General features: G+C 37.8%; 2 protein-coding genes, 2 long non-coding RNA genes, 8 other non-coding genes and 1 pseudogene across 12 annotated transcripts; 8 read left to right on the forward strand and 5 right to left on the reverse strand.

Moving 5' to 3' along the window:
* Positions 1–5,891: 5,891 nt before the first annotated feature.
* On the forward strand, positions 5,892–5,965 carry TRNAN-GUU (transfer RNA asparagine (anticodon GUU)). Its single transcript has one exon. It is a non-coding gene; the product is annotated as a tRNA-Asn (tRNA).
* A 17,169-nt stretch (positions 5,966–23,134) lies between these two features.
* Positions 23,135–23,208, forward strand: TRNAI-UAU (transfer RNA isoleucine (anticodon UAU)). Its single transcript has one exon. It is a non-coding gene; the product is annotated as a tRNA-Ile (tRNA).
* A 12,200-nt stretch (positions 23,209–35,408) lies between these two features.
* LOC147787306 (uncharacterized) lies at positions 35,409–37,715 on the reverse strand (annotated as a pseudogene).
* A 3,954-nt stretch (positions 37,716–41,669) lies between these two features.
* On the reverse strand, positions 41,670–42,361 carry LOC147787307 (uncharacterized). Its single transcript, XM_087119499.1, has 2 exons — positions 42,260–42,361; positions 41,670–42,080 (listed from the first exon to the last, which is right to left on the reverse strand). The coding sequence occupies exons 1-2, from the start codon at positions 42,359–42,361 to the stop codon at positions 41,670–41,672; spliced, it is 513 nt and encodes a 170-aa protein (XP_086975625.1).
* A 3,823-nt stretch (positions 42,362–46,184) lies between these two features.
* Positions 46,185–46,258, forward strand: TRNAN-GUU (transfer RNA asparagine (anticodon GUU)). Its single transcript has one exon. It is a non-coding gene; the product is annotated as a tRNA-Asn (tRNA).
* A 16,907-nt stretch (positions 46,259–63,165) lies between these two features.
* Positions 63,166–63,239, forward strand: TRNAI-UAU (transfer RNA isoleucine (anticodon UAU)). Its single transcript has one exon. It is a non-coding gene; the product is annotated as a tRNA-Ile (tRNA).
* Positions 63,240–74,423: 11,184 nt separating this feature from the next.
* On the forward strand, positions 74,424–76,476 carry LOC147787309 (uncharacterized). Its single transcript, XR_015413824.1, has 3 exons — positions 74,424–75,116; positions 75,227–75,282; positions 76,252–76,476. It is a non-coding gene; the product is annotated as an uncharacterized LOC147787309 (long non-coding RNA).
* Positions 76,477–79,190: 2,714 nt separating this feature from the next.
* LOC111796193 (uncharacterized) lies at positions 79,191–80,628 on the forward strand. The gene is made up of 3 exons (XR_015413842.1): positions 79,191–79,268; positions 79,379–79,434; positions 80,404–80,628. It is a non-coding gene; the product is annotated as an uncharacterized LOC111796193 (long non-coding RNA).
* An 8,291-nt stretch (positions 80,629–88,919) lies between these two features.
* LOC111784348 (U1 spliceosomal RNA) lies at positions 88,920–89,082 on the forward strand. The gene has a single exon (XR_002813528.2). It is a non-coding gene; the product is annotated as a U1 spliceosomal RNA (small nuclear RNA).
* A 9,516-nt stretch (positions 89,083–98,598) lies between these two features.
* On the forward strand, positions 98,599–101,515 carry LOC111784347 (asparagine--tRNA ligase, cytoplasmic 1). The gene is made up of 6 exons (XM_023665075.2): positions 98,599–99,143; positions 99,295–99,885; positions 100,425–100,681; positions 100,757–100,886; positions 100,969–101,027; positions 101,105–101,515. The coding sequence occupies exons 1-6, from the start codon at positions 98,646–98,648 to the stop codon at positions 101,286–101,288; spliced, it is 1,719 nt and encodes a 572-aa protein (XP_023520843.2). The 5' UTR covers positions 98,599–98,645; the 3' UTR covers positions 101,289–101,515.
* Positions 101,516–106,686: 5,171 nt separating this feature from the next.
* LOC111784349 (U1 spliceosomal RNA) lies at positions 106,687–106,850 on the reverse strand. The gene has a single exon (XR_002813529.2). It is a non-coding gene; the product is annotated as a U1 spliceosomal RNA (small nuclear RNA).
* Positions 106,851–109,628: 2,778 nt separating this feature from the next.
* Positions 109,629–109,702, reverse strand: TRNAI-UAU (transfer RNA isoleucine (anticodon UAU)). Its single transcript has one exon. It is a non-coding gene; the product is annotated as a tRNA-Ile (tRNA).
* A 6,525-nt stretch (positions 109,703–116,227) lies between these two features.
* Positions 116,228–116,299, reverse strand: TRNAQ-CUG (transfer RNA glutamine (anticodon CUG)). Its single transcript has one exon. It is a non-coding gene; the product is annotated as a tRNA-Gln (tRNA).
* Between the last annotated feature and the right edge of the window lie 16,979 nt (positions 116,300–133,278).

The following is a 133,278-nucleotide window of genomic DNA, read 5'->3' on the forward strand; positions in this document are numbered from 1 at the left end:
AATAAATTTTCATTCCCTAAACAGACATTACTCCTCCTCAGTATTTATTTTCTAAACAAATATTATTGGCCAATTTAATTGGTTGTTTGCCTAATCTTACAAATTTATAGAATTGGCTAACAAAAATCTAATTAATTGGATACGTGAAAATGAGACTAATGAGATCTTATCCTAAATTAATTTCTTATAACCATAACTATAAAGGAAAAGGAAATCTAGATAGAATCCGTAGGAATAGACCAAAAATCTAATTAATTTGACTTCTTTCTCAAATCTGATATTTTTATGTTTATTTTTTGATGAACGGTGATATTGTGCCGTGGGTTGAGGAGAGAGGATGGGATTGGGATGAGAGGTTAGTGGAGAGAGGTGGGTAAGTTTTATTTTATTTTATTATTTTTTAGTAATCCTTTTTAGTTATTTATTTATGAATTATTATTATAACTATTATTTTGACGTATTTGTTTATATATATATATTTTTTTGGGCTATTACACTTTTGCTCTCCGAACTCGTCTATGTGTCAAAGAGTGTCTGAAAGAACGGAAAACCAAGAGTGTTAGAGAGGAAAGCGTGTGGGTTGGTTCGCTAAAGTTCTTTTTTGGTGAGTTTGCGAAACGTGCTGTTCGGAGGAAGAATCGAGTGGAAGTAAGGTATCGACGTCGGGATCACTGTGTCGAAGAAGGTTGACCGTCAAAAATCGGTGTCGAGGACGTTGTGGGATCATCGGCGCGTCGCCGAAATTGGGGAGGCGGAAACTCACCGAAACCGAGGTTTTTGGAATCGGGTTCGGTTCCTTCATGTTCGGCCTTTAGTTTGAGCCCAACGCCCAGACGTATAATTGAGCTACGTTTCTGGCAGCCCAATACTGTAGACGCACGCCCAACAGCTCCGGCGGATTCACACGCATACACAGTGCGGCTCGGCTCGCACATGTACGAAATCAGCTCGGTTCCATCAACTCCTGCGGCTTGGCTTGGCAGCTTAGTTGGTCGACTCGACTTATCATCATTCTAGAACTAAACATACTGACATTAGACATCATTTTATGAGAGAGCATGTGCAAAATGGACATATTATTCTTGATTTTGTAAACTCTAATAATTAATTGCAGATACTTTTACCAAGTCGTTAAATGAAGAAATTTTTTGCAAAAATAGGCTTGAGCGGGGTATTATTCAGTGTGATATATCTTGAATTTGAGTTTGGTATTATTCCGTGCCATATATCTTGAATTTTATAATTTTGTTTAAAGGCGTGTTCTAAGGAGAGCATGTCATTCTTTTATTTTTTATTTTCTTTTCTATGATTACAAAGAGGAGAAAATTTGGAAAAATATGCTCTAAGTTTGTTATTTTATTAATGAATCACTTCTTTGTTGTGATGTTTCGTAACTCATTGACGCATTAATATAGGGGGAGAATATGGATTTGAGTGAATTTCAGCATTAATATAAGGGGAATATGGATCTGAGTGAATTTCAAATTTATGATCATATATTAGATGCCTATGATGATGCATCGATATTATTATTTGGACATGTGCATTATTTTAAGTTTTATAGATTTCATAGTATTTTTCTTGAAATAGTTTGTCATATCAAAAAGGGGAGATTGTTGGCTTTTTAGCCGTTAATCTCAAATTAATTAATTGATGTTTTGATGATAACAAACCTACCTTCAATTATTAACAATTCTCCGTATTTTGTCCACAGTATAAGGTTGGGAATAACGATTTCAACGTCTTTTTTGGTTCACTCAAACTAGGACTAAAACGAGAAAGTTTCAGTCAAAACAAGATACTCGACGTGATGATGTGGCGGCAAAATTGAGACCGGCGACAAAATTGACATCATGGACCAATCGAATTCAAAACAAAATACCCGACATGATGATGTGGTGACAAAATTGACATATTATTCAGGAACACGTTGTCACCCACCTCAAATTCGAGGTCCCTTCTACGCACATCTGCATAGCTTTTCTGTCGACTCTGTGCGGTGAGTATCCTCTACTTGATTTTCTGCACTGCTGCGTTGGTGACCTGGACCAACTCTGGTCCCAGTAGTTGCTGCGTGCCTACCTCTTCCCAAAACACTGGTGTTCGACACCTACGCCCATACAGTGCCTCAAAGGGGGCCATCTGAATGGTCGCTTGATAACTATTGTTGTAGGCAAACTCCATTAAAGGCAGATGTTCATCCCCAAAAGTTGGCGTCTCTTGGAAGAGTTTGGGATAGGCCCCTCTCCCGTCTTCTTTACGTTCTCGAGTTGCCTCTTCATTAAGGTGGTTACTCCCACGAGACTTTTACTAAGGTGGTCGCTCTTTCATACCAACACTTCGCGTCTTGGTCTGACCCGATAGGGTCTGGTACCCGTATAGGCGTACCATCTCTTTGACATAAACCAATTTTTTTTTTTTTTTGGCATTACAAAAACAAAATTGGTTTGCATTTTTAGACTTTCAAGAATTATTGAATTTACAGTAAAGATGCAAAACCAAAAAATAGACCGCCTTTGATTGGTTTGCATTTTTAGACTTTCAAGAAATTATTGAATTTTCAAGAAAGATGCAAAACTTAGAAATAGACCGCAATGATTGACTCGAGGATTGGTAACTTGTCCCATTTAATTTGATTTGGAACAATTGAATATCCTCCATGATCACTTCTTGGTCCATGCATAAATGCTTTAGAAATAGACCGCAATGATTGACTCGAGGATTAGTAACTTGTCCCATTTAATTTGATTTGGAACAAGTAAATATCCTCCCTGATCACTTCTTGGTCCATGCATAAATGATTTACTGGATAATAACACCAATATCGGTGCTCTTGATCACTTGAAAGGCTGTGAAAGAAAATACGAACATCTTGAATATGTCACCTTTGAGCTTGGTGAGAAATTTGAAGATACTTATAATGTATTCTTGATATTGGATGATCGGCGTAAAGGCTTCACTGATTCAGTTAGGGTTTGGAGGTTTAATACTCCCCTTGGACTTTGAGTCCAAGGGGGTATTAGGAATACTAAGATCGGTGCTCTAATATTAGAAATACCAAGATCAATGCTCTGATACCATGTTAAAAATGAGAAATAGAAATAGAAATAGAATTGAGAAGGTGTATAAACTCACAAATGAGGAAAATATAAAATAATTAAATATTGAGAATAAAATAAAATAAACTCTAAATCAAATCATAAACGAAAGAATATTAAGATATAATATCTAAGATATATTCCATAAATAATATATCTCAACATTAGAGAAGAATTCGGAATCAATTTTTGGAGAATTTTCGATCCACCTCCACCGATGTCCATCTGCTACGAAACTTCGTGGGAGAGGAGAGGGGAGTCTACAGAGAGATAAAGATAGAAAAAGAGGGAGAAACGATGTCAGAAAATGTCACGGAAAGGAGAGAGAAAATGTGTCGGAGAATCGCAGCAATCCGGGTGAAGGAGACGACTCCATCGGATCTGGGTCGGGCCCGATCCATAACTCGCAACCCAAACTGCGTCAGTGTAGCCCACCTGTAGCGGCCTAAGAACCCTCGACCCAAAATCCAAGTCTGCGATCCGCGCCTACTCTACAACCCACACCAGAGAGCCGCAAACCGAGAAACCAAAACCGAGTCCATCCTACAAATGAGGCCTATGGCGCAGCCTACTAACCCACAGCCAAACTCGCTTGCGGCTCAGCCCACGAATAGAAGCCTAGTGGCCTACATGCAGCTGACAACTAGCGAGCAAACCCAAACCGGCCTTCGACACTCGCCCTGACCTGGAGCGCCATTCGACCCGCCACATGGCACCCACTAGTGCGAGCAGCCCTTCGTCTTATCTCGGCTTGGTAGCGCGACGGCAGTTCGGACGGCTTCCGACGGCAACTCCCAGTGTATTCGGCTCAGCTTTCAATTTTTGACCCGGTTACCACCGTTTCAATCCTCCTGAACCTATTTTCAGCCTCAATTAAGATAATTGATGTCATTTTAGAGTCGTATTTCACATTGTTAGTTGGATTATTAATTAAAATGTGAAATACTAACGAAAGGTGACAAACACTGCGATAGGAAGCAAACCCTAACAACCTTTGGAGAATCTCTCAAGGAATAGAGCTTACGTTTAGCTAATTAGGGAGTACTTCGGCTAAGGACAACAAAGTAAGTGACCTTACTATAGGATAGGCTAGAAATTGTATGAGTTACAATTTATGATATATGAGTTATGATGATGTATGAGTTGTATCGTATGATGTCATATACTAGTATATGATGATGTCTGAGTATATTATGATATATATGTATATGATGATGTATGAGTTATGATGCTTAAGTTATGATATTTGATGATGTGCGTAATATATACATTTCAATTGATGACGTACTTGAGATGCTTGATGCACTTTATGACAATATGATGAGTATGATGATTGCATGACGTTTGTCTTAATATGTTGATGTTTTCTATATTAAGCATGTTATATGATGATGATTGTCATATTGCATTATGTCGATAGACTGACATAGGACACAACCCTAAAAGCATGAAAATGATATTAATATAAATATCCAACGAGCATGTGTTACTTAACGTAACAAAAGGATGAGACTAGAGACTTGGGTCAGAAGAGATGATAAGATGGAAATTAGAGGGACCTCATGCATGTTGTATGTTCATAAGTATAGGGATACTTCCCCAGATACGATGAGTGCGGACGCACAAAGTATGATGATAAGGGTGTTCATGGGGAGAATGACGCTAAGGGGTTCCGCTGACCTCCGGACGTCTCTACAGATTAGCTTGACCAGAGAGGGTCTAGGGGTTGTGCGAGCCCCCTGAGAATTCACACTCCGCACGTGTGGGTCATGTGTAGGAAAGTACTACACATCCATAGTAGTCTGAGATTGGAGGTCACCCCTAAAGATAGTGATAGGTCCTAAGAGCATGATTGCATATGTTTGCATTTGCATGACCTCTATAGTGGGGCCACTTCCTGAGTATTCTTCGAAATACTTAGGCCATGTGCCATATCATTTTTTAGGTAAAGGCAGGACGCACATATACAGAGGACGGCGACATCGCAAGCAGAGACTTTAACACATCCATAGGGTAGACTCGTATTTAATTTCCTAGTCTTAGGTTAGAATATGTTGTTTTGCATTTCATCGTTTTAAATTATTTTGTATTTGTTTTTATTTCCTCTAAATTTCACAATTTCGTATTTAAACACGTAAGACCATAGCAGTGTTTTCCCGAGATAGAAGATGTTTTAAATATTGTTGACATGTATGCTATAGATGATTTTTCTTTTAAGAGTTATATTTCCACATAGATAATAAGCATGAGTTATATTTCCAAAAATTTTATCCTAATACTTTTCAACCAACATCATTTCAAAGGTACTTTTAATGAATAATTTTTAAATTTTTATTATAATTTCTATTAAAAAATGTAAAGAAAAAAATATTTTTTAGGAAAATATAATATAAATTCTATCTCCATCATTTACATAATGATCTCAAATTCTAAAAAAAGAACATTAGAAGCTAGAAATATATGTATATAATACAATATAATATAAATGCAATAGGTTAGTTACGTACCTTAGCGATCAACAATGGGTTCTTTTAGCTCTAATGGTGTGCATTCGAATCCAAAGGCACATGGTTTTCCTTCCAATTATGTCGTAATGTCCTGTGGCGTAATCGGAAGGGTGGTAGGTAACAGGTTAAATGGAGGCAATTCGAGTCGGTCGGTTGCGGATCTTGGATCAGGTCACCAGCAGATCCGCGCTCGCAAACCGTATGCTGACACGTGTTGTGTAGTGCCCACCTGTTAGCTGACTTGCGTCTTCATCAATACTCAACTATCAAGTTTAGTGATTGTATGGCTGGAATAGCTCAGTTGGTTAGAGCGTGTGGCTGTTAACCACAAGGTTAGAGGTTCAAGCCCTCTTTCTAGCGATGTGATTTTTTGGTTTCGAGTGCCCATTTCGGCCAACTATACGAAGTGGTCGTGTACGTAAGTGTAAAAAGTTAGGGAGTTGACATCGAGTGCTACATTTTTTGAGCAAATCAATAGTTGTACTTTCATATTTTATTATCATAATTAGCCATTATGCAAATTTGTAACCCTCCGAAAATAATTGGGCTTGATTCTTTTTCAATGTACTATGAATTTAAACTTGATTTTATATTTTGTAATTTAAACAATAGTTTTTTAACATCTTTGTTGAAATTCATATTGCATGATTGAAGAAGAATAACCAATGGAGTATGAGGAACAAGCTTGTGGAGTCGATTTAGGCGAACAATGAGAAGAAGAAATTGAGCATGAGGTTCATCGAAGTTGAGTGGATTTTCAATATTCTCCTTGAATTCTAACAAAACTTCACGATTGTTGTCTCATTAGATCCGCATTGCAGAGATCTTAAGGCTTCATGAAGGTCGCTTGGATAATCTATCATGACCTAATTTTCAAGACTTCGAAAGTTAGATTACGACAAAAAGATGAAAACCATTGTTCCCTCTCAAGGCTGGCATGCAAATAGTAATGACACTTTGAGTTAAGTATTTAAGTCGTCCATCGTCCTCTCTCAATGCAGGTTGATTCTACACACAATAGTGACTCTACAAATTGATATCATTCACACTTCTAACAGTTTCATAAGTTTTCCTAAATTTTCTGGAGTGTCGTAGAGGCTTACAAGGTTTAAGGGCGCCTAGGAAGTTTAGATACAATTCGTGTTTACAAGTCCTAAGGTACTCAATCTACTAAAAACGTTTTGACCTAAGTCTACATGAAAAGTGTTCTAGCTCTAATGCCCTAACTTACACTAGTTCGTGCATGCTTTACTATGGAAATATTCTATCGATCACCTAGAACACAGAAAAAACATAATGTAAATTTTCATGCAAGTCTATTAGAGAGATACTCCTGCCAATCACCTAAAGCAAGAAAATCCATAATCTTCCTACAAATATTAACTTAAAACTAACACGTAATTTACGTGCAAACAACTTGCTCAACAAGGAGATAACATTCATAAATCTCTTGGAGCACAAACCCAAAGTTTCCTTTCCAGCTTTCTCTAGAAAAAGCATTAAATAGACATGCATCATCAATTCTTATCTTAGAGGGATTTTCTTTTTTTTTTTTTTTTTTTTTTCTTTTTTTTTTTGTAGGTCCTAATTCAAGTAAACGTAGGGTTAGTATCGAAACCGGAATGAAAATATGACAAACTGATATCAAATGTGGCAAACACGGAGGTGTTCACGCACGCAGGAGGTCGCCCATGCATGAGTATAGATGTGACACTAGAGAAGGAGTTGTGTTGCGCTCTTAACACGTTGTTCATTTTTACTAACATGGACGAGATTGGGTTGAATCGTTATAGTGAATCTAGCGTAGGGGACGGGTCATGTGCGGGTTGGATGAAGCGGTCGGGTCAAGTCAGATCTTCTCAACATGCACAACACCCCTGGGAAACAGACACGTTGCACCACTCAAAATCCAACATGTATCCAACCCTCAGTCAAATGCGCTTACTACCCCTCCGCCTGACACGTGTCCTACGGTGGTTAGTCCTCCTCATTTTTATGCATATTGTTTTTCAAGATTCATAGCCTTCTTTTTTAATTTCTTTGGATTTTTGTATATTTTCCTACCTAATCTAAATCAACATGATTTATTCATGAAAGTCGTAGAAAGTCGTAGAGTATTCTTTTTTACAAAGTTGTAGAGTATTGATTAGTTTTTTTTATAATTTATTTCTAATCAACCACGGGAAGAAATAATTTTGATCAAAATTGGAAGAAAGCCATATTATTGCAGTTTCTTGTGGTTCTCTGGAATTCTGACTTTTGGTTCGAATCAATTCTACTTTTTTCATGAAACTTGTATGAAATTTCTCCAAAAACGACATCTAAAAAATATATAAGCTTATTAAAAAAAATCATCTCAAATTTAAAGGAAAACTAAAACAAAAAACTCGAAATCCTTCTCGATTCCTGGTAAATTTAGACTATCCAAATATTCAGATTGAGTCTTCTCAAGAGTAACTTTAATTAAGGGTCTATGGTCATAATCCAACTCCTAGATTGAAACATTCAAATGAGGCATGGAGGACAAAAGGACTATTTTACCCCTTGAGTTTACTTGAATCGAATTTCCTAATTTTTTTCTATTATTATTTATATTTTCTAAACAATTTTCTCTTGAAATTTGGTCTCGAGCACTCTCAATAAAATTTAAATTTGAACTTTAAAGAAAAATCAGATAATTAATTTCTCATTATACAATAATTTCGAATCACACCGTAGGTGAGTGGTTGGTTTTATGAGGAAGAAGATGTTTCAAGTGAACCGACCCAAACTAATTCACTTGTACTTTACCTCACTAGTCCAGTTGGATTAAACTAAATAGGTCGAGTTGACTGACATTTGTCCAATTGAACTAGATTTTTTTTTTCTCAATTTAAACTTTTTGACACAATTTTTTTGCTTGTTATTGATAACTCGACTCAATTTGTGACCCAATTAAAGACTCGAGAAGTCAATAAACAAATAAGTAGTCAAATGGAAATTTATTCAAACTTGCAGGTTAAACTTCTCTCTTTCCTTCCGATTTTAAGCCAATCAATCATTGCAAAGATGTCCAATAGTCAAAAGGCAGGTTAAAAGGCAAGTTAAATTACTTGTCAAGGGGAGACGTGGTCTCTGTTGTGATTTATGCCCTAAAGCTTCGTAATTAATTATTTAGTTTTTAACCATAATTTTTATTATTTTATTTGTAATTTAATTTTTATCCATAGTATGAAAATCCAAGGTTATTAATGCAGTCTTAAACAGTCTGTGGTTGACATACAAGAGGATCGTGTTCAAGTAATAACCTAAAGAGTTTATAGTATAGTAACACTATTGATACGGCCGGATAAAATTAAAGAATAATAGCATAGCAAAGTAAGTTTTGGAAGGAAAAATTTCAAAGTGGGATTTTTATTTAGACTAAGTAAACTAACATTTCCTCCCTTAAACCGAATGTATGCATCAGCTGACATCAGATTCAGAACATACCCCTAATAAAGCTCATCTAAAGAATTAGAGAAAATATCTTCCTCTTCTAGATTTGCATCAATATCAGGCTCATCTCTACTGTCATTAATCTCATTCGTCCCTTTTTCATGATCTTCCAATTCGAAATCACACATAACCTCTTCTTTATGCTTCTCATCTCATTCCCAACTTTTGTTTTCTTCAAATATGACGTCTAGACTTATTAAAATCCTTTGTGAAATAGGATCATAAAGTCGATAATCCTTTGATTCCTCACTTACTCCTAGCATGACACAAGCTAAACTCTCATCATCCAGCTTTTTTCTTCTACTATTTGGTACATGAACATGAGAAATACACCCAAAAACTCTAAAATACTCAATTGAAGGCTTAACTCCACTCCAAGCTTCTTTCGAAGTTTTATTCTTAACGCTAAAGTTAGACTTCGATTCAAAACATGCATTGTCCAATTTACTTCTTTAGGCCAAAAATTTTTGGGAAGTTACTTTTCTAAAAGATGTTGTGTACCATATTCATAATAATTCTGTTTTTCCTCTCTGCAACTCCATTTTGTTGAGACGTGTATGGAGCTGTTAACTGTCTTTGTAGGTCATTATTATCACAAAATTATTTAATTCGTGTGATGTGAACTCCCCCATGGTAGTACGCAGACTTTTAATTGATGCATTTCTCTCCTTCTCAACAAGGATTTTAAACCTCTTGAAAACATGAAAGGCTAATGATTTTTCTGTAAATAAGAAAACCCATATTTTTCTACTATAGTCATCGGTAAAAGTGAGCAAGTATGTAACAATTCATATTTTTCCATTTTTCCTTATTTTTAATTCCAAAAATGACAGAATATTATGTTGTAGCATTTATTCTCGTTGGAAAATATGCATGATTTCTGGCGAGATAATTATACCTTAATGGGAAACGTCTTGACATCCTTTTTATATTCCTATGCACAACCCTTCAATTCACTTAAAAATGATTTTACTCTTGAAGTTACCTTTGGTGTCTTAGTGTGTTCGAGAGAACGGAAATTTGTGAGCTTTAAAAGGAAATCGAGTGGTTGGGTTTCGAGCTGTTGGGTTCATGGGGTATTTTGAGGGTTCTTGGAACGTTTGAGTTTTATTTCGAAGGCAGAATCGAGTGAATCGACATTGGGATCGCTGTGCTCATTAGAAATCGGTGTCGTAGATGCTTTGAGGTTGTAGGAAGCGGGGAGGCTATGTCATCGTTGTCGGTGCATCATTGATTAGGGTTTCATGGTGTTGCGGGTTGGGAAGAAAAGCATCGGATCGGGTCAGATACCCGCGGACACAACCCTTGCTTCCAGCCCTCAGGCTGTATGAAGACACGGGTCATAGTTGCTTTGGCCCAAACAGGATCTATGTTCGTTTCGGCCCAACACAGACGCACGCCTGTAGCATGTTTTCTCGACATCCCACGCGTATACACAACTTGGCTCGCACGTGCACAGCTCATCCATCGAACTTCATCGGCTTGGCGGCGACTCAGCTTGACGGCAGCTTGACTTGTCAGCTTTGTATACCCACAATATATCGATTTCTAGGTTGTTGGCCCTTCTGAAGACGTTTCTGCCCATGCTTTTGTATCCTGAGGTTAGTATGGCTTTTAATAGTCAACACAGATTTTGTTAGGAGTTTACCTTGATAACTAACATGAGGTTTAGCTAGATACGTTACAAAAGGTTCCTAAATATGTTTTGTGGTTCTTATAGAACGTAATTAACCGTTGGAATTAGCTTGTTGTGCGTGACTTCTGCCAAGGCCATCGAGGTAAGTGACTTTACTGTTGGAGTTAGCTTATTATGTGTTGTATGATGATGTGTGCCTTGTGGCCCCTGCATGCACCATATTATATGTGATATGACTATGTGACGCATGGTTTATATTGACTAGTGATGTTATGAAAATTTATGGTTGATATGTTAGTATTATATGTCATCAAAGTGATGATTGTTGCATGTATGCACGTAACATAACTGAATTATGTCATGAAATGCTTATGGAATTGGAACGTATTTTCATATTACGTAATATGCCATGTAATGTAAGTTATGGGACCTCATGCATGTTTTTATTTCATTTGCATTGAGATACTTCCCCTTTATGTCATGAAAGAATAAAATTCAATATTTATGTTCGCCATGATATCATGTGGGTCTTTTCTGTTCTGTGGTGTCCTGTGACATGTAATATGTTGTGCCTGACCAAGCCAGGCCCAAGGGGTACGTATATGAGCCCGCCGGGTGGGTCCATGTGCGCGTACATGGGCCGTGTTTGGAGAAGTACCACATATCCAACCCTACCTATAATAGAAAAGCACCCAAGGTCATGTAAAGTTTACGAAAGTTAGGTTCCACTCATATGTTGCATGTGTTTGCATTTCTAACCCCAACAGTGGAGTGACTTACTGAGTATTTCATAAAATACTCAAGCCCGTACTACCTACATTTTCCAAGTAAAGGCAAGGTGCCAATATACGACTGATGGTGGAGCTAAGGTTACCATGGGAGTTTAAGGAGAGGGCATAATTAGCCGTTTATGTTTTTATTTGGGTTTCTAAGTTAGATCGTTGAACGTTTATTTTATTTAAATTTCCTGATTTAGTTATTGAATGTTTCCATTTCGGAATTATCTTTAGTTCGGATTTTGAACCTTTATGTCTGACTGGTGCTGTTTCCAAGACTATTTATGTTGAATTTTCCACTTAAAGATTTATGCATGTATGGATGACTTCACTAATTAGATTAAGAAAATTAGGGGTGCTACAGTTGGTATCAGAGCTCTAGGTTATAGGTCTTGTAGACTGGCGTACGATGTAGGCCTAACGTACTTTCATTGTCCTCCAGCAAACACACCGTCACCATCAGGTATGCCTTTTTAAGAATTAAAAATTCTTAATTAAATGATGCATGCAGTAGTGAATCTGTATTTTGTAATGAATGATATGATGTACATGTGTTATATGCTTGCATGATTTATGATATGTCATGTACTATCGGATGATTATGTTAATGTATAGTTGTATGCATGAGTGACTTGCATAACTACGAATGTTTATTGAATCTATTAGATAACTATGTGACTTAGTAGTTACGTGCACTGTTTAGATGTCAACTAGAACTCGGGGAGGAGGTCTTAGGGGATGACCCCCGCTTAGGGGTTGAGGAAGAGAAAGGGGACGTAATTGGGGGTGGGAGGATTTTGTAGAGTAGCCTCTTCTGCCACCAACGACACCTCAAGCCGCACATACCCTACAACTGCCCTAGTAGATGATTGCAAACTGTAATACAAAATTTGAATGTCAACCAGCAAGAAAATGCTTCTACATCAACCATGGAGGCTAGATACCTGCGGGATTCCAAGAGGGGTGACCCTCAAACTTTTAAGGGGGCATCTGACATTCCAACGGTGGCACAGATGTGGTTGAGGTCCATTGAGTCAGTATTTGAGTCGACCAACTACCCTGAGGCCCACAGGGTGGAGTGTGCTACGTCTATGGAAGGACCTGATAGTTCGCGTGAACCCCCTTCATCACCAGTGGGATAGAAGCGACGCCGCGACCAGACTGACCGAAATGAATTGTCTTTTTCACATACACAGAAACGATCTGATAGACAGCACCGTGATTTTAGGTGTGAGTAGTAAAGCTGTGAGAACAGGTCAGAAAATAGGCCCAAGTGTAAGGTGTGCGGTAAGAATCATTGGGGTTAGTGTTTGGCTTGATCTGGAGCCTGTATTCGATGTGGAAAGGAAGGGCATTTGTCTAAGGACTGTCTTGGAGGCCGTACACTGATACCAGAATTCAGCAAAGGCCATTACGCATCGCGGATAACCCCACTCAGAACCGTCTTCCAACAAGAACTTATGCCTCTACCAGCAAGGATACTGGAAACCCTGATGTAGCGGTGACAAGTACACTATTTGTTCTTGGGCACCTTGCTTTGACATTTTTGACTCATGATCTACACATTCTTTTATTTCTATGGTTTTTATTAGTCAAGCAAAGTTTGTATTAGAACCTTTATTGCATGGATTCTCAGTAGGCACCCCAGCAGGGGTGAATATGATTGCTGCTTATAGAGTAAAAGATAGTCATGTATTAATATCAGGAGTTAAATAGTGGTAGACTAAATAGTATTTGATATGACTTGTATGATGTAATTTTGGGAATGAATTGATTAGCAAAACATTATGCTAGTATAAACTGTTACAAGAAAGAAGTGGTGTTTACACCACTGTCCGAGACCAAATTTAAATTCAAGGTCACGAGTCTTGGTACTGTGCCAAAGGTGATATCAATGATGAAAGCAAATAAGTTAGCCCAGGACGGAGCGTGGGCAATACTAGCCAGCGTTGTGGATACCAAGAAAGAGAAGGTTTCCCTAGAAACATTGTCAGTTATGAATGAGTTCCCAAATGTATTCCTAGAGGACTTGCCAAGAATTCCTCCGACATGAGATGTTGATTTTGCAATAGAGCTGGAATCAGGTACCAGTCCAATATCTAAGACCCCGTATCGTATGGCACCAGCTGAGCTGAAAGAACTCAAGACGCAACTACAAAAGTTGTTAGATAAGGGATTTATTAGACCCAACATTTCTCCTTGGTGTGTGCCTGTGCTATTTGGCAAGAAAAAGGTCAGGTCTATGCGCTTGTGCATTGCTTATAAGGAGCTGAATAAGAGAATAGTGAAGAACAAGTATCCCCTTCCGTGCATTGAGGACTTATTTGATCAGCTCAGGGTGGCAACAGTGTTTTCAAAAATTAACCTTCGGTCCAGTTACCACCAGATCAAGATTAAAAATGAGGATATATCGAAGACAGCTTTCAGAACAAGGTATGACATTATGAGTTTGTGGTTATGTCATTTGGACTTACTAATGCCCCTGCAGTGTTTATGGAACTGATGAATCGCGTGATCAAGTAATGTTTGGATACTTTTGTCATAGTGTTCATAGACGATATCTTGGTGTACTCAAAGACAGATCAAGAACATCAGTTACATCTAAGAAAGGCTCTGACAATACTGAGAGTCAATTCTTGAAGTGTGAATTTTGTGTTACGTGAAGTCGCTTTTCTAGGGTACGTGATATCTGAGAAAGGTGTGCCAGTAGATCCTGCCAAGGTGGAAGCGGTCACTAAATGGAATTGACCAACCACTGTTACTGAGGTACGAAGCTTTCTAGGCTTAGCAGGTTATTACCAACACTTCATAAAGGATTTTTCCAAAATAGCTGCACATTTTACACAATTAACTCGAAAGACTGCTTTTATGGTTCGAAGAGTACGAAACAAGTTTCAAGATCTAAAGGATAGGCTGGTGACTACACCAGTACTTTCGATGCCCGACGGCACAAGGAACTATGTCATTTACAGTGATGCTTCCAAGAAAGGCTTGGGTTGTGTGTTGATGCAACATGAGAAGGTTATTGCCTACGCATCCAGCCAGTTGAAGGACTATACAAAGAAATACCCAACGCATGATCTGGAACTAGCAGCGGTGGTTTTCTCATTAAAGATATGGCAACACTACCTTTATGGAGAAGACTCTAATTTACACTGACCACAAAAGTTTGAAGTATTTCTTTTCTCAGAAGGAGCTGAATATAAGACAACGGAGGTGGTTGGAGCTGGTCAAAGATTATGGCATTGACATTCAATATCACCCCAGGAAGGGCAATGTGGTTATAGACGCCCTAAGTAGAAAGACAGCTCATTCATCAGCATTATTTACAAGAAAACCTAGGGTATAGGTAGTTTTTGAGCAAGCTGGAATAACGGTGGCAGTGGAAGGTATTAAAGCACAACTAGCTTGACTGACTATACAACCCACCCTCCATCAGAGAATTGTTGATGCTCAGATAAGAGACTCTTAGTTGGAAAAGATACTTAATAAGATTGATGGAGGCAAAACCAGCTGACGAATACACCAAGGCATCTGATGGAGGACTACTGTATCAAGGTCGGTTATGTGTACCAATGGTAGAATAATAGAGGAATAGAATATTAAAGGAGGCGCATAATTCTCCATTCATCATGCATCCTGGAGGTACCAAGATGTATCAAGATATAAAGCCACACTTTTGGTGGCATGGAATGAAGATGGATATCGTAGAGTTTGTAAGTAGATGTTCGGTTTGCCATCAGGTCAAGACACCAAGACAGAGACCAACATGATTATTGTAGCCTCTCAGTGTACCATGGAAATGGGAGAATATTCCCATGGATTTCATGGTAGGATTACCAAGAACATTAAAGGGCTACATGGTCAGGCCACCTACACAGTAGACAATTGCGCACTGTTGTACATGAATGAAATTGTCAGATTGCATGGAATTCCAGTATCAATTGTATCAAATCGTGACCCACGTTTTACTTCAGCTTTTGACGCGGACTCTAGAAATCGTTGGGCACTCGCTTGGATATTAGTACAACGTTTCATTGACAAACAGACAGACAGAACGTTTAAATCAAAGTTTAGAGGATATGTTACGTGCTTGTCTGCTTGAATTCATTGGTAGTTGAGATTCAAAGTTGCATCTCATGGAATTTTCCTATAATAATTGTTATCAGGCGACAATTGGCATGGCGCCATACGAGGCATTATGTGGAAAACGATGCAGAACACCATTATGTTGGGATGAGGTAGGGGAACGTGAGTTGGTGGGTCCAAATTGGTCCAAGTTACGAATGAGGCGATGCAAAAGATTAAAGAAAGGATGTGCACTACTCAGAGTAGACAGAAATGCTATGCGAACTCAAGACAGAGGAATCTAGAGTTTGAAGTGGGTGACATGGTATTCTTGAAAGTGGCCCTGATGAAAGGAGTCCTAAGGTTTAGACGCAAAGGAAAGCTGAGTCCTCGATTTATAGAAACTTTTGAAATTTTAGAGAGGATCGGACCCGTTGCGTATATGTTAGCCCTACCACCATCGCTCTCAACTGTACACAAATATTTCATGTATCTGTACTTCGTAAGTATATGGCCAATCCAACACATGTGATAGATTATGAGGCTCTAGAAGTAGTAGAAGACTTAAGCTATGAGGAAAAATCATTGGGAATTTTGGCTTGCAAGGTAAAAGACATTGCATTAGTCAAGGTATGGTGGAGAAACCAACCAATGGAGGAGGCTACATGGGAACAAGAAGTTGTTGTCTGCGCATCGTCGATTAGGGTTTTAGGGTGTTGCGGGTTTGGAAGACGAGCACTGAATCGAGTCGGATACCCGCGGACACAACTCCTGCTTCCAGCCCTCAGGTCGTATGAAGACACGAGCTGTAGTTGCTTTCGACCCAAACAGGATTTACATTCATTTTGGCTCAACATAGATGCACGCCTGTAGCGCGTTTTCTCGGCTTCGCACGTATATACATGGCTCGACTCCTCCATCAGACTTCCTCGGCTTGACGGTAGCTCTGCTTGTCAGTTCGGTATACCCACAATATACCGATTTCTAGGCTTACAGCCTTCCAAAGACGTTTCTGCTCTTGTTTTTGCATTCTAAGGTTAGTATGACTCTTAATAGTCAACTTAAATTATGTTAGGTGTTTACCTTGATAACTAACATGAGGTTTAGCTAGGATATGTTATGAAAGGTTTCTAAATATGTTATGTGGTTCTTATAGGACGTAATTAACCGTTGGAATTAGCTTGTTGTGAGTGACTTTGGCCAAGTCCATCGAGGTAAGTGACTTTACTATTGAAATTAGTTTATTATGTGTTGTATGATGATGCGTGCTCTGTGGCCCCTGCATGCACCATATTATATGTGATATGACTATGTGACACATGAATTATATTGACCGGTAATGTTATGAAAATTTATGATTGATATGTTAGTACTATGCCATGAAAGTGATGATTGTTGACTGTATGCACGTAGTATAACTGAATTATGTCATGAAATGCTTATGGAATTGGAACGTATTTTCATATTAAGTAATATGCCATGTAAGGTAAGTTATGAGACCTCATGCATGTTTGTATGTCATTTGCATTGGGATACTTCCTCTTTATGTCATGAAAGAATGAAATTCGATATTTATGTTCGCCATGATATCATGTGGGACTTTTCTGTGCGCGTACATGGGTCTCGTGTGGAGAAATACCACACATCCAACCCTACCCAAAATAGAAAAGCACCCAAGGCAAGTTTACAAAAGTTAGGTCCCACTCATACGTTGCATGTGTTTGCATCTCTAACCCCAATAGTGGGGTGACTTATTGAGTATTTCATAAAATACTAACCTTCATTTTTCATGTAAAGGCAAGGCGCCGATGTATGGCTAACGATGGAGCTGAGGTTACCATGGAAGACTAAAGAGAGGGTATACTTACCCATTTATGTTTTTATTTGGGTTTTTAAGTTAGATCATTGAACGTTCATTTTATTTAAATTTCCTAATTCAGTTATTGAATGTTTTCGTTTCGGAGTTATCTTTAGTTCGGATTTTGAATCTTACCCATCAATGCTCAAGTGTTGGTCGCTTGTGGATGTATATAATAAAATGATGTAAAATTCACAAGAATAAGTGCAAGTATACACTATCACAAGTAGAAAGTAATAAGTAAATTATCGATTCCACAGGGAACCTATCCTTTTGGTTAATTTTATCATTGAAAATTAAGTGAGTTTTTGGGTAACATTCAAATGGGTGTTGGTGATTTTAACTACTTAAACAAAACTAAAACAGAGTGCCATTGCTATTGAAAAACAGAAAATGATGAGAAAGTCAACTATAATAAGGAAGGTTCGGCTAAGAGAGGTTAAATAGATAAGTTGTTGAGTTTTGTGGTAGATTTTAGTTCCTTTTAATAGATTTCCAAGCCCACTTCTGAGGGTCATGAATGGTGATTATTTTCATAATCGTTGTGATTTGTATTAACAATGCTCTAGGAGAAGTATTATTCTTAACCCTTCTGTTACCCTTCAAGTCTCATTGCTATGGAACTAGAGTATTAAAGAGGATTTCATTGCTCCCTCTCTTCTCCCGAATAAGAGAACAACTATGTATGTAAAGTAGCTAATTAAACACACATGTAAATCATTAACAACAATTCTTTAATAAACTAAAATCATACCGTCAACATACTTAAACTATATAAAACTCTCTCGCCTCCCCTATAAAGTTTAGCTCTCCATACAAACTGAATTAAACAGAGGAACCCACATCTTAATCATATAAAATTGATAGAATAAGAAAAGAGAGTAAGAAAATAGAGACTTATCCAGCTTTGTTGCCGTTCTTCAATGGAAGTTCCCTTCTCTTGAGCTCTCACGTCCACCTCATTGTCCTAATCTATCCTTCTTGGATTAGGGTTTTTCTTCTTCTTCTCTGGTTTCACAGCAGTTCACATCAGCAGAGGTACTACTGTCTAATCCGATTTTTTTTTCTCCCAAAGTGTGTCACCCTCCTCTTGGTCTTCTTTTTCGTTTTATATTGAGCATGGGTTCCCCTTTAGGTTGAAAAGGAATAAGTTGTCCACGTAGGATGTTCCTCATTGGGTAGTCAATGACCCACTTGGATGGCGGATGTGAATTTAAAATTTCCATGTCATCCCCCGTTTGTTTCCAAATTTGCTACTCCCTCATGGTTCAGCATAAATGTCTGAAATTTTACCACATAACTCAATTAAAAGTACAATTAAGATCAATTTATGTCAAATCATATTTTTTTTCATGTTGGACCGCAATAAACGATTTCATGCTCACTAAGTAGAATCAATGAGGTAATAAATGAGAAAATGGTGAATAAAAGTGCAATATTAACTATAAAAAGACCAGATATGACTCTACTTTTAGAGAGTTATCAGGTGCCTATATCTACAATGCCAAAGCTGCACTTTGTCCTCCGTGATTGAGTTGAAGCACACTTATGTAGAGGTTGAAATGTTGCTTGAAGCATGAACATTCGATTCTCAGACATCTTTGTATTTATGATTAAAACCTTCTCATGATGGAACGCCTTGCACCTTCCATATTGAAACGTAACAGCAACTCCCCGTTTTTGCAATTGTCCAATGCTCAACAAGTTGTTTGTCAATTCTATAACATAGAACACTTCTGTAATAATATGCGTTGTTCCATTCACTTGCAGCCTTATGTTGCCCTTTCCTAGTACAACCAAGCTTCTGTTGTTGCTGAGTTTTACTGAATCTTTGAATTTTTCATTTAAATCTTAAAAATATTGCTTTACTCCAACCATATTATACCAACAATCTTATTAGCCATCTTCCTCCTTTTTCGCACCCGTGCAAGCCATCAGTAAAATCTCTTTTTTTGTCTTTTCACTTCATTCTTACTTGCACATTGTCATTGAAAATGCCCAAATTTGGGACAATTGTAGCATTCTACTATGTCTTTCTCGAAGTTTTGCCTACCTCTTCCACATCCCCTTCCTCTGAAACTTCCACGACCTCGACCCCTTCCTCCTGACTGATCTCCATTTATCACTTTCAAGGCATGTTCCTCATTGATGTGAGAACGCATGCGTTGTTCATGAACAAGTAGGCTGCTTTGCAATTCATCAATGGTTAAAGTATCTATATCTTTAGATTCCTCAATGGAACAAACCACATAATCAAGTTTGAAAGTCATAGATCTCAAAATCTTTTCCCAAACAGCCACGTCTCCCTTTCTTTCACCATTTTCTTTCGTTTTATTTGTTATTGCAAGTGTTCGAGCAAAATATTCATTTAAAAATTCTCCTGTCTTCATTTGAAGAATTTCAAATTCCACTCTGAGTGTTTGCAGTTGTGCAAGCTTGACCCTAGTTGTTCCTTGATATTTCTTTCTTCATAGAGTCCCATATGTCCTTCGTTGTATCCTTGTTTAGAATCGTTTCTATAATTGAACGATCTAATGCTTGGAAAAGATAATACTTGGCCTTCAAATCTTTCAGCTTCTGATCATCAATGCTCTTCTGTTGTGCATATGTAGATCCTCCTGCTACTGCAGAAATTTCATTTTCTACTAAATTCCAATACTCCTTTGATCGCGAAAAGTTTTCCATGAGCATTGCCAAGTGATCATAATGCCCCTTAAACTTTGGATGACTGGCTGCACAAAAGAGCTTTCGGTAGACATCTTGAAGATTGCTACTTCAAATTTTAATCAAATCCCTTACTATGGCTCTAATACCAAATGATGAAATTAAAGAAATAGAAAAGTAAGTTTTGGAAGGAAAAATGCTCTATTATTGAATGGGAATATACAAGGCTTTTAAATAGTCATATATAACAAAACAAAAGAAATGATAAATAAGGAGTCTACTCTAACTGACTTCTAAAAGTTAAAGTCCTATTATAAAGTACAGAGTTCTACACAAAGTGAGACTTTATTTAGACTAAGTAAACTAACACGACCCACTTTATAATCATTACAAATGATTTGATCCAAATCGTTCATGTAGAGACATGTAAGTGGGGGTATTCTATACAATGAGTTTGATAAGGATCACGGTGTTCCAAATGTTTCAACTGGACCTATTACACGATCTAAGGCCAAGATGATTCAACAAGCATTCATTCTTCATCTACAAAATTGGATAGGCTTGATTCAACCATTATTTCATGTGTTACAAACTGATTTGATTGAGGAAGAACCATTTGAAGCTTTAGAAGTGAATATTTGCATGGTTGAAGAAAGGGATGAAGTTGCTTGCACTTGATTGATAAGTTGTTAGAAAACTTTATTTATTACTTTTAATTTCATAATTATTGTATGGGCAAAAGGGTGGAAGTCATTGGTCAAATTGACTTTTTTTTTTTTTTTGGAGATTTAAGGGATCGGGATTAAATTTTGGTCGCTAACTTTTTTAGTGGACATTTGAAAAATTGAAAATTTCTTTTGTGGGTAACTATAAATACGCACAAATTATTACATAAAAAAGAGATTGTGAATGAATGAATTTGAAATCTCAGATTGAGACTTTCACCTTTCGAAATTCGAGCATCATCTTTGTCATTTCTAAGTTTACTGCAATTCTTGTAGTAGATTGCATCTGAGCTCTAGATCTTTGATCTTAAGAAGTAATCTAATTCTAGCATTATATCTTGGTTTATCCGAATTTTGTACAAGGAGGTGTTAATTTTATTGATTCAACCGTTTTTGCTCCCACAAAAACATGAATCGTTGGGATTAGGGTTGCCTTATCAATTTGATATCATAGCCTAGGTTGCATCTTAGTGGCCTACTCTAGAATTCATTTTATTTTTCGTTTATGCTATTGTTTTTCTTTTCTTCAAATCTGTCCATTTATTCTGTTGCTGCGAGTTCAACCCTTCTTTGTAATCTTCTCACTTTATTCTCATTTTATTACTGTAGATCATATTTAGATCTTAAAAAAAAAAAAAAAATCCAATCATATTGTTCTTAATATTGTGGTTATAAATCCTTGTCATTAGACAATTTGGATGTTTATTTGAATATCAAATAAACTCCAATTGACATTTTTTTCTAAATCATCTAAATTTTGAACCATTGTGTTGATATTGTTCTTTCACCCTTTTAGCGGGACATAGTCCTAGGGGAAGGAGGAGATGTCGGTTGAGGGAGAGGAAGAGGTAGAACAAAGGGTAGAGAAATTTTAGCACAAAAAAGAAGTGTGAGAGAGTTTCAATATAAGAGAGGAGAAGGAGGAGTCAAGGGAGTAAAGCTTCCAACTTTGTATGGGAGATTTGATCTAGAAGAGTATTTGCAATATGAGAGCAAAATTGAGTATGTTTTTTATTGCAACAATTTCAGTGAAGAAATAAAGTTGAAGCTTTCTATAACTGAATTTTGTGATTACGTAATTATGTTGGACATCTTTGATATCAGAGTGGAGGAGAAATTATGAAGAACCAATTGAAATGTGAGAGGAATTGAAGTTATTAATGAGAAAAATGTACATTCCTAAGCATTATTCTCGAGTACTCAAGGAAAAACTGTATACAATGCAATATGGATCCAAGAGTGTTGAAGAATATTACAAAGAAATGGAGGTGTTTATGAAGAGAGCATGCATTGATGAAGACAACGATGATATAATGGCCAGATTCCTTGGTGGGTTAAACACACAACTTGCTCATCGAGTGGATAGGCAAGCGTACTTTGATATGCAAGAATTGTTACACCTTGCTGTCAAAATCGAAGGGCAACTAGCTTGGGAGAAGAACTCCAAGAGGTATGTTATTCCTAAGTCTACAACTTTCAACACTTGGAAAAAGGATGCAAATATTGAAAAGATAGATTTTAAGGTTAGAGGAAAGTATGAGCTTGACAAAAAGAACAAAGTTGAGACCTCAAAGGGTAAAGAGAAAGTTGAGGAATACAAGGAGGTTCGAGAAAGAAATAGAGACATCAAATCTTGGAAATGTCAAGAAATTGGTCATATTAGTCGTGATGATCCTAACAAGAGAGTCATGACCATCAAGAATGGACAAGCTGTCACAGATACTGAGACAAGTGACTAGGATGAGCTAGTTGAAGAAGAAAACCAAGAGAATGATGAAGAATTGGAAGATGGGAGTCATTTGACACTTGTTGAGAAGACTTCTTAAAACTCAAGTTACGGACAATAATGTTGATGATCAAAGAGACAACCTATTTCACACAAGGTGTTTAGTCAAGGGGACTTCTTGTAGTATTGTTATTGATAGTGAAAGTTGCACCAATGTATTAAGTACCATGTTGATCAAAAGGTTGCAAATTCCAACTCAACACCATCCTAAACCTTACAAGCTTCAATGTCTCAATGATAGTGGAACAATAAAGGTAGTTTCTCAAGTTTAATATCTTTTACTTTGGGGAAACATAAAGATAAAGTTCTTTGTGATGTGCTACCAATACTTGCTGGAGGCATATTGCTAGACCGACATTCGCAATATTATAGGAAGGTCATGCATGATGGTTATTTGAATAGGTATTCTTTTATAAAAGATGGTAGAAAAACCCTTTTGAGTTCTACAATGTATTGGCTTATCAATTAAAGTTGGAGAAAAACAAAGAGTTCGAGGAATATTATTTTCATTCAAACATTTATTTAAGAAAAGAATCCAAGGTTCTGTAGCTCAGTTGGTTAGAGCGTTGGTCTTATGAGCCGAAGGTCGCGGGTTCGAGCCCCGCCAGAACCAATCAAACCTAGTCACACGGTTAATCGAACAATCGTGTAAAGTGAAAAAATTATGGGATGAGCAGCTCATTAAGATCAGGAAAAGGACTACCTTAAAGGTAGTCTCGATGATGAAAGTTTATTACATTACAAATGGTCTTCATGTAAGAGTTATATTTCTGCATTATAGATGAGCATGAGACGTGGCAACTCTGAATATGTTGAACTTTATGGTCGTTACAATCTTATTGAATATTTTTAATACTCACCCAGTGTTAAAAATAGTTTCAGGTAATTGCATTGTTGTAGAACGAGAGTGATGAGTAGGGTGATAGAGGTTGGCTAGCCCATCCCTCAAGACCATAGAGTCACCTAAGCTTGAGGGATATGATCCCCGTGTCCTGGTTAGCTAATAGGTTATCCGACGTGGACCTATACTCCCCTCTCAGGAAGAGGTTTACAACATAGTGGCCCTGTTCAGGAGACCACGGGCCATTCCACAAAGCTGAAGCTCACATTATCATAGTTGGCATGTGCTTAGTTCGCCACCAGATTCGAATGGGTAGTGGCGGATCTGTAGACACCGTTACACTGTTATCAGCCTGGAGAAGTACTTTGGTTGTCCTTGGTTATCGTGGAGGTCTGCTACGTTCTTAAGGACTTCTAGGAAGTTTAAATCTCATCTCTCATTTCCAGGGTGCTCAAGATTAGCTCCACAAGGCAAATCCAAGTCTCTAGGTGCACTCAAATCTCATCCTTTGATCTTGGGGTGCAGGGTGTACTGTAAACGTTTTGACCTAAGTCAACGAGTAAACCGCACTAGTTGTAGCAACCTAATCTTAATTGAGTTATTTCATGCTTCCTTTTCTAGGGAGATATACCTATCAATTACCTAAGCACATAATCCATAATTTAAACTTCATCTTGGTCATACCTGGGAGCTGAGGAGGTTCTTTGGGTTCCTAAGGCGGCTAGATGACTTAACGCGGACTTTTGACTTTAGGCTTTTTTATTTTTAATTTTCGAGTCTTTCTTAGTTTAGGAGAATCAGGGTCTAGACCCTCTGACCGTCACTCACGATCTTTAGGTGCTCAGTCTACTAGAGGTGTCCTGACCTAAGTCATTGTCTAGCCAACGTAACTTAAACACCCTGCTTCTTTGCAGATAAACACACTCCACTGGGAGAACAAATAGTCAAACACCTGAAGCTAACACATATTATATCATGCACACATACAAGCAAAACAAGCTCGTCGGAGAGATAACATTCATTAATTACCTGAAACACAGACAACGTTAACCCATCCTCTTATCTGACATAACATTAAACATATAAAACATCACTCATCACAAATCTTATCATAGGAAAATTTTTATAATTTTTTTCATCATGCATATCACCACACTCATCCATATTTCTCAACTCATATTCTAGTCATGCATATTTTCTTTCTAGCATTGCTTAATACATAAAATAGCATGGTTCTCACAAATCTCAACCTAGGGGCATAACGATAATTTTCTAACATACATAAGTATACACTCACCCAAAAACAACCTTTAGTCTTTAACATGCATTATCTAACCACCTAAGGTAAGGAATGTTTGTGTGCTAACACGTCCTAGCGATACCTACAAGTACTATTTGCCTAAAGTTCGTGTGATTACTTACTTGGATGACGTGTGTCTTCCCGAGCAAGCTTCTTCGCATGTTAGGAGCTCCAAAATTCCTGGAATCTTTCTCTCACATACAATAACCTATGCATTCAACTCCTTCGTCAAAATTCCTAAACTTCCAAACCAGTTTTTTATTCTTTTTTTATATATATATTTTCTTTAATTTTATAACTTTCTCTCCACAATTCAAATCAACTTAGTTTCTTCACGAAAATCGTAAACTTTTAATTGATCGTTACAAAGGTATAATTTTTGGTCAATCACAACAACAAATAATCGAGTTCGAACATCATCAAAAACAAAAAATTGACAAATATTTTCAGCTACTAGATGTTTATGAGAATGCCACCTTCGGGTCTGAATCAACTCCAACTTCCTTCATGAAACTTATGCAAAATTCCTCCAATATAACCATACTAAAAATTCAAAACTTAATTCCAAGGAAAGCTCTCGAATTTGAAGGAAAGTTTAAATGAAGAACCCAAAAATCATACACTTGGTTCTTCCTTGATTCTTGACGGAATTGAGTGATTAAAAAGACAAGAATAGTTCTTCCAAGACCACCAAACAATTCTTGTTTTATCTCTCCCTCTTATAATCCATAAACGCTCATCTTCTTTTATCTCTCTTCTCCTATTCTTTCTTTCTTTTTTTCATTCTTAGTAATCAGACTAGGTTAATCCACGCCTCTAATTAGGAATTGAGGGTATATATGATCAATTTACTTTTATTTAGTCTAGGTTAATCCCTAAACACACATGCATCGGATAGTGGTATTTATTTTCTTAGACTTAGGCTAGAATAGGATGTTTTTAACTTAAACGCTTATTTATTTTATTTAGTCTTTTGTTGTGTCGTTTTAAAGATGTTTTCAAAACACGTAAGTCCATGGCTGTGTTTTAAGATAAAGTATGTTTTATGGAATTTTAATGAAGTCTTCCGCATTCAATGTTTAGGGTACGTATACAGTAGCGACCTTAAATTAAGTAGAAAATTTCGGATCGTTACATAACTATTATATATTTATATCATATTGTATTATATACATAAATTTCGAGCTTCTATTCGTTTGTGTATGTTTAAGGATTGGAATTTTATTTTTTTTAGATTTTATGTTGAGATTTTATTTTTGGTGCTAAAAATGAAGAGATATTATGCTATGAATTTATTCTCGCCCGAAAAGGTGAGCAATTTCTGACAAGGAAGTTATTACACCTTCAATGGAAATGTTATAAGACTCTTTATATTCCTATATTCAACCCTTCTCTTTCTATATAAAACGACTTTTTGTAACGACCCGAAATTTTCTACTTAATTTAAAGTCGCTATTGTACACATATCCTAATCATTGAATGCAGAAGACTTCATTTAAATTCTATAAAACACATCCTTTATCTTAAAATACAACCATGGACTTACGTGTTTCGAAAACATCTTTAAAATGACACAACAAAAGACTAAACTCAAAGAAAATAAATACTATCCGATGCATCTGCCATGGTCTCAAGTTGTGATATCGTCATCCGCCGTACATGAATGTCTTGCCTTAACCTGAAAAATGTAGTACACATGGCTTGAGTATTTAAAGAAATACTTAGTAAGTGACCCCACTATTGAGGTTAAATGCAACAATCACATGCAAATGAGATGATGGGACCTATCCTTTCAATCTATTTTCCTACGGTGCTGTCCTAACGGGTAATTTGGATGTGTACCATATGCTCTACACATAGCCCATACGTGCGAGTATGGGCTCACCAGTCAGTTCGCACACTGCTAGGCCACTTTCCTTGTTGGGCGAGTATACTCTGGGAGCTCCTTAGGCCGGACACCTGTTAGAACTAGTAACCGTTACGACAGCGCTATGCAAAACATAATGATCGTTGTCTTGCCATTTGATGTACGCGACTGTACCCTCGTGATGGAATAGGGGTATCCCCTAAATGCATGAGCACACATAATGCATGAGGTCCCCAACATTTCTACTGTTATCATTAATGAATATAACCCCGCTATCATCTTTCATGCTTAACATGTCATTTCTCATTTTTCATTCTACGTATCATACATAATTCTAACGGGGTTACATTTCATTTCATTTATCGTGATATATGTCATTCATAACATGCTGTATACATACAATTTAGAAAACATAACTAATGCTCCATGCTTTTAACATGTCTTTTCATAACGTACCATTCATACAATAATTACCTTAATGGTCACACAAAACCATCTAAACATAACATATCACATCACAATATATCATATCATAAACATGTCATATAGTAAACACTTTGTGGTCATATCATTCCCTAACTTATCATAGCCTTAACGTTCTTATACCTATCACAGTTATATCGTTACGTGAACGTACCTTAGTCATATCATCACTGGAACGTATCTCAACACTATCATTCTATCGATCTATCACAAACCTATCCTTTTCTACCCATATCCTAACCATATATGTAACGATCCAAAATTTTCTATTTAATTTAAGGTCGCTACTGTATACGTACCATAAACATTGAATGAGGAAGACTTCATTTAAATTCCATAAAACATAACTTTTATCTTAAAACACAGCCATAGACTTACTTGTTTCGAAAACATCTTTAAAATGACACAACAAAAGACTAAATAAAATAATAAGCGTTTAAGTTAAAAACATCCTATTCTAGCCTAAGTCTAAGAAAATAAATACCACTATCCTATGCATGTGCCATGGTCTCAAGTTGCGATGTCGTCGTCGTCCATACAGGAATGTCTTGCCTTAACCTGAAAAATGTAGTAGCACATGGCTTGAGTATTTAAAGAAATACTCAGTAAGTGACTCCACTATTGGGGGTTAAATGCAAGAACATGCGAATGCAATGACGGGACCTATCCTTCAATCTATTTTCCTACGGTACTGTCCTAACGAGTAATTTGAACGTGTGCCATATACTCTACACATAGCCCATACATGTGAGTATGGGCTCACTAGTCAGTTCGCACACCATTGGGCCACTTTCCTTGTCGGGCGAGCATACTCTAGGAGCTCCTTAAGCCGGACACCCGTTAGAACTAGTAACTGTCATGGCAGCGCTATGCAAAACATAACGATCGTTGTCCTGCCATTGGATGTATGCGTCCGTACCCTCGTGACTGAATAGGGGTATCCCCCTAAATGCATGAGCACACATAATTCATGAGGTCCCCAACATTTCTTCTTTTGTCATTAATGAATATAACCCCGCTATTATCTTCCACGCTTAACATCTTATTTCTCATTTTTTACTCTACGTATAATCCTAACGGGGTTACATTTCATTTCATTTATCATGATATCATGTCCTTCATAACATGTTGTATACATACAATTTAGAAAACATAACATAACGCTCCATGCTTTTAACATGTCATTTCATAATGTGCAATTCATTCAACAATTACCTCCATGGTCACACAAAACAATCTAAACATAACCCCTCACATTACAATATATCGTATCATAAACATGTCATATCGTAAACACTTCATGGTCATATCGTTCCCTAACTTATCATAGCCTTAACGTTCTTATACCTATCACAGTCATATCATTACGTGAATGTACCTTAGTCATATCATCACAGGAACGTATCCTAACGCTGTCGTTCTATCAATCTATCACAAACCTATCCCTTTCTACCCATATCCTAACCATATTCTTTCATTAATCTCCCCTATCCATAGCATTACGATATGTAACCTAACCTTAACGCTTCATGAACGTATCTTACTCCTATCGTTACATTTCGTCTTGTGCATCCTTCTCGTATCCTATCGAGAACATATCCTTGAACACATCGTACCATAATTATTATCATACAATTCACATATTATAACATAACATAAACATAATATAAGCATACCGATTCACAGATAATTCACACATATCAGTATATATGACACGTGCAGAACCATAGGCACGTGTCAACATCTTTCAGTTGTTTGATTTGAAGTCCAAGAAAGAAAGTGGGCTCTCCCATCATACTCATCTCAAATTCATTATGCATACATTTAGAAAATTCTTCACATAAGAAGGATTAGTAGAACCAAATATAATATCATCCACATATATTTACACTAATGATATATATTTTTTCTTTAATTTTAATAAAGAGAGTAGTGTCGAGCTTACCCATTTTGAAATCATTCTCAATAAGAAAATTAATAAGTCTATCGTACCGAGCTCTCGAAGCTTGTTTTAAGCCATAAAGAGCCTCTTACAACTTATAGGCATGATGTGGGAAATTAAAATTTTCAAATCCAGAGGTTGTTTTACATAAACTTCCTCCATAATATAACCATTTAAGAATGCACTTTTCACATCCATATGATATATATAAAATTTTTGTAAGAAGCAAATGCAAGTAAGGAGGTCTACAAGTTGATTGTCCTTCACAAAAACCGTTTTTAATAAGTTGATTTGCCATAAGCTCATAAAATAAAGATTAAAAAAAAAAAACAATAGGAGCAACCTAATACCAATTGTTGGATCGATATGGCAACCCTAAAGGTATGAATAGGGTTTCAACAATATAATGATTAAATTTTTGTAATAACAATAAAACTTAATAGCATGCAATAAAACTTAATAATAATTGAGAATTTAAATAGGAAAGGGTTAGAAAATATAACACCGTAGTTTTATAGTCGACCTACTCCACTCCCCAAGCGCCTCTTGAGAATTTGAATAAACCTTTCTTGACTCTTTCCTCCGATCAGAGCCCAACCGCTACACTGCTCTTTTTACGCGTTCAAGAGAAAACTCAATCCTTTCCACGACTCAGGTTTCCATGCCTCAGGTTCAAACCAGTACACAGCTCTTTTTACGAGTTTAGGAGCAAACTCAATCCTTTCCACGGCTCAGGATCAAATCGGTACAATTGTCTGAAATTTTATAGAAACACACCACAACTCTCCGAAGTAGTAGATTTACAATTTTCTCACAATACAATAGACATCTCTTAAGAATAAGATAAACAACAAATAAAATTGGAAGCTTTGGAGAGAGCAATAATGGAGGCAAAAAGATTTAGATCGACCAAACTATGTATTTGTGTTCTATGTTCTGTGTTCTGAAAAATATGAAGAGGTGATGGGTTAAAATAGTGATCAAGTTGTAAAAATAAAAATTGATACGGACTACTAAAACGTGGATCAAGTAAAATAATATTTATTTATTTAAATTTATCGTGAAAAACTGAAGAACACATATATTCATTTATTTAATTATATATATATATATATATATATATTATTTTAAATAAATATTAAAAATATTTTAAATTCATTTTTATTATATATATATATATATAAATGTAATAATATAATAGAAAAATGTTAATGAAAATAACGTGAGTAACATTTAAAATTTAAAAGTAAAACTAATGAAAATAATTATAAATGTAATTGAAATAATTTTATAATTCAAATAATTTTCTTTTTAAGTTATTGACAACTCTTATAAATGTAATTAGAACTAATTTTATAATTCATAAAGTAGTGAAAAACTTTTATAAAAGTAATCGAAAACTCTACCATTTGTTACTCTACCAAAGTTATAAATGTAATATTTCGATTGGTCCATAATGTTAATTTTGTCACCACATCACCACAAAACATTAATTAATTTGAGATTAAGGGCCGGCCAACAAGGTAAAGGTTACAAATGGTATATATGAGTAGTTATCCACTAACGTCAATTTTTTTAATCATCTTTTCATTTATGATACCTTATTATAAAACTCAAGTCCAGGAAAGAATTAATTTTCTAAATTTTTTTCTTAAAATTTCAATTTGAAAGTTTATTGAGACCCTTAGACCCTAAATCTTTAGAGGTTGAAAGACGTGGTAGACGAAAATAATGCTTAGAAAATTGCAAGAAACTCAAGAAAAATATTAAAAAGTTATGTAAAACCTTAAAAATATGTCATTCAAAAAATAAGATTAGTCAGATTTAAATTCCTTATTGGATTCAAAATCCATAACCATAAATATTTACAGAGTGATAAATGTTTGAACTATAAAATTAAATACTCGAGACCATGCCACTTATCTTTTACTTTCATTTTGAGGAAAATTTTCTATTTTAGTTAAATGGCTAGACCATGGGGGCATTCCAAGATTTTTATTGTTAAAATGGAATGTTAAACTTTTAAAATGGGAGGTAAATACTCGAGGTTTTCTAGCATTAGTATTGACACCTTTAACATTTTCTATTCAGCACATTAACTTTGATGAGAGGATATATGATCCAGCCATATAGCTATTTATTAAATATAAGGAATTGATTAAGGTAGGCTTGAAGGTGGCATTGATTAAAGGCATACTAAGGTTTGGATGAAATGACACGTTAAGTCTACGCTTCAACGAGACTTTTGATATTCTAGATCAATCAGACCGGTGACATACAAATGAAAGGTTAAGTCCATGTAATGAAAGCCCTATGTAACCAAGCAATAACCTCCATTAACATACTATGAAAACAAAAAAAAAACAAAAAAACTGAAGAAGCCACGTGAGGACAAAACGATGAGAGAGAGAAATATCGATGCACGTTTTAATCACTTTCGAGGATGAAAGTTATTTTTAGGAGCATGACACCAGGGGTTCCGCTAACCTCCCGACGTCGCTACAGATTAGCTTGACTAGAGAGGGTCCAGGGGGTGTGCGAGCCCTCAGAGATTCACACTTGCATGTCTGGGTAATGTATAGGAAAGTACTACACATCTATAGTAGTCTGAGACTGTAGGATACCCGTAGAGAATAGAGATAGGTCCCAAGAGCATGATTGCATATGTTTGCATTTGCATGGCCCCCTATAATGGTAGGACCTGAGTTGGTTCGAGTCACCAATGAGGCTGTCCAGAAAATCCGAGCGAAGATGCATACCGCTCAAAGTAGATAAATAAATCTACACGGTTGTAAGGCATAGGATCTTGGAGTTTGAGATATGGGACTAGTATTCCTAAAGGTGGAATCCATGTAAGGTGTCTTGAGGTTCGGACGTAAGGGCAAGTTAAGTTCCAGGTTCATCGGGCCTTTCGAGATTCTCTCGTGGATTGATCCCTTAGCTTATAAGTTTGTCCTACCTCCCTCTCTCTCAGGAGTGCACGATGTAGTTCAATGTCGATACTGAGGAAATACATGACGGACCCTATCCACATAATAAACTACGAGCCCCTCCAACTCAAAGAAGATTTGAGTTATGAGGAAAAACTAATAAGAATTTTAACCTGAGATAGGGACACTGCGTTCGTTAAGGTTTAATGGCAAACCACCACACTGAGGAGGCCACGTGGGAATGTGAGGACGAAATAAGAGAAAAATATCCTGAGTTACAAGAGTTTGAGACTTTTGAGGATGAAAGTTCTTTTTAGTTGCCGGAAAACCCGTGAGTTTTCCGCCGACTGCTAGGAATAACGCAGGGTCGCAGAAACACGCGCCACGTTCCCCAAGGAACACCGAGTCTTCAGCTAATGAACTCCTCTTAGCCATTGCCTCAGAGTACCTGCAATGAAGGAAATCAATAAGAAATCTGAGAGCAAGAAAACCTTGAGTTTTCCAGTGAGAATCCGAAACGAAACCTACGACTTCGAAACCTCAGCCTCGACGCCTAAACTGACCTACCAACACTATGAAAATGTCCACCGGCCTAAATACAATCACCTTGAACAAATAGACGCCGTGTAGTCGCCGTTTTCACTGTTAGATGTTAAGAATGAGAAATAGAAATAGAAATAGAATTGGGAAGGTGTATAATCTCATTGATATTGATATCCTTTAAATAGGATACAAGAGGTACAAATGAGGAAAATATAAAATAATTAAATACTGAGAATAAAATAAAATATACTCTAAATGAAATCGTAAAGGAAAGAATATTAAGATATAATATCTAAGATATATTACATAAATAATATATCTCAACACTCCCCCTCGAGTTGGAGAGTGTATGTCAATCACATCCAACTTGTCTTTAACTTGTCTTTACGGTAGGTCAATAACACCCAAGTTGTCTTTCACTTTTGTCTTTCCAGTAATGAAAATATCAGTAAAAAAAATAGACCGCATTTGATTGGTTTGCATTTTTAGACTTTCAAGAAATTATTGAATTTACAAGAAAGATGCAAAACTGTCACGACCCGATTTTTCGAGGCTTGGAAAAGCTGAGTCGTGACTAAAAAGATGAAATCGAAAACAAACAAAAAGGAATAAATAGTAAAGTAAAAGGTAAAAATGTCATTTAATTAAAACAAAATAGAGAAAAATTTTGTTTCAAATGAATAAAAAAAGAAATTACGAATACAAAATTAAAACCAAATATTTCCAACGGGAAATACAATTATTAAGAAAAAAATACAAAAGACTCTAAAGACCGACAAGGGACTGACGCTCCGGAACGACCCCTTCTGTGACCGCACAGCTCTCCAAAGCTCCTCCACCTCGACCGGCACCTAACAAAAAAGAAGGTAGAAAGGAATGAGTATAAAAATTATATTCAGTAAGCCACCTACTTGTAGGCTCTCTTCGCATCTTAATTTACAGATTCCCACAGTTTCCTAACTCGGTTCTAGGACATCTGGTTCTAGTCTTAGTCCCTCGGGGCTTGCCCCTTGGGTTTCACCGGTTTGTCATCCTTTCATTAAAGGCCTAGAGGTTCTTTATGCCAAGCTATTATGGTCGGTATCTCTCTATGAGGTGCTACCTCTACATGGCTATCTGGGACTACATGGTACCTAGCCTATGGGTGTGCTGAGTACCACTACGCCCATTTAGTCCCCCTATGGGGGGTGCGACCCAACCCGTTCCCATGCAGCTAATGAGCTGTACGACGTGGGGACACATTTCCCATGCGATGGCTAAGAGCAGTAAGAACTGATTAGGGACCCCTTGGTCCTCCCACGAAGCTATAGATACCGTTCACACGCTAGCAATCTATGAACACTCCGGAGTACCTTCTTGCCGTGGTAAACCGCTAAAGTTCTAGGGGAAAATTAAGTCTGACTAGAGCGGCATATCGCTCCTAACAAAAATTCCCTAATCTTATCATAGAAATGGGCCCTAGCAATTAACAGAGGGTGCATGCAATCTTCTTCTAACATCATAGTATGTAATTCATGCAAACTAGGCATACCGGCTCAACGGGGCGATGACCTCCATCAAGCACCCAGAGCACGAAGTTCGCGCTCAATGGGGCGAATTCGTCCATCAAGCACCCGAAACCCGACATACACAATTCTAACATAAATTAACGCATGCATACATACAGCGGAAACTTAAAGCATACAGCAACAATCATGTAATTTACCCAATATCAACACAACAGTTAATCTGACTAATAGTTTACATGGAGAGCTAATCTGAAGCAGGACTACTAGCATGCATGCAATCCGAGCGAATCCTACAAGTATTTCTTCCTAAATACCGGGTGGTGACTTACCTGGTTGACGCGTGCCCTTTTTGCTAGCGTTTCTTTGCCCGTGAAGTGTCCACAAATATTGATTTCTTTAAATTAGGTCCCTATTCATCTAAAAACAGTATTAGAACTGGAATTGGGACAAAAATCAGGTAAACAGAAAACAACCGGGCCAAATTGGCCGTTCCACGCGCGCTCACGTGCCAGCAGCGCACTGGGAGTACGTAGTCACGTGCGCGGGAAGGCGCCAGTCGCAGGCTACACGTGCACTCGCTTCCGCGTAGTCGCAGTCGGCCGGCCCGGCCCGATCGGCTCGGCTCGCGTCGCGGTTCGACCCGGCTTGCAGGCGACACGTGTCGATGCCTCACTGGAGTTGCGTTGCTCCAGCCGATGGTCGACGCGTGTCCGGCGCCTGTCGCCTCTCTCTGCCGCTCGCCGGCCGTTTTTTTCTCTTTCTTCTTTCTTCTCTGTCCTCTAAAAACCGAAACCCAATCTGTTTTTTCCGATTTTCATAACTTTCAATCCGTAGATCGGATCGATATGATTCCTTCGGCAAAGTTCTAGATCGTGTTACAGGCTACGTCCTAGTATTTTTTCTATAATTTTTTCTTGACAATCGGATGATTTAAGAACGTCGAAAGTTCGCTCACTGTTCTCAGACGACTCTCGGATCTCCGCCTTTAGGTTGAGGTCTCGGCCAAACTTCTTCACAGACCGTGCGTGAGTTGTTCCTAGGTGAAGATTTCAGCATTTAAGGATCGATTCACGTAGGGGAAAACTCAGATCTGAGCAATGTCGTTCAGAAACCTTACCTCGCGAAATGTTCTTAGGTTTTGACGGAGCGTCGACCTTGCTATCCTCTCAATCCTTGTACGAGTCTCGTCTGAAGATGGATTTCGGTGGTGGTCCGTTAATCTTCGCGGCTGACTCCTCTCTGATTTCTCTCTAACTTCTTCTTACTTTTGCAAGGAATCTGACGGGGTTCTCCTTGGACCCCTATTAGGGCTGGAGGGGCAAAATGACCTTTTTGCCCCTCAGTTGACTTAGCCCCCCGCCTTCTATTTTTTTTTTTTTTTTTTGGCGTTACAAATTCTCCCCTCCTTAGGAACTTTCGTCCCCGAAAGTAGCTATCTCTTGGAAGAGTTCGGGATAAGCTTTCCTCACGTCCTCTTCTCGTTCCCAGGTTGCCTCTTCCTCACGGCGGTTACCCCATGAGACCTTTACCAAGGGAATATCTTTGTTACGCAACCGCCTAGTGTCTCGAGCCAAAATTCTGCTAGGCTTCCCCTCGTAAGACAGATCTTCTTGAAGAGGAAGCCTCCCATGCTCGATTACATGAGTAGGGTCGGGAGTATACTTTCGCAGCATGGATACGTGGAACACATTGTGCACGGTGGCAAGGTTCGGTGGTAGGGCAATTCTGTAAGCCACAGCCCCAACTCTGTCTAGAATCTTGAAGGGGCCTATGTACCTTGGGCTCAATTTCCCTTTCTTTCCGAACCTCAACACCCCCTAATAGGGGCCACCTTCAGGAACACGTGGTCACCCACCTCAAATTCGAGGTCCCTTCTACGCACATCTGCATAGCTTTTCTGTCGACTCTGTGCGGTGAGTATCCTCTACTTGATTTTCTGCACTGCTGCATTGGTGACCTGGACCAACTCTGGTCCCAGTAGTTGCTGCGTGCTTACCTCTTCCCAAAACACTGGTGTTCAACACCTACGCCCATACAGTGCCTCAAAGGGGGCCATCTGAATGGTCGCTTGATAACTATTGTTGTAGGCAAACTCCATTAAAGGCAGATGTTCATCCCCGAAAGTTGGCGTCTCTTGGAAGAGTTTGGGATAGGCCCCTCTCCCGTCTTCTTTATGTTCTCGAGTTGCCTCTTCATTAAGGTGGTTACTCCCACGAGACTTTTACTAAGGTGGTCGCTCTTTCATACCAACACTTCGCGTCTTGGTCTGACCCGATAGGGTCTGGTACCCGTATAGGCGTACCATCTCTTTGACATATAACTTATCTCATCGATCTACTCGATAAGTGGTCTCACGTTACGAGTCTGTTTAGCCTTTGGCAAACCCGAGATAAAACCCACACTCACTACTTCCCATTTAAGGGCTGTAGCAATCTTGTTGGGCGCTATCTTGATGCCTTAACCTGCTAGCAGCATCGTCTTACGAAACCCGCCATGTCTCTCTTCATTCTCAAGCCACCAATCGCATCTCTTCAGATAACTTCGTACATCCTAGGTGGAACGTATCAGATATATGGTGGGCTTCAGCTAAAATGTCTTTTAGGATTTCCTCGTCTCGAGGAATACACAAGCAGTCTTGCCACTGTAGGACCCCGTCTGAGGAGATAGAATACCTAGTTGGTTTTTCCGCCCCAGTCTGACTCCACACTTTGTTAAAGTGTTCATCAAATCTCTGGGCATCAAAGACACGTTTTCACAAAGTGGGTTGCATGGTCATCTGTGCTATCTTAGCGATATCACCATTAACTACAACCCCAGTTTTTAGCGGTCCTTCATTTCATCTTGTAACTTCCCTTGCTTGGTGAACATTGCAGATGTATGAACGGTCTGTGTCATTCCATCTGCACGACCAAGTACTCGAGGCTCTTTAGTCAGTGTATGCTTGCACTGTTCTCCATGCTCGTAATGTTGCCATGTCTCCATGGCAAGCATGGTTGCTGCTAGTTCAAGATCATGAGTAGGGTAATTCTATTCGTGCTCTTTCCGCCTTCTTGAAGGGTAAGCTACTGCCTTACCATTCTGCATAAGCACGCACCCTAAGCCCTTACATGAGGCATCTCTATACGTTACAAGGTTGTCTAGCCCATCTTGAATTGCTGTAGTCACCAACCTTTGCTTAAGTTCCTGGAAACTCTCTCCGCCTACTGGTAATCAATCGAAGGTTTTTCCCTCCTTGGTTAACTGTGCAGGCGCTGCAGAGATCTTGGAAATATCACGTACGAGTCTTTCGAAAGATTTCTAGAACTTCGTACCTTAGTGACTGTGGTCAGTTTTGGCCACCTCATAGCTACTTCAATCTTAGCGGTGTCTACGATGAATTCTTCGCTTGACACCACATAACTTCGGATGTCATCTCAGACAGCCAAAACATGCTTTGGGGAACTTAGCGTACAATTGGTGTGTCCTTAACATCATCATAACTTTCCCCCGAGTGTTCCTTGTCAACTAATTCCATCTTGGTGTACAACGACACATTGTCATTGAAGTCGTCTCTGACGATAACAAGAAAATCTCTTAAACATTCAATTAGTCTAAACCTAAACCTTAGCAAGACATTGATCAGGTCGAAAGGCTTATCGATAAACTTTCCTTCCTCGTAATTGCTCCTAATAGTTGCCTTCGATATATCACTCTCCTTGATCCACATAAGAGGTATCCTAAACTTGTCGAGACCCTTACAATCCTTACTACTTCACCAAGAATGGTCTCGTAGCTACCTCCCAATTGGCCAACATAGGTCTTTCCTCATAACGAGATAACTTGTCATGTAACTTGCCTAAGTACTAATACTCATCTGAGCTAAATGCAGGCTGTTTTGAAAATAAAGGTTCCTTGTATAAGTCCTCTGCATTCACCTAGGCCAACTCATGTAGTGTCTTATGATTGATCAAGTCACATTTCCTTTCGTAGTGATATCTTATATTGGCTCGTGTGTGTGCATCCATCAAGTTCTTGTAAAGGAGCCTATGGAACTCTCTAAAAACTCTTGTTTGGTAACTAGTCTTCCTCAAGCTCTAAGGATACTTTTATCTATGTCCAAGGTTTTCCCCAAGACACATTATGTCTTCTGCTTCCCTTACTAGTGCACTATCACTATCTCACTACTCTTCAGGTAGTTTCCAAACTCACGTTATCTAGCATCTCTACCTCTGTCTGAGCATGCTTCACAAGTATTTTGTTACACTCATGTGTGAAACTGGAGTTCTACTCTTTGTAGTCCAGATCACTTATACAAGGGTTGGTTCTTATTAACGCCCATCTAGACTTTCTTCCTTCAAACGGCGAAGGCATGACCATAGCTTGACTCTTTTCTTGTTGTTCTCAACCCTGAGGTTCGCTGGACTACCTAGACAGTTCCACGTCCCTCACCTTGTGAGCATACATGCCCTGACCAAAGGATAGGTTAGAACGCAGTTTCATGGTCCTGATAACCACGTATTGCTTTTGAACTTGGTCCTCTCCACCAAGGTCTAAAGCGACTCGTCATCCATTAGGTGATCCTTTAGTAGGAATATCCTACACCCCATGACTCATTAGTGGCATAAAGCGCACATCTCACTTATGGAAGTCCATGAACCTGAACTTATATCATGAAGACTCCAACCAACCTGGAAGCCAGGGCCTCCACAGCTTCACTCTCTCTATTGGTGAATCTTATTTCTCGACTTCCAACTTAACCAAACTCACCCGTGAAAATGGTTTGCTTGAGGGGTGCTTAATTCCTACAGTGGTCGCCCTTACTTGTAAGAACGATATTGTTTGGGTCCATTATGTGGTTTGTGCACCAAGACAGCCCTATACTGTCTAGGCCTACTACGTGGTCTCCACGGAGGCATGCTTGACATCTAGAATTATGGTCGTGGGAGGCTGAGCCATAGGTATACCATCTCTTACTAGACCTTATAAGGTCTGATATACATTTCTATGGGTTGGACGTCACGCACTTTGTGAAGTCACCCCTTTGTCTTCCTAAGGCCAGTAAATTATAACGTGAACCCTCTCGGCCTCCTCACAATAACTCAAATCTAGCATCGACAGTAATAGAGTGAACCTTCACTATTAAACACTCTAAAGTGTAATCATAGTTACCACTTTTCCAAGACAAACATCAAATTTTTACAGCCTTGCAACCACTCATATCCTACTAAACAGGGTTAAAATGCATACCTGGTCGCGGCGAGGTGTGTTGTTGAGCTGAGTCACAGAGGTGTACGACTCTCTATCCTAGAAAAAGTCTACAGAATCTAAAACCTGACTGCTCTGATACCAATCTGTCACGACCCGATTTTTCGAGGCTTCGAAAAGCCGAGTCGTGACTAAAAAGATGAAATCGAAAACAAACAAAAAGGAATAAATAGTAAAGTAAAAGGTAAAAATGTCATTTAATTAAAACAAAATAGAGAAAAGTTTTGTTTCAAATGAATAAAAAAAGAAATTACGAATACAAAATTAAAACCAAATATTTCCAACGGGAAATACAATTATTAAGAAAAAAATACAAAAGGCTCTAAAGACCGACAAGGGACTGACGCTCCGGAACGACCCCTTCTGTGACCGCACAGCTCTCCAACGCTCCTCCACCTCGACCGGCACCTGACAAAAAGGAAGGTAGAAAGGAAAGAGTATAAAAATTATACTCACTAAGCCACCTACTTGTAGGCTCTCTTTGCATCTTAATTTACAGATTCCCACGGTTTTCTAACTCGGTTCTTGGACATCTGGTTCTAGTCTTGGTCCCTTGGGGCTTGCCCCTTGGGTTTCATCGGTTCGTCATCCTTTCATTAAAGGCCTAAAGGTTCTTTATGCCAAGCTATTATGGTTGGTATCTCTCTATGAGGTGCTACCTCTACATGGCTATCTAGGACTACATGGTACCTAGCCTAGGGGTGTGTTGAGTACCCCTACGCTCATTTAGTCCCCCTATGGGGGGCGCGACCCAACCCGTTCCCATGCAGCTAATGGGCTGTACGACGTGGGGACACATTTCCCATGCGAAATGGCTAAGAGCACTAAGGACTGATTAGAGACCCCTTTGTCCTCCCACGAAGCTATAGATACCGTTCACACGCTAGCAATCTATGAACACTCCGGAGTACCTTCTTGCCGTGGTAAACCGCTAAAGTTCTAGGGGAAAATTAAGTCTGACTAGAGCGGCATATCGCTCCTAACAGAAATTCCCTAATCTTATCATAGAAATGGGCCCTAGCAATTAACAGTGTGCATGAAATCTTCTTCTAACATCATAGTATGTAATTCATACAAACTAGGCATACGACTCAACGGGGCGATGACCTCCATCAAGCACCCAGAGCACGAAGTTCGCGCTCAATGGGGCAAATTCGTCCATCAAGCACCCGAAACCCGGCATACACAATTCTAACATAACTTAACGCATACATACATACAGCGGAAGCTTAAAGCATACAGCAACAATCATGTAATTTACCCAATATAAATACAACAGTTAATCTGACTAATAGTTTACATGGAGAGCTAATCTGAAGCAGGACTACTAGCATGCATGCAATCCGAGCGAATCCTACAAGTATTTCTTCCTAAATACCGGGTGGTGACTTACCTGGTTGACGCGTGCCCTTTTTGCTAGCGTTTCTTTGCCCGTGAGGTGTCCACAAATATTGATTTCTTTAAATTAGGTCTCTATTCACGTAAAAACAGTATTAGAACTGGAATCGGGACAAAAATCAGTCAAACAGAAAACAACCGGGCCAAATTGGCCGTTCCACGCGCGCTCACGTGCTAGCAGCGCGCTGGGAGTGCGTAGTCACGCGCGCGGGAAGGCGTTAGTCGCAGGCTGCACGTGTCGCGGTTCGGCCCGGCTTGCAGGCGACACGTGTCGACGCCTCACTGGAGCTGCGTTGCTCCAGCCGATGGTCGACGCGTGTCCGGCACCTGTCGCCGCCCTCCGCCGCTCGCCGGCCATTTTTTTTCTCTTTCTTCTTTCTTCTCTGTCCTCTGAAAACCGAAACCAGTCTGTTTTTTCCAATTTTCATAAGTTTCAATCCGTAGATCGGTTCGATATGATTCCTTTAGCAAAGTTCTAGATCGTGTTACAGGCTACGTCCTAGTATTTTTTTATGTAATTTTTTCTTGACTATCAGATGATTTAAGAACGTCGGAAGTTCGCTCACTGTTCTCGGACGACTCTCGAATCTCCGCCTTTGGGTTGAGGTCTCGGCCAAACTTCTTCACAGACCGTGCGTGAGTTGTTCCTAGGTGAAGATTTCAACATTTAAGAATCGATTCACGTAGGGGAAAACTCAGATCTGAGCAATGTCGTTCAGAAACCTTACCTCGCGAAATGTTCTTAGGTTTTAACGGAGCGTCGAACTTGCTAGCCTCTCAATCCTTGTACGAGTCTCGTCTGGAGATGGATTCCGGCGGTGGTCCGTTAATCTTCGCGGCTGACTCCTCTCTGATTTCTCTCTAACTTCTTCTTTCTTTTGCAGGGAATCTGACGGGGTTCTCCTTGGACCCCTATTAGGGCTGGAGGGGTAAAATGACCTTTTTGCCCCTCAGTTGTCTTAGCCCCCTGCCTTTTTTTTTTTTTTTTTTTTTTTTGGCGTTACAAATTCTCCCCTCCTTAGGAACTTTCATCCCCGAAAGTAGCTATCTCTTGGAAGAGTTCGGGATAAGCTTTCCTCACGTCCTCTTCTCGTTCCCAGGTTGCCTCTTCCTCACGGCGGTTACCCCATGAGACCTTTACCAAGGGAATATCTTTGTTACGCAACCGCCTAGTGTCTCGAGCCAAAATTCTGCTAGGCTTCCCCTCGTAAGACAGATCTTCTTGAAGAGGAAGCCTCCCATGCTCGATTACATGAGTAGGGTAAGGAGTATACTTTCGCAGCATGGATACGTGGAACACATTGTGCACGGTGGCAAGGTTTGGTGGTAGGGCAATTCTATAAGCCACAGCCCCAACTCTGTCTAGAATCTTGAAGGGGCCTATGTACCTTGGGCTCAGTTTCCCTTTCTTTCCGAACCTCAACACCCCCTAATAGGGGCCACCTTCAGGAACACGTGGTCACCCACTTCAAATTTGAGGTCCCTTCTACGCACATCTGCATAGCTTTTCTGTCGACTCTGTGCGGTGAGTATCCTCTACTTGATTTTCTGCACTGCTGCGTTGGTGACCTGGACCAACTCTGGTCTCAGTAGTTGCTGCGTGCTTACCTCTTCCCAAAACACTGGTGTTCGACACCTACGCCCATACAGTGCCTCAAAGGGGGCCATCTGAATGGTCGCTTGATAACTATTGTTGTAGGCAAACTCCATTAAAGGCAGATGTTCATCCCCGAAAGTTGGCGTCTCTTGGAAGAGTTTGGGATAGGCCCCTCTCCCATCTTCTTTACGTTCTCGAGTTGCCTCTTCATTAAGGTGGTTACTCCCACGAGACTTTTACTAAGGTGGTCGCTCTTTCATACCAACACTTCGAGTCTTGGTTTGACCCGATAGGGTCTGGTACCCGTATAGGCGTACCATCTCTTTGACATAAACCAATTTTTTTTTTTTTTTTTTTTTTTTGGCGTTACAAAAACAAAATTGGTTTGCATTTTTAGACTTTCAAGAATTATTGAATTTACAGGAAAGATGCAAAACCAAAAAATAGACCGCCTTTGATTGGTTTGCATTTTTAGACTTTCAAGAAATTATTGAATTTTCAAGAAAGATGCAAAACTTAGAAATAGACCGCAATGATTGACTCGAGGATTGGTAACTTGTCCCATTTAATTTGATTTGGAACAATTGAATATCCTCCATGATCACTTCTTGGTCCATGCATAAATGCTTTAGAAATAGACCGCAATGATTGACTCGAGGATTAGTAACTTGTCCCATTTAATTTGATTTGGAACAAGTAAATATCCTCCCTGATCACTTCTTGGTCCATGCATAAATGATTTACTGGATAATAACACCAATATCGGTGCTCTTGATCACTTGAGAGGCTGTGAAAGAAAATACGAACATCTTGAATATGTCACCTTTGAGCTTGGTGAGAAATTTGAAGATGCTTATAATGTATTCTTGATATTGGATGATCGGCGTAAAGGCTTCACTAATTCAGTTAGGGTTTGGAGGTTTAATACTCCCCTTGGACTCTGAGTCCAAGGGGGTATTAGGAATACTAAGATCGGTGCTCTAATATTAGAAATACCAAGATCAATGCTCTGATACCATGTTAAAAATGAGAAATAGAAATAGAAATAGAATTGAGAAGGTGTATAAACTCACAAATATGGAAAATATAAAATAATTAAATACTGAGAATAAAATAAAATAAACTCTAAATCAAATCATAAAGGAAAGAATATTAAGATATAATATCTAAGATATATTCCATAAATAATATATCTCAACATTAGAGAAGAATTCGGAATCAATTTTTGGAGAATTTTCGATCCACCTCCACCGATGTCCATCTGCTACGAAACTTCGTGGGAGAGGAGAGGGGAGTCTACAGAGAGATAAAGATAGAAAAAGAGGGAGAAACGATGTCAGAAAATGTCACAGAAAGGAGAGAGAAAACGTGTCAGAGAATCGCAGCAATCCGGGTGAAGGAGACGACTCCATCAGATCTGGGTCGGGCCCGATCCATAACTCGCAACCCAAACTGCGTCAGTGTAGCCCACCTGTAGCGGCCCAAGAACCCTCGACCCAAAATCCAAGTCTGCGATCCGCGCCTACTCTACAACCCACACCAGAGAGCCGCAAACCGCGAAACCAAAACCGAGTCCATCCTACAAATGAGGCCTATGGCGCAGCCTACTAACCCACAGCCAAACTCGCTTGCAGCTCAGCCCATGAATAGAAGCCTAGTGGCCTACATGTAGCTGACAACTAGCGAGCAAACCCAAACCGGCCTTCGACACTCGCCCTGACCTGGAGCGCCATTCGACCCGCCACGTGGCACCCACCAGTGCGAGCAGCCCTTCGTCTCATCTCGGCTTCGTAGCGCGACGGCAGTTCGGACGGCTTCCGACGGCAACTCCCAGCGTATTCGGCTCAGCTTTCAATTTTTGACCCGGTTACCACCGTTTCAATCCTCCTAAACCTATTTTCAGCCTCAATTAAGATAATTGATGTCATTTTAGAGTCGTATTTCACATTGTTAGTTGGATTATTAATTAAAATGTGAAATACTAACGAAAGGTGACAAACGCTGCGATAGGAAGCAAACCCTAACAACCTTTGGAGAATCTCTAAAGGAATAGAGCTTACGTTTAGCTAATTAGGGAGTACTTCGGCTAAGGACAACAAAGTAAGTGACCTTACTATAGGATAGGCTAGAAATTGTATGAGTTACAATTTATGATATATGAGTTATGATGATGTATGAGTTGTATCGTATGATGTCGTATACTAGTATATGATGATGTCTGAGTATATTATGATATATATGTATATGATGATGTATGAGTTATGATGCTTAAGTTATGATATTTGATGATGTGCGTAATATATACATTTCAATTGATACGTACTTGAGATGCTTGATGCACTTTATGACAATATGATGAGTATGATGATTGCATGACGTTTGTCTCAATATGTTGATGTTTTCCATATTAAGCATGTTATATGATGATGATTGCCATATTGCATTATGTCGATAGACTGACATAGGACACAACCCTAAAAGCATGAAAATGATATTAATATAAATATCCAACGAGCATGTGTTACTTAACGTAACAAAAGGATGAGACTAGAGACTTGGGTCAGAAGAGATGATAAGATGGAAATTAGAGGGACCTCATGCATGTTGTATGTTCATAAGTATAGGGATACTTCCCCAGATACGATGAGTGCGGACGCACAAAGTATGATGATAAGGGTGTTCATGGGGAGAATGACGCTAAGGGGTTCCGTTGACCTCCGGACGTCTCTACAGATTAGCTTGACCAGAGAGGGTCTAGGGGTTGTGCGAGCCCCCTGAGGATTCACACTCCGCACGTGTGGGTCATGTGTAGGAAAGTACTACACATCCATAGTAGTCTGAGATTGGAGGTCACCCCTAGAGATAGTGATAGGTCCTAAGAGCATGATTGCATATGTTTGCATTTGCATGACCTCTATAGTGGGGCCACTTCCTGAGTATTCTTCGAAATACTTAGGCCATGTGCCATATCATTTTTTAGGTAAAGGCAGGACGCACATATACAGAGGACGGCGACATCGCAAGCAGAGACTTTAACACATCCATAGGGTAGACTCGTATTTAATTTCCTAGTCTTAGGTTAGAATATGTTGTTTTGCATTTCATCGTTTTAAATTATTTTGTATTTGTTTTTATTTCCTCTAAATTTCACAATTTCGTATTTAAACACGTAAGACCATAGCAGTGTTTTCCAGAGATAGAAGATGTTTTAAATATTGTTGACATGTATGCTATAGATGATTTATCTTTTAAGAGTTATATTTCCACATAGATAATAAGCATGAGACGTTAGTAGCAACTTAGAAATTTAGGATCGTTACAATTAAAGATATCCACAGGGTAGGGTGGGAAAGCTTTCATCATTTATGTTCCCACCCCCTCATTTTTCATCTTCATCCTTGCAAAAATTTTATCCTAATACTTTTCAACCAACATCATTTCAAAGGTACTTTTAATGAATAATTTTTAAATTTTTATTATAATTTCTATTAAAAAATGTAAAGAAAAAAATATTTTTTAGGAAAATATAATATAAATTCTATCCCCATCATTTACATAATGATCTCAAATTCTAAAAAAAGAACGTTAGAAGCTAGAAATATATGTATATAATACAATATAATATAAATGCAATAGGTTAGTTACGTACCTTAGCGATCAACAATGGGTTCTTTTAGCTCTAATGGTGTGCATTCGAACCCAAAGGCACATGGTTTTCCTTCCAATTATGTCGTAGTGTCCTGTGGCGTAATCGGAAGGGTGGTAGGTCACAGGTTAAATGGAGGCAGTTCGGGTCGGTCGGTTGCGGATCTTGGATCAGGTCACCAGCAGATCCGCGCTCGCAAACCGTATGCTGACACGTGTTGCGTAGTGCCTCACCTGTTAGCTGACTTGCGTCTTCATCAATACTCAACTATCAAGTTTAGTGATTGTATGGCTGGAATAGCTCAGTTGGTTAGAGCGTGTGGCTGTTAACCACAAGGTCGGAGGTTCAAGCCCTCCTTCTAGCGGTGTGATTTTTTGTGAGATAGGTGGTTTCGAGTGCCCATTTCGGCCAACTATACGAAGTGGTCGTGTACGTAAGTGTAAAAAGTTAGGGAGTTGTACGAAGAACACTTGAAAAGTTAGGGAGTTGACATCGAGTGCTACATTTTTCGAGCAAATCAAAAGTTAGGGAGTTGGCTGGCATGCAAAACTTTGAGTTAAGTATTTAAGTCGTCCATCGTCCTCTCTCAATGCAGGTTGATTCTACACACAATAGTGACTCTACAAATTGATATCATTCACACTTCTAACAGTTTCATAAGTTTTCCTAAATTTTCTGGAGTGTCGTGGAGGCTTACAAGGTTTAAGGGCGCCTAGGAAGTCTAGATACAATTCGTGTTTACAAGTCCTAAGGTACTCAATCTACTAAAAACGTTTTGACCTAAGTCTACATGAAAAGTGTTCTAGCTTTAATGCCCTAACTTACACTAGTTCGTGCATGCTTTTCTATGGAAATATTAACTTAAAACTAACACGTAATTTACGTGCAAACAACTTGCTCAACAAGGAGATAACATTCATAAATCTCTTGGAGCACAAACCCAAAGTTTCCTGTCCTGCTTTCTCTAGAAAAAGCATTAAATAGACATGCATCATCAATTCTTATCTTAGATGGATTTTTTTTTTTTTTTTTTTTTTTTTTTTTTTTTTTTTTTTTTTAGGTCCTAATTCAAGTAAACCTAGGGTTAGTATCGAGAAACCGGAATGAAAATATGACAAACTGAGATCAAATGTGGCAAACACGGAGGTGTTCACGCACGCAGGAGGTCGCCCATGCATGAGTATAGATGTGACACTAGAGAAGGAGTTGTGTTGCGCTCTTAACACGTTGTTCATTTTTACTAACATGGACGAGATTGGGTTGAATCGTTATAGTGAATCTAGCGTAGGGGACGGGTCATGTGCGGGTTGGATGAAGCGGTCGGGTCAAGTCAGATCTTCTCAACATGCACAACACCCCTGGGAAACAGACACGTTGCACCACTCAAAATCCAACATGTATCCAACCCTCAGTCAAATGCGCTTACTACCCCTCCGCCTGACACGTGTCCTACGGTGGTTAGTCCTCCTCATTTTTATGCATATTGTTTTTCAAGATTCATAGCCTTCTTTTTTAATTTCTTTGGATTTTTGTATATTTTCCTACCTAATCTAAATCAACATGATTTATTCATGAAAGTCGTAGAAAGTCGTAGAGTATTCTTTTTTACAAAGTTGTAGAGTATTGATTAGTTTTTTTTATAATTTATTTCTAATCAACCACGGGAAGAAATAATTTTGATCAAAATTGGAAGAAAGCCATATTATTGCAGTTTCTTGTGGTTCTCTGGAATTCTGACTTTTGGTTCGAATCAATTCTACTTTTTTCATGAAACTTGTATGAAATTTCTCCAAAAACGACATCTAAAAAATATATAAGCTTATTAAAAAAAATCATCTCAAATTTAAAGGAAAACTAAAACAAAAAACTCGAAATCCTTCTCGATTCCTGGTAAATTTAGACTATCCAAATATTCAGATTGAGTCTTCTCAAGAGTAACTTTAATTAAGGGTCTATGGTCATAATCCAACTCCTAGATTGAAACATTCAAATGAGGCATGGAGGACAAAAGGACTATTTTACCCCCTTGAGTTTACTTGAATTGAATTTCCTAATTTTTTTCTATTATTATTTATATTTTCTAAACAATTTTCTCTTGAAATTTGGTCTCGAGCACTCTGAATAAAATTTAAATTTGAACTTTAAAGAAAAATCAGATAATTAATTTCTCATTATACAATAATTTCGAATCACACCGTAGGTGAGTGGTTGGTTTTATGAGGAAGAAGATGTTTCAAGTGAACCGACCCAAACTAATTCACTTGTACTTTACCTCACTAGTCCAGTTGGATTAAACTAAATAGGTCGAGTTGACTGACATTTGTCCAATTGAACTAGATTTTTTTTTTCTCAATTTAAACTTTTTGACACAATTTTTTTTGCTTGTTATTGATAACTTGACTCAATTTGTGACCCAATTAAAGACTGGAGAAGCCAATAAACAAATAAGTAGTCAAATGGAAATTTATTCAAACTTGCAGGTTAAACTTCTCTCATTCCTTCCCATTTTAAGCCAATCAATCATTGCAAAGATGTCCAATAGTCAAAAGGCAAGTTAAAAGGCAAGTTAAATTACTTGTCAAGGGGAGACGTGGTCTTGTTGTGATTTATGCCCTAAAGCTTCGTAATTAATTATTTAGTTTTTAACCATAATTTTTATTATTTTATTTGTAATTTAATTTTTATCCATAGTATGAAAATCCAAGGTTATTAATGCAGTCTTAAACAGTCTGTGGTTGACATACAAGAGGATCGTGTTCAAGTAATAACCTAAAGAGTTTATAGTATAGTAACAGTATTGATACGGCCGGATAAAATTAAAGAATAATAGCATAGAAAAGTAAGTTTTGGAAGGAAAAATTTCAAAGTGGGATTTTTATTTAGACTAAGTAAACTAACATTTCCTCCCTTAAACCGAATGTATGCATCTGCTGACATCAGATTCAGAACATACCCCTAATAAAGCTCTTAGCTCCAAGGAGACATTCAACTTTGAAGGTTTGGTCATCACATCAACTACTTGATCTTGTGGGCTGCAATATACTTACTCAACAATCCCGGCTTTTGATAATTCTCTCATAACATGAGAGCGTACATCTATATGTTTGCTTTGACCGTGTAAAACTAGATTATTTGACAATTTAATTGCAAAACTAATATCACATTGAATGACAGTTGTTTGACCTTGATTTAGACCAAGTTTGTCCGGCACTTTTCTCAGCCATATTTCCTGGCATGCACATGAAGTAGCAGCAATGAATTCAACTTCAGCAGTAGAAAAGCTTACAACTGGTTGTTTTTTTTATTGCAAAGAAACATCTGCTGAACTTATCAAAAAAGATAACCTGAAGTGGTTTTCCGATCTTCTAAGTCTCCTGCGTAATCACTATATGTGTAAGTGTAATACTCGAAGAAAGAGAAATAGAAATAGAAAATGAAAAGGAAAAAAAATAATAATAAAATAAAAAGGAAAAGTCAAGAGAGTTTGCCCCTCCAACCACTAAGGGGTCCAAATGAAACCCTATGAAGAGTCCTGCAAAAGAGAAATAGTGAGAGAATGGGGTTAGAGAGAACCTAGAGTGAAGAGGAAGAATGAACCACCGGAAGACTCACCGAAAACTACTGTCGGAGTCTATTCCGGTCAAGATCATGATGCAAGGAGCCTTTCTTGGAAGGGAAAAGAGAATGTGAGTGGCCGGAGTCCCATTTTCCATCAAGAAATTGGAAAAATCTGCGAGGTAAGATCTTGAACGTTTTCTCAGATCTACGATTTTTCTTTGTGAATCAAGATCTGAAATCTTGATATATTCATCTAGGAACAACTCTCTACAGGATCTTTGAAGAAGTTTGGCTGAAATCTTGATCCGAAGGCAGAAACCCGAGAATCATCCAGGAACGGAGAGAGAAGAAATTTTGATAGCCATGTCTCGAAGGCAAGCGGCGAAATGCGACTGGGCAAGCAGTGGACACGTGCTGAGCGTCGGTCGGAGCTACGCAGCTCCAGTGAGACGGCAACACGTGTCGCCTTCAAACCCCAACCAGTTGCGGCCCACACGAGCGAACCCACCTGCTGACTCACCAACCCGAATAGGGGCGCCTGGACTATGACTATGCAGAGAGCGCGCGGGTGTGGTACTCGCGAGTAGACCTTCTCCCGGCGCGCGAGGACGTATGGTGGCGTGTGGGAGAACATGAGGGTTAGTTCCGGCCCGTCCGACTTCTGTCTGCCTGATTTTCATCCCGATTTCGATTCTAATCATATTTTTATCTGACTTAGGACCTAATTGAGAAAAATCAGTATTCTTGGACACGCTATTTGTGCAGGAGTGCTAGGGCACGCGTCAACAAGTAAGTCACCACCCGGTATTTAGGAAGAAATACTTGTAGGATTCGCTTGGATTGCATGCATGCTAGTACCTTTGCCTTAGAATTAGCTCTCCATGAATGAGATTAGTCGGATTGATTGTTATTAGTGTATTGGGTGAATTGTCTGAGTGTTGCTTGTATGCTTTAAGCTTCCGCCGTTCGTATGCATGCATTTAATTTATGTTGGAATTGTGTATTCCGCGTTTCGGGTGCTTGATGGATGAGTTTGCCCCCATTGAGCGCGAACTTTTTGCACATAACCACAGGGTTGAGAAACAAACACTTCTTCCTTCAGCTAACCATTTAATAATGCTTACATCTAACTGATATATGAACCATCCTCTTTAAGCTGCAAGTGCTACCACAAAACGAATTGTTTCCATTCTTGCCACATGAGCAAATACTTCTGTATAATCTACACCTTGTTGATGAGAATATCCCTTCACCACTAACCTTGCCTTGTGCTTGTCTATTTCTCCGTTTTCATTAAATTTGGTCTTGTAAACTCATTTCACCTCAATAATCTTTCCATTTTCTGGTAATTCTGTCATTTCCCAAGTATCGTTTCTGTTAATTTCTTCTATTTCTGCATCCATGGCTTTTCTCTATTTCTCACTCTTTACATCATCTTCAAATCGAGTGGGATCACCTGCAAATGTGAGCATGGCTAATTGAGTTGCATTATCCTCTTCTGAGAGTCATTTTCGTGTTTCATAGTCTTACATCCAAATCAGTGTCTTCCTACTCATCTTTTCTTATGAACTAGATGAGCTTATTTCTTCTTGTTTCCTCTAAAGAACTAGAGAAAATATCTTCCTCTTCTAGATTTGCATCAATATCAGGCTCATCTCTACGGTCATTAATCTCATTCGTCCCTTTTTCATGATCTTCCAATTCGAAATCACACATAACCTCTTCTTTATGCTTCTCATCTCATTCCCAACTTTTGTTTTCTTCAAATATGACGTCTCGACTTATTAAAATCCTTTGTGAAATAGGATCATAAAGTCGACAGTCCTTTGATTCCTCACTTACTCCTAGCATGACACAAGCTAAACTCTCATCATCCAGCTTTTTTCTTCTACTATTTGGTACATGAACATGAGAAATACACCCAAAAACAATAAAATACTCAATTGAAGGCTTAACTCCACTCCAAGCTTCTTTTCAAGTTTTATTCTTAACGCTAAAGTTAGACTTCGATTCAAAACATGCATTGTCCAATTTACTTCTTTAGGCCAAAAACTTTTGGGAAGTTACTTTTCTAAAAGATGTTGTGTACCATATTCATAATAATTCTGTTTTTCCTCTCTACAACTCCATTTTGTTGAGACGTGTATGGAGCTGTTAACTGTCTTTGTAGGTCATTATTATCACAAAATTATTGAATTCGTGTGATGTGAACTCCCCCATGGTAGTACGCAGACTTTTAATTGATGCATTTTTCTCCTTCTCAACAAGGATTTTAAACCTCTTGAAAACATGAAAAGCTAATGATTTTTCTGTAAATAAGAAAACCCATATTTTTCTACTATAGTCATCGGTAAAAGTGAGCAAGTATGTAACAATTCATATTTTTCCATTTTTCCTTATTTTTAATTCCAAAAATGACAGAATATTATGTTGTAGCATTTATTCTCGTTGGAAAATATGCATGATTTCTGGCGAGACAATTATACCTTAATGGGAAACGTCTTGACATCCTTTTTATATTCCTATGCACAACCCTTCAATTCCCTTAAAAATGATTTTACTCTTGAAGTTACCTTTGGTGTCTTAGTGTGTTCGAGAGAACGGAAATTTGTGAGCTTCAAAAGGAAATCGAGTGGTTGGGTTTCGAGCTGTTGGGTTCATGGGGTATTTTGAGGGTTCTTGGAACGTTTGAGTTTTATTTCGAAGGCAGAATCGAGTGAATCGACATTGGGATCGCTGTGCTCATTAGAAATCGGTGTCGTAGACGCTTTGAGGTTGTAGGAAGCGGGGAGGCTATGTCATCGTTGTCGGTGCATCATTGATTAGGGTTTCATGGTGTTGCGGGTTGGGAAGAAAAGCATCGGATCGGGTCAGATACCCGCGGACACAACCCTTGCTTCCAGCCCTCAGGCTGTATGAAGACACGGGTCATAGTTGCTTTGGCCCAAACAGGATCTATGTTCGTTTCGGCCCAACACAGACGCACGCCTGTAGCATGTTTTCTCGACATCCCACGCGTATACACAGCTTGGCTCGCACGTGCACAGCTCATCCATCGAACTTCATCGGCTTGGCGGCGACTCGGCTTGACGGCAGCTTGACTTGTCAGCTTGGTATACCCACAATATATCGATTTCTGCCCTTCTGAAGACGTTTCTGCCCATGCTTTTGTATCCTGAGGTTAGTATGGCTTTTAATAGTCAACACAGATTGTGTTAGGAGTTTACCTTGATAACTAACATGAGGTTTAGCTAGATACGTTACAAAAGGTTCCTAAATATGTTTTGTGGTTCTTATAGAACGTAATTAACCGTTGGAATTAGCTTGTTGTGCGTGACTTCTGCCAAGGCCATCGAGGTAAGTGACTTTACTGTTGGAGTTAGCTTATTATGTGTTGTATGATGATGTGTGCCTTGTGGCCCCTGCATGCACCATATTATATGTGATATGACTATGTGACGCATGGTTTATATTGGCTAGTGATGTTATGAAAATTTATGGTTGATATGTTAGTATTATATGTCATCAAAGTGATGATTGTTGCATGTATGCACGTAACATAACTGAATTATGTCATGAAATGCTTATGGAATTGGAACGTATTTTCATATTACGTAATATGCCATGTAATGTAAGTTATGGGACCTCATGCATGTTTTTATTTCATTTGCATTGAGATACTTCCCCTTTATGTCATGAAAGAATAAAATTCAATATTTATGTTCGCCATGATATCATGTGGGTCTTTTCTGTTCTGTGGTGTCCTGTGACATGTAATATGTTGTGCCTGACCAAGCCAGGCCCAAGGGGTACGTATATGAGCCCGCCGGGTGGGTCCATGTGCGCGTACATGGGCCGTGTTTGGAGAAGTACCACATATCCAACCCTACCTATAATAGAAAAGCACCCAAGGTCATGTAAAGTTTACGAAAGTTAGGTTCCACTCATATGTTGCATGTGTTTGCATTTCTAACCCCAACAGTGGAGTGACTTACTGAGTATTTCATAAAATACTCAAGCCCGTACTACCTACATTTTCCAAGTAAAGGCAAGGTGCCAATATACGACTGATGGTGGAGCTAAGGTTACCATGGGAGTTTAAGGAGAGGGCATAATTAGCCGTTTATGTTTTTATTTGGGTTTCTAAGTTAGATCGTTGAACGTTTATTTTATTTAAATTTCCTGATTTAGTTATTGAATGTTTCCATTTCGGAATTATCTTTAGTTCGGATTTTGAACCTTTATGTCTGACTGGTGCTGTTTTCAAGACTATTTATGTTGAATTTTCCACTTAAAGATTTATGCATGTATGGATGACTTCACTAATTAGATTAAGAAGATTAGGGGTGCTACAGTTGGTATCAGAGCTCTAGGTTATAGGTCTTGTAGACTGGCGTACGATGTAGGCCTAACGTACTTTCATTGTCCTCCAGCAAACACACCGTCACCGTCAGGTATGCCTTTTTAAGAATTAAAAATTCTTAATTAAATGATGCATGCAGTAGTGAATCTGTATTTTGTAATGAATGATATGATGTACATGTGTTATATGCTTGCATGATTTATGATATGTCATGTACTATCGGATGATTATGTTAATGTATAGTTGTATGCATGAGTGACTTGCATAACTACAAATGTTTATTGAATCTATTAGATAACTATGTGAGTTAGTAGTTACGTGCACTGTTTAGATGTCAACTAGAACTCGAGGAGGAGGTCTTAGGGGATGACCCCCGCTTAGGGGTTGAGGAAGAGAAAGGGGACGTAATTGGGGGTGGGAGGATTTTGTAGAGTAGCCTCTTCTGCCACCAACGACACCTCAAGCCGCACATACCCTACAACTGCCCTAGTAGATGATTGCAAACTGTAATACAAAATTTGAATGTCAACCAGCTAGAAAATGCTTCTACATCAACCATGGAGGCTAGATACCTGCGGGATTCCAAGAGGGGTGACCCTCGAACTTTTAAGGGGGCATCTGACATTCCAACGGTGGCACAGATGTGGTTGAGGTCCATTGAGTCAGTATTTGAGTCGACCAACTACCCTGAGGCCCACAGGGTGGAGTGTGCTACGTCTATGGAAGGACCTGATAGTTCGCGTGAACCCCCTTCATCACCAGTGGGATAGAAGCAACGCCGCGACCAGACTGACCGAAATGAATTGTTTTTTTCACATACACAGAAACGATCTGATAGACAGCACCTTGATTTTAGGTGTGAGTAGCAAAGCTGTGATAACAGGTCAGAAAATAGGCCCAAGTGTAAGGTGTGCGGTAAGAATCATTGGGGTTAGTGTTTGGCTTGATCTGGAGCCTGTATTCGATGTGGAAAGGAAGGGCATTTGTCTAAGGACTGTCTTGGAGGCCGTACACTGATACCAGAATTCAGCAAAGGCCATTACGCATCGCGGATAACCCCACTCAGAACCGTCTTCCAACAAGAACTTATGCCTCTACCAGCAAGGATACTGGAAACCCTGATGTAGCGGTGACAAGTACACTATTTGTTCTTGGGCACCTTGCTTTGACATTTTTGACTCAGGATCTACACATTCTTTTATTTCTATGGTTTTTATTAGTCAAGCAAAGTTTGTATTAGAACCTTTATTGCATGGATTCTCAGTAGGCACCCCAGCAGGGGTGAATATGATTGCTGCTTATAGAGTAAAAGATAGTCATGTATTAATATCAGGAGTTAAATAGTGGTAGACTAAATAGTATTTGATATGACTTGTATGATGTAATTTTGGGAATGAATTGATTAGCAAAACATTATGCTAGTATAAACTGTTACAAGAAAGAAGTGGTGTTTACACCACTGTCCGAGACCAAATTCAAATTCAAGGTCACGAGTCTTGGTACTGTGCCAAAGGTGATATCAATGATGAAAGCAAATAAGTTAGCCCAGGACGGAGCGTGGGCAATACTAGCAAGCATTGTGGATACCAAGAAAGAGAAGGTTTCCCTAGAAACATTGTCAGTTGTGAATGAGTTCCCAAATGTATTCCTAGAGGACTTGCCAAGAATTCCTCCGACATGAGATGTTGATTTTGCAATAGAGCTGGAATCAGGTACCAGTCCAATATCTAAGACCCCGTATCGTATGGCACCAGCTGAGCTGAAAGAACTCAAGACGCAACTACAAAAGTTGTTAGATAAGGGATTTATTAGACCCAACATTTGTCCTTGGTGTGTGCCTGTGCTATTTGGCAAGAAAAAGGACGGGTCTATGCGCTTGTGCATTGCTTATAAGGAGCTGAATAAGAGAATAGTGAAGAACAAGTATCCCCTTCCGTGCATTGAGGACTTATTTGATCAGCTCAGGGAGGCAACAGTGTTTTAAAAAATTAACCTTCGGTCCAGTTACCACCAGATCAAGATTAAAAATGAGGATATATCGAAGACAGCTTTCAGAACAAGGTATGACATTATGAGTTTGTGGTTATGTCATTTGGACTTACTAATGCCCCTGCAGTGTTTATGGAACTGATGAATCGCGTGATCAAGTAATGTTTGGATACTTTTGTCATAGTGTTCATAGACGATATCTTGGTGTATTCAAAGACAGATCAAGAACATCAGTTACATCTAAGAAAGGCTCTGACAATACTGAGAGTCAATTCTTGAAGTGTGAATTTTGTGTTACGTGAAGTCGCTTTTCTAGGGTACGTGATATCTGAGAAAGGTGTGCCAGTAGATCCTGCCAAGGTGGAAGCGGTCACTAAATGGAATTGTCCAACCACTGTTACTGAGGTACGAAGCTTTCTAGGCTTAGCAGGTTATTACCAACACTTCATAAAGGATTTTTCCAAAATAGCTGCACATTTTAAGCAATTAACTCGAAAGACTGCTTTTATGGTTCGAAGAGTACGAAACAAGTTTCAAGATCTAAAGGATAGGCTGGTGACTACGCCAGTACTTTCGATGCCCGACGGCACAAGGAACTATGTCATTTACAGTGATGCTTCCAAGAAAGGCTTGGGTTGTGTGTTGATGCAACATGAGAAGGTTATTGCCTACGCATCCAGCCAGTTAAAGGACTATACAAAGAAATACCCAACGCATGATCTGGAACTAGCAGCGGTGGTTTTCTCATTAAAGATATGGCAACACTACCTTTATGGAGAAGACTCTAATTTACACTGACCACAAAAGTTTGAAGTATTTCTTTTCTCAGAAGGAGCTGAATATAAGACAACGGAGGTGGTTGGAGCTGGTCAAAGATTATGGCATTGACATTCAATATCACCCCAGGAAGGGCAATGTGGTTATAGACGCCCTAAGTAGAAAGACAGCTCATTCATCAGCATTATTTACAAGAAAACCCAGGGTATAGGCAGTTTTTGAGCAAGCTAGAATAACGGTGGCAGTGGAAGATATTAAAGCACAACTAGCTCGACTGACTATACAACCCACCCTCCGTCAGAGAATTGTTGATGCTCAGATAAGAGACTCTTAGTTGGAAAAGATACTTAATAAGATGGATGGAGGCAAAACCAGCTGACGAATACACCAAGGCATCTGATGGAGGACTACTGTATCAAGGTCGGTTGTGTGTACCAATGGTAGAATAATAGAGGAATAGAATATTAAAGGAGGCGCATAATTCTCCATTCATCATGCATCATGGAGGTACCAAGATGTATCAAGATATAAAGCCACACTTTTGGTGGCATGGAATGAAGACGGATATCGTAGAGTTTGTAAGTAGATGTTTGGTTTGCTATCAGGTCAAGACACCAAGACAAAGACCAACATGATTATTGTAGCCTCTCAGTGTAGCATGGAAATGGGAGAATATTCCCATGGATTTCATGGTAGGATTACCAAGAACATTAAAGGGCTACATGGTCAGGCCACCTACACAGTAGACAATTGCGCACTGTTGTACATGAATGAAATTGTCAGATTGCATGGAATTCCAGTATCAATTGTATCAAATCGTGACCCATGTTTTACTTCAGCTTTTGGCGCGGACTCTAGAAATCGTTGGGCACTCGCTTGGATATCAGTACAACGTTCCATTGACAGACAGACAGAACGTTTAAATCAAAGTTTAGAGGATATGTTACGTGCCTGTCTGCTTGAATTCGTTGGTAGTTGAGATTCGAAGCTGCATCTCATGGAATTTTCCTATAATAATTGTTATCAGGCGACAATTGGCATGGCGCCATACGAGGCATTATGTGGAAAACGATGCAGAACACCATTATGTTGGGATGAGGTAGGGGAACGTGAGTTGGTGGGTCCAAATTGGTCCAAGTTACGAATGAGGCGATGCAAAAGATCAAAGAAAGGATGTGCACTACTCAGAGTAGACAGAAAAGCTATGCGAACTCAAGACGGAGGAATCTAGAGTTTGAAGTGGGTGACATGGTATTCTTGAAAGTGGCCCTGATGAAAGGAGTCCTAAGGTTTAGACGCAAAGGAAAGCTGAGTCCTCGATTTATAGAAACTTTTGAAATTTTGGAGAGGATCGGACCCGTTGCGTATATGTTAGCCCTACCACCATCGCTCTCAACTGTACACAAATATTTCATGTATCTGTACTTCGTAAGTATATGGCCAATCCAACACATGTGATAGATTATGAGGCTCTAGAAGTAGTAGAAGACTTAAGCTATGAGGAAAAACCATTGGGAATTTTGGCTTGCAAGGTAAAAGACATTGCATTTGTCAAGGTATGGTGGAGAAACCAACCAATGGAGGAGGCTACATGGGAACGAGAAGTTGTTGTCGGCGCATCGTCGATTAGGGTTTTAAGGTGTTGCGGGTTTGGAAGACGAGCACCGGATCGGGTCGGATACCCGCGGACACAACTCCTGCTTCTAGCCCTCAGGTCGTATGAAGACACGAGCTGTAGTTGCTTTCGACCCAAACAGGATCTGCATTCATTTTGGCTCAACATAGACGCACGCCTGTAGCGCGTTTTCTCAGCTTTGCACGTATATACATGGCTCGACTCCTCCATCAGACTTCCTCGGCTTGACGGTAGCTTGGCTTGTCAGCTCGGTATACCCACAATATACCGATTTCTAGGTTTACGGCCCTTCCAAAGACGTTTCTGCCCTTGTTTTTGCATTCTAAGGTTAGTATGACTCTTAATAGTCAACTTAAATTATGTTAGGTGTTTACCTTGATAACTAACAATGAGGTTTAGCTAGGATATGTTATGAAAGGTTTCTAAATATGTTATGTGGTTCTTATAGGACGTAATTAACCGTTGGAATTAGCTTGTTGTGAGTGACTTTGGCCAAGGCCATCGAGGTAAGTGACTTTACTATTGGATTTAGTTTATTAGGTGTTGTATGATGATGCGTGCTCTGTGGCCCCTGCATGCACCATATTATATGTGATATGACTATGTGACACATGAATTATATTGACTGGTAATGTTATGAAAATTTATGATTGATATGTTAGTACTATATGCCATGAAAGTGATGATTGTTGACTGTATGCACGTAGTATAACTGAATTATGTCATGAAATGCTTATGAAATTGGAACGTATTTTCATATTAAGTAATATGCCATGTAAGGTAAGTTATGAGACCTCATGCATGTTTGTATGTCATTTGCATTGGGATACTTCCTCTTTATGTCATGAAAGAATGAAATTCGATATTTATGTTCGCCATGATATCATGCGGGACTTTTCTGTGCGTGTACATGGGTCTCGTGTGGAGAAATACCACACATCCAACCCTACCCAGAATAGAAAAGCACCCAAGGCAAGTTTACAAAAGTTAGGTCCCACTCATATGTTGCATGTGTTTGCATTTCTAACCCTAATAGTGGAGTGACTTATTGAGTATTTCATAAAATACTCAAGCCACGTGCTACCTTCATTTTTCAGGTAAAGGCAAGGTGCCGATGTATGGCTGACGATGGAGCTGAGGTTACCATGGAAGACTAAAGAGAGGGTATAGTTACCCATTTATTTTTTTATTTGGGTTTTTAAGTTAGATCATTGAACGTTCATTTTATTTAAATTTCCTAATTCAGTTATTGAATGTTTTCGTTTCGGAGTTATCTTTAGTTTGGATTTTGAACCTTTATGTAAGACTGATGTTGTTTTCAAGACTATTTATGTTGAATTTTCCGTTTAAAGATTTATGCATGTACGGATGACGTCACTAATTAGGTTAAGAAAATTAGGGGCGTTACAAAGTACCTTTTCTTACTGTTGGAGATGGGTTTTATTGGTCCACATATATCAACATGTATTGGTTGAAGCACTTGTGAAGCTCTCCACGTGCTATGCTTGGAAAAAGATCCTCTTTGTTGTTTTCTTGTTAAGCAGTCCTTGCAAAGCCTTGAAGGAGAATTAAGTTCAGGTAATCCATTCACCTTCTTTCTTTTTCAGTGGTTTCAAACCATCAAAGGTCAAGTGCTGGTCGCTTGTGGATGTATATAATAAAATGATGTAAAATTCACAAGAATAAGTGCAAGTATACACTATCACAAGTAGAAAGTAATAAGTAAATTATCGATTCCACAGGAAACCTATCCTTTTGGTTAATTTTATCATTGAAAATTAAGTGAGTTTTTAGGTAACATTCAAATGGGTGTTGGTGATTTTAACTACTTAAACAAAACTAAAACAGAGTACCACTGCTATTGAAAAACAGAAAATGATGAGAAAGTCAACTATAAGAAGGAAGGTTCGGCTAAGAGAGGTTAAATAGATAAGTTGTTGAGTTTTGTGGTACATTTTAGTTCCTTTTAATAGATTTCCAAGACCACTTCCGACGGTCATGAATGGTGATTATTTCCATAATCGTTGTGATTTCTAACGAGGCTCTAGGAGAAGTATTATTCTTAACCCTTCTGTTACCCTTCAAGTCTCATTGCTTTGGAACTAGAGTATTAAAGAGGATTTCATTGCTCCCTCTCTTCTCCCGAATAAGAGAACAACTATGTATGTAAAGTAGCTAATTAAACACACATATAAATCATTAACAACAACTCTTTAATAAACTAAAATCATACCATCAACATACTTAAACTATATAAAACTCTCTCGCCTCCCCTATAAACTAACACGACCCACTTTATAATCATTACAAATGATTTGATCCAAATCGTTCATGTAGAGACATGTAAGTGGGGGTATTCTATACAATGAGTTTGATAAGGATCACGGTGTTCCAAATGTTTCAACTGGACCTATTACACGATCTAAGGCCAAGATGATTCAACAAGCATTCATTCTTCATCTACAAAATTATACGCTTGATTCAACCATTATTTCATGTGTTACAAACTGATTTGATTGAGGAAGGACCATTTGAAGCTTCAGAAGTGAATATTTGCATGGTTGAAGAAAGGGATGAAGTTGTTTGCACTTGATTGATAAGTTGTTAGAAAACTTTATTTATTACTTTTAATTTCATAATTATTGTATGGGTAAAAGGGTGGAAGTCATTGGTCAAATTGACTTTTTTTTTTTTTGGAGATTTAAGGGATCAGGATTAAATTTTGGTCGCTAACTTCTTTAGTGGACATTTGAAATATTGAAAATTTCTTTTGTGGGTAACTATAAATACGCACAAATTATTACATAAAAAAGAGATTGTGAATGAATGAATTTGAGATCTCAGATTGAGACTTTCACCTTTCGAAATTCAAGCATCATCTTTGTCATTTCTAAGTTTACTGCAATTCTTGTAGTAGATTGCATCTGAGCTCTAGATCTTTAATCTTAAGAAGTAATCTAATTCTAGCATTATATCTTGGTTTATCCGAATTTTGTACAAGGAGGTGTTAATTTTATTGATTCAACCATTTTTGCTCCCACAAAAACATGAATTGTTGGGATTAGGGTTGCCTTATCAATTTGATATCATAGCCTAGGTTGCATCTTAGTGGCCTACTCTAGAATTCATTTTATTTTTCGTTTATGCTATTGTTTTTCTTTTCTTCAAATCTGTCCATTTATTCTGTTGCTGCGAGTTCAACCCTTCTTTGTAATCTTCTCACTTTATTCTCATTTTATTACTATAGATCATATTTAGATCTTAAAAAAAAAAAAAAAAATCCAATCATATTGTTCTTAATATTGTGGTTATAAATCCTTGTCATTAGACAATTTGCATGTTTATTTGAATATCAAATAAACTCCAATTAACATTTTTTTCTAAATCATCTAAATTTTGAACCATTGTGTTGATATTGTTCTTTCACCCATTTAGCGGGACATAGTCGTAGGGGAAGGAGGAGATGTCGGTTGAGGGAGAGGAAGAGGTAGAACAAGGGGTAGAGAAATTTTAGCACAAAAAAGAAGTGAGAGAGAGTTTCAATATAAGAGAGGAGAAGGAGTCAAGGGAGTAAAGCTTCCAACTTTCTATGGGAGATCTGATCTAGAAGAGTATTTGCAATATGAGAGCAAAATTGAGTATGTTTTTTATTGCAACAATTTCAGTGAAGAAATAAAGTTGAAGCTTTCTATAACTGAATTTTGTGATTTCGTAATTATGTTGGACATCTTTGATATCAGAGTGGAGGAGAAATTATGAAGAACCAATTGAAATGTGGGAGGAATTGAAGTTATTAATGAGAAAAATGTACATTCCTAAGCATTATTCTCGAGTACTCAAGGAAAACTGTATACAATGCAATATGGATCCAAGAGTGTTGAAGAATATTACAAAGAAATGGAGGTCTTTATGAAGAGAGCATGCATTGATGAAGACAACGATGATATAATGGCCAGATTCCTTGGTGGGTTAAACACACAACTTGCTCATCAAGTGGATAGGCAAGCGTACTCTGATATGCAAGAATTGTTACACCTTGCTGTCAAAATCGAAGGGCAACTAGCTTGGGAGAAGAACTCCAAGAGGTATGTTATTCCTAAGTCTACAACTTTCAACACTTGGAAAAAGGATGCAAATATTGAAAAGATAGATTTTAAGGTTAGAGGAAAGTATGAGCTTGACAAAAAGAACAAAGTTGAGACCTCAAAGGGTAAAGAGAAAGTTGAGGAATACAAGGAGGTTCGAGAAAGAAATAGAGACATCAAATCTTGGAAATGTCAAGAAATTGGTCATATTAGTGGTGATGATCCTAACAAGAGAGTCATGACCATCAAGAATGGACAAGCTGTCACAGATACTGAGGAAAGTGACTAGGATGAGCTAGTTGAAGAAGAAAACCAAGAGAATGATGAAGAATTGGAAGATGGGAGTCATTTGACACTTGTTGAGAAGACTTCTTAAAACTCAAGTTACGGAGAATAATGTTGATGATCAAAGAGACAACCTATTTCACACATTGTGTTTAGTCAAGGGGACTCCTTGTAGTCTTGTTATTGATAGTGAAAGTTGCACCAATGTATTAAGTACCATGTTGATCAAAAGGTTGCAAATTCCAACTCAACACCATCCTAAACCTTACAAGCTTCAATGTCTCAATGATAGTGGAACAATAAAGGTAGTTTCTCAAGTTTAATATCTTTTACTTTGGGGAAACATAAAGATAAAGTTCTTTGTGATGTGCTACCCATACTTGCTGGAGGCATATTGCTAGGCCGACATTCGCAATTTGATAGGAAGGCCATGCATGATGGTTATATGAATAGGTATTCTTTTATAAAAGATGGTAGAAAAACCCTTTTGAGTTCTACAATGTATTAAAGTTGGAGAAAAAAAAAGAGTTCGAGGAATATTATTTTCATTCAAACATTTATTTAAGAAAAGCATCCAAGGTTCTATAGCTCAGTTGGTTAGAGCGTTGGTTTTATGAGCCGAAGGTTGCGGGTTCGAGCCCTGCCAGAACCAATCAAACCTAGTCACACAGTTAATTGAACAATAGTGTAAACTGAAAAAATTATGGGATGAGATCATTAAGATCAGGAAAAGGACTATCTCAAAGGTAGTCTCGATGATGAAGAGATTAGTCCATCAAGGCAGAATGAGTTTTTAATTAAGCATTTTGGGATGAGATCATTAAGATCAGGAAAAGGACTATCTCAAAGGTAGTCTCGATGATGAAGAGATTAGTCCATCAAGGCAGAAGGAGATCAGGAAAAGGACTATCTCAAAGGTAGTCTCGATGATGAAGAGATTAGTCCATCAAGGCAGAATGAGTTTTTAATTAAGCATTTTGGGATGAGATCATTAAGATCAGGAAAAGGACTATCTCAAAGGTAGTCTCGATGATGAAGAGATTAGTCCATCAAGGCAGAAGGAGTTTTTAATTAAGCATTTTTCGAAGTTTACATTACAAATGGTGTTAATGTAAGAGTTATATTTCTGCATTATAGATGAGCATGAGGAAGTTTACATTACAAATGGTGTTAATGTAAGAGTTATATTTCTGCATTATAGATGAGCATGAGACGTTAGTGGGACTAATGTAAGAGTTATATTTCTGCATTATAGATGAGCATGAGACGTTAGTGGGACTCTGAGTATGCATTATAGATGAGCATGAGACGTTAGTGGGACTCTGAGTATGTGGAACTTTAGGGTCGTTACAATCTTATTGAATATTTTTAATACTCACCCAGTGTTAAAAATAGTTTCAGGTAATTGCATTGTTGTAGAACGAGAGTGACGAGTAGGGTGATGGAGGTTGGCTAGCCCATCCCTCAAGACCATAGAGTCACCTAAGCTTGAGGGATATGATTCCTGTGTCCTGGTTAGCTAATAGGTTATCCGACGTGGACCTATACTCCCCTCTCAGGAAGAGGTTTACAACAGAGTGGCCCTGTTCAGGAGACCACGGGCCATTCCACAAAGCTGAAGCTCACATTATCATAGTTGGCATGTGCTTAGTTCGCCACCAGATTCGAATGGGTAGTGGCGGATCTGTAGACACCGTTACACTGTTATCAGCCAGGAGAAGTACTTTGGTTGTCCTTGGTTATCGTGGAGGTCTGCTACGTTCTTAAGGACTTCTAGGAAGTTTAAATCTCATCTCTCATTTCCAGGGTGCTCAAGATTAGCTCCACAAGGAAAATCCAAGTCTCTAGGTGCACTCAAATCTCATCCTTTGATCTTGGGGTGCAGGGTGTACTGTAAACGTTTTGACCTAAGTCAACGAGTAAACCGCACTAGTTGTAGCAACCTAATCTTAATTGAGTTATTTCATGCTTCCTTTTCTAGGGAGATATACCTATCAATTACCTAAGCACATAATCCATAATTTAAACTTCATCTTGGTCATACCTGGGAGCTGAGGAGGTTCTTTGGGTTCCGAAGGCGGCTAGATGACTTAACGCGGACTTTTGACTTTAGGCTTTTTTATTTTTAGTTTTCGAGTCTTTCTTAGTTTAGGAGAATTAGGGTCTAGACCCTCTGACCGTCACTCACGATCTTTAGGTGCTCAGTCTACTAGAGGTGTCCTGACCTAAGTCATTGTCTAGCCAACCTAACTTTAACACCCTGCTTCTTTGCAGATAAACACACTCCACTGGGAGAACAAATAGTCAAACACCTGAAGCTAACACATATTATATCATGCACACATACAAGCAAAACAAGCTCGTCGGAGAGATAACATTCATTAATTACCTGAAACACAGACAACGTTAACCCATCCTCTTTTCTGACATAACATTAAACATATAAAACATCACTCATCACAAATCTTATCATAGGAAAATTTTTATAATTTTTTTCTATCATGCATACCACCACACTCATCCATATTTCTCAACTCATATTCTAGTCATGCATATTTTCTTTCTAGCATTGCTTAATACATAAAATAGCATGGTTCTCACAAATCTCAACCTAGGGGCATAACGATAATTTTCTAACATACATAAGTATACACTCACCCAAAAACAACCTTTAGTCTTTAACATGCATTATCTAACCACCTAAGGTAAGGAATGTTTGTGTGTTAACACGTCCTAGCGATACCTACAAGTACTATTTGCCTAAAGTTCGTGTGGTTACTTACTTGGATGACGTGTGTCTTCCCGAGCAAGCTTCTTCGCATGTTAGGAGCTCCAAAATTCCTGGAATCTTTCTCTCACATACAATAACCTATGCATTCAACTCCTTCGTCAAAATTCCTAAACTTCCAAACCAGTTTTTTATTCTTTTTTTATATATATATTTTCTTTAATTTTATAACTTTCTCTCCACAATTCAAATCAACTTAGTTTCTTCACGAAAATCGTAAACTTTTAATTGATCGTTACAAAGGTATAATTTTTGGTCAATCACAACAACGAATAATCGAGTTCGAACATCATCAAAAACAAAAAATTGACAAATATTTTCAGCCACTAGATGTTTATGAGAATGCCACCTTCGGGTCTGAATCAACTCCAACTTCCTTCATGAAACTTATGCAAAATTCCTCCAATATAACCATACTAAAAATTCAAAACTTAATTCCAAGGAAAGCTCTCGAATTTGAAGGAAAGTTTAAATGAAGAACCCAAAAATCATACATTTCGTTCTTCCTTGATTCTTGACGGAATTGAGTGATTAAAAAGACAAGAATAGTTCTTCCAAGACCACCAAACAATTCTTGTTTTATCTCTCTCTTATAATCCCTAAACGATCATCTTCTTTTATCTCTCTTCTCCTATTCTTTCTTTCTTTTTTTCATTTTTAGTAATCAGACTAGGTTAATCCACGCCTCTAATTAGGAATTGAGGGTATATATGATCAATTTACTTTTATTTAGTCTAGGTTAATCCCTAAACACACATGCATCGGATAGTTGTATTTATTTTCTTAGACTTAGGCTAGAATAGGATGTTTTTAACTTAAACGCTTATTTATTTTATTTAGTCTTTTGTTGTGTCGTTTTAAAGATGTTTTCAAAACACGTAAGTCCATGGTTGTGTTTTAAGATAAAGTATGTTTTATGGAATTTTAATGAAGTCTTCCGCATTCAATGTTTAGGGTACGTATACAGTAGCGACCTTAAATTAAGTAGAAAATTTCGGATCGTTACATAACATGTCATCGTTGATCGCTGAGATACAAAACTACATATTGTATTATATACATAAATTTCGAGCTTTTATTCGTTTGTGTATGTTTAAGGATTGGAATTTTATTTTTTTTAGATTTTATGTTGAGATTTTATTTTTGGTGCCAAAAATGAAGAGATATTATGCTATGAATTTATTCTCACCGGAAAAGGTGCGCAATTTCCGACAAGGAAGTTATTACACCTTCAATGGAAATGTTATAAGACTCTTTATATTCCTATATTCAACCCTTCTCTTTCTATATAAAACGACTTTTTGTAACGACCCGAAATTTTCTACTTAATTTAAAGTCGCTATTGTACACATATCCTAATCATTGAATGCGGAAGACTTCATTTAAATTCTATAAAACACATCCTTTATCTTAAAACACAGTCATGGACTTACGTGTTTCGAAAACATCTTTAAAATGACACAACAAAAGACTAAACTCAAAGAAAATAAATACTATCTGATGCATCTGCCATGGTCTCAAGTTGTGATATCGTCATCAGCCGTACATGAATGTCTTGCCTTAACCTGAAAAATGTAGTACACATGGCTTGAGTATTTAAAGAAATACTTAGTAAGTGACCCCACTATTGAGGTTAAATGCAACAATCACATGCAAATGAGATAATGGGACCTATCCTTTCAATCTATTTTCCTAGGTGCTGTCCTAACGGGTAATTTGGATGTGTACCATATACTCTACACATAGCCCATACGTGCGAGTATGGGCTCACCAGTCAGTTCGCACACTGCTAGGCCACTTTCCTTGTTGGGCGAGTATACTTTGGGAGCTCCTTAGGCCGGACACCTGTTAGAACTAGTAACCGTCACGACAGCGCTATGCAAAACATAATGATCGTTGTCTTGCCATTTGATGTACGCGACTGTACCCTCGTGATGGAATAGGGGTATCCCCTAAATGCATGAGCACACATAATGCATGAGGTCCCCAACATTTCTACTCTTATCAGTAATGAATATAACCCCGCTATCATCTTTCATGCTTAACATGTCATTTCTCATTTTTCATTCTACGTATCATACATAATCCTAACGGGGTTACATTTCATTTCATTTATCGTGATATATGTCATTCATAACATGCTGTATACATACAATTTAGAAAACATAACTAATGCTCCATGCTTTTAACATGTCTTTTCATAACGTACCATTCATACAATAATTACCTTAATGGTCACACAAAACCATCTAAACATAACATATCACATCACAATATATCATATCATAAACATGTCATATAGTAAACACTTTGTGGTCATATCATTCCCTAACTTATCATAGCCTTAACGTTCTTATACCTATCACAGTTATATCGTTACGTGAACGTACCTTAGTCATATCATCACTGGAACGTATCTCAACACTATCATTCTATCGATCTATCACAAACCTATCCTTTTCTACCCATATCCTAACCATATATGTAACGATCCAAAATTTTCTATTTAATTTAAGGTCGCTACTGTATACGTACCATAAACATTGAATGAGGAAGACTTCATTTAAATTCCATAAAACATAACTTTTATCTTAAAACACAGCCATAGACTTACTTGTTTCGAAAACATCTTTAAAATGACACAACAAAAGACTAAATAAAATAATAAGCGTTTAAGTTAAAAACATCCTATTCTAGCCTAAGTCTAAGAAAATAAATACCACTATCCTATGCATGTGCCATGGTCTCGAGTTGCGATGTCGTCGTCGGCCATACAGGAATGTCTTGCCTTAACCTGAAAAATGTAGTAGCACATGGCTTGAGTATTTAAAGAAATACTCAGTAAGTGACTCCACTATTGGGGGTTAAATGCAAGAACATGCGAATGCAATGACGGGACCTATCCTTTCAATCTATTTTCCTACGGTACTGTCCTAACGAGTAATTTGAATGTGTGCCATATACTCTACACACAGCCCATACATGTGAGTATGGGCTCACTAGTCAGTTCGCACACCATTGGACCACTTTCCTTGTCGGGCGAGCATACTCTAGGAGCTCCTTAAGCCGGACACCCGTTAGAACGAGTAACTGTCATGGCAGCGCTATGCAAAACATAACGATCGTTGTCCTGCCATTGGATGTATGCGTTCGTACCCTCGTGATTGAATAGGGGTATCCCCCAAAATGCATGAGCAAACATAATTCATGAGGTCCCCAAAATTTCTTCTTTTGTCATTAATGAATATAACCCCGCTATTATCTTCCACGCTTAACATCTCATTTCTCATTTTTCACTCTACGTATAATCCTAACGGGGTTACATTTCATTTCATTTATCATGATATCATGTCCTTCATAACATGTTGTATACATACAATTTAGAAAACATAACATAACGCTCCATGCTTTTAACATGTCATTTCATAACGTGCAATTCATTCAACAATTACCTCCATGGTCACACAAAACAATCTAAACATAACCCCTCACATTACAATATATCGTATCATAAACATGTCATATCGTAAACACTTCATGGTCATATCGTTCCCTAACTTATCATAGCCTTAACGTTCTTATACCTATCACAGTCATATCATTACGTGAATGTACCTTAGTCATATTATCACAGGAACGTATCCTAACGCTGTCGTTCTATCAATCTATCACAAACCTATCCCTTTCTACCCATATCCTAACTATATTCTTTCATTAATCTCCCCTATCCATAGCATTACGATATGTAACCTAACCTTAACGCTTCATGAACGTATCTTACTCCTATCGTTACATTTCGTCTTGTGCATCCTTCTCATATCCTATCGAGAACATATCCTTGAACACATCATACCATAATTATTATCATACAATTCACATATAACATAACATAAACATAATATAAGCATACCGATTCACAGATAATTCACACATATCAGTATATATGACACGTGCAGAACCATAGGCACGTGTCAACATCTTTCAGTTGTTTGATTTGAAGTCCAAGAAAGAAAGTGGGCTCTCCCATCATACTCATCTCAAACTCATTATGCATACATTTAGAAAATTCTTCACATAAGAAGGATTAGTAGAACCAAATATAATATCATCCACATATATTTACACTAATAACATATATTTTTCTTTAATTTTAATAAAGAGAGTAGTGTCGAGCTTACCCATTTTGAAATCATTATCAATAAGAAAATTAATAAGTCTATCGTACCGAGCTCTCGAAGCTTGTTTTAAGCCATAAAGAGCCTCTTACAACTTATAGGCATGATGTGGGAAATTAAAATTTTCAAATCGAGGAGGTTGTTTTACATAAACTTCCTCCATACTATAACCATTTAAGAATGCACTTTTCACATCCATATGATATATATAAAATTTTTGTAAGAAGCAAATGCAAGTAAGGAGGTCTACAAGTTGATTGTCCTTCACAAAAACCGTTTTTAATAAGTTGATTTGCCATAAGCTCATAAAATAAAGTTTATAAAAAAAACAATAGGAGCAACCTGATACCATTTGTTGGATCGATATGGCAACCCTAAAGGTATGAATAGGGTTTCAACAATATAATGATTAAATTTTTGTAATAACAATAAAACTTAATAGCATGCAATAAAACTTAATAATAATTGAGAATTTAAATAGGAAAGGGTTAGAAAATATAACACCCTAGTTTTATAGTCGACCTACTCCACTCCCCAAGCGCCTCTTGGGAATTTGAATAAACCTTTCTTGACTCTTTCCTCCGATCAGAGCCCAACCGCTACACCGCTCTTTTTACGAGTTCAAGAGAAAACTCAATCCTTTCCACGACTCAGGTTTCCATGCCTCGGTTCAAACCAGTACACAGCTCTTTTTACGAGTTTAGGAGCAAACTCAATCCTTTCCACGGCTCAGGATCAAACCGGTACAATTGTCTGAAATTTTATAGAAACACACCACAACTCTCCGAAGTAGTAGATTTACAATTTTCTCACAATACAATAGACATCTCTTAAGAATAAGATAAACAACAAATAAAATTGGAAGCTTTGGAGAGAGCAATAATGGAGGCAAAAAGATTTAGATCGACCAAACTATGTATTTGTGTTCTATGTTCTGTGTTCTGAAAAATATGAAGAGGTGATGGGTTAAAATAGTGATCAAGTTGTAAAAATAAAAATTGATACGGACCACTAAAACGTGGACCAAGTAAAATAATATTTATTTATTTAAATTTATCGTGAAAAACTAAAGACCACATATTTCATTTATTTAATTATATATATATATATATTATTTTAAATAAATATTAAAAATATTTTAAATTCATTTTTATTATATATATATATATATATAAATGTAATAATATAATAGAAAAATGTTAATGAAAATAACGTGAGTAACATTTAAAATTTAAAAGTAAAACTAATGAAAATAATTATAAATGTAATTGAAATAATTTTATAATTCAAATAATTTTCTTTTTAAGTTATTGACAACTGTTATAAATGTAATTAGAACTAATTTTATAATTCATAAAGTAGTGAAAAACTTTTATAAATGTAATCGAAAACTCTACCATTTGTTACTCTACCAAAGTTATAAATGTAATATTTCGATTGGTCCATAATGTTAATTTTGTCGATGGTCCATGATGTCAATTTTGTCACCACATCACCACGTCGGATATCTTGTTTTGAATTCGATTGGTCCATGATGTCAATTTTGTCGCCGGTTCATGATGTCAATTTTGTCACCACATCATCACGTCCGGTATCTTGTTTTGACTGAAACTTCTTCGTTTTAGTTCTAATTTGAGTGAACCAAAAAAGACTTTGAAATAGTTATTCCCAACCTTATATTGTGGACAAACAAAATATTGAAAATTCTTAATAATTGAAGGTAAGTCTGTCATCAACAAAACATTAATTAATTAATTAATTAATTAAATTAATTAATTTGAGATTAAGGGCCGGCCAACCAGGTAAAGGTTACAAATGGTATATATGAGTAGTTATCCACTAACGTCAATTTTTTTAATCATCTTTTCATTTATGATACCTTATTATAAAACTCAAGTCCAGGTGAGAATTAATTTTCTAAATTTTTTTCTTAAAATTTCAATTTGAAAGTTTATTGAGACCCTTAGACCCTAAATCTTTAAAGGTTGAAAGACGTGGTAGACGAAAATAATGCTTAGAAAATTGCAAGAAACTCAAGAAAAATATTAAAAAATTATGTAAAACCTTAAAAATATGTCATTCAAAAAATAAGATTAGTCAAGATTTAAATTCCTTATTGGATTCAAAATCCATAACCATAAATATTTACAGAACTTATGTGCGATAAAATTAAACGGTATTTTGATATACATAAATACTCGAGACCATGCCACTTATCTTTTACTTTCATTTTGAGGAAAATTTTCTATTTAGTTAAATGGCTAGACCATGGGGGCATTCCAAGATTTTTATTGTTAAAATGGAATGTTAAACTTTTAAAATGGGAGGTAAATACTCGAGGTTTTCTAGCATTAGTATTGACACCTTTAACATTTTCTATTGAGCACATTAACTTTGATGAGAGGATATATGATCCAGCCATATAGATATTTATTAAATATAAGGAATTGATTAAGGTAGGCTTGAAGGTGGCATTGATTAAAGGCATACTAAGGTTTGGATGAAATGACAAGTTAAGTCTATGCTTCAACGAGACTTTTGATATTCTAGATCAATCAGACCGGTGACATACAAATGAAAGGTTAAGTCCATGTAATGAAAGCCCTATGTAACCAAGCAATAACCTCCATTAACATACTATGAAAACAAAAATACAAAAAAAACTGAAGAAGCCACGTGAGGACAAAACGATGAGATAGAGAAATATCGATTCACGTTTTAATCACTTTCGAGGATGAAAGTTATTTTTAGAAGCATGACACCAGGGGTTCCGCTAACCTCCCGACGTCGCTACAGATTAGCTTGACTAGAGAGGGTCCAGGGGGTGTGCGAGCCCTCAGAGATTCACACTTGCATGTCTGGGTAATGTATAGGGAAGTACTACACATCTATAGTAGTCCGAGACTGTAGGTTACTCGTAGAGAATAGAGATAGGTCCCAAGAGCATGATTGCATATGTTTGCATTTGCATGTCCCCCTATAATGGTAGGACCTGAGTTGGTTCGAGTCACCAATGAGACTGTCCAGAAAATCCGAGCGAAGATGCATACCGCTCAAAGTAGATAAATAAATCTACACGGTTGTAAGCATAGGATCTTGGAGTTTGAGATATGGGACTAGTATTCCTAAAGGTGGAATCCATGTAAGGTGTCTTGAGGTTCGGACGTAAGGGCAAGTTAAGTTCCAGGTTCATCGGGCCTTTCGAGATTCTCTCGTGGATTGATCCCTTAGCTTATAAGTTTGTCCTACCTCCCTCTCTCTCAGGAGTGCACGATGTAGTTCAATGTCGATACTGAGGAAATACATGACGGACCCTATCCACATAATAAACTACGAGCCCCTCCAACTCAAAGAAGATTTGAGTTATGAGGAAAAACTAATAAGAATTTTAACCTGAGATAGGGACACTGCGTTCGTTAAGGTTTAATGACGAACCACCACACTGAGGAGGCCACGTGGGAACGTAAGGACAAAATAAGAGAAAAATATCCCGAGTTACAAGAGTTTGAGACTTTTGAGGACAAAAGTTCTTTTTAGTTGCCGGAAAACCCGTGAGTTTTCCGCCGACTGCTAGGAATAACGCAGGGTCGCAGAAACACGCGCCACGTTCCCCAAGGAACACCAAATCTTCAGCTAATGAACTCCTCTTAGCCATCGCCTCAGAGTACCTGCAATGAAGGAAATCAGTAAGGAATCTGAGAGAAAGAAAACCTTGAGTTTTCCAGTGAGAATCCGAAACGAAACCTACGACTTCGAAACCTCAGCCTCGACGCCTAAACTGACCTACCAACACTGTGAAAATGTCCACCGGCCTAAATACAATCACCTTGAACAAATAGACGCCGTGTAGTCGCCGTTTTCACTGTTAGATGTTAAGAATGAGAAATAGAAATAGAAATAGAATTGGGAAGGTGTATAATCTCATTGATATTGATATCCTTTAAATAGGATACAAGAGGTACAAATGAGGAAAATATAAAATAATTAAATACTGAGAATAAAATAAAATATACTCTAAATGAAATCCTAAAGGAAAGAATATTAAGATATAATATCTAAGATATATTACATAAATAATATATCTCAACACTCCCCCTCGAGTTGGAGAGTGTATGTCAATCACATCCAACTTGTCTTTAACTTGTCTTTACGGTAGGTCAATAACACCCAAGTTGTCTTTCACTTTTGTCTTTCCAGTAATGAAAATATCAGTAAAAAAAATAGACCGCATTTGATTGGTTTGCATTTTTAGACTTTAAAGAAATTATTGAATTTACAAGAAAGATGCAAAACTGTCACGACCCGATTTTTCGAGGCTTCGAAAAGCTGAGTCGTGACTAAAAAGATGAAATCGAAAACAAACAAAAAGGAATAAATAGTAAAGTAAAAGGTAAAAATGTCATTTAATTAAAACAAAATAGAGAAAAGTTTTGTTTCAAATGAATAAAAAAAGAAATTACGAATACAAAATTAAAACCAAATATTTCCAACGGGAAATACAATTATTAAGAAAAAAATACAAAAGACTCTAAAGACCGACAAGGGACTGACGCTCCGGAACGACCCCCTCTGTGACCGCACAGCTCTCCAACGCTCCTCCACATCGACCGGCACCTGACAAAAAAGAAGGTAGAAAGGAATGAGTATAAACATTATACTCAGTAAGCCACCTACTTGTAGGCTCTCTTCGCATCTTAATTTACAGATTCCCACAGTTTCCTAACTCGGTTCTAGGACATCTGGTTCTAGTCTTAGTCCCTTGGGGCTTGCCCCTTGGGTTTCACCGGTTTGTCGTCCTTTCATTAAAGGCCTAGAGGTTCTTTATGCCAATCTATTATGGTCGGTATCTGTAACGGTAGGGGTTTCAAAAAGGCAAAAAAAAAAAAACAAACAAACAAACTCCTTAAATCTCGCCGGAAATCATGGGCTTTCCAGTGAGGCATGCCTTGCTAGCCAAGGCGTATTAATGCGTATTAAACCCTAGGTACCTTAGTAGCCGTCTTTTCCTTTTTGAGTGACTGTCATACCTGTGAAGGAGGAGCCGAAGGGTTTAGGTGAGGGATCGAAAATGTCGCGAGACTTCAGATCGGGTTCAATAACGCCGCGAGCTTTAGGTAGGAGCAGGCGCTAGTGTACGTCGGGCAGGGAGGGACAGACACGCCACCGGAGATGGATGAACGACGACGCTTCCACAGGTGACAGCAGCCAAGCCCGCGATTAGGGCTATTGAGGCGTTCGGGCGAGGAAGACGAAGCGGCGGGCGCGGGTCGACCCTCGGCATTCTGCGGTTCGTCTCGGCTGGCGTGCAGCCCACACCTCGCAGGTCGCGCTCAGGCCCACCATTGGGCCTCGTTCCTTTTCGGCTCAAACCAGAGGTGCGCCCAAAAACCCTGCGCCGTTAGGGTTCTTCGAAGCCCATCGGTTTCGGCTCCACCAGCGGCTCGGCCAGGTCGGCTCGGCTATGCGGCTTGGCGGCGCGGCTCGGCGGCGACATCCGAATAGTATACCGGTTTCTAGGTTTTTGACCCTTCTGGAGTCATTCCCACCCTTGTTTCAGCCATCTGAGGTCAATATAACTCCATTGCGATAAAATAGATTGTGATAGGGACGTACCTTGGTAGCTAGGCATAAGAGCTAGTTGGGAAATGGCTCTAAGTGTATCATGTTATCTTATAGGAGGTAGTTAGGCGCTGGAGTTAGCATTGTGGGTGACTTCGGCCAAGGCCAAGGAGGTAAGTAACCTTACTGTTGGCGTTAGTTTTGTATGTATGTTGGTGTGTGCCCTGTGGCCCTTGCATGCACCATATGTTGTTGCTGTATGCTAGGTTAGATGTTTCTTGCCGTGAAATGCTATGCATGCTTTGTTGATGTATGTGATTCTTGCAGTGAATTGCTATGTATGCCATGTTTATGAATATGATGTTGTGACGCGTTTTGTCGCCCTGTATGTATGACGAGCTTGATTGACATGTCATGATTGTAATGAGAACCCCACATGCCATGAATAAGATGACTAGTATGCTAGGATATGCTTGCTCAATGTGGACCCGGTTATGCTATGTTATGCTTGCCTAATGTGAACCCGGTTATGCTATGTAATGCGGCGAGGGGATGGAGCGTCGTATGTGTAATGCCATGGAGGTAAGCCTTAAGAACCTCATGCACGCTATGGTTATGTACTTGGGGCACTCCCCCGTTATGCTACTGATGGTATGGATGCGTATATTCGATATTGTGTTCGCCACGATATCATGCAGGCCCTCCTTTGTCCGTGGCGTCCGGTATTGTATGTCATACATACCCGACCAAGCCAGGCCCAGGGAGTTCGCTTGCGAGCTCGCCTGGTGGGCCCACAGTCACACACGTGGGCCATGTGTGGGAAATTACCATGCATCCACCCCCGTTCGGACAAGGCAAGGGCCTAAGGCCATGGGATGGAATGGAAGACAAACCTCTCTCTCAATTTCGTTCTTCTAGCATTGTGCGGCATGTATGGTAACGATGTGCGACAGGTATGGGTATTCTGTGTGACATGTATGTGTGTTGCGTGTGTCATGTATGTGTATCGTGTGCGACATGTAGATGTACTGTGTGCGACTGCTTGTATCCGAATGAAAGAATATATGCTTAACCCCAACAGTGGGGCGACTTACTGGGTATTTTATATAATACTCAAGCCACGTGCTACCAATATTTTTCAGGAAAGGGCAAGGCTCCCATGTACGGATGACGGTGGATGAGGCGAAGGGCCATGGAAATCTTGAGGAGGGTTTGTTGTGTCGTAGCGCCTCTTGGATTCTCTTGGGTTCTTAGTGTTGCGAATTGTTTTCTCTAGTCTCTGTTGATTACTTCTAGGCTAGGTTGTCGCAATTGTTTTCCTAGGTATGAACTGCTTAAATTGATGAATGCATTTTCGTTATCGAGGCTGTTCCATGTGAACTCTTGTCCTGTTGTTTTGACGAGTATAAGGTAACGTCGCTAATTAGGGTGGAGAAAATTAGGGGCGTTACAGTTGGTATCAGAGCGCTAGGTCATAGATCCTGTAGACTGGTCTACGATGTAGGCCTAAGGCATTTCCATGGTCCTCCAGCAACCACACCGTCACCGTCAGGTGTATATATATATGTTGTAAGGAAGAATCATTGTACGCTCTCTCGTCCTGATATTGATATGCTCCATGATGTGACAGATATATGCTTGTGTGTGTATTCGGCTAATGCCATTGCATGGGTACGCGACTTGTGCCCTTGTGATTAAGTGGAAAGAATAGTTTGTAACCTCACGGCTATTGCTAGGTTTAGATATGCCACCCAAGACGCGAGGAGGGAGTTCTGGGAGGCGAACCCCAGTTAGGGTTAGAAGCGTGAGGAGACGGGGTCCCAACCGCGAGGACACCGTGGAGGGACCCGACGTAACCATGACGTGCCCGTGGCCAGCGACACCCCAGCCCGCCCGAGACTCAGCGGCGGAATTGGTCGACGTATTACGGATCATAGTACGAAACCTGTCCGGTGGCCAGCCAGAGAATGACTCCGCCTCCACCAGGGAAGCCAGGTGCCTGCGGGATTTTAAGCGAGGTGACCCACCGACCTTCAAGGGGATCTCTGATGACCCGACAGAGGCACAGTTGTGGCTGAGTTCCATAGAGACCGTATTCAGGCTGACAAACTGTCCTAAAGATCAAAGGGTGGAATGCGCAGCATTCATGCTGCGTGCCGATGCTCAGGTATGGTGGCGCTCCACCCGGGAGCTTATCAGACCCGGGGGGGGCGGAATCTCATGGACAGAATTTAAGGAGGCCTTTGTAGAGGCGTACTACCCAGAGGACGTCCAGACTCGCAAGCATCAGGAATTCACTCACCTGAAACAGAGAGGGCGTTCGGTTACTGCCTATGCCAGAGAGTTCGCCAAGTTGAAATGTTTCGCCCCGGACTTGGTGGACACCGACTACAGGACAGCCCGCCGGTTTTTGCTGGGGTTAGACAGGAAGATCCGTAATGTTGTGGAGGCGATAGCACCCACTACATATGCTGACGCCTTGAGGGTAGCAAGGGCCATGGAGGGGACCGGTGGATCGAACGAGTCACGCTCATCGACTGAGAGACAGAAACGACGCCGTGACGAGGATGACCGTCGCAAATCCCGTTCATCGACAGAGAGACAGAGACGACGTCGTCATCGAGATGACCGTCGCGGTTCATACCCATCACCGACACCGAGAAGACCAGATAGATGGCGTGGCGACTCCAGGCAGGGCCAGCAAGGAAGGGAAAGCAGGTCGGGCGATAGACCCAAGTGTAACGAGTATGGGAAGAACCATTGAGGTTGGTGCTCAGCTCGCACTAAAGCCTGCTCGAGAGGTCACGCCAATGATGTCCGGGATCAGCAGAGACCATTGCGCATAACGGATGACCCCACTCAGAACCGTCCTTCAGCAAGGGTCTATGCCTCTACCAGCAAGGGCACTGAAAACCCGGATGCGGTGGTGACAGGTATGCTAGCTACCATTGGCCACCTTGCTTGGCATTGTGTGACTCTAGAAACCTTGTTGTAGGATTTCTTAGTGGGCACCCCGACAGGGGTGGATATTAGCGATGCGTGTAGGGTAAAGGTTGATCACGTAAATAGTATCTGAGGTCAGTTTAGATGTAGGCTTAATGGTAGCCGATAGGAACTGTACATGGTGTATTTTTGAATAGGTTGGTTAGGTTAGGGGGGGGGGGTGCATGCTAGCATAGGCTCTTACAAGAAAGGGGATGGTCTGAATGTGTCGGCGGATCGACTACAAGGCGTGGAATGAGAGAACGGCGAAGGACAAGTATCCCCGTCCGTGCACTGAGAACTTGTTGGACCAACAGAGGAAGCCACATGGGAACGGAGACGAGGCGAGGGAATAGCACTCTGAGTCGCTCTCGAATACAGATACTTTCGAGGACGAAAGTCCTCCTTAGGGGGAGGTGATGTAACGGTAGGGGTTTCAAAAAGGCAAAAAAAAAAAAGAAAAAAAGAAAAAAAAAACAAACAAACAAACTCCTTAAATCTCGCCGGAAATCATGGGCTTTCCAGTGAGGCATGCCTTGCTAGCCAAGGCGTATTAATGCGTATTAAACCCTAGGTACCTTAGTAGCCGTCTTTTTCTTTTTGAGTGACTGTCATACCTGTGAAGGAGGAGCCGAAGGGTTTAGGTGAGGGATCGAAAACGTCGCGAGACTTCAGATCGGGTTCAATAACGCCGCGAGCTTTAGGTAGGAGCAGGCGCTAGTGTACGTCGGGCAGGGAGGGACAGACGCGCCATCGGAGATGGATGAACGACGACGCTTCCACAGGTGACAGCAGCCAAGCCCGCGATTAGGGCTATTGAGGCGTTCGGGCGAGGAAGACGAAGCGGCGGGCGCGGGTCGACCCTCGGCATTCTGCGGTTCGTCTCGGCTAGCGTGCAGCCCACACCTCACAGGCCGCGCTCAGGCCCACCATTGGGCCTCGTTCCTTTTCGGCCCAAACCAGAGGTGCGCCCAAAAACCCTGCACCGTTAGGGTTCTTCGAAGCCCATCGGTTTCGGCTCCACCAGCGGCTCGGCCAGGTCGGCTCGGCTGTGCGGCTTGGCGGCGCTGCTCGACAGCTTGGCGGCGCGGCTCGGCAGCGACATCTGAATAGCATACCGGTTTCTAGGTTTTTGACCCTTCTAGAGTCATTCCCACCCTTGTTTCAGCCATCTGAGGTCAGTATAACTCCATTGCGATAAAATAGATTGTGATAGGGACGTACCTTGGTAGCTAGGCATAAGAGCTAGTTGGGAAATGGCTCTAAGTGTATCATGTTATCTTATAGGAGGTAGTTAGGCGCTGGAGTTAGCATTGTGGGTGACTTCGGCCAAGGCCAAGGAGGTAAGTAACCTTACTATTGGCGTTAGTTTTGTATGTATGTTGGTGCGTGCCCTGTGGCCCTTGCATGCACCATATGTTGTTGCTGTATGCTAGGTTAGATGTTTCTTGCCGTGAAATGCTATGCATGCTTTGTTGATGTATGTGATTCTTGCAGTGAATTGCTATGTATGCCATGTTTATGAATATGATGTTGTGACGCGTTTTGTCGCCCTGTATGTATGACGAGCTTGATTGACATGTCATGATTGTAATGAGAACCCCACATGCCATGAATAAGATGACTAGTATGCTAGGATATGCTTGCTCAATGTGGACCCGGTTATGCTATGTTATGCTTGCCTAATGTGAACCCGGTTATGCTATGTAATGCGGCGAGGGGATGGAGCGTCGTATGTGTAATGCCATGGAGGTAAGCCTTAAGAACCTCATGCACGCTATGGTTATGTACTTGGGGCACTCCCCCGTTATGCTACTGATGGTATGGATGCGTATATTCGATATTGTGTTCGCCACGATATCATGCAGGCTCTCCTTTGTCCGTGGCGTCCGGTATTGTATGTCATACATACCCGACCAAGCCAGGCCCAGGGAGTTCGCTTGCGAGCTCGCCTGGTGGGCCCACAATCACACACGTGAGCCATGTGTGGGAAATTACCATGCATCCACCCCCGCCCGGACAAGGCAAGGGCCTAAGGCCATGGGAAGGAATGGAAGACAAACCTCTCTCTCAGTTTCGTTCTTCTAGCATTGTGCGGCATGTATGGTAACGATGTGCGACAGGTATGGGTATTCTGTGTGACATGTATGTGTGTTGCGTGTGTCATGTATGTGTATCGTGTGCGACATGTAGATGTACTGTGTGCGACTGCTTGTATCCGAATGTATGAATATATGCTTAACCCCAACAGTGGGGCGACTTACTGGGTATTTTATATAATACTCAAGCTACGTGCTACCAACATTTTTCAGGAAAGGGCAAGGCTCCCATGTACGGATGACGGTGGATGAGGCGAAGGGCCATGGAAATCTTGAGGAGGGTTTGTTGTGTCGTAGCGCCTGTTGGATTCTCTTGGGTTCTTAGTGTTGCGAATTGTTTTCTCTAGTCTCTGTTGATTACTTCTAGGCTAGGTTGTCGCAATTGTTTTCCTAGGTATGAACTGCTTAAATTGATGAATGCATTTTCGTTATCGAGGCTGTTCCATGTGAACTCTTGTCCTGTTGTTTTGACGAGTATAAGGTAACGTCGCTAATTAGGGTGGAGAAAATTAGGGGCGTTACAGTATCTCTCTATGAGGTGCTACCTCTACATGGCTATCTGGGACTACATGGTACCTAGCCTATGGGTGTGCTGAGTACCCCTACGCCCATTTAGTCCCCCTATGGGGGGCGCGACCCAACCCGTTCCCATGCAGCTAATGAGCTGTACGACGTGGGGACACATTTCCCATGCGATGGCTAAGAGCAGTAAGAACTGATTAGGGACCCCTTGGTCCTCCCACGAAGCTATAGATACCGTTCACACGCTAGCAATCTATGAACACTCCGGAGTACCTTCTTGCCGTGGTAAACCGCTAAAGTTCTAGGGGAAAATTAAGTCTGACTAGAGCGGCATATCGCTCCTAACAGAAATTCCCTAATCTTAGCATAGAAATGGGCCCTAGCAATTAACAGAGGGTGCATGCAATCTTCTTCTAACATCATAGTATGTAATTCATGCAAACTAGGCATACTAGCTCAACGGGGCGATGACCTCCATCAAGCACCCAAAGCACGAAGTTCGCGCTCAATGGGGCGAATTCGTCCATCAAGCACCCGAAACCCGACATACACAATTCTAACATAAATTAACGCATGCATACATACAGCGGAAGCTTAAAGCATACAGCAACAATCATGTAATTTACCCAATATAAACACAACAGTTAATCTGACTAATAGTTTACATGGAGAGCTAATCTGAAGCAGGACTACTAGCATGCATGCAATCCGAGCGAATTCTACAAGTATTTCTTCCTAAATACCGAGTGGTGACTTACCTGGTTGACGCGTGCCCTTTTTGCTAGCGTTTCTTTGCCCGTGAGGTGTCCACAAATATTGATTTCTTTAAATTAGGTCCCTATTCACGTAAAAACAGTATTAGAACTGGAATCGGGACAAAAATCAGGCAAACAGAAAACAACCGGGCCAAATTGGCCGTTCCACGCGCGCTCACGTGCCAGCAGCGCGCTGGGAGTGCGTAGTCACGCGTGCGGGAAGGCGCCAGTCGCAGGCTGCACGTGCACTCGCTTCCGCGTAGTCGCGGTCGGTCGGCCCGGCCCGGTCGGCTCGGCTCGCGTCGCTGTTCAGCCTGGCTTGCAGGCGACACGTGTCGACGCCTCGCTGGAGCTGCGTTGCTCTAGCCGATGGTCGACGCGTGTCCGGCGCTTGTCGCTGCCCTCCGCCGCTCGCCGACCGTTTTTTTTTTCTCTTTCTTCTTTCTTCTCTGTCCTTTGAAAACCGAAACCCAGTCTGTTTTTTCCGATTTTCATAACTTTCAATCCGTAGATTGGATCGATATGATTCCTTCGGCAAAGTTCTAGATCGTGTTACAGGCTACGTCCTAGTATTTTTTTATGTAATTTTTTCTTGACTATCTGATGATTTAAGAACGTCGAAAGTTCGCTCACTGTTCTCGGACGACTCTCGGATCTCCGCCTTTGGGTTGAGGTCTCGGCCAAACTTCTTCACAGACCGTGCGTGAGTTGTTCCTAGGTGAAGATTTCAACATTTAAGGATCGATTCACGTAGGAGAAAACTCAGATCTAAGCAATGTCGTTCAGAAACCTTACCTCGCGAAATGTTCTTAGGTTTTGACGGAGCGTCGACCTTGCTAGCCTCTCAATCCTTGTACGAGTCTCGTCTCGAGATGGATTCCGGCGGTGGTCCGTTAATCTTCGTGGCTGACTCCCCTCTGATTTCTCTCTAACTTCTTCTTTCTTTTGCAGGGAATCTGACGGGGTTCTCCTTGCTGGAGGGGCAAAATGACCTTTTTGCCCCTCAGTTGACTTAGCCCCCCGCCTTCTTTTTTTTTTTTTTTGGCGTTACAAATTCTCCCCTAGGAACTTTCGTCCCCGAAAGTAGCTATCTCTTGGAAGAGTTCGGGATAAGCTTTCCTCACGTCCTCTTCTCGTTTCCAGGTTGCTCTTCCTCACGGCGGTTACCCCGGTTACCCCAAAAATTCAAAAGTCCACTTTAATTCTCCATTTATCCATCAAAGTTACTCATATCAATTCTATTAAGCTAAAGAAAGGCTCAATTTTGAGAAAATTGGATTGTATATGGGAATTTGATCATTACCCTCAATGTCAACCCAAAAATGACTTTTTTCAATTGGGCATGCTCCACGACTTGTTAGCGTTAACCTTCATGATCTTCTATGGAAATGCTCCTTGAAAGTACAAAAAAATGAATGAGATAGGTTTCCCTTCATGAATTTGCGTGTAGGCTCGAATTGGAATTTCAAGCTTCCTTTAAGTTTTTTTAATGGCAGTCCCTATTGGGGATTGGTGTTTGAGGCTCTTTCAACACTCGAGTCCTTCATAAAACTTGTTGGTAATCTTGTTTAGATAGTGTAGAAACAAGTTCGAATATAAATGGTGGATTATAGCTCTCGAAGTTTAAAGAAATCCGAGAGAGAAAACCAAAAATATCAAGGGCTATAACTCATCTCGACTTAACTTTATTCTTGTTCCAAATGAAAGCCCATACCTCAAACTTTATAGAGAGAACTTAAATCGATATTGAAACCTCCAAAATTTTCATAATTTGGAATTTGAGTTTTTTTATTTCTCGTCAGAAATATCCTCTTCGATTAGCAAGCAACTGACCTCTAATTTGAATTCTAGTCGTTGGATATGATAAGGTGTGTCTCCTCTAGAATATACTCAAATTTGATGAAGATTCAACAATTGAAGACGAAGATACGAAGGATTTTCTGAGGCCTGCTCACGGTGGCATATCAGATTTTCTTAGTCATGGCATTTTCGTAAATACTTCAAAATTCAAGGATATTTTGGTAGTTTGACATTTTTAAAATATTTATTATTATTATTATTAAATCAAAATTTTTCCTAAAACTTCTTTATCCTTTATGGGTCATTTTTTCACTCTTGACCACCCTAAAATTACTTCCGGATAAGAATTGAAAATTTAAGAATTTCCTTAAAAATTGAAAAAAAATGACATTTTGGTCCTTTATGCATACTTTTTCCATCTTTTTCAAAGGCATTAAATCTCTAAAATAAAATTACTTGTTAGGATATTTTAATTACTCGCTTTAATATCCTTGTCATTTGAATGCTTTAATTTCTTTCTTTTAAATCTTTTAGACTTTACATATTCAGACTTAATCTTATTTGAGTTATTTTTATTTCAGATATTACTCTATACATTTACATTTATATTATTGTATTATATACATATATAGGTTCTAACATGACTATCCAATCAATTAAGCATAACCTAATCAAATTGAGTCATAATATTTAGACCTAAGTTCAAATAAGTCGAAGGTGATCCCATCAAATGATATAATTTGGCCGAAAGTCAACCAATTCGAAACCCGACAAATATTTGAACCCGAAGTACTCAATAAACTTTTTGAAGGCTTCACTTTTGTAAACATTTAAAAAATAAAAATATCTTCAAAATTTTAAAAGACATAAAACTCTTTGAAGATTTAAAGTACTTGAATACAACACACCAGATCAACAAAAAGAAATTATAGTATACAAATCAATAGAAATCATGAATTAAATTGATTTTTTATTAAATATTTTAAGGCATTTTTAGGTGACAACATTTGTTTTGGCATCCTAGCTGTGGTACTCAAAATTAATATCCATTTCATGAATTAAATTTTTTTTATTAAATATCCAAAGGCGTTTTTGGGTGACAAGATCTGTTTTGGCATTATGGTCATTTTTCACTATTGCTTGGTTTTCCTACTTAACATCCAATGACCACAAAATTTCAAACAAAACCTCAATATGCTATAATATGCACAGAATTAAAATTTCATAAGCGGTCGAGTTCATTTAATGGGTTTTTTTTAACGTTACCTAAATTCCAAGCAATTTGATTGGTTTGAGGTCTTAACTCATGGTTCTTTAGATTTTTCCTTCATATAACCTTAATTCATACTTGGTTCATATAGAAATCCAAGTGATTCCTATAAGTATTTGTTAAGAAAAAAATCCAAGGTCTTATCTCATCGTCAACATTCGGGACTTCCATTCTTGAGCTTTTGATATCTAAATTACTTCAAATTTTCCTCCACAGACTCCTTATTGTGTCTAGTTTATGGAACCATAAACATTTTCATGAGAACCCGTCTGAAAAGGGAGTAAAATTGAGAAAACCCAAAGAAAGATCGGATTTTGGGTTGACTTGGCCAGTTTAGTTGAACCGGCCATGTCATCGTCTTCTTCCTCTGGAAAGGAAGAAAACGCGTGTTTTCATCATGCCGCTATCTGAAACTTGAACTCCACAACTCTGATCACTTCATTTCTCCAATCTATTTCTTCGTGAAACTTAAAGATGATGTTACAGGGAAGATCTAGGGATCGATTTCATTCCTTCTCATGGATCATAGCCTAAAATATTCGCCTTCAAAGTTTGTCCAAAATCAATTTTCTCGTCGGAGCTAAAAACGAGGATTTCTTATTGGGTAGCCGATTCTAGGGGTTTTCAAGATCCGATTTCTTCATGGAACCTCTTCTATATCCTTTTCTCAAGCTAAAAGAATGAGTTTGGAGAGACACCCTTGAGTCTGTGTCCCCAATTTTGGAGAATTGTCCTAGTTTGAAAGTTACCCAAAACACCAGAAAATCAATCTCCTAAGTAGCTTGTTTTACAAAATTTTCGCTCTCGATTCCTTCATCAAAGTTACTCAACTTCTTCCTCTGAAGCTAAAAGAATGCTCAATTTGAAGAAAAAGGGACCGTAGATAGGAATTCGATACTTACCTCCAATTTGAGGCCAAAACTGATTTTCTTCAATTGGGCTCATTCCTGCAATTATTTCTCTTCGAGGTCTTCTATGGAAACATTCCTTGGAGGTGCAGAAACTGATTGGGATTGTCCTGACGAATTATCGTGTATCCTCGGATTGAATTTTCAAGTTTTCCTTGAAACTCTTCAATGACGGATTGGATTGGGGGAATGGTTTCTGGGTAGTTTCAACACTCTATTCCTTCATAGAACTTGTGAGTAATCTTGTTTAGAAACGGTAGGAACAAGTTTGAAGGGAAATGATGTTGAATTTCTCTCGAATTTGGGTGAAATCCAAGAGTAGGAAACCCAAAATCTAAACGCTTATAGCTTACAATTGGGAGCTCAACCTTGCTCGATTCTTGTTCCATATTGTTGCCCCAACTTCAGACTTTGGAGGAGCTTAAGCCAATATTGAGAGCTCCAGAATTATCGTGATTTGAAGATTGAACTTTATGATGATCTATCGGAAATATCAGCTCCGATCAGAGCCTTACCGACCTTTGTTTTGAATACTAGCCGTTGGATGTGATGATCTATACTTGTTCTAGATCCTATCCAATTTAGGAGGAGATCCAATGACTGTGATTTGAGTTTAGAACAATTTTGTGCAGATGGTTACTGTAGATACTCTTATTTTGATCCGAGTGGCATTTCTCTAATTATCCATTCTTCCATGGGTATTTTGGTAATTTGCCACTTTTTAAATATTTTATTATTATTTTTCTCAAAAAAATCCATAATTTTTTTTTAAAAAAATTCATCCCTTGTTAGTTATTTTTCCGTTGGAAATTCCTTCTAGATAAGGAATTAAAAATCCATAAAGATTTTTGATAATTTGAAAAATGACCTTTTTGTCCTTTTCACTTTTTTCCTCTCCAATCTTTTTTCCAAAGGCCTCAACTCCTTAAGATTACTTGTTAGGGTATAGGAGTGACTGGCTTACGTTCCTTGTCCATGCCTAATCCTTTAATTTCTTCCCTTTTGATCCTTTGAGTCTTACATTGGCAACTTATTCTTGTCGGAATTAATTCCCTTCATTTTGAGGGTGTTACAATCTGTTAGCAAAAGGCTTGAGCCGTTACAATGCATATATCTCAGGCTCTAATATCATGGAGAGATTTAGCAAGTGGTCCTATGATCAAATTGATGGAGCTTGTCTACCTAATCCATGGCACCTTCAACATCATCTTTGAAGCCATGATCCTCTTTGGAACCATGAAAATCCTCGAAGTCATATCATCCTCAAGATCGTCGTTATTGTCTATCACTAGTGCGGTCATCTCTCGGTGGACTACAACATATACATGTTTTATATCGACAATGTCTAACATTTGAAGTGTTGGACTGACCATAGTAAGAACAACACAATTAATTATGCAACCTACTACCTACATACATGGAGAGCAATAAATTAATGCACGTTTTAAATCTTGAGGAGTAGACGATATCTTTCACAATATACAAGAGAGAATTAAGTGGAAACATGACCATCACAAGATGCGAGACACTACACATTGTTCTTGAACCAAGACGATAAAGTCTTGGACGCCTAAACCTCAAACAAAATAACACATACATTCCATGTTAGGCCAAAATATACAAAATGTATGAAAAGGTATTCAAATGTTAATACCTAGAAAGCACGAAGAAACCTTGGGAGACTAGGCATTATTCTTATATGCCTTAACCTTGCCTCTCAAGGCCCTTTGAAAGCTCTTCAATGTTCTCCCCCATTTGATGGTCCCAATTGTGTTGTTTATGTGCTAGGTCCTTGACATCTCCAAAAGTGTTCTATCCACAGCACCCTTTATTTTATTCTTCCATAACTCTGTGTAATACGCCAACATAATCTGATAAGGATCACGGTGTTTCAAATGAACCAACTGGACTTATTACACGATTCAAGGCCAAGAAGATTAAAAAACATTCATTCTTCATCTACAAAAATTTATAGGCTTGGTTCAACCATTATTTCATGTGTTATAAGCTGATTCGATTGATGAATTACCATTAGAGTTTTAGAAGTGAATATTTGCATCGTGATGAATGACCAATTAGAGTTTTGGAAGTGAATATTTGCATGGTTGAAGTAGCAGATAAAGTTGTTATAAATTGCACTCAATTGATAATTTGTTATGGGAAATTGCCTTTAAAAGTGATCCTAACTTTTTTTTTTTTTTTTTTTTTTTTTTTTTTTTTTTTTTTTTTGAGATTTAAAGGGTAGTGAGAGTAAATCTCTTTAAAACTACAAATACTTTTAAAATACTGACTAATTTCTTTGAAACTATATTAGATTTTTTTTTATCGTAATCTAATTCTAGTCTATTCTCTTTTGGTTGATCCAAATTTTGTAGAAGAGGTGTTAATTTTTTTGACTCAAGGGTTTTTGTTTCAATAAAAGTTTGGATCAAATTTTGTAGAAGAGGTGTTAATTTTTTTGATTCAAGGATTTTTGTGTCAACAAAAGTTTGGATCGTTGGACTGAGGATTAGGGTTGCCTTATCGTATTCTTAACGGCATAATCGTTGTTTCCAAACTTTAGGTTCTTATATTTATCCTCAAAGGTCAAGAGGTGCATCTCCTCACACTCATTGTTGAAGTATCTGATTTGTAATTCTTTGGTCGCTTCATCCTTCAAAAGCACTTTAACAAGGGATTGCCACAATCTAATCATCAATACAAATTCTTGTTTAGAGAATGTGACAATCCTACGCTTGAGATCAAAGCTCAAACATTTAGTCTCTTGGTAATAAAATATGATTGACCAAAAATAAATCGAAACAAATAAACCGAAAATGAAAATAAGATTGAAAAATGTGATGTATAATCAACCTAAAACGTTCGAAAACATAAAAAAAAAAAAAAAAAAAAAAAAAAAAATTATCGATGATAACTTTAGAGGAGCATTATAAAATATTTTAAGACGAAAAGACAATAGGCTTCATGGAAGGGCAACGTAGTAATTTCACCTTAATGAAGCAAAAAAGTTATACAACTTAAATCTTATTAAGGAGCTGGTGAGTTTCATATCCATCTCTAGATTTACGACTCAATCCATAGATATAAGATTCAATGGAATATTTAAAACATGTATGATACTAAATTTTCAACGAATCCTGAATATTGTTTTTATAGGCATTATTTGTTACTCAAATCGTTCTTTATTGCTAAATTAAATTATAAGTTTACTTCGTAAACTTTTAAATTTGCATTTATCGCGATTCCAAGAATGTCTGATAAATCATTAAATTTTTAATTTTGTATGAATAAACTATTAATTTTTAAATATGGGATAAGTTATTAAATTTTTATTTTGTTAGTTTTATTTACAATTTTGTACCCATTTTACCCTTTCTCTCAAAATTAGTGATAAGAAAAGACCCACATCGCTCAAGTTAGCGGCAGGAAGGCATCACATCACTATAAATACAAGACACTATCAATCCAAGAAACATACTTACCTGGACGAGGTCGATGGGCGATCAAGAAGGCCCATGGCCTAGATTGGTGACCTCCATTGCACATGAAGGAGGGGTGCCCGTCTAAGGTCTGCCCAAAGTGGCAGAGCCTACGTCATAATTTGTGGTAGTGGGGCTTGCGTTCGCGCAGCCCCTATCAATCCCCCAGTTTCAACCTTTTTTTTATCGTTTGCTTATTCGCGTCCATGGAAATGGTTCTGGGCATTGGACGACCCAATCAAGAATAGACATTAAATTCTACATTATTGAAATCTCACCAGGTATTTTCCTGTCTCTATTTCGTCATTTTAATATGTGGAAGGAATTGTGTCTGAAGTAGTAAATGTTCTTCATTTTAATTTTCGTTTTTTCTTAAACGAAAGATTCAGGAAGTGGGGTTTCTTAGCATTGGAGAAATAAAAAACTATAATAACCAACCTCCCTCCCTCACATGCCTGTGTTAAGGATGGTTAGTCATAAGGATGGTTAGTCCCATTAGCTAGTCTTACCTTCGCTAACTCTCATTCGCTAACTCAGAGGAGGATCATAGGCTCTCTGATTCGCTAACTCAGAGGAGGATCATAGGCTCTCTGATTCCTGTGTTGAGGATATTGATTCCTGTGTTGAGGATTGTAGAGAGTCCCATTCGGATCATGGGCTCTCTGATTCCTGTGTTAAGGATTGTAGAGAGCCTCATTCGCTAATTAGAGTCCTCCATTCGCTAATTTAGAGGAGGATCACGAGCTTTAATTTAGAAGAGGATCATGGCTTTATAAGTAAAGAATACATCCATCGGAGCTTATGCTCAGGGTGGAGGCCTTGAGGATCATGGGTTTATAAGTAAAGAATACATCCATCGGAGCTTATGCTCAAGGTGGAGGCCTTTGGGAAGCCCAAAGCAAAGTCACGAGAAGTTATAGTTAGGGTGGATAATTTCATACCTTTGTGGAAAGTCTCATCATACCATTGTGGAGAGTCGTGGTTCCTAACATGAAGGGGGTGGATATGAGATCTCACATCGATTAGAGAGGAGAACAAAACGTTATTTATAAGAGTATGGAAACATCTACATAACAAACACTTTTTAAAAACCTAAAAACTGTAGGGAAAGCCCAAAGTAAAAACCGTAGGGAAAGATGACAATAGCGCGCCTTGGACTTTTACAAAACTGAGCTTCTGACAATATCTATTAGGGTAGACTTGGGTTGTTACAAAACTGAGCTTCTGACAATATCTATTAGGGTAGACTTGAGTTGTTACAAAACTGAGCTTCTGACAATATTTGCTAGGGGTAGACGCTGTTACAAAACTAAGCTTATGCTCAAAGTGGAGTGGGTATACAATAGAGGTTCTGCTTAAAGTGGAGTGGGCTTGAGCTGTTACAAAACTGAGCTTCTCAATGAGGACAATATCATACCAGTGCAGAGAGTCGTGGTTCTTAACATCCTGCTCAAAGTAGTGTAGAGAATCGTGGTTCCTAACATCCTGATACTCAACAATCGAAATGAACTTTAGAAGTAATTAGACTCTGATGACTCAGTTTTTGAAAGTTTTTTTGTTTGTGAAATTTTAGAGCTGAATCATGTCTTATTTCCTTTTCGTTTCATGCATCAGGCTCAGTGGGGATTGCACCATAAGTAGCTGGCTGTTGTGGTTACAGTATTAGGTCTCAACTTCACCTTTCTTGAATGTTAGATCATTCCTTTGATGCATGGCGTCAAATCTCATTCCAGCTTTGAGGCTTTGTTAGTTTAGAGATGGGTTCAGTTAACTTGAAAACTATAGAAAACTGATTTCTTTAGGGTGCGGGATGTTACGGTCATGTTTGTCCAAGTCGTGTTGTCTATGGTCGCATGTTGGATGTCCCAATCATGCTTGTCTAGGACGTGTTGTCCATGATCTCATGCGCGTTTCAAACCGTTTATACTTGCTTTCATGTTAGATAGACTTTTGTTATTATTGTTGTGTCAATACATGGGTGTATGACTGGTCACTAAAGTTATGTCTACACCTGTCGGAGCTAAAATATCCAAAAATGTACTACAGGGAAATGTGACTAGTTGTCAATTCTTCCTACTCGGGTTTTATGCTATCAAAGTCGTTTTGGTCCATTTTGGACAAGCATCACACCTCTCGGTTGGAGATGGGAATGAAGCATTCCTTATAAGGGTGTGGAAACTTCTCCCTAAAATATGCGTTTTAAAATCGTGAGGTTGACAATGATACATAACGGACCAAAATGGACAATATCTACCAGAGATGAGTTAGGGAGTTACATCTCAGAAGTGAGCTATCAACCACTCTCATCTTTTGAAAGATCATGCTTATTTGATTTTGGTACCATTATTATCTATACTACAAAAAAATATCAGGGTGAACCTATGGTGGGGTCGGGAAGGGACCTCACTGCTAGGGACGGAAAATGCAATCACATGCATTCATGGTGGGACCTACTATTCTTGCTATATTTTGGACTCTATTTTCTTTCCTTGGTATGGTTGAATGCATAGTGTTTCTCTACACAAGGTTAACGTAAGTGCCCATAAACTCATAAGGAAAGCTTGTATCCGTACCCATTAGGCTTGACTCGTATACATATCCACTAGGCTTGGTTATGGGGTAGAGCACACTCATGCTATTGAAAACCAATAGGAAAAAAGGAGTGGTATCATATCATAGTGCATGGGTCCATACAAAACATCTTAGATAAGTATCATATACTCTTACATACAAGGTCTTGCATTTTCAAATAATTGTACAAGATTATGATGCACATCATACTTATTTTCCATGACATAACCTTCCAATGGTCTATATATATGATATATAACATATCATTCATATCATACCGGACTAATCAAGTGTCTAATAAGACATAATGTGAACATGGTATCATAGCATGCATATTCAAGGAGGGAAAATATTAGAAAGGACTCCTTGTACGTAGATAATGTCTCTCATTTATCTATAATCATGTACACCCACATCCAATGACTAAAATTGTAACAAGTAGAACAAAATACTTGTTGCTAGCAATTGACAATTGAGTGACCACGACTCCCATGCAACCACAATGCCAGTCAAAAGTTACTCCACGCTTCAGTCACTCCTCAAAACCCACCTGTGAGAAAACCATGAGGAGATGAAACGTTTATGTATATTGAAGAACGACGGTGAGAAACTCACATCTACACCATACGAAGGTCGAAGCTCCAAGATAGAACTCAACAAGGATTCAGAACGCATAGGTAAGCCGAACAATACCCTTCTATCGTGTGTTTAGTTTAGAATCCCCGTTGGCGAGGAGGAAGTTAATTTGTAAATAACGGCAACGTCGTACCTCTCCATTCTCAGATTATACTAAGGTACTAACGCTCCCATGGTGAATGAGGGTAACTAGAGGTGAAAGGCAACCCAAATTTGGGAAGTTAATTTCTACCTTTTTGACTGTTCTGAAGCTGAATTTGACCTTATCCAAGGCGATTAAATTAAGGTTAGTATAATGCTCAATTTCTCAATTCAAGTTAAATTAGATTAGAAGAGTTATTAAGGAAATTGAGTGAATGTTCTATAGGAAATATTTCGGCAACGCTTGGAATAAGATTTGAAGGACGAGCTCAAGCAATTATTTTAGGGAGAATGTCAGCCAAGACCAACCAAGAAAGTGGTCTTACTATCGGTTTGGTTAGAAGTTGTGTTATGTATGATGACACGTGCCCAGTGCTTTGCACTAGGGGTGTACATGGTCGGGATTGGGTTGGGTTGGGGAATTTTTTTGACGCAACCCAGAAGTTCGGGTTGGTTGGATTGGTAACCCAACCCAACCCGAAACTTTTCACAACCCAACCCAACCAACCCTCTATTTTCGTGTTGGGTCCGGGTTGAGTTGTCAAATTTTTTTTTTTAATTTTATTTATCCACAATTTATAATGATTCGGATACAATCTTAGATAAAATATATTAAAACTTCCCAAACAAACACAAATCAATCTATAATTATTCACAAAAAAGAGGAAAAAACAAATTCAATAAAAAACATGGAGCGAAAATTGTAACATATTAACATAGTTCAACATAGTTATAAAACTAAAGACAACTAAATACGACATTTCTTGATAATGGATTAAAATAACCAACATGGTTATAAAACACAACTAAGTAGGACATTTCTTGATAATGGATTAAAATAACAAAAAAATAAGGATAAATCATGAAATTAAATAAACCATTAGTTTATAGGTATTGTATATAACAAAATATATATATATATATTAATTGAAATATGTATAAATTGTAACCTAACAAATAAATAATAAATACATTAGAATTTTAATATATTTAATTTATAAACAGTATAAAATTTTGTTTTTTATAATAATAATAAAATAACGAAATAATAAAAAAGAAATATATTTAATTTATAAACAGTATAAAATTTTGTTTTATATAATAATAATAAAATAACAAAATAATAAAAAAGAATTATGTAAATTAAAAATAATAAAATAACAAAATAATAAAAAGAAACATGTAAATTAAAAATAATAAAATAAATATACGTGGGTCCTAAATTATTAAAAAAAATAAAAAATATATATATATAAATTACGTGATCTTAAAGAGTCATAAATTATTTAAAAATAAATAAATAATATATAAAAATTGTTATAGAATAAGGTTACAACAAATAAAATTAAAAATAATAAAATAACAAAATAATAAAAGAAAACATGTAAATTAAAAATAATAAAATTAAAAAAACATATATTTGCCTCACGTCGAACATAAGTGTCCTTAGACAAGATTTCCTTAGTATCACTCTGGCAAACCCATTAATACAAAGAGATTCTTAATATATTTAATATATTTTTATTTGGCTCGGGTCGAAGGTTTTGCCCAGAAACCCAAAACTGAACCAATTCAGTTTGGATTCAGAAAAAATGAACCCAACCCTACCCGAAATGCTAATCCAACCCAACCCAACCCTTATAGTTCAGGTTATCGGGTTGAATGTACACCCCTACTTCGCACGTGTCATATGTCTGTTATGTGTGATGTGATTATAATATGCTATGCCTATGATATGATACGTTTATGATACGATATGATATGTCTATGATATGATGGAATAGCCCAAAAATAAATAAAGAAATAAAGAAATAAAAAACAAATTATAAAGAAAAAATAGTTAAAATAATAATAATAATAATAATAAATTAATTAATTAATTAATTAAAATTAAAAAAAAAAAAAGAAAGAAACAGAAAAACAACAATGGTCAAATTTGAGAATAAGTAAAATGGCTTTAAACAGATTGCAGATTCAGAGTTTGTCAGTTATTACGGTAAAATCCTATCTCAGATTTCTTTTCGTTTATAGTTATGGTTATAAGAAATTAATTTAGTTATTGTTATAAGAAATTAATTTAGGATCAAATCTTCTTTCCTATCTTACTAATCAGATCCCATATACAATTATTAGATTTTTGTTAGCATTTTAGTTATACGAAATAAGGTTATAAGGTTAGATTCAATAAAATTTTAGGTGACAGATCTATAAACTAAAAGATAGTAGCCTATACTTAAAATTGGCTAGTAATATCTGTTTACACAATTAAAAAACTATTTACAGAATGAAAAAAAAAATGAGAGAGAGAGGGAGATTGAGGAAAGATTTGTTAAACAATATTTAACAATAAAAGGAAATATCAGAGGGAAGTAAGCTCCTTCTCCTTTAAATTTTGTCTAATAGAAAATATCAGAATTTTTATCAGAGGGCAGTTGAGCTTCTTTAAATTTTGTCCAACAAAAAAGATGAGAATTTTAAGATGGCCAATGTAAATTAGAGTAATAATTTTATAGAGTTAAAACTTGAAACTGATGTCATGAGCTTATATAAGTTGATTCGGATTTCAAAGGACAGAATCGAACTTTCATTAAAGATATATTTGTGACAACGACTTAAGCTATCCAGGTAAGTGACCTTACTATCGGCATGGTTATATTTGATGTTGACACGTGCCCTGTGGTTCTGCACGTGTCATATATATTGATATGTGTGAATTGTCTGTGGATTGATATGCTTCCTATATGTTATGTTATGATATAATATGTGGTTTGTATGATAATAATTATGGTACGATGTGCTCAAGGATATGTTTGAGATAGGGTACGAGAAGGATGCACAAAACGAAATGTAACGATAGGAGTAAGATACGTTCATGAAATGTTAGAGTTAGGTTACATACTGGAGTGCTATGGATAGGAGAGATTGATGAAAGAATACAGTTAGGTTATGGGTAGAAAGGGATAGGTTTGTGATAGATTGATAGAACGATAGCGTTAGGGTACGTTCTTGTGACGATATGACTAAGGTACGTCACGTAATGATATGTCTGTGATAGGTATAAGAACGTTAAGGCTATGGTAAGTTAGAGAACGATATGACTATGAAGTGTTTACGTTATGACTTGGTTATGATATGATACATTGTATGCTAGATTATTGTGCTTAAGTACGAAATCATGTGAACGTGAATGTATGTTATTTATGCTGCTTAGTTGATGTGATATGAATGCATGTGACGATGTGTGGCCCTTGTATGATTATGGCTTGTTGTATTTGTATTGGAATGTAACTGAATGAATTGTATGACATGAAATACGGTAAATTGCATGAAACATAACCCCGTTAGGAATATGTATGATATGTAAAGAAATGAGAATGAGAATGACATGTAAGCATGAAAACGTGACAGGGGGTTATGTTCATTAATGATAACTGTAGGACTAGTGGGACCTCAAGCATATTGTGTGCTCATGCATTTGGGGGGATACCCCTATCCCATCACGAGGGTACGGACGCGTACATCTAATGGCAGGACAACGATCGTTATGCTTTGCATAGCGCTGCCGTGACGGTTCTAGTTTTAACGGGTCCCAGTAGGCTCCCAGAGCATGCCCACCGGCTAGGGACAGTGGCCCAGCGGTGTGCGAACTAGCTGGTGAGCCCATACTCGCACGTATGGGCTGCGTATAGAGTATATGGTACACGTCCACGATTACCTGTTAGGATTACACGTAGGGAAAACGAAACGAAATGAAATGAAACGAAACGAAACGAAACGAAATGAAACGAAACGAAACGAAATGAAAGATAGGTCCCATCATTTCATTGCATGTGATTGTTGCATTTAACCCCAATAGTGGGGTCACTTAGTGAGTATTTCTTTAAATACTCAAGCCATGTGCTACTACATTTTTCAGGTTAAGGCAAGGCATTCCTGTACGGCTGACGACGGCATCGCAACTCAAGATCATGGCACATGCATAGGATAGTGGCATTTATTTTCTTAGACTCAGGATAGAATAGGATGTTTTAAACTTAAACGCTTATTTATTTTATTTCGAGTCTTTTGTTGTGTCGTTTTAAAGATGTTTTCGAAACACGGAAGTCCACGACTATGTTTTAAGTTAAAGGTTATGTTTTATGGAATTTAAATGAAGTCTTCCGCCTTCAATGTTTACGTTATGTATACAGTAGCGACCTTAAATTAAGTAGAAAATTTCGGGCCGTTACATATGATATGCTTTAGAATATGATACATGTTGTAACATGATATGTTTTATGATATGACACGATGTGACACAATAAATGATATGAATGACATGCGATAGGATGTTTCGACATGATGCACAACCCCGATACATGTTTTGAAAGCTATGATAAAAATGATATAATATGAAGGAAAATTGAAGAGGTTGTTTTACCTGATTTAATGAATGAAAATGTTGGAACCTCATGTACAATTATATGTTACATGCATTGGAAAATTTCTCCTTTTACGATGGTAGGGACATGTATGTTATGAAAAAGAAAAATAATCATTATATTTATCATAATGTTGCGATGATCACTATTCCTACCAGGTATTCAGCAACAGCACTAGAGAATGCTAGCCCAATCAGGAAAGGAGCCCAAGAAGTGTGAGAACCGACTGGTGGGTCTATACTCACATGTGTGGGTTGTGTGTAGACTAGTAAACATACATACAATTACCCACTTAGGATAGTCGCCTAAGGGAATACAAATTTAAAAGATAGGTTCCACCCATGATTATGTGTGCTTGCATCTACTCAATAATGGGGTCACTTACTGACTATTTCTTAAAATACTCAAGTCACGTGCTACTCTTATTTTTCAGGTAAAACTAAGGCTCCCCTGTACTGCTGATGATGACATTACAATTTAGAAAACCATGACACATGCATAAGTTAGCTGTATTTAAATTTGTAGACTATAGGTTAGTATAGGGTATTTCTGTTTTATTTTAGTATAGAGTATAAGTTTATGACAATGTTTTATGATTATGTTTCAAATGATTATTTCCACATAAAATGATTACGTTATGTATACAGTAGCGACTTTAAGTCAAGTAGAATCTAGGGTCGTTATTGAAAGAAAATGGTGTCATTCAGTTCGATTGAATTAGGTCCCTCCAACTCTACTAAATTGATTTTGATATTTTTATCCTCAATGGTAACATTTGTATTATGTCGGAGATTAAATTAAACCTAAACCTAAACCTAAATGCCCTAAATTAAGTATGGATTGATTTAATCATTTGAAACCTAATGGATTAAAATAGGAGTTTCCTAATGAGAGTGTGACACATATTTGTGTTTGTATTTCCTCTCTTGTTCTTCGTGTTCTTCATGTTCTTCATTTTGATTGAGTGTGTGAGTTGTATGTTGAGTATTATTGCATCAGAGAATTTACACCTTGAGCAAATGATTGTAAAAACAGTGTTTTTACATGATGATCGAGATGAGGAGATCTATATATAGCAACCGAAAAAGTTTGTAGTTTCAAGTAAAGAACACTAATGTGCAAGCTCAATAGAAGCTTGCATGGACTAAAACAAGCACCAAGATAATGGGTACAAGCAGTTTGACTCCTTAATGTGTAAGAGTGGTTTCCACATGAGTGAAAAGGATTAGTGTTGTTACTTCAAGAAATACACCAGTTCTTATGTGTTTCTACTCTTGTATGTGGATAATCAGATAAATCATCTGTAGGTAAGCATGTCTTCCATATTTGAGATGAAAGATTCTTAGGATGATGATTTCTCGAGATAGATCTACTGGCATATTAAATCTATCCCAGGAGTAATAACGGACAACATGTTGTCCAAATTCAAGGTGAATGATGTTAAACCCAAGATTACCCTTTTGACAAATCGTGTTAAATTGTCAATGGAGAAATCACTCGAGACAATTAAAGAGTGTGAGCCCAAGAGAACGTTAAGAAGTTCTACAAGATTTTGTAGTTGTGAGTTTTAAGTTTTATTTTATCCTTAATTTTTCACCACAAATTAATATTCAACTATTGATTATTAATTCTATTAATTAATTAAAAATTAAATTAGTTTCAATATATAAGTTAATTACAAAAATATACTAAAAGGTTTATGGATGAAATTGTAATATTTTGTAAATAGTGATAATTGAAAATTAAATTAAAAAATTAAAAAATTTTGAAGTTTTTTTTTCCCGGTTTATTATTTTATTTTTGTCTTATTTGGAGGAGAAAAACCAAATCGAACCGGATTAAAATTAGAAAACCGGACAGATGTCAACCTGTACGGAGACTTTAAATGTCGAGTGTGGATTAGGGTTTAGAATTTCACTTCAGTAGTTGAGGTATCCACCGGGGACAGTCCAATGGCAGAGCATTCCGCGCCGCCCGCTGACCAACTCGCCGCCGTCACCTTGAACGACGATGCTCCCACTTACAACTCTCTCAAAGCCGAATTCTCTGACCGCGTTCCGATCCGTTCAATTGTCTCCCGGCCCGATGGCGGCGCAGGCCTTGCCGGCCAGAAGGTTCGCGTTGGTGGCTGGGTCAAAACCGGAAGAAAGGCCGACAAGGATGCGTTTGCCTTTCTCGAGTTGAACGACGGCTCTTGCCCGCAGAATCTCCAAGTGATCATCGAAGCGTCTCTGGCGGATCTTGGCCAGATTGTCCCTACTGGAACCTGCGTTGTTGTCGATGGCGTCTTCAAGCTTCCTCCACCGGGAAAGCACCAGAAAGTCGAGCTTCGGGCTGATGCTGTCGTTCATGTCGGTCCGGTTGATCCCGCTCGGTATCCTTTGCCGAAGACGAAACTCACTCTCGAGTTTCTAAGAGATTTCGTCCATCTCCGCCCTAGAACCAACACGGTAAAAGAAATTGAAATTGTCTTCCGAATTTGAATAATTAGAAATTGAATCAGATTATTTCGATTGGGGTTTTCACATTTGTGGATTTCATTTATTACATTTTTCTGCAACAACACAAATCCACGAGTTCATGTTTTCTCTACGATTACAGATATCTGCGGTTGCTAGAATTCGAAATGCACTTGCATATGCCACTCATACATTTTTTAACAAGCATGGATTTCTTTATATTCACACACCAATTGTCACCACAAGCGATTGTGAGGGTGCTGGTGAAATGTTTCAAGTTACGACATTATTGAGTGAGGCTGAAAGGTTAGAGAAGGAGTTGGTTAAGAACCCACCTCCATCAGAAGCAGAAGTAGATGAAGCAAGGCAAATTGTCAAGGAGAAAGGAGAAGCTGTTGCCAAGCTGAAGGCATCTAAAGCTAGCAAGGAGGAAATTGGTGCTTCTGTTATGGAACTGAAGAAGGCAAAGGAGAATGTTTCTAAGCTGGAAGAGAGAGCAAAGCTTAAACCAGGCATTCCGGAGAAAGATGGGAAAGTTGATTATGCAAAAGATTTCTTTGCTCGACAAGCGTTTTTGACTGTTTCGGGCCAGCTGCAAGTCGAAACATATGCTTGTGCTCTTAGTAGTGTATACACCTTTGGACCGACCTTCCGAGCTGAAAATTCTCACACTTCAAGACATCTTGCAGAGTTCTGGATGGTTGAGCCTGAAATTGCATTTGCAGATTTGCAGGTTTATTTACTATGCTTAAATTTTGTTCCTAATTGTATTCTTTTCTGCGTACTCAATTGGAATTGGGTTCATGTCTCTGGCTTAGAAGATTGACTACGTATAACTATCAAAAGACAATACCTTTGACATTTTATCTTGTAGTGGATGCTTTATGTTCTAGGATCAGTTTATCTCCTCTTTTAGTTTTGTAATTAATTTCTAGAAGAAAGCCATTTTGGTTGGCCTAGTGCTCATTCGTTAATAACTAACGATCGGAGGAAATGGGTTCAAGCCATAGTTTAATCTTGTGCACAATATGGCCTTTCCTTAAGAACTCTAATTGAGAAGAAGCTGCTAGAGGGCTTGGTTTAAGTTTGCTGTGTTCTCTGTAACTACTATGCAATATGGCAATCAACCATGGAACTGGTTAGGATAGGAATAAGAAAAGCAACGGAACTCTGCAAATAGGGGTTTAGTTCTCTTTTGTTGATTGTATGCTCTTTTTCTAGAGATTTAACTGAATTAACCTTATGTGACATCTTTTCTATAATTGTTTGAAGGATGATATGAATTGTGCGGAGGCGTATGTGAGATTTTTGTGTCAATGGTTACTTGATAACTGCCTAGATGACATGCAATTTATGGCCGACAAGTATGACCGAACTTGTATTGATCGTCTCAAACTGGTCTCTTCAACCCCTTTCGTTCGAACTTCCTATACGGAAGCTGTTGAAATACTTGAAGAAGCTGTAAATAAGGGTAAGGTGTTTGAGAACAAAGTGGAATGGGGGATTGATTTAGCTTCAGAGCATGAAAGGTTTGTGAACTCCGATGCTTTTCATTTACATTCCACTTGAAACAATGGTGATTATTTTTCTGCTTCCTTGCTCAGATACTTGACTGAGGTAGTATTTAAAAAGCCCGTCATTGTCTATAACTATCCAAAAGGAATCAAAGCATTTTATATGAGGCTCAATGACGACTCGAAAACTGTAGCTGCAATGGATGTTCTTGTACCAAAGGTAGTTTAGTTATGTGTGATTTGTTTAACCATTTTTGACCTTTTGTTTGAAAAAAAAAATTGAAATCTTGGCTCTATTGAAGGTTGGGGAGTTGATTGGTGGAAGCCAAAGGGAGGAGCGGTACGAGGTTATTCGAGACAGGTAGAAGAACAATACATAGTTTTCTGGTTGTTTCCCCTTAGAATGAACTTCGAAGTCTGAATTGTTTTTCCCTGCAGGATCAAGGAGATAGATTTGCCGCTCGAGCCATATGAATGGTATCTCGATCTGAGACGATATGGGACAGTGAAGCACAGCGGTTTTGGCCTCGGCTTCGAGCGAATGCTTCTTTTTGCCACTGGGATTGACAACATCAGAGATGTTATACCCTTCCCCAGATACCCAGGCCGAGCAGACCTATGATCATATATATTTACACCAAAGAGATATGTTGTTGGGTTTTAATTTATGCTCATAAATTTTGGATTGGTGGGTTTATTTTATACAGAAACTATTGCATTTCAAATGACTTCAATTGGTTTGATGTGTTAGATATTTTGATACTAACAGATTTTAATTTGTTTACAGAGAAGATTGTAAAAAGAATGTAAAAGTGGATCAATGTCACAACAAGAGTCTGTTATGGGAGCGATTACTTCTACATTCATTTCACGTAAGACCCTAATTTTGCTTATGAATTTTTCGTTGAACTTTACTCGAATTTATTCCTTTTAGACTTCACTTTTAGCATTTTTTTTTTTACTACAACTTCAAATTTTAAGGATTAAAATGAATATTTTTAAAGTTAGAATATAATTAAAGCTAACTTCCGAGGTAGATGGGTTGTAAAGTATTTTTTTTCCCCTTTTAGAGAATATATAACCCTTTTAATTGATGGAGGATTTAGAATCGTTCATGTGATGTTCCACATGGTTGGGGAGAAGAACAAATCACCATTTATAAGGGTGTGGAAACCTTCCCCTAGCAGATGCGTTTTAAAGTCTTGAGGGGAAGCCTGAAAGGGAAAGCCCAAAAGAGGACAATATCTGCTAGGGTGGATTTGGGTCGTTACAATTACGGTCTCAATAGGAGGTAAGGAATTGGATAGTGCCTTATGTGATTTGGGGGCGAGTATAAACATAATACCTCTATCCATTTATAAAAAGTTGAGTATTAGCTAGTAAACCGTTTGATTGCCTACCTTGAAGGAAAAACGAAGATATATTGAGTATAAACATAATACCTCTATCATTATCATTATTTTGGACTACGCCGACAAAAGTGTACCTATCATTTTAAGTAGATCATTTTTTAAAGTTGGTGGAACTCTAGTAGATGTATACAAGGGCACAATTATATTAAGCATGAATGACCAACCAATAGAATTTAACATGAATGAGGGTATGAAGTATCCACAAAGCCTTGGGGGTGATGGAAAGCCGACACGATGCCCCCTTATAATAAATTTTAAAATATTTCTAATCTTTCTGGGGTAGACATTGTTTTGGCAAGCGATCATACTGCCTTGTAGAGCATCTGTTGAATATTCGATTGACATCAAATTTCGTTATCTTTCATATAGACGGACATAATTCAAGATTTGCATGTCAAAACTTATATTAAAATTTCAACTTCTAAGATTATGACTCGGGGCCCTACGCAGCCCTCTCTAAATTTGTCTTCAACACTCATGTCGCTTCGTTTTCTCCAACCTTGCTTATGTCTCAGCTTCGCTTTAATGCACTCTTCTTGGTGTGTGGTTGATGCCTTGTCCATCTTGATCACATTAGGTCACTTGTCTTGTTTTGATCCTCACATGGCTAGATAGGTGCCATTTGAGAGTCCACACCTTGTGTGTTTGCATGTGGGGGTCACAACCTTATGGTCTTCATAGTGAGGTTAACTTAAACTAGTCATTTTCCTTGATAACTTATTCAATGGCACAATCGTGGATTATGACTCTCTCCACTTAATCTCAATATTGTCCCGATGACGATCCAAATATAGGATTGGGTGCTAACTTGATTTGCTGAACTTTATCGCTCCCCATAATAAATACGAAAACTTGTGCACTATTTATGGGCTATCCCATTATCGAACTTTATTTCGGTCTCCGAGATTCGCAACATAAACACAACTGCCTAATGGTTATGGGCTATCCTCGTGGGAGTTAACTTGTCCATTTCTTGGAATCGATATGGGACTCACCAGACAAACCATGACAAAACTAGCATCGGCATTTCATGCCTTGGCTAGGGGAGTGTGCCCCAAACTTTGGCCTCAACCATCATATTATTTGAGCCGTACAAAGATATGTATGATGACATTTCCTGGTTAAGGCCACATTCCTTTATCGTTGCAAAGTTGGCTTGTGTATCACGACATTTTCTTGTCAGGATCACATCTCTTTTTCAGAAGCAAGGTCTGGAAGCTTGTAACATAACTCCGTATTGGCACTACATTTCAACAAACTTCTCATTTGCCCACCTTTATGTGAAAAACGTGCATCGACACTTCTCGCATTGACACTTCTCTGATTTTGTTGCAATTTTATTCTGTAAGTCACTCACGTGCAGCCTGATGTTCTCTTTCTCGAGCAAGTGCTAGTCTTAACACTCTTATGAAGTCACCCATCCTTATTGAGTATTTCTTAAAATACTCAAGCCAAAAGGCAAGACACTTCTACACATTGATGATTACTAAAGACCATGGAATCTTGATGATTACTAAAGACCATGGAATCTGCAGAGTAGTTTTTTTTTTTTTTTTTTTTTTTATGTTTTTTTTTTTTAAGGCTAAATAATATAGGTCATTGTTCTTTTAATATTTTTTCTTTGTCTTATTTTAGTTTACTAAACACATAAGTCCATGAATCGTTTTATGAAATTACATAGTATTGGTTCTAGAATTAGCAAACAACCCAATTTATAAAATTTTAATTTATTTGAACTCACCCAATTTATAAAATTTTAATTTATTTGAATTCACCTAATTTATAAAATTTTAATTTATTTGAATTTACCCCATGGAATTTGTAAGGGTAAATTTATAAAATTTTAATTTATTTGAACTCACCCAATTTATAAAATTTTAATTTATTTGAATTCACCTGATTTATAAAATTTTAATTTATTTGAATTTATCCATAAATATAAAAGGAAGGAATTTGTAATGGTAAATCCTGATTTATAAAATTTTAATTTATTTGAATTTAATTTATTTGAATTTACCCATTCAAATATAAAAGGAAGGAATTTGTAATGGAAGGAATTTGTAATGGTAAGAGTCAGTCAAATAATTCATTTCTCTTTTCATCAAAACTAAGTTTGAAAAACAATAGAAAAACTTTTCTTTTATAAATGTTACTCTCAACTTCATGTTAGAAACTAATTAATTTCATGTTAGAAACTAATTGAAATTCATAAAACATATTCATGAATTTGTAATATTATATGTAGGTACATATATACTTTTTCGATATGGTAGAGGTAGAGGTCACGTTGAGTTGACGAAGAGGTAGGGGTATTAGAATGAAGCAAAATGAAGGGTCACGTTGAGTTGACGAAGAGGTAGAGGTCACGTAGATTTCTTGTTTAAGACCATAAATGGAGCAGAATTTTGTTTTGGACCTCACACAATCTCTTAAGTGTTAGAACAACTTCGAATTCAAAAGAATGGCATGACATAATTTTCTACAACTACATGTGCTAGATGATAAGTTGATAGAATCCCTTTTTTACATCCCATGTCTCTTCTATGTGGCGACACGGGAGCGAAAAAAGAAAAGAGAGGGAAAGTTTATTTCGCTTTTGACATAGTAAGCCCACACGATGGACTATTGTTTAGTGGTAGAGCGTGCCCTTATAATTGCGACATTGTGTCTAAGTTGTGAGGGCTCTCAGCCACATGAATGGATGCCCTCGTAATGTAGAAATACATATCAAAATGTACTATGATAAACTTTTATGTTTTGAGCTATTGAAAGCTATTTATGTAAAATATATTAAAAAAAAAAAACATGTATTTTGGGAATGCGTCATTCCAGTTTCAAGACGTTCAAAGCAATAGTGGAAAATAAAAACAACTTGAAGGTGTTGTGGGTTACAGTTAGAACTCCAAGTCTTTATACGAACCTGTAAACAAGATGATAATTATCGACATTTCCAATACTTCAAATGAATACGCATTTAAATTGAATGTTGTCATTCGATTGGATCGCTTCTTTCATCCACTCTCTCAATGCTCGATTAGAAGAACTAAACTTGTCTCTATTCTATTCATATTTGCTCGTTGCTCTCACAATTCGTCAGCAAAAGGCACAGAAATCTTGAAGTTGAGTCGACTAGAAAAAACTATTATCTTACATCCCTCTCTCCCTTCAAAAGAAAATATGCATAAACTCTCGTGGCTTTGCTTTGGGCTTCTTGAAAAGGCTTCATACTAATGGAGATGTATTCCAGATGTATTCCTCACTTATAAACTCATGATCATGCACTTAATTTAGCCATGTCAATACAATTCTCAAGTGCCGAATAAAGAAATTGCTAGCCTCGAAGGTGTAGTCGAAAGTGACTCATGTGTCGAACAAAGGGTGTACTTTGTTCGAGGGTTCCGGAGAAAGAAGTCGAGCCTCGATTAATAGGAAGCTGTACTTTGTTTGAGGATTGTTGGAGGAAGTTCGAAATTGGCTAATTTATGGAATGATAATGGGTTTTGAGTTTATAAGTACGAAATAAATCCCCATTGGTACGAGGTCTTTTGGGAAAGCCCAAATCAAAACCACAAAAACTTATACTTAAAGTGGACAATATCATATCATTGTATTGTGGAGAGTGGAGAGTCGCGAATCCTAACAAAGATTTCAGAACATTTTATTGGTAACTCGAACAGAATGTGGTGGCTATAAAAAGAAAGGGGTAGGCAGGCATGGTTTTGGGAAGTCAACTCCAATAGAGTTGCATCGGGATCTCATCAGTTTCATGCACGTATCTCACCGTCCACTTGCCCAGAGTTGTGGCTAATGAGCAAAGAAAATGAATTTTATTGGAAAGCTGGGAGATGTTAACGAGGCCAACAGTTTTTCTTCTTGGTTTTTTCCATTCTTCTTATTCTTTACCCTTTTAGAGTCTTAATAAGAACCTCAATGAAGTCAAAAGGACATTCTTGAGAAGCATTGACAAAAGTTCAAAGGGAAGAAAGTCTAAGAAAGTTAATGCTTGGATATCAGAGGTGGACAAAAAAGTCTAGATTTCTGCAACACTGCAAGAAGATTGAACATACACTAAAGGCATGTACAAATCAAGCTCAGGTAAATGGCCTGAAATGTTCACACCTGATGGAGTTTCTTTACAACTTATGAATCAGTATCAGAGCCTAAGAAACTCACACCAATGTAAATCATCATGCTTGGGCTCTGGAGCTTCATGAATGGAATCACATCAAACGAAAACATTCATAATATAATCAATCAAATGAAGAAAGCAGCCTAGCCTAGAAATTTTGATTCCAGAAGCAGGTATTAACACAAATGTTCAAACCATCAAAACGTATCCAGAGAATGAATGCTTTCATCCATTTCCTTCTCTGTTCTAATTCCTTATCATGTTTTTCTCTAAATCTACTTCAAACCGATTTCTATTCTCTTCACCTGAAAACCCTACATCCGTTACTATCATTCATTCATCTATTATAAAAATAATTGGATAACACAAAATAAATTCCTGGAGAGGCAAACAATGGCAGAAAGGACAACGATAAGAAAATTCAACAGAGAGAGGTGAAGAGCATACCTGGAAAATAAACCTTTGAAACTGGTGCTTTGGAAGGGGCCGCGCGAACGCAGGCCCCCGCTGCCACAAATTATGACGTAGGCTCTGCCGCTTTGGGCAGACCTTAGACGGGCACCCCTCCTTTATGTGCAATGGAGGTCACCAATCTAGGCCATGGGCCTGCTTGATCGCCCATCGACCTCGTCCAGGTAAGTATGTTTCATGGATTGCTAGTGTCTTCTATTTATAGTGATGTGATGCTTTCCTGCTCGCTAACTTGAGCGATGTGGGTCTTTTCTTATCACTAATTTTGAAACAACGAGTTTATTGATTGAAGTATGTGTGAGATTTCGATTTCATAGTTGAATTCAATTATCAAGAAAATTAACACATGGAGCCTAGTAAGAACACGATTAAATTATAAATTTAGTTTATGATACGTCGTATTTGTGTTTAATTGATCCATAAATTTTAAAAAGAATAGGTCCAGTTGGAATATTTGAAACACGGTAATCCTTATCACCTTAGATTAACCTCGAGGAGCTAATATTTAGCGTCCTAGAAAAGAGAGATAAGATTTAAATTGCCTAAAAATCCTTACGAACCTAGTAGACCTCCACGAAACCAAAGATGACTAAAGTAGTTCTTTAGGTTAGGTTGATAGTAGTGTGACGGTGTCTATGGACCTTCCACTACCCTTTCCACTCATGTAACAAGCTAGGCACATGGCAGCAACGATAATGTGAGCTTCAGCTTTGTGGAATGGCCAATGACGTCCTGAATATGGCCATTGTGTTGTAAACCCCTTCTTGAGAGAAGAGCATGGGACTACATTGGATAGCCTAGCAGCTAACCCGAGCTAAATAGAACATGGGGATCACATACCCCAAGCTTAGGTGACTCTATGGTCGTAAGGGATGGGCTAGCCAACCTCCTTTGGATGATGTTTAGAGTAGAAATTATCATATCACCTCACTAGATTTTATGAGGTCTTGCCTCAAATTAGGTGACCGGTCATTCACCGCATAAGCAAAGTAAGTTGTCAAGGTTAAAAAGAAGAAAGATTGTAGAAACTTAGCAAGAAAAGGTAGCCTCGGTAACGACCTGAAATTTTCTACTTAATTTTAGGTCGCTATTGTATACATATCATAAACATTGAATGCGGAAATACTTCATTTAAACTTTCATAAACTATAATATTCAGTTTAAAATACAGCCATGGACTTACGTGTTTCGAAAACACCTTTAAAAACGACACAAGAAAAGGCAAAATAAAATAAATAAACGTTTAAATTAAAAACATTATATCCTAGTCTAAGTCTAAGAAAATAAATACGACTACCCTATGCATGTGTCATAGTTTCGAGTTTCGATGCCGTCGTCAGCCGTACAGGAATGCCTTGCCTTAACCTGAAATAGAGGTAGCACGTGGCTTGAGTATTTCTTAAAATACTCGGTAAGTGACCCCACTATTGGGGGTTAAATGCAAGAACATGTGAATGCAATGACGAGACCTATCATATCAGTCTATTTTTCCTACTACATTATTCTAATGGGCAGCTTGGATGTGTATCATATACTCTACACACAGCCCATACGTGTATGTATGGGCTCACCAGATAGTTCGCACACTGCTGGGTTCTTTTTCTTGTTGGGCGAGCTTGCTTTGGTAGCTCTCCTTATGCGGACACCCATTAAAATTAGTAATCGTCACAACAGCATTATGTAAAACATAATGATACTTCGTCGGCCTAGTGGATGTACGCGTCCGTACCCTCGTGATGGAATAGGGATATCCCCCAATGCATGGGATCCCAACATTTTTCCATTTTCATTATCATTTAATACAACCCCGCTAGCGTTCTGTACATGTCATATCGTTTTCATATCATTTCACATATCGTTCATCATTCGTATCATATCATTTCTCATTGTTCAGTTCTCATATCATAAATAATTCTAACGGAGTTATATTTCATGCAATTTATCATGATTTCATGTTATTCATATCATGCTGTATACACGCAATTTAGGAGACATAACATAACGTCTTATACTTTTAACATAACATTTCATCATATACATATTATACCATAACATATTGCATCACAATATATCATTATCAGAAACATGTCAATTTATCACATATCTCGTAATAACATATTTCATACCATATGACAACATATATATATATCTGTCATTCACATGTCGTATCATAATCATATCATATCGTAAACGCTTTGTGGTCATATCGTTCCCTAACTTATCATAGTCTTAACGCTCTTATACCTATCACAGTCATGTCGTTACATAAACGTACCTTAGTCATATCATCATAGGAACGTATCCTAACACTATCGTTCTATCAATCTATCACACACATATCCTTTCTACCTATAACCTAACCGTATTCTTTTATCAATCTCTCATATTCATAGCACTTCGGTATGTAACCTAACTTTAACGTTTCATGAATGTATCTTACTTTTATCGTTACATTTCGTTTTGTGCATCCTTCTCGTATCCTATCTCAAACATATCATTGAATACATCGTACCATAATTATTATCATACAATTCACATATTATAACACATATATAACATATCATAAGCATATCGATCCACAAACAATTCACACATATCAATATATATGACACGTGCAGAACCACGGGGCACGTGTCAACATCAAATATAACTATGTCGATAGTAAGATCACTTACCTGATTAGCTTAAGTTGTTGTCACAAATATATTCTTAATGAAAGTTTGAAATCTATATATATATCAAAATACTGTTCCAGTTTTGACCTAAGACATCGATTACATATAACTTAGGCAAAGCAAGCTAAGTGGGTTCGTGAGTAGTTAAAATACCATTTGGAACTTAGAGGCACACCCTAGGTGGAGGAACATTCGAGAACTATGCAGTAATAGAGGGGTCATCTCTACGAAATTGGGGAATTATTATAAATTGAAAATCACACATATTTTTTGGTTGGTTCTAGCGGGGCTCGAACCCGCGACCTTCGGCTCATAAGACCAACGCTCTAACCAACTGAGCTATAGAACCTTAGATGTTTTGCTTAAATCAATATTCGATGAAAATAATATAATTATAAGATCATAAATAGTATATACATTAAGCTCGTTTCTTATTTACAAACAAAGTTACTACTCACAACATTAATTAAATAAAATAGGTCTCACCGAGATTTGAACTCGGGTTATTGGATTTAGAGTCCAATGTCCTAACCACTAGACCATGAGACCACAAATATTTACAAAATTTGTGTGTAATAAATCTCTGAACTTTAAAAAATAAACCGTATCTTCATATACTTTCAAAACATTAAAAATGACTAATGTGTCCTCATTTTTTCAGTTTCGTATTTGATAGGGTTTCAACCTATTAAAATTAGTTAAATTATTGGATCATATGTACAATTATTTTACCCTTCCTTTTCTAGGATCATAAATATGGTAAAAAAAAAAAAAGCTGTGAAAAAAGTATAGGGACATTCTGAGTATTGGATTTGGGACGTGTTGCACCCCAAGTAAGAATTATACCGCTAGATCTTTTACTTTCATTTCAAAGAAATTTTTTTTTATTTTAGTTAAACTTCTCGACTAGGGGCATTTCAAGAATTGAACTTAAGATCTCTCATACTCTACGAATTCTAAGTACAATTTAATAAAATATAGGTTGTGATCGCGGTCAAAAAATTGATATCCAATATAATATAAACATGCAATAGGTTAGTTTTCTTTCTTAGCGATCAACCATTAGCTCTTCTCACTCGGATAGTGTGCGTTCGGACCATAGGGCATATGGTTCTCCTTCTAGTTTATGTCGTAGTGACATGGGCGCAATCAGAAGGGTCGTAGGTCACTAATTTGATGGAGGCAGTTTGGGTTGGTTGGCTGCGGATCTTGGACCAAGTCACTAGGAGGTCCGCGCTTCCCAACCAAATATTGACACATGTTGCGTAGTAGCCTAGTTGCAGTTCCTCACTGTTTAGCTGACATGCGTCTCTATCAATCCCCGACTATCAAGTTTAGTGATTCTATGGTTGGAATAACTTAATTGGTTAGAGTGTGGCCCTTAACCACAAGATCATAGGTTTAAAAACCCTCCTTCTAACATTTTCATATTTATTTATTGTAAATGTCTATCAAATCCTTATCTACCTCGCATCCATACTTGAATCTTAAGACTAATAGCCTTCGTTCCATCGAGCCGACTTTTCCTCCACCGATCTCTACGGTAAGAACTTTAGCCTCATATTATCACTATACTTTATTTATCTATCTCAATCTCATTTTGTTCCTGCTTTTTTCTATTTCCAATGTAGGTATCTATCCCCTACTCGAAGGGTTAGTAAAAAAACAAGGTAGGACCATATGTGAGTCAATAAGTTTGACTTAGTAAAAAAAAAAATTTCCTTTAAGAGAAATTGTTAGCCGTCATCAACTTGTAGAGCAAATAAAAAAAATTTATTAGTGCTTTGTTTAGGATAACGGTTAATAGTTATTAACTTGTCAAGAATGTTTAGGAAAATTGTTAGTGCTTTCTCCTCTCTAAATAGTCTTGAGATGTAAGCTATATTTACGGTCTATAATACTCACAATTGAAGATTTTATCAGCTTTAAGGGCTACATAGAGTATGTTTAGTCAAGGATTTGAGGCCTAATTTGCCCCAAATCGAGGAAGAATCCCATTCTAGGCTGAGTTGCGGATCGAGGAAGAAAATTTAAAATTAGCCTCAACCATGTCAAGTCGTCTTCTTGAATCCATTCCTCTAGCTTAAGTGAAGTATAAGGAAGACTTTTGTTGAAAGAAGGGTGGCCTAACGGTTCTTGTATCGTCCTACCCAATAACCACACCCTTTGGGTTTGCTCCGTCAACAAAGCGAGTTTTCTCCCAACTTTGGACGACCATAACTTACGATGTAGTCAATGAACTGGTAAGATACCAATCCCAAAATCTTCCTTGACACTTCAACTTTAAGTTTCATAATGGAATTGAAGGGAGAAATGCCCTAGAATGGGCTGGCGAAGGCCATTTTCAGACGGCTGAGCTAAGATGCGCATATCTTTTATCCTATGCGAGGAATAAGACGATCACAAATTTCTGTCCCTCCTTCGTTTTTTATAAAATTGAACCCCTTTAAGGATTGTTCTCACAAAATTAACAAGGGTTCTAGAAACTAGACTCACTAAGGAAGCTACCAAAAAAGATTTGGAAGTAATCGGTTACTAGAAGCTCAAAAAACGAGGCCTCAAACACAAGACAAGAGGTAATTTGCAATATTTGACTTTTTATTAAGAAATACGTGTAGAAATCACTTGGATGAATGTATGAACCTTAAATAGGTATGGATTAAGAAAACATTAAAGAAAAACACTTAGAATCATGAGTTAAGGCCTTGAACCGACCAAATTACTTTGAATTTAAGTAACGTTAAATTGACCTTCTATTTCTCGTTAGACGAGAGTAAGTAGCTAAACCAAGAAATGATGTAAAATGACCCTAATACCCCTCTTACAAATTTACCTTGTTTATGACTTTTAAGACCTCTATGTAACATGAGACTTCTTACATAATCTTATAGTAATTTTATCAAGATACTAGCAAGTTTTCATGTTCATTGGACCACGTTAGGCTGCCCTTTAGCTTTCACCAAAATTAAAACCATTAAGTTTTAAGCCTACTCGAGGGTATTATGCACAAGCCTAGGTTCACCAACAATCCATGTGGGAAGAATGTACTTGGGATTATGTAATAGCCCAAAAAAAAAATAATAATAATAAGGATTACTTAAAAATAAAAATAATAAAATAATAAAATTTACCCCCTCTTTCTACTAACTTCTTATTGCAATCCCATCATCTCTCCTCAACTCACGACACAATATCAGAGTTCGTCCAAATATAAACAGAAAATATCAGATTTGAGAAAAAAAGTAAAATGGCTCCCAACAAACTTAGATTGCAGATTTAGAGATGTTTGTTATTACGGTAAAATCCTATATCAGATTTCTTTTTACTTAGAGTTAGGGTTATAAGAAATTAATTTAGGATCAGATCTTCTTTCTTTTATTCAATATTTTACCTAATAATCAAATCTTATTTTCACTTATCCAATTAATTAGATTTTTGTTGCCAGTTATATAAATCTGTAAGATTTGGCCAATAATATTTATGTAGAAAATAAATACTGAGTAGAGTAATGTCTATTTAGAGAATGAAAATCTATTTACAAAGTCAAAGTGAGGAGGGAAGATTGAGGAAAGAAATATCAGAGTACAATAAACGCAATGAAATTTTGTCTAGTAACAATATATTCCCTACAATAGTAGTAATAGAAAATAAGATATTTAGTGAAAATAGCAATATATATATATATATATACAACATTTCAAAACTTTTAACCATGGACCAAGTTAGATTAGAGATAATCTTATAGAGTTCGACCTTGAAACTCATGTCATGGGCTCACATAGATTGACTTGGATTTCAAAGGACGGAATCGAACTTCATTAAGGATATATTTGTGACAACGACTTAAGCTAACTAGGTAAGTGACCTTACTATCGGCATGGTTATATTTGATGTTGACACGTGTCTGTAGTTATGCACGTGTCATATATACTGATATGTGTGAATTATCTGTGAATCGGTATGCTTATATTATGTTTATGTTATGCTATAATATGTGAATTGCATGATAATAATTGTGGTACGATGTGTTCAAGGATAAGTTTGAGATAAGATCCGAGAAGGATGCACAAAACGAAATGTAACGATAGGAGTAAATACGTTCGTGAAATGTTAAGGTTGAGTTACATACCGGAGTGCTATGGATAGGAGAGATTGATGAAAGAATATGGTTAGGATATGGGTAGAAAGGGATAGGTTTGTGATAGATTGATAGAACGATAGCATTAGGATACGTTCCTGTGATAATATGACTAAGGACGTTCACGTAACGATATGACTGTGATAGGTATAAGGACGTTAAGGCTATCATAAGTTAGAGAATGATATGACCACGAAGTGTTTACGATATGACATGTTTATGATACGATATATTGTGATGTGAGGTATTATGTTTAGATTGTTTTGTGTGACCATGGAGGTAATTGTTGTATGAATTGCACGTTATGAAATGACATGTTAAAAGCATGGAGCGTTATGTTATGTTTTTTAAATTGTATGTATACAACATGTTATGAATGGCATGATATCACGATAAATAAAATGAAATGTAACCCCATTAGGATTATGTATGATACGTAGACTGAAAAATGAGAAATGACATGTTAAGCATGAAAGATGATAGCGGGGTTATATTCATTAATGATAAAAGTAGAAATATTGGTGACCTCATGCATTATATGTGCTCATGCATTTGGGGGGATACTCCTATTCCATGACGAGGGTACGGACGCGTACACCCAATGGTAGGGGTACATTCATTATGTTTTGCATAGCTTTGCCGTGACGGTTACTAGTTCTAACGGGTGTCTGGCCTAAGGAGCTCCCAGAGTATGCTTGCCTGACAAGGAAAGTGACTAACTGGTGAGCCCATACTCGCACGTATGGGCTGTGTGTAGAGTATATGGTACACGTCTAAATTACCCATTAAGACAGTACCGTAGGAAAATAGATTGAAAGAATTGGTTCCGTCATTGCATTCACATGTTCTTGCATTTAACCTCCAATAGTGGGGTCACTTCCTGAGTATTTCTTAAAATACTCAAGCCATGTGCTACTACATTTTTTCAGGTTAAAGCAAGACATTCTTGTACGGCTGACGACGTCATCGCAACTCGAGACCATGGCACATACATAGGATAGTGGTATTTATTTTCTTAGACTTAGGCTAGAATAAGATGTTTTTAACTTAAACACTTATTTATTTTATTTAGTTTTTTTGTTGTGTCGTTTTAAAAATATTTTCGAAACACGTAAGTCCATGGCTGTGTTTTAAGATAAAGGATATATTTTATGGAATTTAAATGAAATCTTCTGCATTCAATGTTTAGGATATGTATACAGTAGCGAACTTAAATTGAGTAGAAAATTTCGGGTCGTTACATTGACTCACTAGAATTTTATGAGGTCTTGCCTCAAATTAGGCCATCAGTCATTCACTGCTTAAGCAAAGTAAGTTGTCAAGGTTAAAAAGGGGAAAGATTGTAGCAACTCAGAAAGAAAAGGTAGCCTCCGGGGAGTACTGTCGAGCTAGGCCTAGGCTGGTTAAGGTTGTATGATATATAGTTCAATTGGATTATCCTGCACAACATATCCGTCTTGAGAGGGAACGTAGGGGGAGTACTGTCGAGCTAGGCCTAGGCTGGTTAAGGTTGTATGATATATAGTTCAATTTGGTTAAGGTTGTATGATATATAGTTCAATTGGATTATCCTGCACAACATATCCGTCTTGAGAGGGAACGTAGGGGGAGTACTGTCGAGCTAGGCCTAGGCTGGTTAAGGTTGTATGATATATAGTTCAATTTGGTTAAGGTTGTATGATATATAGTTCAATTGGATTATCCTGCACAACATATCCGTCTTGAGAGGGAACGTAGAATTACATGGGTAGTCTTAGTAGCTGGCTGGTTAAGGTTGTATGATATATAGTTCAATTGGATTATCTTGCACAACATATCCATCTTGAGAGGGAACGTAGAATTACATGGGTAGTCTTAGTAGCTGGCAAACACATTGGATTCGCTTCTTGAATCTTAGGTATTAGATGGTCCTGTAGGCAGGATTTGCCCGCTAATCTCCTATGAATGCACAACATATCCGTCTTGAGAGGGAACGTAGAATTACATGGGTAGTCTTAGTAGCTGGCAAACACATTGGATTCGCATCTTGAATCTTAGGTATTAGATGGTCCTGTAGGCAGGATTTGATTCGCATCTTGAATCTTAGGTATTAGATGGTCCTGTAGGCAGGATTTGCCCGCTAATCTCCTATGAATGATGAGAGCAAACTAGCACACACCATGTTATCTAGAGCAAACTAGCACACACCATGTTATCTCTCGGCAGGATTTGCCCGCTAATCTCCTATGAATGATGAGAGCAAACTAGCACACACCATGTTATCTAGAGCAAACTAGCACACACCATGTTATCTAGAGCAAACTAGCACACACCATGTTATCTCTACTAGAGAGAGAGTATGGTCCTGTAGGCAGGATTTGCCCGCTAATCTCCTATGAATGATGAGAGCAAACTAGCACACACCATGTTATCTAGAGCAAACTAGCACACACCATGTTATCTCTCGGCAGGATTTGCCCGCTAATCTCCTATGAATGATGAGAGCAAACTAGCACACACCATGTTATCTAGAGCAAACTAGCACACACCATGTTATCTAGAGCAAACTAGCACACACCATGTTATCTAGAGCAAACTAGCACACACCATGTTATCTCTACTAGAGAGAGAGTATTACGAGGTAATATGTGTCACGTTCAATTTTAAAGAATTTATATCAATGGTTGATCAATATTGTTTCAACACTTCCAAATAAATTTAATTTATTCGTTACTACTCACAGACATACTATAAAATAGGTCCCACCGAGATTTGAACTCGGGTTACTGGATTCAGAGTCCAATGTCCTAACCACTAGACCATGAGACCACAAGTATTTGCAAGATTTGTATGTAATAAATCTCTGGACTTTAAAAAATAAATAGTAACTTTATATACTTTCAAAACTTTAAAACGACTAATGTGTCTTCGTTTTTCAATTTCGTATTTGATAGGGTTTCAACATATTAAAATTACTTAAATTATTAGATCATATGTACAATTATTCTACAATTCTTTTTCTACAATCATAAATATTAGGCAAACAATCAATTAAAATTAAAACCACTCAACGAAAGAGAGATTGATGAAAGAATATGGTTAGAAAAGGGATAGGTTTGTGATAGATTGATAGAACAATAGCGTCCGGATACGTTCCTGTGATAATATGACTAAGTTACATTCATGTAACGATATGACTGTGATAGGTATAAGAACGTTAAGACTATGACAAGTTAGGGAACGATATGACCACAAAGTGTTTACGATATAACATGTTTATGATACGATATATTGTGATGTGAGGTGTTATGTTTAGATTGTTTTGTGTGACCATGGAGGTAATTGGTGTATGAATTGCACGTTATGAAATGACATGTTAAAAGCATGGAGCGTTATGTTATGTTTTCTAAATTGTATGTATACAACATGTTATGAATGACATGATATCACGATAAATGAAATGAAATGTAACCCGGTTAGGATTATGTATGATACGTAGACTGAAAAATGAGAAATGACATGTTAAGCATGAAAGATGATAGCGGGGTTATATTCATTAATGATAAAAGTAGAAATATTGGGGACCTCATGCATTATATGTGCTCATGCATTTGGGGGGATACTCCTATTCCATGACGAGGGTACAGACGCGTACACCCAATGGCAGGGGTACATTCATTATGTTTTGCATAGCTTTGCCGTGACGGTTACTAGTTCTAACGGGTGTCCGGCCTAAGGAGCTCCCAGAGTATGCTCGCCTGACAAGGAAAGTGACTGACTGGTGAGCCCATACTCGCACGTATGGGCTGTGTGTAGAGTATATGGTACACGTCTAAATTACCCATTAGGACAGTACCGTAGGAAAATAGATTGAAAGGATAGGCCCCGTCATTGCATTCACATGTTCTTGCATTTAACTCCAATAGTAGGGTCACTTATTGAGTATTTCTTTAAATACTCAAGCCATGTGCTACTACATTTTTTCAAGTTAAGGCAAGACACGACGACATCGCAACGCGAGACCATGGCACATGCATAGGATAGTGGTATTTATTTTCTTAGACTTAGGCTAGAATGAGATGTTTTTAACTTAAACACTTATTTATTTTATTTAGTCTTTTGTTGTGTCGTTTTAAAGATGTTTTCGAAACACGTAATTCCATGGATGTGTTTTAAGATAAAAGATGTGTTATATGAAATTTAAATGAAGTATTCCACATTCAATGTTTAAGATATGTATACAGTAGTGACCTTAAATTAAGTAGAAAATTTTGGGTCGTTACATTACCTCACTAGAATTTTATGAGGTCTTGCCTCAAATTAGGCCACCAGTCATTTACCGCGTAAGTAAAGTAAGTTGTCAAGGTTAAAAGAAGAAAGATGGTAGCAACTCAGAAAGAAAAGGTAACCTCCAGGCTATTAGCAGTTGATACAGTGTCAAAAGAGCTTCCACTTTGGTACGAGTACTGTTGAGCCAGGCCTAGGCTGGTTAAGGTTGTATGATCGATAGTTCAATTAAATTATCCTACACAACATATATGTCCTGAGAGGGATCGTAGAATTACATGGGTAGTCTTAGTAGCTGGCAAACACATTGGATTCGCTTCTCGAACCTTAGGTGACTAGATGGTCGTGTAGGTAGGGTTCGCGAGCTAATTTCCTATGGATGATGAGAGCAAACTAGCTAACTCCCATGTTGTCTCTCCTAGAGAGAGAGTATTGCGAGGTAACACCTCGACCTAGGACACCAGAAATGAGATTAGTCTCCCAAAAGACTTGTGACGCATTACAAATTACTATAAAGTAGGAGAGTTTTAAAATGCGAGATCTAAAAACATATCTCTCCGTGGCACCGGTAGTAAGTACTAAGTAGGAGAGTTTTAAAATGTGAGATCTAAAAACATATCTCTCCGTGGCACCGGTAGTAAGTACTATATGGTTTGGGACTTTTATCAAATTTCCGTGACTAATCCCCTTCCCCTTCCCACTGAGGGGGTCGGGGATCGTAGGTCGTTACCGAGTGTTTACCAAATTATATTTTTTATAATCACCCCCCTACTATATGGTTCGGGACTTTTATCAAATTTTCGTGACTAATCCCCTTCCCACTGAGGGGATCGGGGGTCGTAGGTCGTTACCGAGTGTTTACCAAATTATATTTTTTATAATCACCCCCCTTTCTACTGTAAGTACTATATGGTTCGGGACTTTTATCAAATTTCCGTGACTAATCCCCTTCCCACTGAGGGGGTCGTAGGTCGTTACCGAGTGTTTACCAAATTATATTTTATAATCACCCCCCTAGCTTTTATCAAATTTCCGTGACTAATCCCCTTCCCACTGAGGGGGTCGTAGGTCGTTACCGAGTGTTTACCAAATTATTTGTATCTCAAACCATGGATTATATTTTTTATTTAATTTTGGTATTTTTTTCCCTTTTTTTCTATTTTTTATTTAATTTGATATTTTTTTCCTTTATTTTTATTATTATTATTATTTTTTTGTTTTATGGAAAATTTTATATAAATTTTGATTGGTTCTAGTGGGGTTTGAACCCGCAACCTTTGACTCATAAGACCAACGCTCTAACTAGCTATAGAACCTTGAATGTTTTTCTTAAAAAATCAATATTCGATGAAAATAATATAATTATATGATCATAAGTAATATACATTAAGATCGTTTCTTATTTACAAACAAATAATTTTTAAATAAATTATAATTTATTTTAAGAATCGAGTTTTAGGAGGAAGTATGTCTCACGCTCAATTTTAAAAAATGTAAACAAATAATTATTTTTGAAGGAGTCGAGAACAAAGAATTTGAAGATGTGATATAAGGAAAAAAGAATTTATATCAATGGTTGATCAATATTGTTTCAACACTTTAAAATAAATTTAATTTATTTTCGGTTCGTTACTACTCACAAACATAATATAAAATAGGTCCCACCGAGATTTGAATTCGGGTTACTGCATTCAAAGTCCAATGTCCTAACCACTAGTCTATGGGACCACAAATATTTACAAGATTTGTGTGTAATAAATCTCTAAATTTTAAATAAGAAATAGTATCTTCATATACTTTCAAAACTTTAAAAATGACTAATGTATCCTCGTTTTTCAGTTACATATTTGATAGGGTTTAAACATATTAAAATTACTTAAATTATTAGATCATACGTACAATTATTCTACAATTCTTTTTCTACTATCATAAATATGGTTGAAAAAGTTGGAAAAGAAGTATTTTCACGTGTGGTAAGGATAAGAAAAAATGATTTGAAATAAAAATTAAAATGGGGGAATTTTTCTATTTTAGTTAAACTTCTGGACTATGGGGCATTTCAAGAATTGAACTTAAGACCTCTCACACTCTACGCATTCTGGGTACAAGTTAATAAAATATAGATTGTGAACACTTTCAAAAATTATCTCTTCTGGCTTTGATAGTGTGTGTTCGGACCAAAGGGCATATGGTTCTCCTTCCAGTTATGTCGTAGTGACATGTGGCGCAATTAGAAGGGTCGTAGGTCACTAATTCGATGGAGGTAGTATGGGTTGGTTGTGTTAGGATCGCACAACAACGCACACACTCGATCGAGATGAACACCAAAGAACAGGATAGAGAAAATGCAAGGAGAACTCTGGCTAAAGGATTTATACGATGATTTCAAATATGTACCGTAAGAGAGAATAGAGAGAATACAGAAAGTACATTTTCAAAGCTCTACCGGACGGGATATATATATATAGTTCAGTTTACTATATATAACTTTACGAGATTTAACCATCTACTAAATATAGTTATTTACTATATATAGCTTTACCACATTTAGCTTTACCAAATATAGCTTTACCGGATATAACCGTTGACCAAGCTATAAATAAGTAGCAGACTCCATAACCTAACAATTCTCCCACTTGGAGACTAATCTAGTCAACCAAGAATTTCATTCTCAAACGATCATGAGCATCTTCATGGCACCATATCAATTGAGGCTTTGCACAACCTCAATATTCCAACATCAACACATTTTGTCAACATGTTTGCTGGATTCTTTGCACCTTCTATCTTCTCCAAACACATCACCATCTTTCACTAACCTGCAAGTGAAATGGTATCGTCTTCTGTGTTTTCTCTTTAAATGATAGACCGAGTTCCTTGCCAACTGTATGACACTCTCACTATCTCTATAAAGAATATCTTCGTGCTACTTCTTGCCCATTCTTCCAGATAGTCAGTCATCCATATCGTATTCTTTCCAGCTTCAACTATTGCCACGTACTTAGCCTCAGTACAACGCATTTTTGAAGCCTAGACGTCTCATCATCCATAGCTTGCTCCTACTTGGTTGTATCCTCCAACTGTAGGGCCTCATCAAAGGGCTCTGGTTCCCTTTCATCAGCAACAGATAGTGTGATGAAGGTACATACATATCTGGTACTCTGATAGTACAGGATGATCTTTTCAACACCGATTCAGGTGTCACTTTCTTTACTGCTGGTTCCTCTGCAACAACCTCAGGAGTTTGTTGAGTATCTGCTACAAGATCACTAGGTGATTTTCTCCGCAACTCAACCTGAACTCCCACTTGCTTTGTTATCTTGGAACCTTGCTCCACATCTGGTTCCTCAGCAGTAGTCTTAGGAGTTTCTTGAGTATATGCTACAACATCACTAGGTGAGTTTCCCTGCAACTCAAGCTCAACTCCCACTTGCTTCGTGGTCTTGTAACCTTGCTCCACATCTGGTTTCTCAGCAGTAGTCTCTGGAGTTTCATGAGAATTTGCTACAACATCACTAAGTGAGTTTCCCTGCAACTCAAGCTCAACTCCCACTTGCTTCGTGGTCTTAGAACCTTGCTCCACATCTGGTTCCTCAGAAGTAGTCTCAGGAGTTTCATGAGTATCTGCTACAACATCACTAAGTGAGTTTTCCTGCAACTCAAGCTCAACTCCCACTTGCTTCGTCGAACCTTGCTCCACATCTGGTTCCATTTCCAACCGCACTTTCTTCAATTCTCTAGCAGTCCTTGTGAAGCTACTCGTTTCTGCTTGCTCATAACGCAGTTCTCATAAGGATCCACATCAACAGATTTCAAACTTTTTAAAACTTCTTTCGCAGCCAACATCTTCATTCCTTTAACGCTCATATGTCCAAGTCTATTGTGCCATAGACTTGAATTTGAAGCACTCTCAGCAACAGCAGCTATGTTCATACACCTTGCAGTGGTGTATAAGGTTCTAGATTTTGTACCACGTGCTACCACCGTAGCACCCTTCATAATCTTCCACGAACTCTTCCCTAACTGTGTTGCATAACCTGTGCTGTCCAACTGACCAATAGAGATCAGGTTCTTCTTGAGATCATGAATATATCTGACATCCTTTAATATTCACTGATTTCCTGCCAGAGTTTTTATGCAGACATCTTCTTTTCCTTTAATCTCCAAATCTTTGTTGTCGGCAAGATACACCTTCTCGAAATTTCCAGACTTGAAATTCTGAAACAACTTTTTATTTGGAGACGAGTGAAAAGATGCACCTGAATCCAAAATCTAGGATTCAATCGAACTGTCCACGCTGAGGATTAGAGCATCCCCAATGTCTTCTGCTGAATTTATAGAATCATCATCATCTCTAGATTTGTGATTCTGCTTCCTCTTTGGTCTTGTACAATCTGTCCGGAAGTGATCTTTTTCTTCACAATTCCAACACGTTACGTTTGGTCTATTTGGAGATTTTTCTCGGTTCTTTGATTTTGATCGCCCTTTGTTTGGGCCCTTCGGTTTACTTCTTTCCCGTTGGTCAACACTGAGAGCACTACCAGATGAATTTCCAATTTCTCGTTTGCGAATACTTTTGCTGAGAAATACATCTCGAATTTCATCAAACTTCAGTTTATCAGATCCTCGGGAACTGCTGATTGCGGCAACAACAGTATCCCACGACTCGGGTAAAGATGACATCAAAATCAATGCTTTAATTTCATCCTCGAAATTAATTTCCACTGAACTCAGTTGACTTACGATCATATTGAATTCATTTATATGATCAACAACAGATCCACCTTCAGACATCTGTAGATTGAACAATCTTCGCATCAAATACACCTTGTTCATAGCCGACGATTTTTCGTACATATTCAACAGCGCCTTCATCAGATCTGACGTTGTATTCTCCTTGATGATGTTAAACGCCACGTTTCTGGATAGCGTCAACCGGATCAGCCCTAAGGCTTTTCGATCCTTGAGCTTCCACTGCTCTGTGGTCATGGTATCTGACATCACTCCCAATAGGGGTTCGTGAAGATCTTTCTGGTACAGATAATCTTCAATCTGCATCTTCCAGAAACTGAAATCGAATCCATCGAACTTCTCAATTCCAATTTTTGAACTTTCCATCTTCACAGATCGTGATGACTTCCGCCTAGCTCTGATACCAATTGTTGGGATCGCACAACAACGCACACACTCGATCTAGATGAACACAAAGAACAGAATAGAGAAAATGCAAGGAGAACTCTGGCTAAAGGATTTATATTGATGGCTTCAAGTATGTACAGTAAGAGAGAATACAGAGAATACAAGAAGTACATTTTCAAAGCTCTGCCGGAAGGGATATATATATAGTTCAACTTACTATATATAGCTTTACCAGATTTAACCATCTACTATATATAGCTATTTAGTATATATAGCTTTTCAAGATTTAGCTTTACCAAATATAGCTTTATCGGATATAACCGTTGACCAAGCCATAAATAAGCAGCATGCTCCATAACCTAACACGTTGGTTGTAGATATTGGACAAAATCACCCACGGGTTCGCACTTGCCAACCAAACGCTGACACATGCTGCATGGTAGCCTAGCTGGAGTTCCTCACCGTTTAGCTAACACACGTCTCCATCAATCCCCGACTATCAAATTTAGTGATTTTGTGGTTGGAATAGCTTAGTTGGCTAGAGTGTGTGGCGCTTAACCGCAAGGTTATAGGTTTAAAACCCTCCTTCTAACATTTTTCATATTTATTTTTTGTGAATGCCTATCAAATCCTTATCTACCTCTGCATCCATATTTGAATCTTAAGACTAATAGCCTTTGTTCCATCGAGCTGACTTTTCGTCCACCGATCTCCACGGTAAGAACTTTAGCCTCATATTATCACTATACTTTACTTATCTATCTTAATCTCATTTTGTTCATGCATTTTTCTATTTGCAAGGTAGGTCTCTGCCCCCCACTCAAAGGGTTAGTAAAAAAACGAGGTAGGACCATATATGAGTAAATAAGTTTGACTTAGGAGAAATTGTTAGCCGTCATCAACTTGTGGAGCAAATAAAAGAAACTTGTTAGTGCTTTGTTTAGGATAACCGTTAATAGTTACTAACTTGTCAGGAATGTTTAGGAAAATTGTTAGTGTTTTCTCCTCTCTAAATAGTCTTGAGATGTAAGCTTTATTTACCGTCCATAATACTCAAAATTGAAGATTTTATTAGCTTTAAGGGACTAAATGGAGTATGTTTAGTTAAGGATTCGAGGCCTAAATTGCCCCAGATCGAGAATCGCATTCTAGGTTGAGTTGCGAACCGAGGAAGAAAATTTCAAATTAGCCTCAACCACGTCAAGTCATCTTCTTGAATCCATTCCTCTAGCTTAAGTGAAGTATAAGGAAGACTTTTGTTGCAAGAAGGGTGGCCTAACAGTTCTTGTATCGTCCTACCCAATAACCTTACCCTCTAGGTTTGCTCCGTCAACAAAGCGAGTTTCCTCCCAACTTTTGACGACCATAACTTACGATGTAGTCAATGAACTGGTAAAATACCAATCCCAAAATCTTCTTTGACACTTCATCTTTAAGTTTCATAATGGAATTGAAGGGAGAAACACCCTAGAATGGGCTAGCGTAGGCCATTTTCAGACGGCTGAGCTAAGATGCGCATATCTGTTGAGCTAAGATGCGCATATCTGTTTTCCTGTAGGAGGAATAAGACGATCACAAATTTCTATCCCTCCTTGGTTTTTTATCAAATTGAACCCCTTCAGGGCTTGTTCTCACAAAATTAACAAGGGTTCTAGAAACTAGACTCACTAAGAAAGCTACCAAAAAAAATTGGAGGTAATCGGTTACCGAAAGCTCAAAAAACGAGGCCCCAAACATAAGTCGAGAGGTAAGTAGCAATATTTGACTTTTTTTTTAAGAAATACGTGTAGAAATCACTTGGATGAATGTATGAACCATAAATTAGGTATGAATTAAGAAAGCATTAAAGAAAAACACTTAGAATCATGAGTTAAGTCCTTGAACCGACCAAATTACTTTGAATTTAAGTAACGTTAAATTGACCTACTATTTTTCGTTAGACGAGAGCAAGTAGCTAAACCAAGAAATGATGTAAAATGACTCTAATACCCCTCTTGCAAATTTACCTTGTTTATGACTTTTAGGACCCCTATGTAGCATGAGACTTCTTGCATAATCGTATAGTAATTTTATCAAGATACTAGCAAGTTTTCATGCTCATTGGACCACGTTAGGCTGCCCTTTAGCTTTCACCAAAATTAAAACCATTAAGTTTTAAGCCTACTCGAGGGTATTATGCACAAGCCTAGGTTCACCAACAATCCATGTGGGAAGAATGTACTTGGGATTATGTAATAGCCAAAAAAAAAAATAATAACAATAAGGATTACTTAAAAATAAAAATAATAAAATAATAAAATTTACCCACCTCTTTCCACTAACTTCTCATTCCAATCCCATCCTCTCTTCTCAACTCACGACACAATATCAGAGTTCGTCCAAATATAAACAGAAAATATCAGATTTGAGAAAAAAAGTAAAATGGCTCCCAACAAACTTAGATTGCAGATTTAGAGATGTTTGTTATTACGGTAAAATCCTATATCAGATTTCTTTTTACTTAGAGTTAGGGTTATAAGAAATTAATTTAGGATCAGATCTTAATTTAGTATCCGATCTTCTTTCTTTTATTCAATATTTTACCTAATAATCAAATCTTATTTTCACTTATCCAATTAATTAGATTTTTGTTGGCAGTTATATAAATCTGTAAGATTTGGCCAATAATATTTATGTAGAAAATAAATACTGAGTAGAGTAATGTCTATTTAGAGAATGAAAATCTATTTACAAAGTCTGAGGAGGGAAGATTGAGGAAAGAAATATCAGAGTACAATAAACGCCATGAAATTTTGTCTAGTAACAATATATTCCCTACAATAGTAGTAATAGAAAATAAGATATTTAGTGAAAATAGCAATATATATATATATATATATACAACATTTCAAAACTTTTAACCATGGACCAAGTTAGATTAGAGATAATTTTATAGAGTTCGACCTTGAAACTCATGTCATGGGCTCACATAGATTGACTTGGATTTCAAAGGACGGAATCGAACTTTCATTAAGGATATATTTGTGACAACGACTTCAACTAACCAGGTAAGTGACCTTACTATCGGCATGGTTATATTTGATGTTGACACGTGTCTGTGGTTCTGCACGTGTCATATATACTGATATGTGTGAATTATCTGTGAATCGGTATGCTTATATTATGTTTATGTTATGCTATAATATGTGAATTGCATGATAAGAATTGTGGTACGATGTGTTCAAGGATAAGTTTGAGATAAGATCCGAGAAGGATGCACAAAACGAAATGTAACGATAGGAGTAAATACGTTCGTGAAATGTTAAGGTTGAGTTACATACCGGAGTGCTATGGATAGGAGAGATTGATGAAAGAATATGGTTAGGATATGGGTAGAAAGGGATAGGTTTGTGATAGATTGATAGAACGATAGCGTTAGGATACGTTCCTGTGATAATATGACTAAGGTACGTTCACATAACGATATGACTGTGATAGGTATAAGGACGTTAAGGCTATGGTAAGTTAGAGAATGATATGACCACGAAGTGTTTACGATATGGCATGTTTATGATACGATATATTGTGATGTGAGGTATTATGTTTAGATTGTTTTGTGTGACCATGGAGGTAATTGTTGTATGAATTGCACGTTATGAAATGACATGTTAAAAGCATGGAGCGTTTTGTTATGTTTTTTAAATTGTATGTATACAACATGTTATGAATGGCATGATATCACGATAAATAAAATGAAATGTAACCCCATTAGGATTATGTATGATACGTAGACTGAAAAATGAGAAATGACATCTTAAGTATGAAAGATGATAGCGGGGTTATACTCATTAATGATAAAAGTAGAAATATTGGGGACCTCATGCATTATATGTGCTCATGCATTTGAGGGGATACTCCTATTCCATGACGAGGGTACGAACGCGTACACCCAATGGCAGGGGTACATTCATTATGTTTTGCATAGCTTTGTCGTGACGGTTACTAGTTCTAACGGGTGTCCGGCCTAAGGAGCTCCCAGAGTATGCTTGCCTGACAAGGAAAGTGACTGACTGGTGAGCCCATACTCGCACGTATGGGCTGTGTGTAGAGTATATGGTACACGTCTAAATTACCCATTAAGACAGTACCGTAGGAAAATAGATTGAAAGAATTGGTCCCGTCATTGCATTCGCATGTTCTTGCATTTAACCTCCAATTGTATCATTTCCTTTTTCTTAGATTTAGGGTTATAAGAAATTAATTTAGGATCAATCTTCTTATTTTTATCCAATATTTTACCCTAATAATCAAATCTTATTTTCACTTATCCAATTAATTAGGGCAGCTCTATAAATGGATAAGATTAGGCAAACAATCCATTAAAATTGGCAAACAATATCTATTTAGAAAATAAATAATGAGGAGGAGTAATGTCTTTAGAGAATGAAAATCTATTTACACAGTCAAAAGTGAGGAGGGAAGATTGAGGAAAGAAATATCAGAGGACAGTAAATTCCATCAAATTTTCTCTAGTAACAATATATTCCCTACAATAGTAGTAATAGAAAATAAGATATTTAGTGAAAATAGCAATATATATATATATATATATATACAACATTTCAAAACTTTTAACAATTGACCAAGGTAGATTAGAGATAATTTTATAGAGTTCGAACTTGAAACTAATGTCATGGGCTCACATAGGTTGACTTGGATTTCAAAGGACGGAATCGAACTTTCATTAAGGATATTTTTGTGACAACGACTTAAGCTAACCAGGTAAGTGGCCTTATTATCAACATGGTTATATTTGATGTTGACACGTGCCTGTGGTTCTGCACGTGTCATATATACTGATATGTGTGAATTATCTGTGAATCGATATGCTTATATTATGTTTATGTTATGCTATAATATGTGAATTGTATGATAATAATTGTGGTATGATGTGTTCAAGGATAAGTTTGAGATAAAAGTACTCCACTAAAAGTGTTACCCTTTAGAGTACTACTCAACTTTCACTCGGTCCTGTTTCGGGTAGTGGTAAGATACGAGAATCATGCACAAAACGAAATGTAACGATAAGAGTAAATACTTTCGTGAAACGTTAAGGTTGGGTTACATACCGGAGTGCTATGGATAGGAGAGATTGATGAAAGAATATGGTTAGGATATGGGTAGAAAGGGATAGGTTTGTGATAGATTGATAGAATGATAGCGTTAGGATACGTTCCTGTGAAAATATGACTAAGGTACGTTCACTTAACGATATGACTGTGATAGGTATAAGGACGTTAAGGCTATGATAAGTTAAAGAATGATATGACCACGAAGTGTTTACGATATGACATGTTTATGATACGATATATTGTGATGTGAGGTATTATGTTTAGATTGTTTTGTGTGACCATGGAGGTAATTGTTGTATGAATTGCACGTTATGAAATGACATGTTAAAAGCATGGAGCGTTATGTTATGTTTTCTAAATTGTATGTATACAACATGATATCACGATAAATAAAATGAAATGTAACCCCATTAGGATTATGTATGATACGTAGACTGAAAAATGAGAAATGACATGTTAAGCATGAAAGATGATAGCGGGGTCATATTTATTAATGATAAAAGCAGAAATATTGGGGACCTCATGCATTATATGTGCTCATGCATTTGGGGGGATACTCCTATTCCATGACGAGGGTACGGACGCGTACACCCAATGACAGGGGTACATTCGTTATGTTTTGCATAGCTTTGCCGTGACGGTTACTAGTTCTAACGGGTGTCCAGCCTAAGGAGCTCCCAGAGTATGCTCGCCTGACAAGGAAACTGACTGACTGGTGAGCCCATACTCGCATGTATGGGCTGTGTGTAGAGTATATGGTACACGTCTAAATTACCCATTAGAACAGTACCGTAGGAAAATAGATTGAGAGAATTGGTCCCGTCATTCGCATGTTCTTGCATTTAACCTCCAATAGTGGGGTCACTTCTTGAGTATTTCTTAAAATACTCAAGCCATGTGCTACTACATTTTTTCAGGTTAAGGCAAGACATTCTTGTACGGCTGACGACGTCATCGCAACTCGAGACCATGACACATACATAGGATAGTGATATTTATTTTCTTAGACTTAGGCTAGAATAAGATGTTTTTAACTTAAACACTTATTTATTTTATTTAGTTTTTTGTTGTGTCGTTTTAAAAATGTTTTCGAAACACGTAAGTCCATGGCTGTGTTTTAAGATAAAGGATATATTTTATGGAATTTAAATGAAATCTTCTGCATTCAATGTTTAGGATATGTATACAGTAGCGAACTTAAATTGAGTAGAAAATTTCGGGTCGTTACATTGACTCACTAGAATTTTATGAGGTCTTGCCTCAAATTAGGCCATCGGTCATTCACTGCTTAAGCAAAGTAAGTTGTCAAGGTTAAAAAGGGGAAAGATTTTAGCAACTCAGAAAGAAAAGGTAGCCTCCGGGGAGTACTGTCGAGCTAGGCCTAGGCTGGTTAAGGTTGTATGATATATAGTTCAATTGGATTATCCTGCACAACATATCCGTCTTGAGAGGGAACGTAGAATTACATGGGTAGTCTTAGTAGCTGGCAAACATTGGATTCGCTTCTTGAATCTTAGGTATTAGATGGTCCTGTAGGCAGGATTCGCCCGCTAATCTCCTATGAATGATGAGAGCAAACTAGCACACACCATGTTATCTCTACTAGAGAGAGAGTATTAGGAGGTAACATCTCGACCTAGGACATTGGCTTAGGTAGAGCAAGCTACCAAAATCTAAGAATAAAAAAATAGTTCGCTCCAGAAATGAGTAGGGGGAAGTATGTGTCACGTTCAATTTTAAAGAATTTATATCAATGGTTGATCAATATTGTTTCAACACTTTCAAATAAATTTAATTTATTCGTTACTACTCATAGACATACTATAAAATAGGTCCCACCGAGATTTGAACTCGAGTTACTGGATTCAGAGTCCAATGTCCTAACCACTAGACCAATGGACCACAACTATTTACAAGATTTGTATGTAATAAATCTCTGGACTTTAAAAAATAAATAGTAACTTTATATACTTTCAAAACTTTAAAACGACTAATGTCTCTTCGTTTTTCAGTTTCGTATTTGATAGGGTTTCAACATATTAAAATTACTTAAATTATTAGATCATACGTACAATTATTCTACCATTCTTTTTCTACGATCATAAATATCATTTAAAAAGTTGGAAAAGAAGTATTTTCCCCCTCTTGTAAGGATAAGAAAAAAAGATTTGAAATAAAAATTAAAATAGGGGAATTTTTCTATTTTAGGTAAACTTCTCGACTATGGGGCATTTCAAGAATTGAACTTAAGACCTCTCACATTCCACGCATTCTGAGTACAAGTTAATAAAATATAGATTGTGAATGCTTTAAAAAATTGTCTCTTCTAGCTTTGATTGTGTGTATTCGGACCAAAGGGCATATGGTTCTCCTTCCAGTTATGTCGTAGTGACATGTGGCGCAATTAGAAGGGTCTTAGGTCACTAATTCGATGGGTTCGCACTTGCCAACCAAATGCTGACACATGCTGGATAGTAGCCTAGCTGGAGTTCCTCACCGTTTAGCTGACACACGTCTCCATCAATCCCCAACTATCAAATTTAGTGATTTTGTGGTTGGAATAGCTTAGTTGGCTAGAGTGTGTGGCCCTTAACCACAAGGTTATAGGTTTAAAAACCCTCCTTTTAACATTTTCATATTTATTTTTTGTGAATGCCTATCAAATCCTTATCTACCTCTACATCCGTATTTGAATCTTAAGACTAATAGTCGTCGTTCCATCAAGCTGACTTTTCTTCCACCGATCTCCACGGTAAGAACTTTAGCCTCGTATTATCACTATATTTATTTACCTATCTTAATCGCATTTTGTTCTTGCATTTTTCTATTTGCGATGTAGGTATCTGTCCCCCACTTGAAGGGTGAGTAAAAAAACGAGGTACGACCATATGTGAGTCAATAAGTTTGACTTACTAAACAAGTTTTTTTTAGACAAACTTTAGGAGAAATTGTTAGCAGTCATCAACTTTGTGGAGCAAATAAAAGAAACTTGTTAGTGCTTGGATAACAGTTAATAGTTATTAACTTGTCAAGAATGTTTAGGAAAATTGCTACATATGGTCGTACCTTCTCCTCTAATAATAGTCCTTAGATGTCAACTTTATTAACCGTCCCTAATACTCAAAATTGAAGATTTTATTAGCTTTAAGGGAATAAATGAAGTATGTTTAATTAAGGAGTCGAAGCCTAATTTGACTCCGATCAAAGAAGAATCGTGTTCTAGACTCAGTTGCAGACCGAGGAAGAAAATTTAAAATTAGCCTCAACCACGTCAAGTGTCTCTCAAATTCATTTCTCTAGCTTAAATGAAGTATACGGAAAACTTTGTTGAAAGAAGGGTGGCCTAACCGTTCCTGTATTGTCCTACCCAATAACCACACCCTCTGGGTTTGCTCTGTCAACAAAGCGAGTTTCCTCCCAAATTTGGACGACCATAACCTATGATGTAGTCAATGAACTGGTAAGATACCAATCCCAAAATCTTACTTGACACTTCATTTTAAGTTTCATAAAAGAATTGAGGGGAGAAACGCCTTAGAATGGGTTGGCGAAGGCCATTTTCAGACGAGCACAAATTTCTGTCCCTCCTTGGTTTTCTATCAAATTGAACCCCTTTAGAGATTGTTCTCACAAAGTTAACAATGGTTCTAGAAACTAGACTCACTAAGGAGGCTACCAAAGAAAATTTGGAGGTTGGTTACCGAAGCTCAAAAAATGAGGCCCCAAACACAAGTCAAGAGGTAAGTAGCAATCTTTTAACTTTTTGCAAGAAATACTTGTAGAAATCACTTGGAAGACTGTATGAACCTTAATTAGGTATGAATCAAGAAAACATGAAAGAACCATGAGTTAAGGCCTTGAATCGACCAAATTACTTTGAATTTATGTAATGTTAAACCGACTAAATTTTAAATTTTGAGCATATCATGACATGTTGAGATTGTGTACAAAATTTGGTGTACATTAGACGAGAGGGAGTAGCTAAACCAAAAAAAATGGTGTAAAATGACATTAATACCCCTTTGCAAATTTACCTTATTTATGACTTTTAAGACCCCTATGGAACATGAGACTTCTTACATAATCTTATGGTAACTTTGTCAAGATACTAGTAAGTTTTCATGCTCAATCGACCACGTTAGGCTGCCCTTTAGCTTTTACCTAAATTAAAACCATTAAGTTTTAAGCCTACTCCGTGGTATTATGTGCAAGCCTAGGTTCACCAACAATCCATGTGCCAAGAATGTACCTGGGATTATTTAAATAACATGATAAATAAGTTGTTAGGATTCTTGCCCAGGAGTAACCATTATCTCCCACCACGAGGTTGTTGTGCACCGAAAGCGGAACAAATGTACTCACAACACCAATGAACGAAATTACACAAAGAGACACCAAGATATTTACGTGGTTCAGAGAGAAGAAGTTCCCCTACATCCACGGGTAGCAACCAATCACTAATAAACAAAGTGTTACAAGTGAATACCTCACTATCACACTACAAAGCCTCTCACCAATATGTCACTCAACAAATACAATGTGAAACCCAAAAATCTCCCAAATCCCGATATCAAATCGCGATATATAACTAAATCTGATATAACTAAATCTAATTCAAATAACCAAATCAAATCTAATCCAAATAACCAAATCAAATCTAATCCAAATAACCAATCAAATCTATTCCAAATAACCAAATCAAATCTAATCCAAATAACCAATCAAATTTATTCCAAATAACCAAATCAAATCTAATCCAAACAACCAAATCAAATCAAAACTTGTGACAATTTACAATCTCTACCTTGTCATAAGATGTAACGACCCTAAATTTTCACATACTCAGAGTCGCTACTAACGTCTCATGCTCATCTATAATGCGGAAATATAACTCTTACATGAACATAATTGATAACGTAAACTTAAAAAAAAAAACGTTTAAAACAACTTCTTCTCTGGAAAACACAGCCATAGTCTTACGTGTTTAAATATGAAATACTGAAATTTAGAGAAAACAAAAACAAATACAAAATAATTTAAAACAATGAAATGCAAAACAACCTATTCTAACTTAAGACTAGAAATTTAAATATGAATCTACCCTATGCACGTGCCACAGTCTCTACTCGCGATGCCGCCGTCCTCCGTACAAGTGCGCCTTGCCTTTACCTGAAAAATGATGTGGCACACGGCATGAGTATTTCAAAGAATACTCAGTAAGTGGCCCCGCTATAGGGGCCATGCAAATGCAAACACATGCAATCATGATTT

This window comes from Cucurbita pepo, chromosome 18 (assembly GCF_057944985.1).
Source record: "Cucurbita pepo subsp. pepo isolate OVF chromosome 18, ASM5794498v1, whole genome shotgun sequence".
Classification (NCBI taxonomy): Eukaryota; Viridiplantae; Streptophyta; class Magnoliopsida; order Cucurbitales; family Cucurbitaceae; genus Cucurbita; species Cucurbita pepo.

Coding starts and splice junctions, on each gene's coding strand:
- LOC147787307 (XM_087119499.1), bottom strand. CDS start 42,361: ATGGAGTTTGCCTACAACAATAGTTATCAAGCGACCATTCAGATGGCC. Junction 42,081..42,259: donor CACCAGTGTTTTGGGAAGAG/GTAAGCACGCAG, acceptor GGCCCCTATTAG/GGGGTGTTGAGGTTCGGAAA.
- LOC111784347 (XM_023665075.2), top strand. CDS start 98,646: ATGGCAGAGCATTCCGCGCCGCCCGCTGACCAACTCGCCGCCGTCACC. Junction 100,682..100,756: donor TTAGCTTCAGAGCATGAAAG/GTTTGTGAACTC, acceptor TTCCTTGCTCAG/ATACTTGACTGAGGTAGTAT. Junction 100,887..100,968: donor TGGATGTTCTTGTACCAAAG/GTAGTTTAGTTA, acceptor GCTCTATTGAAG/GTTGGGGAGTTGATTGGTGG.